A 144,179-nucleotide genomic window follows, 5' to 3' on the forward strand; every position below is an offset into this window, starting at 1 on the left:
TTTTTTTTTATAACCTAACCCTGACTTGTACTTCTCAACAACATTGTCCCTTACTTGTTTGGAGAGTTCCTTGGTCTTCATAGCAGTGTTTGGTTAGTGGTGCCTCTTGCTTAGGTGTTGCAGCCTCTGGGGCCTTTCAAAAAGGTGTGTATATGTAATGACAGATCATGTGAAACTTAGATTGCACACAGGTGGACATCATTTCACTAATTATGTGACTTCTGAAGGCAATTGGTTGCACCAGAGCTTTTTATGGGCTTCATAACAAAGGGGGTGAATACATACACACATGCCAATTATCTGTTTTTTATTTCTGAAAAATAGTTTTATGTATGTATTTTTCTAATTTTACTTCACCAATTGAGATTATTGTGTTCTGATCCATCACATATAATTCAGATTTAAAAAACATTGAACTAAAGGCTGTAATGTAACAAAATAGGTAAAAAGCCAAGGGGTTGAATACTTTTGCAAGGCACTGTAAGTGATCATCTCCTCCAAAGGTCATGTCACCCACAAAACATAGGGATATGAAGGATCATTAATATCAGCAGAACAAGGCTTTTTTCAAAATTGCCCAGGCATTATTTTGTAGCCTGCCTGCAAACTACAGTGGGTGAAAATAGTGGAGATTTCTTCGCAGAAACTATTACAAACCTACAAGGTGGCATAACTAAAAAATATTGTAACTTCTGTCTTTCTTATGCTGGACTCTCTAAAGTTTACACCAATTGCTATGCAGACAGGATAGATATTGACATTGATGGTAGACCCCAGACCAAATAGGAAGTGTATTGTGGCCAGTTACAAAATACCTGTACAGAAAAATCCCAAACTACATGAGTGATTGTATGAATCAAATATTTTCTCTATTTTTTCTATTCTAGTCCTAGAGAAGTACAAAGTACAATTGTAGAAGAGCTATCTAACAATCAAAAAAACAAAAGAAATATATTAAAAACAGGACATTTAATACAAAGGATTACATTTTTAGAAAAATGATTTAAGTGTTTGAGTTTAGATGCACTTCATGCAAAATGACCTCTGATGCATAAAATGCACCTTCTGCTTACTTTAACATGTTCTTGGTAAGCAACGGGATTGAAGGTAGCTTGTATCAAGTGGGTTGTTGATAGATGTGCAATAAAGTGTACTTGTGTATAGACTATGGACATTAAAATATTTACACATTAAGAAGCAGTAAAGGGAACTTTAAAACAAGCCCTCACTTACCTCTTTAGCTGCTTGTACTGTGAAGTAAATCATTCTCAAACTGGCAAAGCTTTTTTTTAGATTTTTTAGAACCACTATCTGTTTGTTATTGTTTTCTCAGTGTATCTAACTGTCCTGATTTCCAATGTTATGGGGAAGGAGAGTGAGAGTAAATCAAAAATCATAAGTAGTCACCAGAAAAGGAATAGAGGTAAAATTTTCAATGCAGTCAATTGTTTCTGTGACAAGTAAGAAGAGATTTCCTTTACAATGGAAAGAATTTCTCTCACTTCCCGTTACATAGCTGGTAAGGTTGAATAAAGAGACCAGCCCATCCAGTTCAACCTGTGGTGTGTGTGTGTGTATGTGTTTATATCAAGAGTAAATCATATATTCCTGTATGTTGTGATTGTTAAGATGCTCATCTAATAGTTTTTTTAAACTGATGCTCCCAGCTAATACCACTGCTTGTGGAAGAGAAATCCACATCCTTACCGCTCTGACAGTAAAGAACCCTCCACGCAGTTTACGGTTAAACCGCTTCTCTTCCAATTTCAATGAATAGTCGCGTGTCTTTTGAACTCCCTCCCAATGCTTTTTCCCTATGCTAGGGTCTCCAGTAGGGATGAGCTTCATGTTCGAGTCGAACGCATGTTTGACTCGAACATCATGTGTTCGGTCGTTCGCCGAATTACGAACGTTATGGGCCGTTCGCGCCAAATTCGAGTGGCGCATCACGGCCCATAATTCATAATTCATAATTCACAGTGCATTGCTGGCTGATGATTGGCCAAGCATGCACTATGACCCGCATGCTTGGCCAACCACAGCGCCGTGTGTACAGAGAGCCGTAATTGGCCAAAGCCAGGGGGTTTAGTACACGCCCCACACTATATAAGGCCACCTGCACGCCGGCCCTGTGTAGTGTGTTGCGGTGGAGAGAGATAGATAGACAGAGAGACAGTGTCATTTGATTTAAGTTAGATAGAGTAGGCAGGTCGAGTCATTTAGCTGCACTTGCAGTGTATTGTGTATATATATATGCATCCCAGGTGTTTTATATATATATATATATATATATATATATATATACTGTATTCAGTTTAGCTAGATCCTGTTCTTCTCTTCCTAATATACTGACAGGCAGGCAGGTGTTTTTACAGTATTTCCAGTTACTGTACTGTGTACCCTGCACAGTTGCACCTACAGTATAGCTACCTGAAGCCAGGTGCTTGTGTGGGCTCTTGACGTATTTCCAGTTACTGTACTGTGTACCCTGCACAGTTGCACCTACAGTATAGCTACCTGAAGCCAGGTGCTTGTGTGGGCTCTTGACGTATTTCCAGTTACTGTACTGTGTATCCTGCACAGTTACACCTACAGATATAACTACCTGAAGCCAGGTGCTTGTGTGGGCTCTTGACATATTTCCAGTTACTGTACTGTGTACCCTGCACAGTTGCGCCTACAATATAACTACCTGAAGCCAGGTGCTTGTGTAGGCCCTTGACGTATTTCCAGTTACTGTACTGTGTACCCTGCAAAGTTGCACCTACAGTATAACTACCTGAAGCCATGTGCTTGTGTAGGCTCTAGATGTATTTCCAGTTACTGTACTGTGTACCCTGCACAGTTGCACCTACAGTATAGCTACCTGAATCCAGGTGCTTGTGTGGGCTCTTGACGTATTTCCAGTTACTGTACTGTGTACCCTGCATAGTTGCACCTACAGTATAACTACCTGAAGCCAGGTGCTTGTGTACTCTCTTGATGTATTTCCAGTTACTGTACTGTGTACCCTACACAGTTGCACCTACAGTATAACTACCTGAAGACATGTGCAGGTGTTCTCATACTAATAATATTACAGGCAGGCAGTTGATTTTGCTAGCTGCAGTATAATTGGTATATATATACATCCCAGTTTTGTGCAGCTACATCTCACTGCAGGCCAATAGTATGTCTGGAAGGCCAACAAGGAGAGGCAGACAGTCACAAGCCAATAAAAGAGGGTAAGCAGGCTCTGTGTCTAGAGGCAACAATGCTGGTCGTGGACACGGTGCATCCTCATCAGCACGTGGCCGTGGGACACGCTTGGCCTTTTTTTCGGCAGCTGGCAATGTTGAGCCGCAACATGCGGAAGACTTGGTCGAGTGGATGACCAAGCCGTCCTCATCCTCCTCATCCTCTCTCACCCAGGCTCAGGGTACTTTGTCTGGCAAAGCAGCTGCCAACGCGGCCTCTTCCCTCGGCTCAATGGCATCAGTGACTCCTTCCCTAGCCCCACCATGTCCTCCTGAGGAGTCCCCCGAACTGTTTGAACCCAGTGTTGGGTACATGCTCCAGGAGGATGCCCAGCGTTTTGAAGGCTCTGATGATGGTACTCAGCTAGAGGAAGGCAGTAACGTGAGCCCAGACAGAGGGGGTGCCCAAGAAGGACAACAATCTGGCAGTCATGTTCCCCCTGCTGCAGCATACTGCAAGGTTTGCTCCAGTGATGAAGAGGGAGGGGATGATGAGGTCACTGACTTCACGTGGGTGCCTGATAGGAGAGAGGAGGAGGAGGAGGCACATCACCAAAGAAGCAGGATGCCCTACAGAGGCCAGCCTAAGGGCAGCACACTGACTGCATCACACCGCGGAGCTCCGCATGTGCAGGGCGCTGCTGTCTCTGGGAATTATTCCAAAAGTTCTTTGGTGTGGGCCTTTTTTGAGACAAATGCATCAGATCCCACCGCTGCTATTTGCAACATATGTCTCAAGCGTATCTCGTGTGGCCAAAACATCTCCCACTTGGGCACCACATGCTTGACCAGACATATGTTGACCTGCCATGCAGTTTGTTGGCAAGCGTACCTAAAAGACCCACACCAAAGAACAAAGAGGACCTCTCCTTGCTCCTCATCAGCTGGGATCTCCAACCCCACTATACCTTCAGTCCTCTCTGAGACCTGCACTGAGAGGAATGAAGGTGTAGAATTAGGTGTGTCACAGCCAAGTACTTGCGGGCAATCTGTTATCGGTACACCAACGTCAGATTGTTACCAGGCAAATTCCCCTGCCCCAGCTGTTGCACCGCAGAAAGAAGTTCGCTTCCAGCCATCCACATGCCCAGCGGTTGAATGCTAGCTTGGCAAAATTGCTAGCACTTCAACTGCTACCTTTTCAGTTGGTAGACTCTGCCCCCTTCCGTGAGTTTGTGAGGTTCCTCAGTGGCAGGTTCCCAAACGCCACTTTTTCTCACGGAAGGCAATTCCGGCTCTCTACCGGCATGTGGGAGGCAATGTCTTGGCCTCGCTGGACAGGGCGGTCAGCGGTAAGGTGCATATTACCGCTGACTCATGGTCCAGCAGGCATGGACAGGGACGTTACCTAAGTTTCACAGCGCATTGGGTGACTCTGCTGGCAGCTGGGAAGGATGCAGGACAAGGTGCAGTAGTGTTGGAGGTTGTTCCTCCACCACGCCTCCAAAATGCAACTAATGGTGATTCTGACTAGAGATGAGCTTTGAGTTCGCGTCAAACTCATGTTCGACTCGAACATCGGCTGTTCGCAAGTTCGCCGAACAGCGAACAATTTGGGGTGTTCGCGGCAAATTCGAATGCCGCGGAACACCCTTTAAAAGTCTATGGGAGAAATCAAAAGTGCTAATTTTAAAGGCTTATATGTATGGTATTGTCATAAAAAGTGTTTGGGGACCTGGGTCCTGCCCCAGGGGACATGTATCAATGCAAAAAAAAGTTTTAAAAACGGCCGTTTTTTTCGGGAGCAGTGATTTTAATAATGCTTAAAGTGAAACAATAAAAGTGTAATATCCCTGTAAATTTCGTGGCTGGAGGGTGTCTATAGTATGCCTGTAAAGGGGCGCATGTTTCCCGTGTTTAGAACAGTCTGACAGCAAAATGACATTTCAAAGGAAAAAAAGTAATTTAAAACTACTCGCGGCTATTAGGGTCCCCCTAAATTCCATACCAGGCCCTTCAGGTCTGGTATGGATATTAAGGGGAACCCCGGCCAAAATTTAAAATAAAAATGACGTTGGGGGTCCCCCTAAATTCCATACCAGGCCCTTCAGGTCTGGTATGGATATTAAGGGGAACCCCGGCCAAAATTTAAAAAAAATAGCGTGGGGGTCCCTCTAAATTCCATACCAGGCCCTTCAGGTCTGGTATGGATATTAAGGGGAACCCCGCGCCAAAATTTTAAAAAAAAACGGCGTGGGGTCCCCCCAAAAATTCATACCAGACCCTTATCCAAGCACGCAACCTGGCAGGCCGCAGGAAAAGAGGGGGGGACGAGAGAGTGGCCCCCCCTCCTGAACCGTACCAGGCCACATGCCCTCAACATTGGGAGGGTGCTTTGGGGTAGCCCCCCAAAACACCTTGTCCCCATGTTGATGAGGACAAGGGCCTCATCCCCACAACCCTGGCCGGTGGTTGTGGGGGTCTGTGGGCGGGGGGCTTATCGGAATCTAGAAGCTTCTTTCTTCTATCTTCTATCTTCCTTCGGTTTCTTCCTCCATCTTCTTCTTCTTCTCCGCATCCATGGCATGGAGGGAGGCTCCCTCTCTTCTCTTCATCTTCTTCTCTTCTTCATCTTCTTCTCCGGGCCGCTACGCATCCATGGTGGCATGGAGGGAGGCTCCCGCTGTGTGACGCTTCTCCTCTTCTGACGGTTCTTAAATAACGGGGGGGCGGGGCCACCCGGTGACCCCGCCCCCTCTGACGCACGGGGACATGATGGGACTTCCCTGTGGCATTCCCTGTGACGCCACAGGGAAGTCCCGTCAAGTCACGGTATTTAAGAACCGTCAGAAGAGGAGAAGCGTCACACAGCGGGAGCCTCCGTCCATGCCGCCATGAATGCGTAGCGGCCCGGAGAAGAAGATGAACAAGAGAAGAAGATGAAGAGAAGAGTGGGAGCCTCCCTCCATGCCATGGATGCAGAGCGGCCCAAGGAGAAGAAGGGAAGAAGACGCCGCGGAGGAGATGCTGGACAAGAACACCGGAGGAAGAACCAGAAGAGCCAGAAGAACCAGAAGAAGAAGAAGATGGAGGAAAAAACCGAAGGAAGATAGAAGATAGAAGAAAGAAGAAAGAAGAAGCATTTAAATAAAGGAATTGTCAAAAACTGTCTCTTGTCATTTTTAACATTTTTGACAGTTTTTTAGTGAAATGGTAGGGGTACTTTTGTACACCCTTACCATTTCACACAGGGGGGAGGGCCAGGATCTGGGGGTCCCCCTGTTAAAGGAGGCTTCCAGATTCCAATAAGCCCCCCGCCCACAGACCCCCACAACCACCAGCCAGGGTTGTGGGGATGAGGCCCTTGTCCTCATCAACATGGGGACAAGGTGTTTTGGGGGGGCTACCCCAAAGCACCCTCCCAATGTTGAGGGCATGTGGCCTGGTACGGTTCAGGAGGGGGGGCGCTCTCTCGACCCCTGCCAGGTTGCGTGCTCGGATAAGGGTCTGGTATGGATTTTTAGGGGGACCCCACGCCATTTTTTTTATTTTGGCGCGGGGTTCCCCTTAAAATCCATACCAGACCTGAAGGGTCTGGTATGGAATTTAGGGGGATCCCCCACATCATTTTTTTTTTTAATTTTGGCTGGGGTTCCCCTTAATATCCATACCAGACCTGAAAGGCCTGGTATGGAATTTAGGGGGACCCCCCACGTCATTTTTTTTTAAATTTTGGTTCGGGGTTCCCCTGTGGGGAATTCCCATGCCGTTTTTATAAATGAACTTCTATGTGTATTGTCGGACCGGCAATGCATTAATAGCTGCGAGTAGTTTTAAATTACTTTTTTTCCTTTGAAATGTCAATTTGCTGCCAGACTTTTCTAAACAGGGGAAACATGAGCCCCTTTACAGGCATACTATAGACACCCCCCAGGTACGAAATTTAAAGGGATATTACACTTTTATTGTTTCACTTTAAGCATTATTAAAATCACTGCTCCCGGAAAAACGGCCGGTTTAAAACTTTTTTTTTGCATTGATCCATGTCCCCTGGGGCAGGACCCAGGTCCCCAAACACTTTTTATGACAATAACTTGCATATAAGCCTTTAAAATTAGCACTTTTGATTATTCATGTTCGTGTCCCATAGACTTTAACGGTGTTCGCGCGTTCGAACAAATTTTTTTCCCGTTCGCATGTTCTGGTGCGAACCGAACAGGGGGGTGTTCGGCTCATCCCTAATTCTGACACACCTCTCTCCTCCACCCCCTCCTCTTCTTCTTCCTCCATGGCCTCTTCCTGTGCTTTGTCCTCAGAACCAGCGGTGTTCTGTAGGCGTTCAAGCGGCTACGCAAGTACGCAGGCCAAAAGATGCCATGCGGTGCTTGAGCTGGTGTGCTTGGGGGACAGGAGCCACACTGGGGCAGAGATTCTGTCAGCTCTGCAGGGGCAGGTTCAGAGGTGGTTGACGCCATGCCAAGGAATGGTGGTTTGTGACAATGGCACCAACTTCCTCTCCACCCTCCGACAGGGACAACTGACCCATGTGCCCTGTTTGGCTCACGTCCTTAACTTGGTGGTGCAGCGGTTCTTGGGCAGGTACCCAGGCTTACAGGATGTCCTAAGGCAGGCCAGGAAAGTCTGTGTGCATTTCCACCGGTCATATAATGCCAGTGTTTGGCTGGCAGACCTCCAAAAGGAATTTAACCTGCCCAAGAACCGCCTAATCTGTGACATGCCCACCTGGTGGAACTCAATGTTGGCCATGCTGCAGCGGCTGCACACGCAGCAGAGGGCCATCAATGAGTACCTGTATGACTATGGCACCAGGACAGGGTCAGGGGAGCTTGTTTTTTTTCCCCACGCCAGTGGGCCATGCATGCACTGTCCTGTCACCATTTGAGGAGGCACAAGGATGGTGAGCAGTGACAGTGCATGCATCAGTGACACTGTCCCCCTTGTCCACCTGTTGGAGCACACGCTGCGTGGAATAATGGACAGGGCACTTGAGGCAGAACAGAGGCAGGAAGAGGAGGACTTCCTTAGCTCTCAGGGCCCCCTTTATCCAGACAGTGTTCCTGTGTGCCCGCCGATCACACAGGAAGAGGACGAGGAGGAGGAGAGGAGGATTGTGTCAGAATGGAGGTGGAGCCTGGAACTCAGCATCAGCAGCAGTCTTTAAGGGATCATTTACAGTCCGACGAAACCCATGGACTTGTACGTGGCTGGGAGGAGGTGGCTGCGGATCATGTCATCCTTAGTGACCCAGAGGACTCTGGACCGAATGCCTCAGCAAACCAACGCTGCATGGCCTCCCTGATCCTGCAAAGCCTGCGGAAGGATCTTCGTATTCGTGGTATCAAGGAGAGGGATCAATACTGGCTGGCAACCCTCCTTGATCCACGTTACAAGAGTAAGGTTGCAGACCTTATCTTGCCATTGCAGAGGGAGCAGATGATGAAACATCTTCGGGAGGCCTTGCAGAAAGGTCTGTGCAACGTTCTCCCAGAAACTGGGAGGTTACAAACTCCTGTTCCTGGGCAATGTGTTGCCGAGGCTTCGGTCAGTCAAAGAAGGAGCGGTGGAGAAGGTGGCCGCCTGACCGATGCGTTCAGACAATTTTTTAGTCCGCAGCCCCGAGGTATGATCGGTTCCAGCAACCATCGCCAGCGTCTGTTTTACATGGTGCAGGAATACCTAGGGGCAAGATCTGACTTGGACACCTTTCCCACCAAAAATCCTCTGGGTTACTGGGTCTTGAGGATGGATCACTGGCCAGAGCTTGCACAGTATGCAATTGAGCTACTGGCCTGTCCTGCATCCAGCGTTCTTTCGGAACGCACATTCAGTGCTGCTGGAGGCTTTATAACAGATCACAGGGTGCACCTGTCTACCAACGCGGTCGATCGACTGACCTTCATAAAAATGAATCAGTCTTGGATCACCATTAGATACCAAGCACCTGATGCTGATGTAACCGAATACATTTTTTTGAAATGTCAGATCCCTTCAAGACTGCCTATGCTGATGCTGAGTGACTATCCTGTTATGCTGAGTGACTATCCTCTTCCTCCTCAGTGATCATGCTGATAGCTTGTAAGAATATTTTTGTTTTTCGGGACGCCACCACCAGTGGCTAAGGCCCAATTTTTCAGCCCCTGTTTAACAGGGGCGTGTAATTACAATTTTTGATGCAATTCTTTGCAGCAGGGCTCGTTCCTGCGCTCCAACTAGAGTATCTGTGAGGGGTTGCAGTGTTGTGGCACCAGCACCAGTGCCTAAGACCCAATTTTTCAGCCCCTGTTTAAGAGGGGCGTGTAATTACAATTTTTGTTGCAATTCTTTGCAGCAGGGCTCGTTCCTGCACTCCAACTAGAGTATCTGTGAGGGGTTGCAGTGATGTGACACCAGTGCCTAAGGCCCAATTTTTCTGCCCCTGTTCAACAGGGGCATGTAATTACAATTCTTGATCTAATATTTCACAGCAGGGCCCTGTGAGGGCTTACAGTGTTGTGGCAACACCAACATTTAAGGCCACAATTTCTGCAGAGTATATAGGGCAAGCCCCTACTTTCAAACATCCAACTTACAAACGACTCCTACTTCCAAACGGAAGGAGACAACAGGAAGTGAGATGAAATCTACCCCTAGGAAGGGAAATTCTATCCTGTAAGAGTTAATATGGTAAAAACGTTTCTCCTTTCCACTGATGCTTTATCACCAATCCTTGTTTCACTATAAACCCCAAATTTTCTAAAAACATTTGTCATTGTGACAGAAAGTGAGGTGAAATCTTCTGAAGAGGAGTACAGACAGCAAAACAAATGTCACAGGGGTGATAACCCTTCCCTATGTTTTCCAAAAAGCTTAAAAATAGATTTTTTGGCTGGAGCTACACTTTAAAAATGTATCAGTTCAAAATTACAAATAGATTCTACTTAACAACAAACCTACAGTCCCTGTCTTGTTTGCATTGCCTGTATACTGCTGTTCAGAGTATATAGGGCCTGGGGGCCCCACACCTTTCCTTTTTTTAATTTGGGTGAGGGGTTCCCCTTAATATCCATACAAGACCCAAAGGGCCTGGTAATGGACTGGGGATTATCGGGACCCGACATTACATTAAAGCCGCAAGCAGTTTTAAATGACTTTTATTCCTTTAAAAATGTAATTTTGTGCAGGGACTGTTCTAAGCATGGGAAACACACGCCACCTTACAGGCATACTATAGACACTACTCAGGTACAATATTTAAAGGAATATTTCACTTTTTTTTTCACTTTAAGCATCATTAAAATCACTGCTCCCGAAAAAACGTCAGTTTTTAAAACTTTTTTTTGCATTGATGCATGTCCCCTGGGGCAGGACCCGGGTCCCCAAACCCTTTTTAGGACAATACCATGCAAATTAGCCTTTAAAATTAGCACTTTTGATTTCGAACGTTCAAGTCCCATAGTCTTCAATGGGTTTCTAACGTTCGTGCGAAGTTTCGGTCCGTTCACAGGTTCTGGTGCGAACCGAACCAGGGGGTGTTCGGCTCATCCCTAGTCTCCAGTAAGGTATTTGAATCTCGCTATCATATCTCCTCTCAAGTGTCTCTGTTATGTCTATAGGACAGGAATTGAGAGAAAATCTCCCTAATTAGAAACAGATGGTAACAAAAAAAAAAAAATGACACTGGTTATAATGCTACCTCCTCTATTCAAAATGGAAAAAAAGTTTTGTTTTTAGATATAGTTTCATGACTGGTTCACACCACAATTTCTACATTTCTGAGGTGTTTCTGCATGCACGTTTTTGATGCAATCCGGTGCATTTTTGATGCGTTCCGTGTTTTCCTCCTATTTTTTTCTTCATCCCAATTGTGGAGGTGTGCTTTGGTGCATTTTTTTATATGTATTACCATGTTCCTGGTGTGTTCAATACAGAAAAAATTCAACATGTTCTAATTTTGTTGACTGCACTGGAACGCAGTGCAGTGGTGTGAACGAGGGCCTTTGGAATCCATGTTAAACACTGTCCATGCGTTTTTGATGCGGGGTAAAACCGCATTGGACTGCATCTGGTGTGAACCAGTCCTTAGGCTATGTGCGGCTGCGTGAGTGCATGTAAATTGCACGCATTCCGACACCCAAATGCAGCCGCACACAAAATGCAGTATTGCACAGAAAACATGCTGAGGTGCAATTAAATCTTAATGGCAAGTCCCCCACACTAAAAAACGTGGTGCATTTTCCCGCACACAGAAATGGCATGGTGCAATAGTAAAGTAAAACAGTAGTGAAAATGCAGGCACTGTTATGCACCTATGGCACGCAGAGCCACATACAAATGAACAGGGGCTTAGTCAGTTTCCTAACAACTAAGAAATGCTTGCTGTGTGTTTACATTAGAAAGCTTGCAGATTGCTAAAAATCTGGTGCAATAGAAAGTAGTAGGAAAAACACTCGAATTTCATTACCTCCGATATAATTTTTTACAATGGCTAGAGCTACAGAGGTGAATGAGGTCTTGGTTTAATGTACTTTTACTGTTCAGAATACATATATGCAGACACCCCAACCTGCAAAAACTCATTTCAGTGAGGTGGCAAACTCATTTCAGGGAGGTGGGTGTGGCTTAAACTGTGTTACATATTGCGCGTGGCTTAAATGGGGTGTGGTTTTATAGAGTCTAAGATGACTTACATAGTGCAGAATGTAGTATAGTTAAATAAGGAATGTACAGTGCAGAGTGTATGGCGGTGGGTAGTATGTGCAGGGGAGGAGTGCGGAGTGTATGTAGGTGGGTATAATGTGCATGTGAAGAGTGTAGAGTGTACAGCGGTAAGTAGTATGTGCAGGATGGTGTCAGTAGGGCAGTGGATGGTGTCAGTGGTTTTTTATTTTATTTTTTATTTTTTTACAGTTTTATTTTTTAAATGATTTTTTACAATTTATTTTTTTATTTTTTGTTTTTCACAATGATTGGGGCTGGTGGTAGTGGCCAATGTTAGTAGAGCAGTGTGTCAGTAGTTTTTTGTTTTTATTATTTTCTCTATTATTTTTTACAATTTTGTTGTTTATTATTTTCATTAAATAATATTTTTTTCACAGTGCTTCTGGGGAAGGGGTGGGGAGTATGTGGCGGTGATGGTGTCAGTAGGGCAGTGTTTGGTGTCAGTAGTTTTTATTTTTAAATATTGTTTTTTTTACAATTTAATTTTTTTGTTTTTATGCTTTTTGGGGGAGGGGGTTGAGACAGTGGACAGTGTTGGTAGGGCAGGGGGGTGGTGTCAGTAGTTTTTTATTTTATAATTCTTTTTATAATTTAGCTTTTTATAATTTTTGTTTACAATTTTGTTTTTTAATATTTTTTTTTATTTTTTTTAATCAACCCTGTTGGGGGGGTGAGGGGCTTTGGCGGGAGATCAGGGGTCTAAACAGACCCCTGACATCTCCCCTTTGAGACAGAGAAAGAGGCTTTGGACACAGATTCCCCAGTCCCTTTCTCAGCATTGAAGATGAATAGACAGAAGACAGCAGCTCTTGTCCATTCATAAACTGAGCAGAGTAAACACACAGGTTACTCTGCTCAGTTTTCATAGGAGACAGGAGCGATCTCGCTGACTGTGTCCAATTCAGAAAAGGAAGGGGCCGTAAATGACCGGTCCCTTCCTCCGCTCTCCATCCTGACAGATCCCCACAGCCGGCGGGAGAGGAGGGAGGGCGGAGGAGGAGGACAGGGAGCCAGAGAAGAACAGGGGGGGGGGGTGAAGGACACAGAGGGGAGGCATAGAAGAACGGGGGGAGATGAACAGGTGAGTAGAAGGACACGGAGGGGAACTGGAGAAGGAGGATACAGGGAACAGTCGGGGATGATCAGTGCAGCAGGAGGGACAGCTGTGATCACCGAACTCCCTGTATAGCTTTTTAGCCGACAGCCGCAGGAGGAAGAGAAGGAGAAATGGATGTCAGCTATACAGGGGAATCGGTGTTCAAAGTTGTCCCTCCTGCTGCACCGATCATCCCTGAATGTGAACCAGGGGACCATCCAGGATCAGAGAAAGAGGCCGCAGCCGGGCTATCAGGCAGCACTTGCGGGTGTCCAGGAGCCGCCCCCGAAATGCGGGAGGCTCCCGCACCCCACGGGAGACTTGAGATGTCTGTATATGCATTAAAAGTCTGAGCATAGGTTCACTTCAAAGCAGTACAATATTCCCTATAGAGTGTGTAAGTGTTGGAACCCTGATCATATCAAATAAAATGGTATATGTCATCCTGTTAGGATAAACAAATGTAAAAACCCTGATGTATAATAATAAATGGAATATCTCTTCATGCTGGGCTAAATAAATGGTGCATTCCTGCTGGAATATACAAGTTATATATCTCTTCCTTTTGGAATACAGAAGTATGTTCTCCTGATAGGAAATTATATAAATGGTATTTCTTTTTCTGTTGGGATAAACAAATTGCATATTCCTGATAGGATATAAAAATGGTAATTCTTTTTCTCTTTGTGCAAATAAATGGTGTATTCTGAAAAGGATATATCAAACTTTTCCTTCCTGTTGGATAATTCAGTGGTGTAGTCCTCGTGGGATATTTGCATGGTACTTCTATTCAGATTGAGAAAATTTTTTTTTTACATATCTCAATATAGGTGTTGCACCTTCTACTTAGGTAGGTGCTAGAGTTAGGATTTTTGTGAGAGCAGGTAAATTTAGGCAGGCTTAGCTGGAAGCTAGGCTTGTTTGTTTTGATCTGTGTAGGCTGGGAGTGGCTCAGAGTAGCAGTTGTGACTCACAGACAGCATCACTCCAAGGTTACCTCCCTCTTGCTTCTAGAGGTTGGAGCTGTTTGGGGTGTCCCAAGGAGCCCTGACCAATCCCCAACTAGGATTGGCAGGGGTTAGTCCTCCTTGAAATACCCTGGGCCAGCCCAGCTGGGGGGGTGGTCAAGTGGAAGAACTGAGGATGGAGTACTAGGCTGTCAGGGCCCAGGAGGGAGCTCCCCAGTCTGGGGGTGGGGTGACTTGGGGCCTGGGACACCGGTGCAGGACAGAGTCCTTCAAGAACTCATGAAGGATCCAAACAGGAGGCACAGAGAGGAGTCAGAGAGGACAGCAGGAGCTAGAACTTCCGGGCAAGTCTTCAGGAGGGAACCACCGGTCGCAACCAGGAGGGCTGGTGAGTGACATGGGCAGTCGGGACTGGAGACTGGGTGTGGAGCCAGTGAGGATTGCAATGTCATTGGCAGTGAAGTCTGACAGCTGCAGCCAGAAGGGCTGGCAAGGCCTGAAGAGGACTTACTGGGAGCAGTAGTCCGCCTAGGACAGCTAGCACTAAAGACTTTCTATTTCTATTCTTGCTACATTAAAAGGAGCCCACGGTCCCTGCCTGCAAATGGTGGTTGCTAAGGCCTGACTGAGTTTGTGTCAGGCCTAAACATGTGCTAGCTGTGCCTGATAAGTAAGAGATGTGCTGGAGAGAGAAAGAGAGAGTAACAATCTGCAAGCAAGAGTTGTGCTGGAGGAGACTGGAGTAGCAAAGTGTATATAACTGTCCCAACTGACCGCTATACAATTGTCCAGTTGTTTGTTCCACTGGGTATCCTATAAATTTCCTTACCCATCTTCTGTTCCCTCAATAAAACAACAAAACAAACATCTGGACTGTTCATTGTCTCCAAGGTGATTGGGAAGTGAATGCTGGGCTCGGCAGGGTGACAGGTGGGCCACGACTTTCAGCAGCCCCTATGGGAGTACAGCTACATTTGGGGGCTCGTTCTGGGATTACTTGTTCACGGGTAACCTGCCAGCCGTTGCCCCTAGCATCCGCAGTTGAACGAGCCATGGAAATGTGTTTGTTCCACCAGTATTGAGGAATTGAACCCTGGGAAGGACTTGTGTGTTCTGCCTGCTATTCATAACTGTAAAAATAAGTGCTGTTTCCCATAGCAACTAGCGGGAGTCATTACCAGTTGTTACTGCCTGCTTACCCAGTCACCCCAATCAGGGCTGGGGCAGACATTTATACTAATCCTGCAATTTAGTGACTTCTTTTCACCATGTGCTGTCACACGTGGCAACCATGGCGGGCAATCGCGCCCATGGATTACAAATATGTCCAGCATTCTGTTAATACTGGACATTCTTCACCGGATTAAAACTATGCTCATCGCTCTGCAAGTGCTTGGACTTTTGCTCCAAACTCCTACATTATTCAGTAAAGTTTGCCTGGAAGTGTCTACTGTTGCCCAGGGTGATCTGGGTAAACCTGCGGGTGCCTGCGGGCGGGACTATGCTGAGATAGTGCCCTTCGGTAGGACATTGGCTACAAATATTATTGTTACTACCGGCAACCACTGGAAAAGTCAGCGGTCATCAGTTCCCAGTTGCTCGGGCACAGTCGTGCCGAGCGAGATTCCTGGACAAGTCCTACTAGCAACAGCATGCCTGCCAACTTCAGTTCGTTTAACAAGGGGTTACAGCAGCATGCCCATCTGCCTATCAGTTCCACAGGCACCAGCCCGTCTGGAAGTGAGGGGGCGGTGCCACGCCCTGGAGGAGACCAAAAGTTTCCTGCTAGCAGCAGAAACCACGAGGTGGAGGAAGATGGCAGAAGGTAGCCGGCTGCTACCCACCTTAACGTGGTTGCCTGAAAAGCAGGAACGGGTCCAGAAGAAGCCAGCGTTAGAGGAATGTCGCCTTTAGGTGAGCTGGATGGGGAAAGCGAGGGCCAGGTCATTGATTGGGGTTCCCCCAGACTACAGGCCGAATTTCGATCCCTTGAGAGGCTGGTGGAGTGGTCATCCCCAAGTGAAAGCTCAGAAAAGGAGTGGGAAACTGGAGGATCTCAAGTCCTGGAGGCCCAGTCTGAGAGCAAGGATGGATCAAAGTCAGTAGTGGGGTCTGGAAAAGCCGCAGGAACCCTGAAGGCAACCTTTCTCACACAGGTCTTCTACCACCCAGACCAGAGCACCCACCTATCGTCAGTGGGTCATGAGGGCCCAGGATGCCTGTGTTCTGCTGGGGTAATGAAACCCTAGAGAATTACCACTGTTTTCCCGATTCCAGCAAGAAGTGCAGAGGAGGGTAGCCCTGGAGTGGGGCTTGGACTTTCCACATGTCCCTCCCCAGATTATGGACATCGTGGAGAGCTCCCGGGGAGAGTGGGAGGATGACCTGATCTGGGACTTTTTGCATGTCCCTAAGCCCCTGCAGGTGCCAGAGAGTGAGGTCTGGGCCATTTTAAAAACATTCAGGGTGAATGACGGCTAGCGAGATCCATCTACAAAGAACAGATACTCGTTGCCAGGGTAGTTTGGTCCATGCAGAGTTATTCAGTTTCCATTCAGGAAGAAGGGGGGAACCAGAAGAGGTTACCTGATCCTCACTTTTATGCTTGAGAGAACTGTGAGGAGCCACAGTGTGTGTAAAGGTGAGCCACATAGACTGCAGTAGAGTGGCAGAATGTGTCCTTTTTCCCCCTATTGCAGTAACAAACCAGCCTGCCATCCTGTGTGCCCGATAGAGGAATTTTCGCATTGCAAGGACATTTGGGTGAGGTTTGTTCCCTACATTTACTCTTTCAAGGAGCCTGTTTGTCCGGGGAGGGGCTCCTCCCATCAGGAACTCTGGAAAAGAACTATCCACCCTGTATACATGTTTTTTTTCCCCTATTGTTTCTGTTAGTAGGTTATAACCCCCTCCTGACAGAACAAGACAGAAAAAAATAAATAAATGTGTGTGCTATATTGAATGGATTTCTTGAAATTTCTGTTGGTAGGATGCTAACCCCCTCCCAACAGAAATCATGTATAGATAGATCTGAAGTGTAGGACGTTGTTATTTTGTCTTCTCTTAGGATCTTCTGGGATGGGATGGCTGTCCATCCCCTCCTGCTGGAGACAAGAATTTTCTATGGGTAGAGTATCATTCTCGAGGGGGAGATGCTCTGGCTCAAATGTGTATATGTATGTGGTACTGTTAGCGGCTACTGTTAGCTCCAGGGACCTGTAGTTAGACGTGCCTTATTTAATCAAGCTAAATCATATATTATTATGCTATATGTTATAACATATTAATTTATTATTTATCTATTTACTGTGAAATTACTGGTTAGAAGTTATAACTTCAAACTTCAGTAATTTGTCCGTTAAGCTACCTGCTTGAGTACAGTTTTTGAAAATATAGTAAATTACCTTAAAAACAATATATAATAATTATTTGTATATTACTTACTTATGGTAATTAACCCCTTGCCCAAGACCAATTCTGACACTTATCTCCTACATGTAAAAAATTATCATTTTGTTGCTAGAAAATTACACAGAACCCCAAACATTATATATATTGTTTTAGCAGACACCCTAGGGAATAAAATGGTAGTCGTTGCAACTTTTTATGTTACACGGTATTTGCACAGCAATTTTTCAAAAGTGTTTTTTGGTAAGAAATTGTTTCATGAATGAAAAAAAAATAAAAAACACTAAAGTTAGCCCAATTTTTTGGTATACTATGAAAAATGTTGTTACGTGGAGTAAATAGATACCTACTGTAACATGTCAAACTTCAGTATGTAAAAATCTCAATAGGCGACACTTCAAAATTTATTACAGGTTACATGTTTAGAGCTACAGAGGAGGTCTAGTGCTAGAATTATTGCTCTCGCTTTAACATTCGCAGTGTATGTAACCTGTGTGTATATGGCTCTGGTACTAGCCAGTGCCTCACCAGCCACTAACCTTATCGCATGTCCCTGACCCAAATCTTAAAAGTACATTTGGACAGGGCTGTACGAATGCCGTAGCTGTGATGCTTTACTTCACAGCTGCAACTTTTTTTTTTTCCTGTAATTTCTTTAGCTGCAGCACCGCCTGTCAAACTCGCCTATTGATTTCAATGGGGCCACTCTGCAACTGCAAGCCAAACTCGCTTGCAGTAGCAGCATAGTCCAACAATGTAAAAATACCATTCAGCAATGTAAAAAAAAACAAACAAGGAGGTGGCAGTAGCAAGTCATGAAAGCCAGCTGCTATACCACTCATTGAAAAGCAATCCACCACAGATCACTTTTCAGAGGGCAGTAAGCATTACCACAAATGTGAAAGAAACACATCATCCATTTCACACTCACCACCAACCAGGTCACTCCACAGCCAATTCCCATCTTAGCCACCTCCCTTCAACTTATATCACAGGTGACCATTTTCCAACCTGCAGATGACAGACCCTACTCCAAAAGATTTCACTCCCAGTTACTCCCCCACCTGCTGATTGATATCCCTCCATGATCACCTCACACCCCCCTGCTGACAGACTTCTCACCCCAGCCTGTCCCCACACACCCTCTAACCTGCTGACCTGTGGATGGGAGAATCACTCCCGCAGTGTTATTGTGTTCTACCAGTGGGGAGCCTTCCATATCCACAGAATATAATGATCAGTGTTGCTAACTATAGCTGGCAGCACTGATTGTTTTGGGAAAAGGCTGATTGTACTCAAGTCAATTAATAGCTTGACTGGTGTATTACCAGCTAGCCCATACATAGATCGACTATGGCTGGTCTCTGCTTAATTGGCTTAATTTCAATCCATGTATGGCCCGTTTAACCACTACGCAGTCCCTAAACATCCTTCCACAAACCTTTACATTTTTCCTTTCCAGATTCCTCCATCCTCCTCACCTGTACATAGTGCCCACTGTCATACCCTCCACACTCCTTTCCTGTACATACTGTTCACTGTCATACTCTCCAGTCTCCACACTTCTCTCCTGTACATACTGCCCTCTGTCATACCCTCCACACTTCTCTCCTTTACATAGTGCCCGCTGTCATACACTTCTCTCCTGTGCCCACTGACATACCCTCCACATTCCTCTCCTGTGCATACTACCCACTGTCATACACTTCTCTCCTGTACATAGTGCCCGCTGTTATACCCCCACAATCCTCTCCTGTACATACTGCCCACTGTCATACCCTCCACACTCCTTTCCTGTATATACTGCTCCCATCATTCCCTCCACACTCCTCTCCTGTACATACTGCCAACTGTCTTTCTCTCCACACTCCTCTCCTGTACATTCTGCCCCCATCATACCCCCCACTCTCCTCTCTTGTACATACTGCCCACTGTCATCCTCTCCACACTTCTCTCCTGTACATACTGCCCACTAGCATACCCTCCACATTCCTCTCCTGTACATACTGCCCACTGTCAACCCTCCACACTCCTCTGCTGTGCATATTGCCCACTGTCATACCCTGCACACTCCTCTTCTGTACATAGTGCCCACTGCCATACCCTCCACACTCCTCTCCTGTACACAGTGCCCACTGTTATACCCTCCACCTTCCTCTCCCTCACCATACTTCCCATTTTTATACCATCCATACTCCTCCCCTATGCCTCTTACCCACAAAAACAGTTCTTTAAAATTATATGGGTACACTTTTGTTAGTTCAACTAAAGGAAATCTTCTCAGTCCTCATATTTGTTCTGCCCATTATTAGTACACATTTAATTTTGTGATACTATTGTGATGTATAGAGGAACAAAGGGGATGTCAGCTACTCTAAATATACCACTGGTAAAAAAGTGTCCCTGAAAATATTTTTGAAATGTTGGCAACTATGCATTTGAGCACTGCCCAAGGGCCACCAGGTCAGTAGGGGGCCCCATGAGAGGCTCCTGGGATCCTGTGATATTAAAACGGTAGTAAATTTCGCTAACATTACTACTTCTTATTGGCCCTGAGGTAGGTTATGCCATAATGTACAAGTATGCACAGCATATTAGCACATCAGGGTACACTTACCTGTCAGACTAAGCCCTCCAGCGATGTGCTGTGGTCAATCGGGTCCTGGGCGCTTCCATCTTCACCCAGTCTTCCCTTCCACCTTCTGTGCCTTTGGTTACTTGCTTTGGCCAGGCTGCGTTGATGTCACTCCCATGCACGCTCATGCGCATCCTCTCTCTCTCTCTCATCCCCCCTCTCTCTTTTATCCTCCCTCTCTTACCCCTCACCCCTCTCTTATCCATTTTCTCTCTCTCTCTCTCATCCTCCCTCTCTCTATTTAATTGAATTTGGTATAACAAAAAAATGTTTGCATTTTTATTTATTTATTTAATTTTTTTTAATAAAAATCCCCAACAAAATCCTCAGCACCAGGCCCATGATGTTCTTAACCACTTCACGCAAATTGACGTACCCGAAAGTCAGTATTTTGACGCTAAATAGCATTGTTATGGCAGCAGCTAGCTGCCGTAACCCCGGTATTTTCGGAAATGCAGTGCGTTTCCCTTTAGGATAAAAGTGGTCTCTGCGGCGGATTCGCCACAAGATCACTTTTATCAGTGGTGAGGTGGAGGTGGAGCGGTGCCCACCCCCCTCCGCCGTGCTCCGGTCGTCTCCGTCTTACTGGACTCGCTGGTAGCGGCGGAGACGATCACGTCCTTTCCCATGGTTGCCTGGCTGCCGAGTGAGGGGAAGATGGGCATAGCATGGGATGATTTTAACTTGTAAACAACAAGTACCAAAAAGAGGCTCGGTCCTTAAGTGGTTAATCCGGCCCTGTGTGGGGGTAATTCTACACTTATTTTGTCACTTTTGGTAATCTAAACATACTATAATAAGTGTTTTGTTATACGTATCTATTCGATAAATACAAAAAATACCTGTAGATTTTGCCAGAAATTTGGTGAACTGATAACTTGATGTGCTCTCTACCTGTACCCAAACACTTGCCTGTCTCCCCTCACAATCCAATGCTGTCCTGTCTGCAGTTCTTCTCTCTTCACTTCCTGCTTTCACAGGGAACTCTGAGTCAAATGATGTGAGAAGGATCGGCGCCACTTGCACAGAACAGGTAAGTATAATATATTTTTTTATTTTAGCTAAAAACAGACTCTACAATTACTATACAGGATGTTTAAAGTGATAAAACATGGGGAAGCATGCAAGTATCCCAGAGACATTTTAAATAGGTTTTATTTTCCATTTTGCCCTGACATAGACACTTTAACCACTTCCTGACCAGGCCGTGTCTTGCGATACGGCACTGCGTTATTTTAACTGACAATTGCGCGGTCATGCGACGATGTACCCCAAAAAAATTGATGTCCTTTTTTCCCCACAAATTTAGCTTTCTTTTGGCGGTATTTGATCACCTCTGCCATTTTTATTTATTTTATTTATTTATTGCTATAATACATATCCAATTTTTTATATATATATATATATATATATATATATATATATATATAAATTTGTTCATCAGTTTAGGCCAATATGGATTCTGCTACATATTTTTGGTAAAAAACAAAATTGCAATAAGCGTATATTGATTGGTTTGCCCAAAAGTTATAGCGTCTACAAAATAGGGGAAAGATTTAGGAACTTCTTTTTTTTATTGTTCTTACTAGTAATGGCAGCGATCTGCGGATTTTAGCAGGACTGCGACATTGCGGTGGATAAATCTGACCCTAAGTGACTGTTTTTGGTGACCAGTGACAGGGAAGGGGTTAACACTAGTGGTGATCAAAGGATTAAGTGTTCCCTAGAAGGTGCTTTCTAACTGTCAGGGGGATGGGCTCACTGGGAGTAGAGAGGGATTGCTGCTCCTGATCACTAGGAACAGCTGATCTCTCTCTTTTCCCTTGTCAGAACGGGGATACGCCTTATTTACAAAGACAGATCCCCGTTCTGACTCTCTTTCCCGTGATCGTGGGTGTCTGGTGGACATCGAGTCTGCCAGACCCACGGGCAAGCTCCTGCGATGTGTGCGTGCCCGCAAAAGCCAGTGCATGAACCGACGTACCAGTACGTCATTTAGTTAAGCCGAGCCAACTTTTCGCAGTAAAACGGGTAATTTTTTTCCTTCACTGATGTGCGCTGATGAGGCGGCATTAATTATAGTATATTATTTACTCAAAGGGTCAGGGAAATGTGAATTCATACATATTGTGCCATGGTGTCTTTCCCTAGTATGAAGGAAGCTGTACTTGACTGCTTGCTATGCCTTAAAAAAGCACATCAGAATAGACCAGTGTTCTATTTCACTGTTTTAGCAGTGTGTTGCTGGATGCAATCTGTAACTATGTAAATATTTGTTTTAAAAAAAACTACAGCAGTGTTGATGACAGAATTAGCACCCTGAGTAGCTGTCTGTGTGTGCAATATGTTTTACAACACTGAGAAAACAACACTTTGAAAACATTCAGCAACTGAACCCCCATGACTACTCCATGGAGGAGTTCTCTGCAATTTGTAAACAATGGGGTCTTTTTATTATTATTTGGTGAGCTATTTATCCGGCAAATGTTTGTGTTCATTCTGTGCACATTGGGCAAACATTAATGTTCACCACTTCTGGACTAGCGATGAACCTGTATGTCGCTGGACTGCAACTGCAGGCATCACTCTGGTACTGGTTTTTAGAGCTGGCGGTTAGCTCTCTTGTAAAAGCAATCCTAGTGGCTAACTAGACGCTTGACTGCTTTTACAATCAGTGGGAAGGGATACCCCCCCACCCTCTCCTGCTGTCTTCCACAGTAGGCCCTCCCATCCCATCGGGAGACCCAAGTGACCAGCTGGTATGTTCGCTGGCTGGTCAGAAAGCTGAACAAAGCCCGGATCAGCTTTGATTAGCTCTCCGCTATGGTAACTCGGAAGCTATGACCTGACATCAGATCTCTCCATAAAGAGTATCTGTCACGTGCCTATTGCTGTCACAGTGATATTTATATTCCTTGTGACAGCAATAAAAGTGATAAAAAAACGTAAAGCAACAGTGTAAAAATAAAAAAATTTAAAAAATAAGTAAAAAAATGTCTGTGCTCGAGCGCAAGGGCGTACGCACGTGTCGGTCCCGCATGCATACAAACAGGAAACATCCCACACCTCACCCTGAATTTCAGATCATTGGTAGTAATTCTAGCACTAGACCCCATCTGTGAAAATCTAAAGTGGTAACCTGTAAAGGCTTTTAACCACTTCAGCCCCGGAAGGATTTACCCCCTTCCTGACCAGAGCACTTTTTACAATTCGGCACTGCGTCGCTTTAACTGCCAATTGCGCGGTCATGCAATGCTGTACCCAAACGAAATTTGCGTCCTTTTCTTCCCACAAATAGAGCTTTCTTTTGATGGTATTTGATCACCTCTGCCGTTTTTATTTTTTGGGCTATAAACGGAAAAAGACTGAAAATTTTGAAAAAAAATGATATTTTCTACTTTTTGTTATAAAAAAAATCCAATAAACTAAATTTTAGTCATACTTTTAGGCCAAAATGTATTCGGCCACATGTCTTTGGTAAAAAAAATGTCAATAAGCGTATATTTATTGGTTTGCGCAAAAGTTATAGCGTCTACAAACTAGGGTACATTTTCTGGAATTTACACAGCTTTTAGTTTATGACTGCCTATGTCATTTCTTGAGGTGCTAAAATGGCAGGGCAGTACAAACCCCCCCCAAATGACCCCATTTTGGAAAGTAGACACCCCAAGGAAATTGCTGAGAGGCATGTTGAGCCCATTGAATATTTATTTTTTTTGTCCCAAGTGATTGAATAATGACAAAAAAAAAAAAAATTTACAAAAAGTTGTCACTAAATGATATATTGCTCACACAGGCCATGGGCATATGTGGAATTGCACCCCAAAATACATTCAGCTGCTTCTCCTGAGTACGGGGATACCACATGTGTGGCACTTTTTGGGAGCCTAGCCGCGTACGGGGCCCCGAAAACCCAGCACCACCTTCAGGATTTCTAAGGGCATACATTTTTGATTTCACTCCTCACTACCTATCACCGTTTTGAAGGCCATAAAATGCCAAGATGGCACAAACCCCCCCCCAAATGACCCCATTTTGGAAAGTAGACATCCCAAGCTATTTGCTGAGAGGCATGGTGAGTATTTTGCAGCTCTCATTTGTTTTTGAAAATGAAGAAAGACCAGGAAAAAAAATTTTTTTTTTCTTTTTTCAATTTTCAAAACTTTGTGACAAAAAGTGAGGTCTGCAAAATACTCACTATACCTCTCAGCAAATAGCTTGGGGTGTCTACTTTCCAAAATTGGGTCATTTGGGGGGGTTTTGTGCCACCTGGGCATTCCATGGCCTCCGAAACTGTGATAGGCAGTGAAGAGTGAAATCAAAAATTTACGGCCTTAGAAAGCCTGAAGGCGGTGCTTGGTTTTCGGGGTCCCGTGCGCGGCTAGGCTCCCAAAAAGTCCCACACATGTGGTATCCCCGTACTCAGGAGAAGCAACAGAATTTATTTTGGGGTGTAATTTCACAAATCCCCATGGCATGTTTGAGCAATATAACATTTAGTGACAACTTTGTGCAAAAAAAAAAAAAAAAAATTTGTCTCTTTCCCGCAACTTGTGTCACAATATAAAATATTCCATGGACTCAACATGACTCTCAGCAAATAGCTTGGGGTGTCTACTTTCCAAAATGGGGTCATTTGGGGGGGGGGGTTTGAACTGTCCTGGCATTTTATGCACAACATTTAGAAGCTTATGTCACACATCACCCACTCTTCTAACCACTTGAAGACAAAGCCCTTTCTAACACTTTTTGATTACATGAAAAAATTATTTTTTTTTGCAAGAAAATTACTTTGAACCCCCAAACATTATATATTATTTTAAAGCAAATGCCCTACAGATTAAAATGGTGGGTGTTTCATTTTTTTTTTTCACACAGTAATTGCGCAGCGATTTTTCAAACGCATTTTTTGTGGAAAAAACACACTTTTTTAAATTTTAATGCACTAAAACACACTATATTGCCCAAATGTTTGATGAAATAAAAAAGATGATCTTAGGCCGAGTACATGGATATCATGTACTCGCTCGATCAGGGGGCTAAACCTTTATTCGCATGACATGCTTTAAAATTGCGCACAAACGTGCAGTGGCAACAAAATTAATACATTTTTAAAAGCCTTTAAAAGCCTTTGCAGGTTACCACTTTAGATTTACAGAGGAGGTCTACTGCTAAAATTACTGCCCTCGATCTGACCTTCGCGGTGATACCTCACATGAATGGTGCAATTGCTGTTTACATTTGATGCCAGACCAACGCTTGCGTTCGCCTTAGCGCGAGAGCAGGGGGGACAGGGGTGCTTTTTTTTTTTTTTTTTGTTTTCTTTATTATTTTCTTGCTTTTTTATCTTATTTTTAAACTGTTCCTTTCATTTTTTTTTTAAATCATTTTTATTGTTATCTCAGGGAATGTAAATATCCCCTATGATAGCAATAGGTAGTGACAGGTACTCTTTTTTGAAAAAATTGGGGTCTATTAGACCCTAGATCTCTCCTCTGCCCTCAAAGCATCTGACCACACCAAGATCGGTGTGATAAAATGCTTCCCCAATTTCCCAATGGCGCTGTTTACATCCGGCGAAATCGAAGTCATAAAATGCTCGTAGATTCCGGTTTCTTAGGCCATAGAGATGTTTGGAGCCACTCTGGTCTCTGATCAGCTCTATGGTCAGCTGGCTGAATCACCGGCTGCATTCTCAGTTTCCCTGTTGAGACAGGAGAGCCAGAGAAAAACACGGAAGACGGTGGGGGGGGCATTCCCTCCCACTGCTTGTAAAAGCAGTCTAGAGGCTAATTAGCCGCTAGGAATGCTTTTACATGAAAGCCAACCGCTGGCTAAAAAGAATGATACCAAGATGATACCTAAACCTGCAGGCATCATTCTGGTATAACCACTCAAAGTCGTGAATGGCGTACCTGAAGACAAAAAAATGGTTAACAATAAAGCACAGTAAACGGTAAAGTATAAAAAATTGCATACCTGAAAAGCAAATATGATAAAACATAATAACAATAAAACATTGCAGAATATAATACAGTAAAAAAGAGCAGAACAATAGAGAGAGAGAGAACAATAAAACGACAACTATTTTTTTTTTATTTTATATTTTTGTTTGTGTTTTTTTTTTTTTTTTACACTTTTTTTTGTAACTGTAACTTTTATAACTGTAACCGGGTTCCAGGTTCGGGTCTCTCAAAATGCGATGGCATCTTGGGAGACCCTGTGAAAGTGTGCCTAGTCTGTGCAATGCTGTACCCTACGCTAATACTCGACTAGTGAATGGTAGCGTTCAAAACATTCACCAATGCAAAGACCAGGATTATCAGGACAGGAGGGACAATAATAGCGGGTGTCACGCCTATATCCGCGCTTGCTGCAGACACAACATCTTTTTTGGAGGTGTTCGTTGGGTAGGGGTACTCGGGAGGACATATAAATGCCTCTCATGCAGCCGACTGCATTTGGTTGGGGATGTGAATGGGGGAAGTACAGGCGCTGCAGAAGCGGTGGGTTCCCAATTAGGATTGGCGAATGCAGCAGGAAGGGCACTATGGGTACGACAGGCCTGTGTTTGTCTTCTTGGTGGCAGCGGGACACTACTTGTGCTTGCCACCTCACCAGCTTGAAGCTTGAACTGCATTTATGGGACTCGCCACGTCACCAAGTGTTACTGCAGTGCTGGTATGACTACAACCGGGGTGTACTAGGCCGCTGGTGCTTGCCAGTTCACCAAAACGCTACAAAAAAAAGTGAGTGATCGATCGATACTGCACTTGGGTGGGCTGGGCTGGGCCGGGCGGAGGGGCAAAACGCAGGTGCTAGCAGGTATCTGGGCTGATCCCACTAACACTGCGTTTTTGGGAACCCTAAACTGCTGGGGACGCTAGTATAGATCTGATCGGATCAGATATTGATCCGATCAGATACTATACCACTAAGGGAGGCGTATGCTGCGTGTGTGGGTGTTAGCGGTACTGGCGCTAATCTGACGCTGCCTGGGGCTGGTGCTTGCTAGTTCACCAAAATGCTACCAAAAAAACTGTTAGCGATCGCAGGGATCAGGCCTGACTCTGCGAATGCTGCAGTTATGCGTTTAGTGTTTTGTAAGTGACAGTGATCGATCAATACTGCACGTGGGCTGGGCCGGGCCGGGCGGAGGGGAAAAACGCAGGTGCTAGCAGGTATCTGGGCTGATCCCGCTAACACTGCGTTTTTGGGAACCCTAAACTGCTGGGGACACTAGTATAGATCTGATCGGATCAGATATTGATGCGTTCAGATACTATACCACTAAGGGAGGTGTACGGTGCGTGTACGGTGCGTGTGTGGGTGTTCACGGTACTGGCGCTAATCTGACGCTGCCTGGGGCGACGCATATCACCGCCGGGCGATCAGGGGGCTAAACCTTTATTCGATATTAAACGGCGGGTGCCCTGACACTATAAAAAATAAACGAACTAACCAGCGTCACCCGTAATGGTTATACGGTGATCAGTGGTGAAAGGGTTAACTAGGGGGCAATCAAGGGGTTAAAACATTTATTAGGTAGTATATGGGGGTCCCTGACGCTATAAAACGCTGACAGCGAACCTAAATATTTACATTCCTAACTAGCGTCACCAGCGACACTAATACAGTGATCAGAAAAATGATCGCTTAACGACACTGGCGACAGGGGGTGATCAAGGGGTTAAAACTTTATTAGGGGGGTTAGGGGGGTACCCTAGACCTACAGGGGGCTAATACTCACTGTCCTACCACTGCTAACTGTCACAAACTGACACTATGCAGTAATCAGGAAAAAAAAAAAAAAAAAAAAAAAAACCTGCTTGGTGTCAGTTTGTGACTGGGGGGGGAGGTGATTGGGGGGGGATCGGGGGGCGATCGGGGGGGGATCGGGGGTGTTTAGTGTGCCTGGCATGTTCTACTGTGTTGTGTGTGAGTGTTGGTGCACTTACATGTCTTCTCTCCTCGGCGCTGGAACGGAAACTGCCGAGCCGAGAAGAGATGACATCACATCCTCTGCCTCTGTGTACTATACAGAGGCAGGGGATGTTTCTCATTGGCTGGGAGCGATCGCGAGGGGGGGGCCACGATCGGATGGTCTCCCCCTCGTCTCTCATCGCTTCCAACCAAATGCCGACCGCCGATGGCACCGGGGGGGGGTCCGATCGGACCCCCCGCCCGCGGGAAGGCAATCATGTACCAGGTACGTGATTTTGCCTGCCCGTGCCGCTCTGCTCATGTATATATGCGTGAGGCGGTCGGCAAGTGGTTAAACCAGCGCCTACAGTGGGGACAGAAAGTATTCAGACCCCCTTAAATTTTTCACTCTTTGTTATATTGCAGCCATTTGCTAAAATCATTTAAGTACATTTTTTTTCTTCATTAATGTACACACAGCACCCCATATTGACAGAAAACACAGAATTGTTGACATTTTTGCAGATTTATTAAAAAAGAAAAACTAAAATATCACATAGTTCTAAGTATTCAGACCCTTTGCTGTGACACTCATATATTTAGCTCAGGTGCTGTCCATTTCTTCTGATCATCCTTGAGATGGTTCTACACCTTCATTTGAGTCCAGCTGTGTTTGATTATACTGATTGGACTTGATTAGGAAAGCCACACACCTGTCTATATAAGACCTTACAGCTCACAGTGCATGTCAGAGCAAATGAGAATCATGAGGTCAAAGGAACTGCCTGAAGAGCTCAGAGACAAAATTGTGGCAAGGCACAGATCTGGCCAAGGTCACAAAAAAATTTCTGCTGCACTTAAGGTTCCTAAGAGCACAGTGGCCTCCATAATCCTTAAATGGAAGACGTTTGGGACCACTAGAACCCTTCCTAGAGCTGGCCGACCGGCCAAACTGAGCTATCGGGGGAGAAGAGCCTTGGTGAGAGAGGTAAAGAAGAACCCAAAGTTCACTGTGGCTGAGCTCCAGGGATGCAGTGCGGAGAAAGTTGTAGAAAGTCAACCATCACTGCAGCCCTCCACCAGTCGGGGCTTTATGGCAGAGTGGCCCGAAAGAAGCCTCTCCTCAGCGCAAGACACATGAAAGCCCGCATGGAGTTTGCTAAAAAAACACCTGAAGGACTCCAAGATGGTGAGAAATAAGATTCTTTGGTCTGATGAGACCAAGATAGAACTTTTTGGCCTTAATTCTAGGCGGTATGTGTCGAAAAAACCAGGCACTGCTCATCACCTGTCCAATACAGTCCCAACAGTGAAGCATGGTGGTGGCAGCATCATGCTGTGGGGGTGTTTTTCAGCTGCAGGGACAGGACGACTGGTTGCAATCGAGGGAAAGATGAATTTGGCCAAGTACAGGGATATCCTGGACGGAAACCTTCTCCAGAATCCTCAGGACCTCAGACTGGGCCGAGGGTTTACCTTCCAACAAGACAATGACCCTAAGCACACAACTAAAATAACGAAGGAGTGGCTTCACAACAACTCTGTGACTGTTCTTGAATGGCCCAGCCAGAGCCCTGACTTAAACCCAATTGAGCATCTCTGGAGAGATCTAAAAATGGCTGTCCACCAACGTTTACCATCCAACCTGACAGAACTGGAGAGGATCTGCAAGGAGGAATGGCAGAGGATCCCCAAATCCAGGTGTGAAAAACTAAATACTGAGCAAAGGGTTTGAATACTTAGGACCCTGTGATATTTCAGTTTTTCTTTTTTAATAAATCTGCAAAAATGTCAACAATTCTGTGTTTTTCTGTCAATATGGGGTGCTGTGTGTACATTAATGAGGGAAAAAAAATGAACTTAAATGATTTTAGCAAATGGCTGCAATATAACAAAGAGTGAAAAATTTAAGGGGGTCTGAATACTTTCCGTCCCCACTGTATAGATAGTAGAATTTACATTTTTTGTCACTGTTGCACAGACATGCACAATTTTAAAGAGTGACATGTTTGGTATCTATTTACTGTGTGTAACATCATTTTTATATTTTACAAAAGAATTGGGTTATGTATTGTGGATTTTTTGCATTAAAATTCAAAAAAGTGTATTTTGTCTAAAAACGCTCAAAAAATTATGTGCAAATACCGTGTGACATAAAACATTGCAAACCCCACCAATTTATTCTCCAGGGCCTCTGCTTTTAACAGAAAAATGTATAATGTTTGGGGGTTCTAAGCAATTTTCTAGTAAAAAATACCGGTTGTTACATGTAAACAAAAAGTGGCAGAAAGCGTTTGTTATCCCAAAACGTCATATTCCTGATATGCGCCTGTTGTACCATGTACTTGTATGAGAAAGTATCCTGTTTTGTTTGCATTGCTTCCTTTACATGAATTCCCTGGTGTCCCTGCCAGTCCCTCTGCTTTCCTATTAAAAATTGACCACACTAAGCAGGAGAACACTGCGTGGTCAGTTCTCTAGCTATGCTGGGAATTCAGTGTGCTCTCCTCCAATGATCAGACTTGTCCTGACATGCCCCTGCTGCACAGCCATTCACTGGGAAGCTCGGTGTGCTGCTGCTTGCCCTCCTCCAGCTCTTATGAAGCTGAGAACAGAGGGTATGGGATCACTTCTAAAAAAGGAAAAAAGGGTATTTATAATTTATTTTTATACCTACTCAAAAATGTTTTATATGTAATTTAATTTAAATTTATCTTTGCTCTCCAGTGACTCCACCAACTGTGGATGGGAATTCCACATCTTTTCTACCCCAACAGTAAAGAACCCCCTCTATGCAGTTAAAGAACTTTTTTTTTGTGCATGGCAGTATGTCTTCTTTAGAGACCCTCAATAGTTTTTTTTTCCCAATGATACAGTCACAATTTACAGATTTGTATATTGCAATCATTTCTCCATTTAAAGAGGAGCTCCAGTCATTTTTGTGTTTATTAATGGTAAGGGGCTACAAAAACAGCAACTAATGAAAACACTTATCTGTCCCAGGATGTTCTCCCCGAGACGTCCCTTCTCTAAACATGGTCCACAAAGAAAAGAGAAATGGTGAGGAGCACCGGGGCTTTGTGACACCCAGAGATTTTTTAAATAGCCATACACAGTAATGAAAATATAAAACAAACATTTATTGAAAAAGCTAAAATGTCACCTCTATCAGAGTAGAGGGCATCACTGAACATTAAAAATACAAATAGCAATAAACATGTACAAAGTAATACAATACAGTGAATCAGAATAGATACTCTATTATGCATTTTGCCAAGCAGCTGTGACGCATTTCGACCAGTGTAGTCTCCTTCAGGGGATTGCCCTTGTATAGAACAATGGAGGATTCTCTAAAGTAAACACACACAATAAGTATGCTACATAACCAAATATACATGTACAAACATCTAGAGGAAATAGCATATGCCATAACAAGAATGCATGTAGACTTACAGTATCTCACAAAAGTGCGTACACCCCTCACATTTTGGTAAATATTTTATTATATATTTTCATGTGACAACACTGAAGAAATGACACTTTTCTACAATGTAAAGTAGTGAGTGCACAGCTTGTATAACAGTGTATATTTGCTGTCCCCTCAAAATAACTCAACACACAGCCATTAATATCTAAATCACTGGCAATAAAAGTGAGTACACCCCTAAGTGAAAATGTCAATATTTTGTGGCCACCATTATTTTCCAGCACTGTCTTAAACCTCTTTGGCATGGAGTTCACCAGAGCTTCACAGGTTGTCACTGGAGTCCTCTTCCATTCCTCCATGATGACATGGACATTAGAGAGCTTGCGCTCCTCCATCTTCCATTTGAGGATACCCCACAGATGCTCAATAGTATTTAGGTCTGGAGACATGCTTGGCCAGTCGATCACTTTTACCCTCAGCTTCTTTGGCAAGGCAGTGGTCGTGTTGGAGGTGTGTTTGGGGTCGTTATCATGTTGGAATACTGCCCTGTGGCCTAGTCTCCGAAGGGAGGGGATCATGCTTTGCTTCAGTATGTCACAGTAAATGTTGGCATTCATGGTTCCCTCAATGAACTGTAGCTCCCCAGTGCTGGCAGCACTCATGCAGCCCCAGACCATGACACTATCACCACCATGCTTGACTGTAGGCAGGACCCAGTTGTCTTTGTCCTCACTTGGTTGCCGCCACACATGCTTGACACCATCTGAACCAAATAAGTTTATCTTGGTATCAGACCACAGGACATGGTTCCAGTAAACTATGTCCTTAGTCTGCTTGTCTTCAGCAAACTGTTTGTGGGCTTTCTTGTGCATCATCTTTTAAAGAGCCTTCTTTCTGGGACAACAGTCATGCAGACCAATTTGATGCAGTGTGTGGCGTTTGGTCTGAGCACAGACAGGCTGACCCCCCACCCCTTCAACCTCTGCAGCAATGCTGGCAGTACTCATACGTATATTTCCCAAAGACAACCTCTGGATATGACGCTGATCATGTGCACTTAACTCCTTTGGTTGACCATGATGAGGCCTGTTCTGAGTGGATCCTGTCCTGTTAAACCACTCTACGGTCTTGGCCACCATGCTGCAGCTCAGTTTCAGGGTTTTGGCAATCTTCTTATAGCCTAGAACATATAAAAACAGAGTGTGACCTGATATAGCCACTGTGGCAAGCCTCCATCCCTAATTACATGTAATGCAGAGAGAAATTGGTCATGGAATTTTGAATGAGGCATGTCACAAATGAAAAAGTAACAGTGTAAATTGCATAAAAGGGTACATAAGTAAAAATATTTAATTTACAAGTTAAAACATTTCATTATCTCAAGGTACAAAATACAATTGGTATAAGAACAGATTCCAAAAAGGCCATACTAAACTGACACATGACAAATAACAAATAAAGCTTAATTCATAGAGATAAATACATAATGATGTTTGCAACCATAGGTACATGTTGAGTGTTCCTTATGGAAATCGAGAGATTGAGGGAATGATGTAAACTCTACGAACGTTTCGTGGATTTGTCCACTCGTCAGGACTCAGGAGTACAATGCCACAAATAGATATACATGGGGAGTTCTAAATGAAAAATAGTGTATTGGTAATAAGTAACCTAGGTCAAGACAAAAAAAAGTGCGCAAGGAATCCCATACTCACATGCCAACTCAAAAAGCTGGCCAAGCCACTGATAGGGGAAACGGAGGATGACAGGTACAATGCTAGGTCTGGGGCTGAGGCGGGGGCCCCCCACCCAAAGCAAGGGTGCAGCAATGCAACAAACCAGATGACCATTAAGTGAAAATGTGAGGGGAAAGGTGGGAGGACACACCCGATCCACACTGAATCTGAAAGTATAAATGTACATATGTAAAAAATGTAACGAGTGCTTGTATCTAAAAATGTGTCCTAGCCCAAGTGAATAAATCCCAAGTGAAAAAATGCCCCACTGCATAAATATGAGATACCGGGGGTGATAACACCTAAAATGGGTGTATATTAGTAAAATCGGCAATGTAAAAAACAGGGTGTACAAGTGGCGAATAAAAAATGCAAAGAAGGAAATAAATAAATAAATGAATAAATAAATAAACATGTGAACAGAAAATTTTGCAACAAAAACCTACTGGTGTGGGGTGATTGTCTGAGTGAACAAAAATCAGTGTCTCTGCAGTTCTTTAAGTTTTTCTAGTCTTTTTTGAACACTGGTTTCTGACAGCCACAAGGGTGCATTCAATATAATGTTATTAACATTAATGTCTTGTTTATTTTACTCCTCCTTTTTCTTTTTTAAACTGAGGAAAAGAATGTATTATGTAAATAAATATTATTATGTATTATGCCTTTTATTATGAACAGTCGTAAACTTCTAGTTACATTGTGGAACTTCCGCTCGTTGTACTCCTCCCCCCTCCAGTGCCACATTTGGCACCTTTCGGGGGGGGGGGGACAGGATACCTGTCTAATACAGGTGTCCTATTCCCACTGCCGGGAGTCTCAGCCATGGGTATTGACGTCACCGCCTGGGCTCCCTCCTCCTCCTTCCCGGCCGCCGGGCCAGTAGGAGAGAGGAGCGGGGCCTCGCGTATGCGCAGTAGGGTTCCCGGCGTGAAGCCATAAGGCTTCACTGCACTCGCAATGGAGGCGGCATGCACCCGACAGCTGATGGAAACATCAGCTGTGGTGCCGACATCGCTGGACTCCAGGACAGGTAAGTGTCCGATTATTAAAAGTCAGCAGCTGCAGTATGTGCAGCTGCTGGCCTTTAATTTTTGCAGCGGTGAGTGGACCTCCTCTTTAATTCCCTCTAGTGTTATTATTGTATTTCTTGCTACAAATACATATTTATATCTTATGCTCCTTGGTGCCATCTATCGGCCATAAGGTGACATTTAACTAATGTCCATAATGAATGAACAATCATTTAGAAGAGAATAAAGCCAAGGGGCTGCTTCACAGGACAGAAAGACGTTCCGGGTGCTTTTTTGCATACATGTTTCTGATGCATTTTCAATGCATTCCAGTGCAATTCCATGCAGTTCAATGAGTTCCAGATTTTTTTTATTGCTGTAATGTGTTCCAAAGCATTTTTGATGCATCTAGATGCGTTTTTTATGCATTCTGCCACATTCCAGTGCAGTTCCGTACAGAAAAAATGTTGCAACTTTTGTTGACTGTACTGGAATGCACTGAAGTGATGTGAACTTTGCCATTGGAATCCATGTAACCTAATGTCCATGGGTTTTTCGATGCAGAAACAAATGCACTGAACTGGTGTGAATGGCCCAAATGCCGCGTACACACGATACGGCAGACTTGGTCTGGCGTACTGGATTACATTGGACAATTCAATCGTGTGTGGGTTCCAGCGGACTTTGTTTGCTCAAAAGTTGGACGGACTTAGATTTGAAACATGTTTTAAATCAATCCGTCGAAATCGAGTCCGGTCGAAAAGTCCGCTCGTCTGTATGCTAGTTCGACGGACAAAAAGCTACGCTAGGGCAGCTATTGGCTACTGGCTATGAACTTCCTTGTTTTAGTCCGGTCGTACGTCATCACGTACGAATTCGACAGACTTTGGTGGATTGTGTGTAGGCAAGTCCGTTCATTCAGAAAGTCCGTCGTAAAGTACGTTGAAAAGTCCGCCGGGCAACGTCTGCCGTAAAGTCCGCTCGTGTGTACGCGGCATAAGAAACATTTACATGCAATTACACTGTATGGATGGCTATGCATTTTTTTTATATAAATAGACCTTTTTTGTTAAAGTGGAAGTAAACCCTCCTATCGTTTTCAGCCAAGGAAGCCGCCATCTTGGCCTCTGTTTAATCTAGAACTGCCATGATGCTGCACATGTGATCAGTTATGACACCGGCCATTGGATGGTTTTACAGTTTGGTTGAGAGCACAACCAATGGGAGTGTTACATTTCCGGCACGTGCCGGAAAGGTAACTGTTTTATGGATGGGTTTATTTCCGCTTTAAGCCTCATACACACGATCCGATTGTTGGCAGGGGATTGAGTGATGACAGACTTTTGGCCTAAAACCATACCATTAGTACGCTCCTTCAGACAATTGTTGTCCATCTTTCGGCCAACAAATGTTGGATGGCAGGCAAGTAAATTTTCGGTGGACGAAGGTCTGTTGTCAGATTTTTGTATCGTCTGTACACAAGTTTGTCACACAAAAGTCCAAAGTACAAACATGCATGCTCAGAATCAATGCTCACCAAACACGACATTAGCAGAAGATGCCCAAAGGGTGGTGCTCAAGAGCTGAAATTCCATGTAGTGCATCACTACGTTTGTGATTGTTGGCCGACAATTGTGTACTGTTAGTATGCAAGTCAAGTTCCTGGCACACGCCCTTCGGACAAAAGTTTGACGCTCTGTTGGCCAACAATCCAATCGTGTGTATGAGGCTTAAGGGAGGGTTATAGCCCCTTTTAGGTTTATTTTTTGGTAACCATTTCCCTTTACTTCCTGTCCCATAGCCAAAACAGAAAGTGAGTGGAAATCTCTCCAATGTGCCCATTGGATTATTTCCACTCTATAAGGCACCTTTCACGTGGGCTTCAGCCTGTATAAAAGCAGTGTGAACAGCAGTGGCAGCTGGTGCTCCACTTTTTTTTTGGGGGTGGGGGGGGGGCGGCATTTACCCCATCCAGGGCAACTTCGGCGTTTTCCCCTTGCCAATTGGGTCTTAAGGCCTGCTTCCTGATTGGCCGGGAGGAGAAGCAGGAAGACGATAGTGAATCTTAATTCGCTATTGTCACTCAACTGGTCCACCCTTTTTGAAGCCAATTAGAGCCTCAGGCTCTAATTATGTGCTTAAAAAAAAAAAAAAAAACATTGAAATCCATGCATCCGGCGCCCTGCATGTAGATGAGGGGCGGCACATGTATTAGGGGGGCAGCGCCCCTGTGCTCCTAATGGAGCGGTCGCCACTGGGGTGAACAGCAAGCTTTGTTGAAGCTTTTAAAGTACTAGTCAACGTCCGTTTGTAAAGTTTGAACACAGATCCTAATGAACGTGTTGATTGCTACTTTAGGCAAACTGCTAGTAGGCTTCAAACAAGCTTCAAGAAGTTCTGAAGCCTGCTAGCGGCTTGTTTATTGTGGCAATCAACACTGCCAGTAGTGTTCAACATTTCCAAACTGTAAACTGCTCTTATATACTGTATGAAACAGGCCTTAAACTGTTCAAGGGTTTATGACAGTGATGGCGAACCTTGGCACCCCAGATGTTTTGGAACTACATTTCCCATGATGCTTCACTACACTGCAGAGTGCAGGAGCATCATGGGAAATGTAGTTCCAAAACATCTGGGGTGCCAAGGTTCGCCATCACTGGTCTATGATGTACATATGATGTAGCCTGTGCAAAGAGCAGAGGTGTGGGAGGGACCCAGCAGATCCACCCACTACAGGCTGCCTGCAGAGAACTATACTCTGCATACAAGACCAATCATTCTGCACAAGGAGAAAGAGCAGCAGTGACTGGTCTTTATTACAGGAAGCTCCTGCACAGAGGCATTGTTTAGCCAAGGCTTCAGCTTTAAAGTTAAATTAATTTCTAAATGTTGGTAGATTTGAAATTGATACAAGCTTATACATATCTTATTGACTTGCACATTGTTGCATTCAGCACCCACACACAGCGCCCTCAACAGCCTGCAGGCATAGCAATATATGCATATTTTAAGTAGCTTAGCACTGATCCTCTAAAGATGTGTCAAACACAACTCGATACTGACCAGACTCCTATACACCATTCATATCCTGGTGTTTGGGTCGCAGGTCTTCCAGCTATGATAAATGGCCTTCATAGCATCCTCCACCAAAACACGGGAATAAACATAAGTCACTTTCTTTAACAATCAGTGCGCTTCAGTACTACACATGTGTGTCTTTAATCTCTGTGTGAGTAAGAGCGTGTTATTACCATTTACATTGCTAGTAATACACTTCTGAGCTTTAGTCCAACTTTTCCATGTTTATATTGCTCCCTGATGGGGGAAGATGAGCCACGCTGCGTGTTTCCTCCGCGGGTTGAGTGGTGTTTGTTGTACGAGATGTTCATTGTCATACTGTGCAGACAGCTCATTAAACATTAACAGATCGAGAGAGCAGATGAGTGTTTACTGTATAAAAACGATCAACACCCCCCCCACTCTTAATTTGGAAGCCGTATACAGAAAAAGTATGTTGCCAGCTTCTGTCCCATAATAACAGAGCATTGCACGTTTTCTGTCATTAGCTCAGAATTGTGTTTTCTAAGGGACGAGCAATGAGATTAATATTCCAGTACTGGGAGTGGAACTTCTGCATATTTTTTGTTTTTTTTGTTTAGGACATCAAGTTCAGTGTTTAAAGCAGACACACAGCTCCACTCGAGCTGGCTATATGCATTAAAAAAAAACCCCAGGCTGAACCGAAGAAATTAATAGATCCCCCCCCATCTATATTATACAGCCTGGATGGAGGAATTCCAGCTGCTGGATATTGTATTCTGACAGCAGCTGCTAACACAACGGTCAGATTACCCAAACAGTGACTGCATCTAATTAACTGCAGTCACCATTTGAATTTTCTGCGCCCAGTGTTTACTTGCATACGGAGACAGATGAGTGACCCTAGGTGTAAGCTGTCTGCTTAGATGTGTGGTTTCTGGAGTACAGCTGCAGCCTGTCATTGATTTGCAATAAACCGCATCAAAAAAGAAAAAAAAATCGGACCACAGGAAGTTTAAGTCATAATGGGGTTGATTTACTAAGAAAAATGGGAATTAATTAAGACTTCAACTAGGCGGACGTGCGAATACAAAAGAACACTATTAGCGGCGAACATGCCTTTGTAAATGCCGAATCGTCGCTGATATGCAAGTGCCAATTTCTACCACATTTATTGTATGGAACTGCGTTGCGGCCAGGATCACATAATTGTGAATACAATTTTTTTTACGTGCTCTACCTCATGTGCAGCTATTTTATGAATATTCCAAGTTTGTTTTCTTCTTTTGCTAATTAATGCAGTTATGAATGAGTATTACAGAGTAATGTCTGCTATTCTGTAAATGTATTGAACATTTACATGTTTTTTTTTGTGTTAATTTCCTTTTTTATGAGACTATAAAGCAGTAATTATTTATGTTCATTCTTTAATCATACTACACTATTATGCAGGTCTCAGCATACATACCATTGCATGCATTTGAGTTAATATTATGGGATCAACCAAACGGATGTGCATTGGCTAATTGGTATTTGCCTATTTCCAGCACACGCTGCTGAGTACAATGCAAGCTTTCAGTGGGATTTGAACCCATGAGTTCACGGCCTGAGTCGTTCAAGGTAGAAGCACAGACCACTAGGATATTGGGCTGAGGACAATTACACACTGAAAATACATTTACTAGTGTTTTATTTTTTTAATTCTATACAATAATGTTTTGCATTTGAGGCATTAATATTATGGAAACAACCATGCTCATGCTGATGTGGCATTGAACATTAGACATTCAACAATTTTTTAGCGAAGATGCAAACGCTATTAAAGTCTATGGGACAAGAACATGAAAAATCCACAGTCCTAATTTAAAGGCTTATATGCAAGTTATTGCCATAAAAAGTGCATGGAGACCCGGGTACTGCCCTAGGGGACGTGTATCAATGCAAAAAAAAACGTTTTTCAAATGATTATTTTTAAAGGAGCAGTGATTTTAATGATGCTTAAAGTGAAACAAGAAAAATGAAATATTCCTTTAAAAATCCTGTAAAGTGGCACATCTGTGCGATGTGTAGAACATGCTGCAGCAATAATGACATTTCTAAAAGAAAAAATGTAATTTAAACTTGCTCGTGGCTGTAATGTATTGCCGGCTACCGGCAATATAGATGAAAAATGTACCAGGTAACCATGAATAACCAATTAAATAATATTGTGAATCAATAAAAGTGGAAATGCTGCAAAACCAAAAAGTGTTCACAACTACACATGCAAAAATATATATATAATGTACAGTGATCTTGCGTAAAACCTTCAATAAAGCAACATAATCAATAATAATGATATGAACAATAAGTAATAAGTAGGTTGATATACAGTGAATAGAGTCCAATAAGAGTCCAGTGTTCCAATATAGTGAAAATTAGTGGAAAGATGTCTATTAATGATTCCCAGAGAGTCTAGACGCTGTCACCAACACCTCAGTGCTCTCAGAACCTCATAGGCATACAATATAAGCCTTGGATCCCAATCCAATAGGAATCGATAAACTATCCTCCCGAGGTCACAGCTGCTGTTCTTCAATAAAGGATCCCATCCCACATGTAAAGTAGACAAGCCTCCAATAGTGCATTACCATATAAAACCATTTATTGATTTAAAAAAGTGCCTGCTTACATGAATACAGTAAATAAGCGCTCAGAAAGATATAACATCTGCATTTTTTTTGCCTCTCATGTCACTTCCGGTCCATGATATGCTCCGGCCATGCCCTACGCATTACGTCACATCACGTCACTTTTTTAAATTGGCATGGGCCCCCCAATCCATACCATATAAAACAAAACGAAGAAAGCGCCTCTGAGTGCAAGCATTTAATTAGACATATAGATCGCATAGGTACACTTACAGTAAGGATGGACAAGGTGGAGTTGCAGTAAAACAGTCATCTGGGATTAGTAAGCGTCCAATTAGCGTGTTCCTGTAATGAAACTCCAGAGGGACGGCCGCGGACCTCCACTCGGGGTGACAGATAGTAAGGCGGCTAAGCTGGATTGCGGATTCCGTGTTCCGGCCGCTCGCTATGGGCGTGTGACGTAACCGAGAGACTGTAGTGAACGAGGGCACACAACGCGTTTCAGAGCATGGAGTTGGCTTCGCTCTCCATGAAAGCTGCCCTCAGCGCTGGTGATTATTAAAGACAAAAGATTTCATCTACCAATATATGCACCTACCTATATGGACTGTTTTGAAATCAAGCAACTATTACTGATAGCTACAAGGACTATAGCGCTGATATTGTTATATATAATTTTTCCCAATCCATACCAGACCCTGATCCGAGCAAGCAGCCTGGTAGGCCAGGAAAAGGGGGGGGGTGAGCGAGCGCCCCCCCTCCTGAACCATACCAGGCTGCTTGTCCTCAACATGGGAGGGTGCTTTGGGGTGCCCCCAAAGCACCTTGCCCCCATGTTGATAGGGACAAGGGCCTCTTCCTAACACCCTTGCCCAGTGGATGTGGGGGTATGTGGGCGGGGGCTTATCAGAATCTGGAAGCCCCCTTTAACAAGGGGACTCCCAGATCCCGGCCCCCCTATGTGAATTGGTAACGGGGTACATTTTACCCCTACCATTTCACAAAAAAGTGTCAAAAATGGTAAAAAAGACAGGAGACAGCTTGGGACAAGTCCTTTATTAAAAAATTAAAAAATAAATATGACCCGCGATGTAAATCCATGCCGTCCGACGGACCGAAAAAGAAAAAAGAAAAAAAACGTGCAACCGTTCCGCCTCCATGTGAGGTTCCTGCTGACTGACGCTTCTTCTGGGTGACAGTTCCTATATAGCTTAGGGCGGGGCCACCTGATAACGTAAACAGGTGACCTCGCCCCCTCTGACACCACGAGGGCTTCCGATAAGCCGCCCGCATACCCCCACAACCAACGGGCAAGGGTTGTGGGGATGAGGCCCTTGTCCCCATCAACATGGGGACAAGGTGCTTTGGGGGGCTACCCCAAAGCACCCTTCCCATGTTGAGGGCATGTGGCCTGGTACAGTTCAGGAAGGGGGGCACTATCTTATCCCCCTCTTTTCCTGCGGCCTGCCAGGTTGCGTGCTGGGATAATGGTCTGGTATGGATTTTGGGGGGGACCTCTATGCCATTTTTTAAAAACTTTTGTGCAGGGTTCCCCTTAATTTCCATTCCAGACCTGAAGGGCCTGGTATGGATTATGGGGGGACCCCACGCAATTTTTTAAAAATGTTTTGGTTCGGGGGTTCCCCTTAATATTCATACCAGACCCAAAGGGCCTGGTAATGGACTGGGGGGAGTGACCCATGCTCTTTTTTTCAATGAGTTTTATCTATATTGCCGAGACCCGACAATTCATTACAGCCACGATCAGTTTTTTATGACAATTTTTCCTTTAGAAATTTCATTTTGCTGTGATACTGTTCTAAACACGGGAAAAATGCGCCACTTTACAGGCATACTATAGACACCCCCCCAAGCACGATATTTAAAGGAATATTCCATTTTTATTGTTTCACTTTAAGCATTAAAAAAATCACTGCTCCCGAAAAAACGGCCGTGTTTAAAAAAAATGTTTGCATTGACACATGTCCCCTGGGGCAGGACCCAGGTCCCCAAACACTTTTTATGACAATAACTTGCATATAAGCCTTTAAAATGAACACTTTTGATTTTTCATGTTAGTGTCCCATAGACTTTAACGGTGTTCCGGTGGTTTTTGAATTTGCTCCAAACACTGCACATTGTTCGCTGTTCACAGAACATCTGAACAACCAAAGTTCGGCCTGAACCGTTCGCCCATCCCTAATCAGCATATATATATCTGTGCAGGGTACATCTAAAAAAAAAACAAATGTCCAAGGCACTGGCCATGATTAGTGATCCCAAAAATCTCCAAATTAAACATGTACGTTATTGGGCATGTGGAGGGAGCAAAACAGGAAATTACAACTTTGTGAGGGCTGCTGCACACAAATTGGTGACAAAGCGCATTCGTTATTCATCAGCAGCATAGAACATTCAAATATGTGTGCAGGATCACACCAGACTTATACATCCATATCTGGCCCAAAACACCACAGTTCTAGATTTGGTGCAAACCCATGCTTGCTTGATTTATAATGTTATTTCTTGGGTTTCCATCATGTGAAACCTGTCAAAAACGTAATCACTGGTGAAAAAGAAACTTTAACACTACAACAGAGGAAGAACATACAAACCTCTAGCCAGGTAGCAGTATTAAGATTCAAATCAACAACCTCAGCACTGCTAGGTAGAATTGCTAACCAGTTAGCCACTGTGCTGTAATGTGGATGTAGGCTGCATCTCTGTGGTGTCAAACAGTCCTAAGTCCCAGGGGTGCAATAAGTTAATCAATGCAGATGTACTGTGGAAGGCCAGAGAGACACTGAACAATCTGTTTCTGGCATATGCCATCTGTTTTGAAGGCTGATTATGGCTGATTACTGTCAGCATGCTGCTAGAGAAACAGCTGTAATTCTGTTGGTTTTTGCTTGGTAAGAGGCTGCAATTAGTGCTGTTGGGGAAATCTTAAGGCAGACTATTTTCCTTGCCCATGGAAAACATATGATTGCAATGGTGGTGGAACCCTCCTACACATAAATACTACATTTAGACATAATTTATGTAAGGACCTTAGTCAGGAGTTATGTATAACAACATAGGGAGAACATACAACTTCTCCACATGAAGTGGTATGCTTGGGATTCAAACTATCGACCCCAGTGCAGCTAGGCAGAAGAGCTAACCCATTAGCCACTGTGCTGCCTCATGAATGTAGGTTGAATCACTGTGGTGTGAAACAGCCCTAAGTCCCAGGGGTGTAATAAGTTAATCAATGCAGATGTCCTGTGGAAGGCCATTGAACAACCTGTTTCTGGCATATGCCATCTCTTTGAAGGCTGGTTATGGCTGATTACTGTCAGCATGATGATAGAGAAACAGCTGTAATTTTGTTGGTTTTTTGCTTGGTAAGAGGCTGAAATTACTGCTGGTGGGGAAATCTTAAGGCTGATTATTTTCCTCGCCCATGGAAAACATATGACACCATTTGCATTTTTGGTAGAATCTCCCTACACATAAATACACATAAATACTGCATTTCTTTGGATATAGGTGGTGGAATTACATCAGTCAGTAGTTGATTTATTCTGTGATATTTGGTGGTTTTTGGTGTGAGGGTATAGAATATGTTACATGTGACCGACCTAGCAGGTAGAGAGACTGCTGGAGGGGACTGTATGCTAGCCTCTTGACGATTGATCGTGGGCCCTGGCATTTGGGGGAACGGTGCTCTTTGTGAGCTATATGCCTGGGGACCCTTGAGGTGGTATTACTGTGGATTCGGGTCCTGGTCCCCCAGGACACACAGACTCTGGGGACCCTGGATTTGCCATATTGGAATAGTGACTGATTCATACCATTGGGACTCCTACTGTTAAATGCTAATGTCATAAATTCCAGCTACCTGTCTGTTGTCTGCTAAAATGTGTATTGTAAATAAGTCTCTAGTATGGGATTTAAGAGTCATTAGATCCCCATTGTTGTTTGTGTTAATTAACTCTGCTATTGTGATAATGTTGATTGGGGGTTCTAAGCTACAAGATGGCCAGTCTGGCCTAAAGGTTATGTCTGAGTCATCTAGGCTGTCTAAAGGGATTAGTTAATTAGCCCATGTTAATTAGGTTAATTAGGTTACAGGTGTATTGTTAGAGTAATATGAGCCGGAGGTATGCACCTCCACTGTTATAGGGCGTACACACGGTCGGACTTTGTTCGGACATTCCGACAACAAAATCCTAGGATTTTTTCCAACGGATGTTGGCTCAAACTTGTTTTGTCTACACACGGTCGCACAAAGTTGTGGGAAAATCTGATAGTTCTAAACGCGGTGACGTAAAACACGTACGTTGGGACTATAAACGGGGCAGTGGCCAATAGCTTTCATCTCTTTATGTATTCTGAGCATGCGTGGCACTTTGTCCGTCGGATTTGTGTACACACGATCGGAATTTTATCTCCTGCTCTCCAACTTTGTGTGTCAGAAAATCCGATGGAAAATGTCCGATGGAGCCCACACACGGTCGGAATTTCCGACAACACGCTCCGATCGGACATTTTCCATCGGAAAATCCGACCGTGTGTATGGGGCATTAGTGTATATAAGAGCCTGTATTTTTGAATAAAGGAGATTCCTGGTTGAACTTACATACAGCCTGCCTGGTGTTTGTTTTGAGCTATCACAACTGGACTAGAACGGCACAGAGCTGTGGTTCTAGTCCCGGACCATTGGATGACCGAACCATCAGACGTTGCAATCTGATTCAATAGCTGCAGAGGAGTGTCGGGAGAGTGGAACCGAGCAAGCAAGGGGCTCGTTACATTACACTCTAAATTTTGGGAATGACATTTTGATTTCTGATGTTGGTACACATATCACATTTATTGGGGTAAAATTATGATCATTTGGAAATACTAAACAACACACAAAATTGTGACTAATTTAAAATTTGCATCAGCAATGTTATTGTTTGTGGTTTGTGAAGACACCTGTGTGAGTTTCGGTAAAGATTTTTGTGAGATGGACAGCAACAAATGAGAGAGACAGAGAAAAATATATTTTACCAAAACATGCAAACATTACACATTACTAGCATTCTTAAAAACAAAAGCAGAAGCAACATTGTTGCAAGGACAATTTATTTTAGAGAAATAAACAGTTCATCTCAAAAGTAAAATGTATTTTTTTGGGAAGTTATAATTGTACCATTATAATCAATGGTGGAAACGTGCATTTGTCTATATAGCGCAAATTTTCACGCTCGAAAACGCATTTCAACTAAGCGCTAATTTGCAAATTCACTATAGGTCTTGGTAAAAAATGAATGGGAGTTAAAATAAGAGTATTTTGCATGTCTGAGCATGCTCACTTGTGCTGGTACATAGTTGTAAAGAGAGGAGGAATTTATCTCTTCTCACACTTTCAATTAAATTTCAGTTTATAGATCACTTTTTTAAGCAGTTTAAACGCAGATTATCTTTAAACAATATACTACATATTCAAGTACTATTTAGGCCGGGCATCACTAAATGGCGGACCGCGGGCCAAATGCGCACCCCCTCACTCTCCTATGCGGCCCGCCGCGGTACCGCCATTTAGCAGCCTTTTCTTTCCCCTGCCATCTGTGCTGTAATCCTCACACAGAGCCGACAGCGGGAGGCGGGACAGTTCTGGATGGAGGGCGGAGCTGCCGGAGGTTAACAAGCAGGTGATTGGCTGCTAGGATGAAGGGTGGTCTTGGCAACCAATCACCATCTTGCAACACCCGCCCTCCATCCAAGACATGCCGTGCCTCCCTCCGATCTTCGGTCTGTGCAAGGTAAGTGAGGGAGAGGGCGAAGTTACAGGGAGTGAGGACACTAGTCTGAAAAGCTGAAAAGGAGGAAAGTGTGTGCTGACTCGCTGAGGACATTAGAGTGGAGTTGTTGAGCGCTGTGATGTGGTGGGCTGAGGACATCAGGGTGGGGGGCTGAGCGGACTGTGATGTATGGGGGAGATGTGGATATTACAGTAGGGGAGGTGTGAATATTACAGTGGGGGAGATGTGGACATTACAGTGGGGAGATATGGACTTTACAGTGGGGGAGATGTGGATATTACAGTGGGGGAGATGTAGAAAGTACAGTGGGGAGATGTGGATATTACAGTTTGGGAGAAGTGGATAGTACAGTGGGGAGATGTGGATATTACAGTGGGATATGGATATTACAGTGGGGGAGATGTTGATATTACAGTGGGGGTGATTTGGACATTACAGTGGGGGAGATGTGGATATTACAGTGGGGGAAATGTGGATATTACAGTGGGGGAGATGTGGACATTACAGTGGTGAGATGTGGATATTACAGTGGGGAGATGTGGATATTACAGTGGTAGAGATGTGTACAATACAGTGGGGGTCTGTGAACATTACAGTGGGGGGCTGAGGACATTAAATTGGGGGAGGCTGAGGACTGTGATGTGGGGGAGCTGAAAAATGTAATGTGGGGGCAATGAGGACAGGAATGTGAAGGGGGCTGAGGATAGTAATGTGGGGGATAATGTAAATAGGGGCAAAGAACAGTACTGGCGGGGGGGTTGGTGTCAAGGAAGTGTGAGAACATTACTGTAGAGGGGGGTGATATAAAGGAGGACCTGAGGACACTCATCAAGAGGGAGAGGACTCTGATGTGCACTGGGGACTGAGGATGCTGATGTAATAATGACCTAGAACCCCCAAACATTGTTTTTAGCAGAAGCTCTAGAGTCTGGAGGTTCTAGGTCGTTTTCTAGCCAAAAAAATGGCGGTTGTTGCAGTTTTTTATGTCACACGGTTTTTGCGCAATGGTTTTTCAAATGCAATTTTTTGGGAAAAAAGCCTGTGATCCAGCCAGAAAGATCCCTCCTGCCACTTCTGAAAGTGATCCAGCAGCTAATCAGCCGCTCAGATCACTTTCATCAGAAAGAGCAGTGGCTGCAGAAAATGTTAATACTAGGGTTATGGCAGCTAGCTGCTGCCATAACCCCGGTATTCTACTTCAAAGTAATGATCTAAATCTCCAGTTAGGTGGTCAGCAAGTGGCTACTTTGCAGTGAGAAGGGGATAAGACTCAGGATAAGGCATATGACATAACCACAGATTTAGATTAAAAGAGCAATTAATTATTATTATTTTTTTTTTTAAAGGGTTGGAGGGGAGACTTGATGCTCAAAAATCACCTATAAAGTGTTGGGGTGAAGGTTAATCATCAAATAATGTCCACATATTGAAGATTGATTACATTATAGCAAAGAAATGCAACATTTCAGAGCCACGCAGGAGTCCTTTGTCATTGCACAGGAGTCCTGTATGTCTTTTGGCTCAAAAAAATAAAGAGGAGAAATGGACAAATTACCAACCAGACATGGAGAGCAATAAATATTATGTATGCATGATAATGTCCAAAAAATAACGGTATACAAACGTGATGTGTATATAAAAAGTTAGGGAGGATAACACATACACATGGAGGAGGAGATTCCCAAATGCTGATTAAAAGTTCAATAGAAATGACGATATGCACCTGCTGCAGCTCCCTTGAGAGTAGAAGTGATAACTCTGAAAGATAATGTAGAAAGAGACAAGGTGCGCCAATCTAAGTGCAGTATCAAATGCAACTTTATTGAATGAACATAAAAAAGAACGGCCAAATGGCTACTCACAAAAGTCAGTAAGAGTTAGGCATGTATACACATGCTGGTGGTTCACTGGAGTATGGGCAGCGGAAATGGTGTCTGGACGTGTCAGATGACGCGTTTCAATGCATCCGCATTTTCTTCAGATCTAATAGGCTAATTGGTGATGTCCATCATATATAGGCTGACGCCGGTTGCTTAGCAACCAGCAGTGTCCCCACCGGCCGAGGACTACAGACTATGGATTGCCTATATACATCTTCCAGTCAACGTCTTGCACATCTTCAGGACCACCCACTGTGAATTAGCTGCGGTTTTGCCTATGGACCACCTACATGTGTATACATGCCTAACTCTTATTGACTTTTGTGAGTAGCCATTTGGCTGTTCTTTTTTATATTTATTCAATAAAGTTGCATTTGATACTGCACTTAGATTGGCGCACTTTGTCTCTTTCTACAATGTCTTTTGGCTGTTTCAGATCCGAATTCAGCCCAAAACTCGGGCTGAAATTGGACCTGAAACAGTGAATGAGTATGCACCAGACTCCTGCTGTGAGCCGCTGCATGCTCATATGTGAACCCAGTGATATGTTACCAAACAATAGTGCGCTGCAATCAACCTCCTATTAAGGCACGGATATATTACTTCGGATAAATAAATACTTCAAATAAGTAAATATAATAAATTATATGAAATGAAATAAATGTCTTCAAACAATGGTGACGGAGACTATTTCCCCCCTGTGTGCACAATGTTCTCCACCAATTAAAATTGATTAGCTTGTTCAGTTGATAGAAACAATAAAAACAATAGTTCCCAGTTGTTTTCTTCAAAACCACTCCTGCCAGCAATCAGTTCATCAATTTATGTTCAAGTGACTTCTTTTGGTTTTCCTCTGGGTTTCCTCGTATGTATTGATTCTCACATAAAACAAGAGAGATGCATCATTGTGCAATGATTTAAACTGACATTGGGTCTAAGGTACAAATGAATCCACTCACATTTGCTTGATCAACCAGCGCGTATTGAAAACGTTCAGACGCTACAGCGAGTATCCTCCTCACACCACATTGATTGGTTTTCGGAGTCCTGTTCGCGGTTAGACTGCCAAAATGTCCTATACATGTGGTATCCCCATACTCAGAAGAAGCAGCAGAATGCATTTTGGGGTGTAATTCAACACATAACCATGTCATATTTGAACAATATATCATTTAGTGACAACTTTGTGTAAAAAAAAAAAAAAATTAAATTTTCTCAAAACTTGTGGCAAAATATAAAATATTCCATGGACTCAGCATGCCTCTCAGCAAATAGCTTGAAGTGTCTTCTTACCAAAATGGGGCCATTTGGGGGGTTTTGTGCTATCTTGTCATTTCATGGCCTCTGAAACTGTGATACAGTAGGTAGTGAGGAAGTGAAATCACCATTTTTCCCCCCTTTAGAAACTCTGAAGGCGGTGATTGGTTTTCGAGGTCCTGTACACGGCTATGCTCCCAAAAAGTCTCACACATGTGGTATCCCTGTACTCAGGAGAAGAAGCAGAATGTATTTTGGGGTGTAATTTCATATATTCCCATGGCATGTTTGAGCAATATATCATTAAGTGACAACTTTGTGCAAAAAAAAAAAAATTTGTAATTTTCCCGCAACTTGTGGCAAAATATAAAATATTCCATGGACTCAACATGCCTATCATCAAATATTTGGGATGTCTACTTTCCAAAATTGGGTCATTTGGGGGGGGGGTTGTGCTATCTTGGCATTTTATGGCCTTCGAAACTGTGATTGGTAGTGAGGAGTGAAATCAAAAATTTACGCCCTTGGAAATCCTGAAGGCGGTGCTTGGTTTTTGGGGTCCTGTACGCGGCTAGGTTCCCAAAAAGTCTCACACATGAGGTATCCCTATACTCAGGAGAAGAGGCAGAATGCATTTTGGGGTGTAATTCCACATAAAACTGTGGCACATGTGAACAATATATAATTTTTTTAACAGAAAATTTTTATTAAACAAATCAGCATTACAGTACAAGAAATTAGTACAGTCATTGCGGTAAGAATAATGACAGTGAGATTTACCCTGAAACAATAACTACTGTTTATCAGGTGTTCCAGATGTGCACACAACAGAATTTTCACTTAACCATACTTCTCATGGCTCATATCATCTTAAAGTTCTTAGATAATATAAAGTAAATAACCCAATATTCAATCAAGCCTAGTAGGGGCAGCGGGGGGGAGACGGGGGGGGAGAAGGGGGGGGAGGGAAGAGGAAGGAAGGCGGGGGGGGAGAGGGAAAGGGAGGAAAAGGAAGGGGATGAAGGGAAATGGGCATAAGAAGAATAGACTTGAGATGCAGGATGTCCTCTACTATGTTTCACGTCCTATTTATGGGGTAGGGGGTTCAGGGTCCCCAGAAGCGGCCACCCAGGACGACCAAATTTTGTCAAACTTCCCTGGACATTGCCTACTTTCATACATCAGTCTATACAGGGGGAGTACCTTGTTCACCGACCTTATCCACGAGGCCAGGGTAGGAGGCTCCACCAGTTTCCATCGCAGTAGAATTTCCCGCCTAGCATAGTACAATGCGAAGGTTAGACACAATTTATCATACCTATCACCCTCGACATCCTCCAGATGACTGAGCAATAGTATTTGGGGATCAACCGGTAAGTCTGAGCCTATGACATTGCCCAGTGTGGAGGCCACTGCCGACCAAAAGGGTCTTAGTTTGGAACAAGACCAGACCATGTGCCAGAAAGTACCCACTTCCTGTCTGCATCTCTGACAGTTGGGATCTCTTTGGTGGTATATGCGCGCCAATCTCTGTGGGGTGAAATACGCTCTGTGTAGGAACTTGAATTGTATGAACCTATCCCTTGCAGCGATCATGGAAGGAATGTAGGAAATTGAACACTCCTTCCACTCCTCCTCGTCTAAAGAGGGGATATCAACCCTCCACTTTTCCCAGGTTTTAGTTAGTTTCGCATCATACTCCACCGTAAGGTATAGATATAGTGTTGAGAGAGGCTTCCCCATCACGCTGGAGGCCAGGAGCCTTTCAATGGAGTCCGGTTCCAGAGTGAGGGGGGCAGGGAACTGAGCCTCAAAGGCGTGCTTCAGCTGCCAGTATCTATATTGGAAGGAGGATTGGATAGCAAAGGATTGCCTCAGGGCTTCGAAAGTCGTAAGCCTGCCATCTATAACTATATGTTTTAATGTGAGGATTCCCTTTTTTGCCCAGAGAGAGGGGTCCGGTATAGTGTAAAAGTGGGAGAGCAGAGGGTAACCCCATAGGGGCATGTGGGGTGAAATGTAGTTGGGCTTCCTATAGATTTTCCTAGCCTCTTGCCATACCCTCACAGTGGTTCTCATCGGAGTTGTCATGGACAAACTGGCCCTAAGACCGCGAAACGCGAGATTGCTCAGGGCAGCAAAGGAACCCAGAATGGCTGCCTCCACAGTGACCGCCGGATTCTGCGTGGGCTGGGAGAACCACCATCGAATCGTGACCAAAACAGCTGCCCAATAGTAGATTTGAAAATTCGGTAGCGCCAGTCCCCCCCCGAAAGTGGGAGATATAAGATCTGCTTGGCCACCCTGGGTGGCCTCCCAGCCCAGACAAAGTGTATCAACAGACTCTCCAGCCTTCGAAAAAAAATCTTAGGGATGGGTATGGGTGTGTTGCGGAAGAAATATAGATATTTCGGGAGGTAAATCATTTTTAATAAATTGACTCTACCAACAGGGGTCAGTGGAAGGGAACGCCAAGCAGCACACCTAGCCGTAAGCTGTGCCATGAGTGGACGCTAATTGTTATCGATTTAGTCTTGGACTTTACTGCTAATTTTTATCCCCAGGTATTTGAAGTCATCTACCCATTTAAGCTGTGGGTGTGGTGCTCTAGGGGTCGAGGGATGGAGTGGGAAAAGAACCGACTTGCGAATCCCTGAATACCCACCAAATCGGTTAATCAGTTCGAGTGCAGTCTGCATATAGTGATAACTTCTCCTCAATTGGACCCACCTGGAGTCCCCTTACCCCAGGGTCGGCCCTCAACAATATAGCCAGGGGCTCCATCGCCAGAGCAAATAGACCCGGGGAGAGGGGACACCCCTGTCGCGTGCCTCGAAACAATTGGAACTTCCCCGAGAGGCTTCCGTTAGTACGTATTCTAGCTGAGGGGCAATGATATAACATGCGGAGCCATTTCGTGAAACCCGGGCCAAACCCGAATCGCAGGAGCACTTCCCATAAGTAGCCCCACTCGACGGAGTCGAAAGCCTTCTCCGCGTCAAGTGAGGCCACCGTTTCATTAGCCGCCTCGTCTGCCCTGTCTATGTGGGTATGGAGGCGTCTGATATTAATGTCAGTTCCTCTCCCGGGCATGAAGCCTGTTTGATCCCTGTGGATGAGAGCAGTAATTACCAGGTTAAGCCTGTTGGCCAGTACGTTTGCCAGTACTTCGCTCATAGTGTCCGGGAGTTTCCCGAGGTGCGTCGATGCAGAGAAGAGGCCCTGAAGTTTATTGACTAGTTCCGTAGCATATTGTTTATAAAACTCCACAGGGATGCCATCGGGTCCCAGAGTTTTCCCTGTCTGCATTGATTTAAGAGCCTGTAATATCTCCAAGGACGTGATTGGAGCATCAAGCTTGTCATGATATGTTACAGTAAGGGTTGGGATATCAATGTCGTCTGGTATGCCACCAGATCCTCCCCTCTATAGTCCACCCTGGACCCATAGAGGGATTCGTAGTACTCCGCAAAACAGCGGTTGATCCCTTCCGGCGTATGGATCAACTGTCCCGAGGAGTCCCTAATATGTGAGATGCTCATCCCGCCTGCCTGTTCCCTGGAGAGCCAGGCCAACAAGCGACCCGACCGCTCTCCCTGCTCAAAAATCCGTTGGGATCGAGCCAGCATTTTCTTCTGGGTAAGAGAAGTACGGAGACGAACCACCTCCTTCGTCATAAGTTATAGATGCGAATAGTGCACAGGGTTTCGGGTACGAACAAAAAGAGCCTCCGCACTACTCGCCTCCCTCTCAGCCTTAATCAAGTCAGCCCTACGCTCTCGTCGGACTCTGGCAATGATGGTCTGGTAATGTCCCCTCGTCATGGCTTTAAAGGCATCCCACACAACTACGGGGTCAGCCGAGCCCTCGTTTACAGCCCAAAAATCAAGCATTTCCATTCTAAATTGGGAGTCTACTGCAGTGTCTGAAATCCAAAATCTGGAGAGCCTCCATATCCTTTCTACTGAGCCAAGGGAAAGGTCCAATGACAACAACAAGGGTGCGTAGTCGGAAATTCCCCTAGGCAGTATTTGTATGTCTGTGACCCGTGGGAGGACCTGACTCCCTGCGAAGACCAAGTCTATGCGGGAAAACGTTCTATGAGAGGCCGAGTGGCATGTGTATGCCCTGGTCTGGGGGTGACGCCACCTACAGACATCAGTCAGGCCATAGGTATCCGCCCACTCAGCCAACCCAGGGCAATGATGTCCCGCAGGAGTTAGTCTATCAAAGTCTGGGTCAGGGACCAGATTAAAATCACCCAATATAACATTATTGTCCGATGCAAAGTCGGCCAACCTATTTGTGATCTGATTGAGCACCAGCAAGGAGGCCGGGGGAGGCAGATATAAGCCCACAATGGTCCACGTTAGAGAGTATATTTTAGCATGAATAATTACATACCGACCATCAGGGTCCAGGGCCAAATCCAAGAGCCGAAATGGAAGTGACTTCAATACCAGTATAGTAACACCTCTCGAGAATGAGGAGTGCATGGAGTGGTAGTGGTGTCCCACCCATGGTTTTTTTAGGGCCAGAACCCTGCGTCCTGTTAAGTGTGTCTCTTGGAGCACACATATATGTGGGTTATAGGTTTTAATGAATTGGAACACCAGGGAATGCTTGACCGAGGAGTTCAGTCCCCTGGTGTTCCAGGAGATGATTTTAAGGGAGGACATGGCCACCAGGAACATGAAGAGTGTTAGGATCAATAGAATTCACGGCTCCTGGACTGGACCCCATCACCCGAAGTGGACACATCTGTAGACAGTGCAATGCTGATGAGTCAATTTCAGTACAAATATCAAACAAAAACAAAACCAAACTAAAAACAGATAAAGGATGCCAAAATCTAAATTAGATGAAGTTAGCCCCATTAGGGGAACTTACCCCACCCCCCACCCCACCCAACCTCCCAGAACTGAGACGGGTTTCAATCCCTAACTTATTCAGCTCGCCGGCTGCAACAGGGGGCCCGTGGAAGAGGCGAACTTACCCCCCCGAGACTTCACACGGGGGGAAGTAGTAGTTCAAGCGGCTTATGTATGTGAGTTCTCCGCTTGTGATACAGCAGGCTGTGAGGACTTAGAAAGTCAAACGAATGGAAGTAGCCCATAATGTGACCCCACAGTGAATTCGATCCATCTTTTGGGAGGAGATACCGAGCCAGAAGTCCAGCATTCCTCAAGGAAACAAGCATATATAGAAGAAGCTTTATATTTCAACGGTCTCCTGACCAAGTTCTTTGGCAGGGGCACTCATCTTAGAATTTCCCTGGTAAGGATCATCCCCCCAAAAGTCCGCACACACCAGGGATTGAACTGGGCATAACTTGTGCAACATAGTAAGTCATCCATGTGGAAGTTTGTGTGGTAATGCAGACCTGGGCCCAGTTGAGTAAACAACAAAAGGGGTCACACAGCACATACCAAGTAGATCATCAGCGAATCTGTGGTAGCGAGTCCAGCCAGGCAGATGCCTCTCTCGGAGTGGTGAAGAAGCGAGTTGTCTCGCCGTCCTGGACTCTCAGGTGAGCAGGGAAGAGTACACTGTAGCGAATGCTGCGTGATCGCAGAGCCGCTTTGACTTGGTCAAAAGATTTCCTGAGTTTCTGGGTCTCTACAGAATAGTCGGGGAAGATCATCAACTACGTGTTCTGGAATCTGAGGTCCCCTACGTTTCTAGAGGCACGGAGGACTTCGTCTCTGTCTCTGAAATTGAGGAGACGGAGGATGAAGGTGCGAGGGGGGGAACCAGGAGGCCCCGGCTTAGGCGGGATGCAGTGGGCCCTCTCCACCGTGAAGTAAGGTGACCAGCAGGCCTCGGGTAAGAGATCACGAAGCAGACCCTCTATAAAGGAGGTAGGGTTGTTTCCCTCCGCCCCCTCCGGTAATCCAACAATGCAAAGATTATTACGCCGGTTTCTGTTCTCCGCATCCTCGCTCTGTATTCAAGCGCCTTTACTTTGATTTGAAGCGTACGGAGTGATGTTCCGCAATGGTGTCTTCAGTGGTACTCAGTCTTTTCTCTGTCTCAGTGACTCGCGATCTGATTTTATCAATATTTTGGCGAATTAGACCCATATCCAGCTGGACTGCTTCAATCTTTGTTGTTAGCGTGGATTGGCAAGTAGCAATGGCCGCCAGCCAGGGGGGCCGAGAGTCATCCGACTCCTTAGTGTTTGTCTGAGGAGCCCTTTGGGTGCTGCGTGTATGGAGGGCCTCCGGGGGGGGACAGTTAAGCGTCTGAGGGGAGTCCGGTTGTGGTGGGAAGGTCAACTTCTTACCCCCTTTGTTATATTTTGCGCTGGAGTTCCTGCGCCTCATTCAGGTGACAGTGGCCCGGATCTGGGCAATTATCAACAGCTGGCTGTGGGAACCTGTCCGCAGAGTGAGGTGTACTCAGGCAGTAGGTAGAGTAAAGCGAATGTCCCCTTTAATAGTTCTCCCCCTCACCTGCAAATGTATGATGCAGAAGCTGTCCAGTTCAGGCCTACACTGACCAACAGGGATGTTCAGCCCAGCCACCTCCCTTCACAGCCGGGGTGGGAGGGATGTGGGCGCTCCAGGATCCGTTCCTGCTATCAGGCAGTCATCCCCAGCCGTCCCAGGGCCTCCTCCACCAGACCAGGAGGATCCGGCGATCCTCCAGTCATACTGACGGCCCGGATCTCCAGGAGAGGCCGCAGTCGCGGTCTAGTAAAACGTGGGGAGGAGAGAAGAAAAGTTCAGGGCCAGATCACGGGCTATCTACCGTTCAGGTTCAGCTCTCCCGCCTCCATCCAAGGCCTGCAGCATCCGATGAGGCCCGGCAACAGATCCGATCACGGCAGAGGCTTCCCGGCTCGCCGCGCGGGCCGACAGGAAAGGCCGCGGCTTCGGCCTAGTTGCCCGCAGTAGGCCGGGAGCCGATCTCGGGCCAGGAACCGAAAACTCTCCCCGGTCCTCAGCAGATAGGGAGTCCCTGAGTCCCCCCCAGTCAGCAGGGATGCAATTATGGCAGTATTGGAGCCGATGAATCCGGATTTTGCAGACGGAATTGCGGAGCTCACTAAAGAACCAACCGCTCAAAGCGACATCTTGGCCACGCCCCCCAACAATATATAATTTAGTGACAACTTTGTGTAATGTTTTTTTTTTGCCATTTTTCAATCACTTGTGACAAAAAAATGATTTGAAATATTATTTTTAAATAACAAACATGTTATTTTACAGTACATAAGTTATATTTACAGTACCTGCTCTGTGCAGTGGGTATGCATAGAGCAGCCCCGATCCTCTTTTTGGGTCCCCCACCAATGCTCCTGGCCCCTCCCTTCTGATGATTGTCCCCATAGCAAGCAGCTTTCTATGGGGGCACCCGAGCAGGCTTGCTCCCAAGCCGCTGTTCTGTGTGTCCACTCACTCCTACCCCACCCTGGTTTCTCCTCACTGGCTCACTGGCTCTGATTGACAGTAGCGGGGGCCATCGGCTGCCACTGCTGTCTCAGCCAATGAGGTGGAAGAGACCTGGGAGAGCCGCTGCTCTCATGCACATCACTGGATTGAAATAGGCTCAGGTACATATTAGGGGGGCTGGGGGTGCTGCTGCACACAGAAGTTTTTTTAGGGAAAAAACAGGGAAAAAACATTGAGCCTTTACAACCACTTTAACCGCTTCCAGACTGCCCACTGCATATATACTGCTGCAGGGTGGCCCGGCTGCACAAAGTCACGTACCAGTACATGATTTCATGCACGCAGTGTAGGGGGCATGCGAGTGCCACCGGTGTGCTCCTTCTGCTGTGATTGGACACAACGGGAGCCAATCACCGGGTCCGGCAGGCCACGAAGGCCACTGTGACCCACCGATCATTCTGTAGAGAGAAGGAGCAGTGGTCTGCCTATGTAAACAAGGCAAACCGCTGATCTGTCAGGGAGCAAAAGAGAGATCTTGTGTTTCAGCTATACTGAATCACAATCTCTCTTTTCCTCCAGTGTATCCACTTCCCCCACAGTTAGAAAGCATTTCCCAGGGAACTCATTTAATCCCTTGATCACCCCTGGTGTTAACCCCTTCCCTACCAGTGTCATTTATACTGTGAATAGTGCATTTTTTTAGCACTGATCACAGTATTGGTGTCACTGATCCCCCAAAAATGTCACTAATGCCATGTACACACGATTGGAAATTCGGCCAGCAAAAGACCGATGAGAGCTTTTGGTCGGAAAATGCAACCGTGTGAATGCTCCATCGGACTTTTGCTGACCGAATTTCTGCCAGCAAAAGATTGAGAGCATGTTCTCAATTTTCCAGACGGAAAAAATTTCTATCGGAAATTCCGTTTGTGTGTATGCAATTCCAACGCGCAAAAAACCATGCATGCTCAGAATTAAGTATGAGACGGAGCCGCTCAGTCTGGTAAAACAACCATTTGTAATGGAGATGGCACATTCGTCACACTGCAAATTTTTTAATCTTTCAATGCAGCGCATTATCTTCTTCTTTATAATGCTAGAAGAATGAAGTTGTTTTGCTGCTCATATTCACACAGACTTCTCACAAACTTATTTCTTTATTATTTCTCATGATCTCCTGAATAATCTTTTTGATTTTTAAAGCCAGATCTCCCTAATAATGTTTATAATTAATTTTTATAGTCGTTTTTTATTTTTTTTGAAATTAAGATCTCCTGTTGTTTTCTTTTTTTTCTTAAATTATTTTATAGTGATCTCCATTTTTTTTTTGCATGTCACCTTTCCAAAACACCATTATTATCTTTTCTTTGTAAATCTCAATAAGGTTTGTTAGTGTCCCTTGTTAATTTGACATTGTATTTTTTAAATGTACCTGCCTACTCACAAACAAACTGTCATTTTTGAAGTAAAACACATAGGCAAGTATTTCTGAAAACAAAATATCCATTTATTGTGGGTTATAACAAAATAAAGAGGAAGGCAATGCTGGAGAAACTGGTGAAGTTTGCAAAGCCTTTGTACCCCAGGACAGACGTCAATAATTTTACAGTCAAAATTGGTGGCCTGAGGAGTCCTTATAATAGTGAGCAGTCCAGGACTACAAGAGATCAGGAACAGCAGCAGATGACATATCTGTCCCCAAGCTGTGGTCATACAACAGCCTGCATCTTTTGCCAGACCAGACTGAACCCAGGCCATCACTCTCTGGTCTTCCTTAGACGCTTCCTTCCAGGCTGTGGCTGTGGTGTTGGAGGTGTGGCAGGAGGTGGAGGAGGAGGACCTGGAGGAGGAGGAGGAGGACCATGGTTCAACTCACAAATGTGGCTTTGACTTTTGAGTTGCCCCCTCAAACCCTGTCAGGAGACTAGTAGACCAGACTGTGTGGACTGCACAGAGATAACCCAAAACGCATGTAAGTGAATAAATAACGGTGTTTATTAAACAAGTGACAAGTAAGAGGAATATAAACAGTGCAAAACCAACCACAGACCCACAAACAACAAATAGTATATACAAGTAAATGGAGATACCGGAATCGTAAACAAAGCCAGGCCAAGGTCATACACAGGGAGGTCAGCAGATGGGCAAGGACGGGAAACCAGCAGGACAGGGAGAGGATGGATGGTTAGGCTGCAGGGCAGGGATACAAGGGAATCAGGAGGGACAAGAACTGGATGGGCTAGGGATAGGGATCGGATCGGATCAGAGCAGAGCAGGACAGAAACAGGTTCACAATCAGGATACAGGCAGCAAGGTCAGGGCACAGGGAGAAAGATACCAAGGCGAGCATGTGAGGGCTTGCCGGGTATTTATAGGACTGACTATAATTGACTTCAAGTCACACCAGAGCGCAGGGAGTGTTGTCTGCTCCATACTGCCAGGATCCATCCGCTGGTGGACATCAGCACTGCGGCCAAAAGATGAAATGACACCAGCAGGGAAATATTCTCCTGACAGTTCAACACTGCCAGGAGACACCTGCTAGGGGACCCCAGTACTGCATGCCAAACGATATATCTTACCAGCGGATGGACCCTTTCTTGACAGTACCCCTCCCTAAAGGAGCAGCCTCCGGACACTCCAACTAGTCTTAATTGTCCATAGTCTATGGCATCAGGCAGAATGGTGGAAGAAGGCATTTCAGGCTGGTCGTCAGGCACATCTGGGCAGACAGCTGGCATGTCAGAGTCATTGAGCTGGGCAGCGGACAGGAACAAACCAAGCTGGGCAGCAGACAGGAACAAACCAAGCTGGGCAGCAGACAGGAACAAACCAAGCTGAGCAGCAGGCTTCGGGTCATCGAGCTGTGCAGCAGGCTCCGGGTCGTCGAGCTGGGCAGCAAGCTCCGGGTCGTCGAGCTGGGAAGCAGGCTCCAGGTCGTCGAGCTGGGAAGCAGGCTCCGGGTCATCGAGCTGGGCAGCAGTCTCTTGAGCATTAGGCCGAACAGCGAGTACCGTAAGGGCAGGCCGGATTACAGGCACCGGCTCAACAAGCTGGGTAACGGACCCCGGCCCAGTGGGCTGGGTAACAGGCCCCGACTCAGCAAGCTGGACACCGGGCACTGGTTCGGCAAACCGGATAACGGGTACTGGCTTGACAGGCAAAGTGACGGACTTTGGTTTAGCAGACTGGGTAAGGGGCACCGGATCAGCAGACCGGGTAACGGGCACCGATTCAACAGACTGGGTAACGGGCACCGATTCAGCAGGCTGAGACACGGGCACTGAAACTCCAGGCTGAAACACGGGCACTGAAACTTCAAGCTGAGACACGGGCACCGAAACCTCAGGCTGAGATACCAACATCACGACATCAGGCTGGATGACAGGTACCAGGATATCAAGCTGGAGGATGGGCACATCAGACCGGAAAGTGGGTACCGAAACATCAGACCGGGCAGCAGGTGCTGGAACTTCAGGCTGGACAGCAAAGACAGGCGCTGGCACATCAGGCAGAACAGCAGGTACTGGCACTACAGGCTGAACAACAGGTACATCGGACTGGTCAGTAGTCACTGGAGCGTCAGACTGGAACATGGACACTGGGATTTCGGGCTGACCAGCAGGCACTGGGACCTCAAACTGGGCAGCGGGCACAGGCATTGGCACAACTGGCTGAGTAGCAGACACTGGCACATCAGGCTGGGAAGCGGACTGGAAAGCTGACACCGAGACATCAGACCACACAGCGGCTACTGGAACTTTAGACTGGGCAGCAGACATCAGGCGCTGGCACATCGGGCAGAACAGCAGGTGCTGGCATACCAGGCTGGACAATAGGTATATCTGACTGGACAGTAGTCGCTGAAGCATCTGGAACATGGGCACTGAGATGTCAGGCTGAGCAGCAGGCACTGGGACCTCAAACTGGACAGCGGGCACAGGCATTGGCACAACAGGCTGAGTAGAAGACACTGGCGCATCAGGCTGGACAGCAGACAGAAGAACGTCAAACTGGGAAGCGGGTCCATCAGACTGGAACACTTGTAGCAAAACTTTAGGCTGGAACATGGACACAAGGTCATCAGACCGGTCAGCAGGCACTGGAACGTCAGACTGGGTAGCAGGCACTGGATTGTCAGGCTGAGTGGCAGGCACTGGATCGTCAGGCTGAGTGGCAGGCACTGGATCGTCAGGCTGAGTGGCAGGCACTGGATCGTCAGGCTGAGTGGCAGGCACTGGATCGTCAGGCTGAGTGGCAGGCACTGGATCGTCAGGCTGAGTGGCAGGCACTGGATTGTCAGGCTGAGTGGCAGGCACTGGATCGTCAGGCTGAGTGGCAGGAACTGGATCGTCAGGCTGAGTGGCAGGCACTGGATCGTCAGGCTGGGTGGCAGGCACTGGATCGTCAGGCTGGGTGGCAGGCACTGGATCGTCAGGCTGGGTGGCAGGCACTGGAACGTCAGGCTGGGAGGCAGGCACTGGAACGTCAGGTTGGGAGGCAGGCACTGGAACGTCAGGCTGGGATGCAGGCACTGGAACGTCAGGCTGGGAGGCAGGCACTGGAACGTCAGGCTGGGAGGCAGGCACTGGAACGTCAGGCTGGGAGGCAGGCATTGGAACGTCAGGCTGGGAGGCAGGCATCGAGACATCCGGCTGGAAGGCAGGCATCGAGACATCCGGCTGGAAGGCAGGCATCGAGACATCCGGCTGGAAGGCAGGCATCGAGACATCCGGCTGGAAGGCAGGCATCGAGACATCCGGCTGGAAGGCAGGCACCGAGACATCCAGCTGGAAGGCAGGCATCGAGACATTCGGCTCGAAGGCAGGCATTGAGACATCCAGCCGGAAGGCAGGCATCGAGACATCCGGCTGGAAGGCAGGCACCGAGACATCCAGCTGGAAGGCAGGCACAGAGACATCCAGCTGGAAGGCAGGCACCGAGACATCCGGCTGGAAGGCAGGCACCGAGACATCTGGCTGGAAGGCAGGCACCGAGACATCTGGCTGGAAGGCAGGCACCGAGACATCCGGCTGGAAGGCAGACACCGAGACATCTGGCTGGAAGGCAGGCACCAAGACATCCGACTGGGAGGCAGGCATCAGGACATGAGACTGGGAGGCAGGCACATCAGACTGGAAAGTGGGAGCAGGTTGGGTTACTGGCATACTGGCAAGAAGGTGTGGGTCGGGAAGAATTTTTGTTTCTTTTTTGGTTTAGCCCGTGCAGTTTTGTATGTAGGTGCAGGGCTGTAAGAAAAGAAAGTAGCTGGGCAGAAGGAAGACCAAGGAACTGTAGCTGGAGGAGGGTTTTGTGGGACTGTTACAGGTGGAGGAGAAGAGACAGGTGCATTGAAGACAGGATAGGTGCGACACTTGGAGACTGGGTAGTAGTATTTGGTAGGGGGCTGATTAAACTGGGCTGTAGCTGAGGTTGCCATAGGCGACGGGGAGGTAGATTTTTGGGAAGGCGGATGATTAATGGCAGGGCTGGAATATTGTGGCTTAGTTAAAGACAGGAGATCTGACCATGCCTGCAGCACAGGTTGAACAAACGCTTATTCACACACAGTCTGACTAACCAGAGATTGTACTGAATAAATGCAATCGGATAACACCTGCTGGGAACAAGCGGAATAATGTTCATCAAAGAAAGCCGGATCATCCTCTAACAACCATACCAGGGATTTAACCTGGTCACAACTGAAAGGAGGGGAGAAATCGTCACTACCTTCGGGAACGCATGACAAGGCTGACTTTGTACATAATTGGATCAAAGGCTGAACATCCTCAAATAACACATGACCCTGATCTACAAGTAAATTGGCTGATTAGATCGTTTCCAGCAGTTGGTCACGGGTCCAATCTTTAAGAGTCTGACGGCAATATTCATTATCCTCTGCCGAGCAGAGAATAATAGACAATTTCATCAAAGTCCATCTTTTGCGCACCCACCGTACCAGGACGGTTTCTCAGTGCAGCCACGTCTGGTCGGCTGGATGGCCTTGGTATACTGTCAGAAGACTAGTAGACCAGACTGTGTGGACTGCACAGAGATAACCCAAAAAGCATGTAAGTGAATAAATAATGGTGTTTATTAAAGTGACAAGTAAGAGGAATATAAACAGTGCAAAACCAACCACAGACCCACAAACAACAAATATTATATACAAGTAAATGGAGATACCGGAATCGTAAACAAAGCCAGGCCAAGGTCATACACAGGGAGGTCAGCAGATGGGCAAGGACTGGAAACCAGCAGGACAGGGAGAGGATGGATGATTAGGCTGCAGGGCAGGGATCCAAAGGAATCAGGAGGGACAAGAACAGAATGGGCTAGGGATAGGGATCGGATCGGATCAGATCAGAGCAGAGCAGAGCAGGACAGAAACAGGTTCACGATCAGGATACAGGCAGCAAGGTCAGGGCACAGGGAGAAAGATACCAAGGCAAGCATGGAAGGGCTTGCCGGGTATTTATAGGACTGACTATAATTGACTTCAAGTCACCCCTGAGTGCAGGGAGTGTTGTCTGCTCCATACTGCCAGGATCCATCCGCTGGTGGACGTCAGTGCTGCGGCCAAAAGATGAAATGATACCAGCAGGGAAATATTCTCCTGACAGTTCAACACTGCCAGGAGACACCTGCTGGTGGACCCCAGTACTACATGCCAAACGATATATCTTACTAGCGGATGGACCCTTTCCTGACAAACCCTTATTTAGGGCTTGTAACATCACATCCTGACATAAGAGGCGTTAGCCCTCCTCCATTTCCAGCATTTTGCAGGCTGTAATGTATGCAAAGTCCTCTTGAACATTGTGGGGGGTTCTGAGGGCTGCAGTAGCCTTCATAAATATGCCAATTGCTGCCTCCTTCACGTTACTCCTCTTCCTGCCACTTTTTGGTGGAAGGCTGAGGGGAGGGACATGCGATTCTGGCAGGCTACTGGGCTCGGCCACCTCCTGGCTGCCACTTTCCGTGGCCTGGCTGAGGCTTTCCTGTGTATGAAAAAGGGACATCAATCACACACAATTTTCAACTCGTGACTGTTGCAAATTTAATGTTAATAAATAAAAAAGACTATCATTCAGACCCCAGCATTTTTCATTATTCTCCCAATCATCTGTGGCAAAAATTAGCATATCATTAATTTGACAACCAAAAATATTTTGAAGAATGCTATACCTGGCTCAAGCTGGGCTCCTCCACATGTTGCTGCCTGGAAGGCCCAGGTTGGACGTCAGAAGCCTCAGCTGGGCGGTAAGGAAGTGTGGAAGGAAGACTGGAGAGTGCTGGCCTGGGTTCATTCTGTCCTGCCAGAAAATGCAGTCTGTCATAGTACCACAGCCTGGGGACATAAATGTCATCTGCTGCAGCTCCTGATCTCAGGGAATCCTGGACCTTCTTGAGCTCCCTATTATAAGTGCTCCTCATGCCACCAGTTAGGGCCTTCAAATAGGGGATGTCTGCCGTGGGGATCACCGGCTTCACAAATTCCACCAATTGATCCAGCGCTGCCTTCCTCTTTGTTTGATAGTTATAATAGGGGTGGTTTACCTGCCACAGACAGGGCAGCTCCCTGTACATATCAATGAATATGGGCATAAAGTCCTCATCATTGAATAGATCAATTTTCTCTGCAAGACACAACACAAGACAAAGCCTAATGTCAGGCTAAACTCTCCTAATCTTGACTCAATATAGGCCTCAATCTATAAGCAGTATAGGCCACTGATGCACCAACTTAAAATTGTACCTTCGTTATAACGATCGGCACTTCCGCTACACCTTCCTCCGCTCACAGATCGTACGTATGATGCACGAGTGTTACGCTTTATATACAATTCACATGCCCACCCCTGACGTTCTTTCTAGAATAAACCCCGCCCCGTATTTTTCGTTGCAGTGGGAGAGGGACATGGCGGAGACAGAGCAGGTGCTTAATAGCAGTAACGAGGAGGAAAGCCCGGAGCAAGAGACGTCCCGATCCAGGAGGAGAAGATTTAAGGCCTCAAATATGTCCTTTGAAGAGATGGTGGAGATGGTGGACATATTGGAGAGGGCCGACTATGATGGGAAGTATGGACCGTACCTAAACCCAAATGAGAGAAAGGCCAAGATCATGACTAAAGTTGTGAAGAGTCTGCGCCGGAATTTCGGGGTACGACGATCCAAGGAGCAACTGAGGAAACGCTGGTCTGACCTCAAATTAAGGGAGCAGGATCAGTACAGAAGGATCAAGAAAGTGCTTCTAAAAAGTAAGTAGTTGTCGTGTGTTCCAATTCTTATTATTACTTGCATGCTGCGCTATTTGCTTTTCTTTACTGTTGGACAGTTTAAAATGGCTACTTTCATGTTCGTGGGCACAGTAATCGGTCTTAGTAAACATTGTTCGTTTGCAAGTAAATACGCTGTTTTTGCCAGATACAGAGTTAACTACATTTGGTCATGATAATTTGCAAAGAAGTTTAGAACATTGTTGTCTAGATGTGTTTCAAACTAGAATGAATTGCAAACTTGATTCAGTGTAATGTAAGGAGAGGCCACTCAGCAGCTGTTTACACATCTGGACTCAGGAGCACTAGTGTGGGACACAAGAACAAACTTTTTAGGGTGTCCCACACAGGTGCTCCAGTGGATACTTGGGGTGTCTCCATGTGTGAAACTTGTCCAAAAAAGGGAAGTATTCCAGCTTTGGTAAGGGAAAAAATCATGTCTTCAGCTTTGAACTCTGCCAAACAGACAACTGTAGCCCACTTCCAAGCAATGTTTCATATTCCTATTTCTGGACTCAAATATCTGTGTGCTAAGTATACGTTTTGTTTCATTCTCATAGGGGGCAAAGACTCGGAAAATATGAGGACACCAGGGACCCCCCCCCCCCCCGGGACCCACCCCCCCACCTCCGGAAAAAGGGGAACAAAGGTCACAACCTGAGGATGTGGAGGAAGGAGATGTGGTGAAGATTATCACCACAACAGGTTAGTGTCGGACACCACAGATTCAGGTAATAGATGTATGCTTGCATATTTATAATACATGGTGTGTATTTTTATTTTAGGTGATGTGCAGGTTGTGGTACCAAAATCCAGTCATTTTACCAGTGACAGTGCACAGCGGATGATCCAGGAAATCATGTTTTATAGTCGTGATTTGGACATTATCAAAGAAAAAACCAAGGAGATTGAACAAAGACTGAAGAACATGATTGATGTACTAGGGAGAATTTAAATCCTAAAAAGATTCCTGGAATTTTTTTTTTTTTTTACAATAATTTTATCTAAAGTTTTAATACAGTTTAAAAGCCAAATTTGGAAGATGCACACAGTGTGTCAACATGTGCTATCTGCCATCAGGGGATTTCAATGTACGCGTTTTGTGGGTGCAACCCCTTCCTCCCAACTCTAGTAGGTGAGAGGAAGTGGTTGCACCCCCAAAACATGTCCATTGATCCCCCATGATGGGAGATAGCACATGTTGACATTAGGTATTTGTGTGCATCTTCTAAATTTGGCTTTTACAGGGGTGACTTCACCCCATCTGATGAAGGCAAGATCAAGACCTTTTTCACACTCTAAATTGTCTGACATTGCCTTCTTTTTTGCAATGTTGAACTTTGTAAGTTCCAGAGTTGTGTATGTTATGTTTGTAAACATGCCTGTTTCTGTATTTTCATAAATTTCAAGGTAAAACTTTGAAAAAAAAAAGATTTTTTTTTTTTTTTTACCGCCAAATGTTTTATAAAACGCACATGTGAATGTGCACGGAGTAAAAGGTTTTATACTCAACAATGTGTGGCTTTCAATGATCAATACCATTTTTTGTGTTAAGTTGGTGTTTACAGTGACAATGGGTGTGTCATCAAAGGCGTCCTGTTAGCACAGCCGTCGGCGGAAGATCGGTTAACAGAACCACTGTTGATAGAGCCAGAGGATGCGTGCGGAGGCGCGTTGGCGCGAACGGACGCATGCGGGTGCGCGCTAGTACAAACGGGTGTACGCGGGTGCACGATGGTACGAACGGGCAACGTACGATTGGTACACGGGCATGCACGAGTGCGCGCGCATGCGCGCAGACGTGCAGTGTGACGTCGTTTGGCGCCATTTGGCCTATTTAAAGAAGCCTGTCAGCATGCTTTCTTGCTGTCTGGTCTACAGCGTTCCCTGTGACCCTAAGCTACCTGAATACCTGCCTACCTGCTTCCTGTTTACCCGGCCTGCTCCTGACTACTCCTGTTTGCTGCCAGTCCCTGACCCCGGCTCGTTTAACTATTCTTCTGCCTCTTCCTACGGTTATCCGCTACCTGCCTGTTGCCAACCCGGACTGTATCCTGACTACTCTTCTGCCTCCGTTTGGTACCTGCTTGCCCACCAGTGTTGACCCGGCCTGTCTGATTCTGCTTGTGCTCCAGGTGAACTACAGAGCACCTCCCTGCTGCCTGCTGTTCCAGAGTTCCTGCCTGTTATGGTGCTTCTCACAGCCAGTGGGTCCAGTGTTCCTGCCAGAGTTCCAGTGCACCCTCTTACAGCCTGCTGTTCCAGTGCTCCAGCTGAACTACAGAACACCTCCCTGCTGCCTGCTGTTCCAGAGTTCCTGCCGGATACAGTTCTTCTTCTCACAGCCAGTGGTTCCAGTCTTCCTGCCAGAGTTCCAGTGCACCCTCTTACAGCCTGCTGTTCCAGTGCTCCAGCTGAACTACAGAACACCTCCCTGCTGCCTGCTGTTCCGGAGTTCCTGCCTGCTACAGTGCTTTTCCTCACAGCCAGTGGTTCCAGTGTTCCTGACAGTGATCCGGTGCATCTTCTTACAGTCCGCTGTTCCAGTGCTCCAGTTGAACTACAGAGACACCTGCCACCTGCCAGGCACTTGTGGCCCCTGCGCTCTCGAGTCCCTGTTTCCTCTATCAGGGGTTCTTGAGCCAGAGGCACACAAGAGGCCACTCCCTGCACTCTGGGCTCCGCCACCACGTGACAGTACCGGACAGCCATGTCCGAGCCCACGCAGGGAGCCTCTCATATGGACGAGCTCTGCCGCCATCTTGCTGGACTTACCCAAGCAGTAAAAAGCCTAAAAGAGGGCTATACCCAACCGGAAGGCCGAATTCAAGCTTTAGCAGCATCCTCACCCCCTGCTTCCGGGACTCCTGCTGCGCCCTCAGTGGTGATGATGCCGCCTGAACCCAGGGTCCCCACGCCTGAAAGATTATCGGGCAACCGGAGTAAATTCAGGACTTTTCGTAATTCATGTGAACTCTTTTTTGCCCTTCAGCCAAGGACTTTCTCCCTGGAGGCTACTAAAGTGGGGTTCGTGATCTCGTTGTTGTCAGGCGAGCCCCAGTCCTGGGCCCATCGTCTTCTAGAGAAGAAGGATGTTTCACTTGACACCCTAAACGACTTCTTTCAGGCCATGTCATTGCTATATGAGGATCCTCAATTAACCGCCATTGCAGAGGCAGCCTTGCATGCTCTACAACAAGGCTGCAGGCCTGTGGAGGACTACGTGTCGGAATTCAGATGTTGGAGTTCCGACACGAACTGGAATAATGCTGCCTTACGGTACCAGTTCTGTATGGGCCTTTCAGAATCTCTAAAAGACGAACTGGCCCGAGTGGGCATTCCAGAGACTCTAGAGGGCCTCATAGACCTCTCTATCCAGATAGACAGACGCCTGAGGGAACGGCGTATGGAGCGATCCTCTGGTCCTTCTCGTCCTGTCTGGATGTTGCCCTGTGTGCCTAATTCTTCCCACTTTGCTTCTCCAGCTTCAACCACCGTTGCCTCAGATACTACAGAACTGATGCAGTTGGGCCTCTTATGCCCTTCACTTACTCCTGAAGAGCATCAACGCCGTCGGGCTGGTAACCTGTGCATGTACTGCGGGGAATCTGGACATTTTGTACGGACATGCCCGGCAAAGCTTCATAAGTGCTTTTCTATTTCCCCTGCTCTTACCCCTGCTGTACTGAATGACGTTTCTCATCCGGCTGTTCCGATTCTCTTACAGCTCCCAGGAGGGAATTTACCAACCAGCGCTATCATTAATTCCGGGGCCTGCAGCGGTTTCATAGACTTGTCCTTCGCTTCCAGACATCACATTCCCCTTCGGCCCAGAGTGAAAGGACTTTCAGTATATTTGGCCGATGGCTCTACCCTCAGATCAGGGTAGACTAGTAACCAGTAACTCAGGAGACTGTACCCCTGCATACAACCATTGCGGGCACTCATCAAGAACTACTTTGTCTAGATGTCATTGAGTCTCCTCTATTTCCCATCATACTAGGCATGCCGTGGCTAAAGGCACATAATCCGCAAATTGATTGGACCTCGGGGAAGATTGAGTTTGTGTCCTCTTACTGCCAGCAACACTGTCTACCAGAAGTCACCGATGCCCCTTCTTCCCTACTATGCATGGAGACTGACACCGAAACCTGCCGAATTGTACCTGAAGCCTACCACAGCTTCTTGGACGTTTTCAGTCAAAAGGGGGCTGAGATCCTTTCTCCCCACCGGCCATACGATTGCCCAATTGAACTTCTTCCAGGGGCAGAGATTCTTTTTGGGAGGATTTTCCCTTTGTCAGAACTAGAACTAGGGGCATTAAAGACTTATATTGATGACAATCTGGAGAAAGGGTTCATTCGACCCTCCACGTCCCCGGCAGGAGCAGGAATCTTCTTTGTGGAGATAAAGACCATTCTCTACGCCCTTGTGTGGATTATCGGGCACTTAATAAAATCACAATTAAGAACCGATACCCTTTGCCCTTGGTGCCAGAACTTTTTCAAAGACTAGGGTCTGCAGTAGTGTTCTCCAAGCTGGATCTTCGTGGTACCTACAACCTTGTCCGCATTCGTAGAGGAGATGAATGGAAGACGGCTTTCCGTACCCGGTTTGGGCACTTTGAATATTTAGTCATGCCCTTTGGACTGTGCAATGCCCCTGCTACATTTCAACACTTTGTGAATGACATCTTCAGAGACTATCTTGACCTGTTTGTTATTATCTACTTAGATGATAACCTGATTTTTTCTTCTTTAGCTGAGCATCGTGAACATGTCAGAAATGTCTTGACCCGACTTCGGCTACATGGCCTCTACGCCAAACCTGAGAAATGTGTCTTTGAACAAGAGAGTATCCAGTTCCTTGGTCTAATTATCTCTGTAGAGGGTATTAAGATGGACCCTCAGAAAGTCTCTGCTATTTTGGACTGGCCCGCTCCCACCGACAAGAAAGGAATCCAACGTTTTGTAGGATTTGCAAATTTCTATAGGAAATTCATCAAAGGATTCTCAACCATCATTTCTCCCATTACAAAGTTAACCAAGCAGGGCCTTAAGTTCCATTGGTCTACTGAAGCTCAGACGGCCTTCACAACGCTAAAGGATCTGTTTGTTTCAGCTTCAGTCTTAAAGCACCCCGATTCCACATTACCATACATTTTGGAGGTGGACGCCTCAGAAATAGCGGTTGGTGCAGTGCTTTCCCAGAGACAGGGGCCTAGGGCTCTTTTGCACCCAGTCGCTTTCTTTTCTCGCAAATTATCCGAAGCAGAGAGAAACTATGAAGTGGGCGATCGAGAATTGTTGGCGATTAAAGCCGTGCTTGAGGAGTGGCGATATCTCCTGGAGGGAGCAGCTCATCCAATTCTTGTTTATACAGATCACAAGAATCTGGAATATTTAAAGACTGCCAAGAGATTAAGACCACGCCCCGGATCAAAGAACACCAAGCCTGACGCACTGTCATGAATGTACAACGGACCTGAAGCATCTCCATCTCCAGACACCATCTTGTCCTCAGGAAACTTTCTGCTGCTCTAAGGGGATCTACTCTCACAGATCAAGCAAACTTCTAGGGACGCCTCTGCTCCACCTGATTCAGCCCTACAGTCCAGAGATGAGCTTCTTTTGTTCAAAGATAAGATCTTTGTACCCCAGGAGTTGCGAGCGGCAGTTCTTAGTTCCTGTCATGACCACATGTTGGCCGGCCATTTCGGTGTGCACAAGACATCTGAACTCCTTCAACGCACATTCTGGTGGCCGCAGTTAAGGAAAGATTGCAGGGACTATGTGTAAGCATGTGCCACTTGCATTCAAAACAAGGGCAGCAAATGTAAGGCTTGGGGTCTGTTGAAGCCACTACCCATCCCGGAGAAGCCATGGAGGATGATCTCCATGGATTTTATTGTCGAGCTGCCACCTTCTGAAGGCTACACTACAATGTTTGTAGTGGTGGATAGACTATCAAAAATGGCTCATTTCTTACCAATGAAGGGCACACCTACTGCTGCTGAGACTGCAAGGACATTTATCAGGGAAGTGGTGAGGCTTCATGGCATTCCTGCAAATATTACTTCAGATCGGGAGGTGCAATTTACTTCCAAAGTTTTGGAGGGCGCTTTGTGGATCTTTGAAAATTGACCTTTCTTTCTCCTCTTCCTATCACCCCCAAACAAATGGCCAGATGGAAAGAACAAATCAGACGCTGGAGCAGTATCTGCGCTGCTTTTCTTCTTTCTCCCAGGACAATTGGGCTCCGCTTCTACTTCTTGCCGAATTTGCTTATAACAATTCTGTCCATTCTGCCACAAAGCAATCACCGTTTATTGCAAATTATGGTTTCCATCCTCTGTTCCTGTCCAGTAACATCCCGGAGTGCCCAGTACTAGCTGTCCAGGAGAATCTAAACTTCTTTGAGTCAGATAATAAATTTCTGCAGGAGACTATGGCAAGGACTCAGAACTACAACAAAGAGGTGTTTGACAAGAAGAGAAGGGGGGAGCTTGACCTCAAGCCCGGGGATCATGTCTGGCTGTCTACATTGAATTTAAAATTGGCGTGTCCTTCCAAGAAATTGGGCCCTAAATTTGTGGGTCCCTTCCCAGTTCTAAGGAAGATTAATAATGTGGCCTATGAACTAAAGTTACGGGAGTCATTCCGGATGCACCCGGTCTTTCACGTGGCCCTACTCAAACCCACGGTTCCTGATCCTTTTGTCAACCGGAGGGTCGATCCCCCTGAACCTGTAATCATTGACGGAGAAACCGAATATGAGGTTGAGTCCATTCTGGATTGCAGGAAGAGACGTAACCAAGTCCAGTTTTTGGTAAAGTGGAAGGGGTACGGGTCTGAGGAGAACTCCTGGGAGCCGGAGTCCAACATCCATGCGAGGAGGTTGATTCTTGCCTTTAAAAGGTCTCATCCAAGTAAGATGGCACAGTTGGGCATCCGGAGGCTGCCCCTTGGGGGGGGGGGGCAATGTCATGAAAGGCGTCCTGTTAGCACAGCCGTCGGCGGAAGATCGGTTAACAGAACCACTGTTGATAGAGCCAGAGGACGCGTGCGGAGGCGCGTTGGCGCGAACGGACGCATGCGGGTGCGCGCTAGTACAAACGGGTGTACGCGGGTGCACGATGGTACAAACGGGCACGTACGATCGGTACACGGGCGTGCACAAGTGCGCGCGGATGTGCACAGACGTGCAGTGTGATGGCGTTTGGCGCCATTTGGCCTATTTAAAGGAGCCTGTCAGCATGCTTTCTTGCTGTCCAGTCTACAGCGTTCCCTGTAACCCTAAGCTACCTGAATACCTGCCTACCTGCTCATGACTACTCCTGTTTGCTGCCAGTCCCTGACTCCGGCTCGTTTGACTATTCTTCTGCCTCTTCCTATGGTTATCCGCTACCTGCCTGTTGCCAACCCGGACTGTATTCTGACTACTCTTCTGCCTCCGTTTGGTACCTGCTTGCCCGACAGTGTTGACCCGGCCTGTCTGATTCTGCTTGTGCTCCAGCTGAACTACAGAGCACCTCCCTGCTGCCTGCTGTTCTGGAGTTCCTGCCTGTTACGGTGCTTCTTCTCACAGCCAGTGGGTCCAGAGTTCCTGCCAGAGTTCCAGTGCACCCTCTTACAGCCTGCTGTTCCAGTGCTCCAGCTGAACTACAGAACACCTCCCTGCTGCCTGCTGTTCCGGAGTTTCTGCCGGCTACAGTTCTTCTTCTCACAGTCAGTGGTTCCAGTCTTCCTGCCAGAGTTCCAGTGCACCCTCTTACAGCCTGCTGTTCCAGTGCTCCAGCTGAACTACAGAACACCTCCCTGCTGCCTGCTGTTCTGGAGTTCCTGCCTGCTACAGTGCTTCTCCTCACAGCCAGTGGTTCCAGTGTTCCTGACAGTGATCCGGTGCATCTTCTTACAGTCCGCTGTTCCAGTGCTCCAGTTGAACTACAGAGACACCTGCCACCTGCCAGGCACTTGTGGCCCCTGCGCTCTTGAGTCCCTGTTTCCTCTATCAGGGGTTCTTGAGCCAGAGGCACAAAAGAGGCCACTCCCTGCACTCTGGGCTCCGCCACCAGGTACGTGACAGGGTGTTATTTAATAATGGAGAAACCACTTGGCACTACAAGTGCACTAGGAGAACCTAGGAGACAGCAAAAAAAAAAACCCCAAGCAGTAAATGAAAATCAAGATTTGATCTGATAAAAGAGAAAATTTATTCAAAATGTGCTGGCATAGCAATGGCCCCCCTACCCGTAAAATATTTTACATATTTTTCTCGCACTTCACGGGCCCTTTGGGGGGGCAAGCCAGGATGGCCAGCTTCCAGGGCCATCATTGGAGTTTCTGAAAGTCCTGCCTCAGGCCCAACTGAGGTAACATAATTAGGATTATTACACCAAGCCCCTGCACAGCACAAACTGTACGACGAGCACGTACCCGCAACATGGTTTCAAAACGGTCGGCTGGTCAGAATGAACTAAACAGAACACACTGAAGAACAGCAAGGCCTGTGAAAGCGAGCTGAAAATCAGTAACGAGCAGACAAGAACGCACTGAAAAACAGATACGAACTGACTTCACACACTGAAAACCAGATACAAACCCACAAGCACAAACTGAACAGCAGTAAAATGATCTGAAAAAGCAGGAGTCTGAAAAGCACGAATCGTCTCTCACCAAACTTCTACTAACACGAGATAAACACGAGATTAGCAGAAGGAGCCCAAAGGGTGGCATGCTGGCTATTGAACTTCCCTTTTCTAGTCCCGTTGTATGTGTTGTACGTCACTGCATTCTGGACGGTCGGACTTTGGTGTGACCGTGTGTATGCAAGACAAGCTTGAGTGTAATTCTGTCGGAAAAACCATCATAGCTTTTTCCGACGAGAGTTCCGATCGTGTGTACGCGGCATAAGTGTACAATTTGTCCATCGCAGTCCCAATAAAAATCGTTGATTGCTGCCATTACTAGTAAAAATAAAAATGCCATAAAAATATCCCATAAATTGTAGATGTAATAACTTTTGCGCAAACCAATCAATGTACACTTATTGGGATATTTTAAGAAAAAATATGTAGCAGAATACATATTGGCCTAAATTGATTAAATTAGATTTGTTTACATTTTTTTTTTATTGGGAATGCTTTATAGCAGAAAGTAAAAAATATTGTTTTTTATTCAAACTTGTCCATCTTTTTTGTTTACAGCGTTAAAAATACAAACCGCAGAGTTGATCAAATACTACCAAAAGAAAGCTCTATTTGTGGGAAAAAAAGGACATCAATTTATTTGGGTACAGCGTCGCACAACTGTTGAATTATCAAAGCAACGCAGTGCCGTATTGCAAAATGGCCTGGTCAGGAAGTAAAACTTTCTGGGGCTAAAGTGGTTAAAGGCTGAGTTCATCTTTTCCAAAAAATAACTTGTGCAGTCAAGGGACCCCAGTAGATATTTAAAAAAAACTGTGAGGCTTTAAAAAAATTTTTTTTTTTTTGTCATACCTGTAAGCCATTTGCCCTGCTCAGAAACTCAGCAATCTCAATGTCCTTGACTGCATAAGCTATGTTCTGGTGTATAGTGTGTAGTGATGTATAGTGTAAAATTTATTTAGCCTTTAAAGGGTAACTCCACTTTTATGGGAAAAAAAAATAGCAATAAAAAAAAAATAATAATATAGCGTATACAATTGACACTCGAGTCATATTTAAATTGAATGTTATTAAAAATTACCTTTCCTTTTCAATCTGCAGCTCTGTAACTTTCTGTAAAATGCCATGCAATATGGCTAATTGGAGGTGGACAAGTCAGATTTCAGGCATCCCCTGCAACACAAATTGCATGTCACATGTCATTTTGGTGAAATACTCCCAATAGGAAATCACATGTAAAGGGATGCAGACCATTCCTCATTAGAGCCCTGCAGGTGCCGCTGCTGATTGATAATTATGAAACCACTCCCGTTAGATTCACTTTCCACATGGACTCAAGCAAACAACGTGATTTCTTCAGAATAACAAATGGTAGGAATCTGCAACAAAGTTTGTTAAAATCCTTGTAATGTACATAGATCACCCGGGGGGGAATGTTTTTTTCTCAACAAAAGTGGAGTTAGTCTTTAACCCCTTCACGCCAACCTTACGCAAATATGCGGCCCTACTGGACTGGCCTTTTTCCCGTGGGGCACATATTCACTTATCTCCCTTTGTGCTGGGAGCGTGGTGCACGGCATGCTCCCAGCACTGAGACCGGAGTCTTATGGAGAGTCCCAGGCCCCGTACTAATGATCGAGACCCAAAACTCCAGATTCTGGGTCACCTGATCGCTGTGATAGTCTCTGATTGGCTATCACAGTGATCATTCACTATTTTTTTTCCCCTGTGAATGGAGAAGAGAGAGATGCATCGTATCTCTCTCTCTCTCTCCTTATCGAAAAAAAAGTGTGTGTAAAAAAATAAAATAAATAATAATAATACAAAAGTAAAATAAAAAATTACAAAAAAATACCTGGATCAAGGTTTGATCTATGTCGGTGCCAGGATTAGTGTTTTGGGTCAAGGTCAGGGTTAAAGGTAAAAGACATAGTCAAAACATTTTTTACAGGATTTTCTTTTTTTTTTTTAGTATCAGTGTCAATTAGTTTCCATGTGTTTTAGGTAGGATAAAAAAAAAAGTAAAATGGGCACTATTGTTTTTGGGCTGTAATAAAGGTACAAACAACGGCTAACATACACATATGTGGTATCACTGCGATCGTCAGGGGCAGGAAAATTTTATTTGGGTTGTTATTTGGTGGAAGGTTATGATAGTAGCAAGAAATATAAAGCTAAATTTAAATGGGCCAGTTTTCCTTTGATAATAAAAAAAATAAATCAGGAGATATCAATTACCATTTATCACCAAAATAAAGCCCAATTTGTCCTGAAAAAAACCCAAAGTATAATCCGCTTGAATGCACAAGTAGTTCTGATGATATGTATGGTTTTACTAACACATGTCAAAGGTTCAAAATTGTGCTTAAGCATTTAGATTTGTTTTACCCTTAGGTGCGAAGGGGTAAACCAACAACTTAAAATAGTTTTGAGGTCATAGCTTTTCTGCTCCAATTTAAAATTTAAAATGTGCTCTCTGATTACTTTTTTATGGCTCTCATCATTTGCAAGAACAGTTGCAAAATTTGGACCTAGGATCTGTTAACAATCCAAATGAATGTGTGACTTCTAACCACAGACAATAAGTTACAATGCTGCAGATCTTTGCCAGATATCCCACTGTTCTCTTTTGGTTGCACAGAATAGCCGGCCAGACTCCACAGCACTCATCCTTATTAAGATGATTATTATTTACTGACTATACAGTTTCTAAATGCCTTGCAAACAGTTCATGGAGAAACGCGGATATGAAGGCTGAGGGGTTGATTTACTTATACTTAAGGCAAATAGACTGTGCACTCTGCAAAGTGCACTCTGCACGTGCAATTGCTTTCTGAATGAGGTATAGCGTCATATTGCAAAAATTACCCAATCACGTGCAAGGAAAATAAAAGAAAATCTGCATTTCTGCTTACACATGATTGGATGATGGAAGTCAGCATAGCTTCTACTCATTTACGAAGCTCTGGAGCAACTGCTCTTGCAGAGTGCAACTGCCCATTGCAAAGTGCACAGTCTATTTGCCTTTAGTACATCAACCACTGAGAGATGTGCTGATTAGAACCTAAAATCCAAAGCCTACGTTATCTGGTCAATTGTGCCCTAGAAAGTAATAATGCAAATACAGAACAAAAGAGTGTATCATTCTTATCGATGAATTGTGATGCTAATGGAGCTTGCTATTTGTTTAATAAAAAATTTAATAAGAATTTTTTTCTCCTGGTGGTAAACCCTTCTAACATTGTCTAGAGGGTTTTCTTTGCCTCCCTTTGTGAATTTTGTAGTGGTTAATTTTGTCCTGTGTATTATTAGAGGTGAAACAGTTCCTAAAGCTGCATTGTACTTAGGAATCACCAAAATTAGGCAAAACTAATTTAAATGTTCTAGGAACAACTTAGTTCCTTTAAAATAACATTTTCAAATACAGTAAAACCTTGGATTGCCAGCATAATTCGTTATTCTGGAAATATGCTTGTGATCCAAAGCACTCGTATATAAAAGCAAATTTTTCCACAAGAAATATTGGAAACTCAGATGATTCATTCCACAGCCATTTATTCATAGGTCTTTCAGTTTATAGTCCATATAAAAAGATTTTAGCAATGTGATAGGTTGTGTAACCTTAAAATCTCCATCCACAAAGGGCAGCCTCCACAGGGGGATTAAAAGCAAAATACAGCAGGAGCTAGCGAGTATAAAAGAGAAGAGAGGCACCTCTATGGTTACATTTAATGAAGGTACAACATTTAGCAACCAACATGATTAAATGATGATTGATGATTAAAAGAGGCACATCTAAGTATGGAGGTATCCGGGGAAAAGCTGTCCACACAGACCATCCTCCACACCGCTGGCTCTCACTGCTATCAGTCTGCAATCCTGACCTGGAAGACTAACCTGCAGTAGAGCAATCTGAAAGCAAAGCTTGAAGCACTCGTGGAGCGCAGCGTGGAAGGGATGACATTGATGGTGGAGCGGAGGATGGTCTATGTGGACAGCTTTACCCCAGATGCCTGCATACTTGGATATGCTGGTTTTAATCATTAATCATTAACCATGTGAGTTGCTAAATGTTGTACCTTCATTAAATGTAAACATATTGCTACACTTAGAGGCACCTCTCTTCTTTTTTATACTCAGTTGTGATATGACGCTACTTGTATATCAAGACATCGCTTGTGTAAAAATGTATAAAAAATGTTTAGCTTGTCTTGCAAAACATTCTCAAACCAAGTTACATTCATGTTTACTGTACAACCTTTCAAAGGAACCAATTTTCTTTCTGTCCTTTTGAGAACTTTCAGTTTACATTTTCTTTAATTTACTTTGAGACTTTAAGTGTACTAAGTTATATTAAAGTGGACCTAGCATCAGGTATTTTTATGTTAAGAACATGAAGTCTAAGTAATATGTAACACTTACATGTGTTCATTACTCTTCATAGTGATCATAGTACTCTCCTGTCAAGGCATCAATTGATCTTCTGTCTAGAAGAACTGTGTCATCCAGTTAAAAAAATATCATTTTTAAAGGAGCAGTAATTTTAATGATGCTTAAAGTGAAACATTAAAAAATTTAAATTCCTTTAAATATAGTGCCTGGGGGGTCCCCTTAGTCTGCCTGTAAAGTGGGGCATTTGTACCATGTATAGAACCTGCTGCAGCAAAACTGACATATATAAAGAAAAAAAATTACATTTAAATTGATTTTCCCTGCAAGCTTCCTTTTTTTTTCTAAACAATGGCTTGGGGAGTCAGTCTGTATGATGAGGCCACAATTTGGTGCACTCGGAACAAGATTGGAGATTTTTTGGATAAATTCAGTTGTCTCTTTGGCAGGCTTTGGATGAAAACAACAAATGTTTAATGTTTGCACCACAGTGAACAAGCCTTACGTGTGTTGCAAGAACCCCCGAAGGAGCTGCTGATTTTGATCGGGCCTGTTCTCTGATATCTTACACCCTTTGAACCTGTTTCAATCCCCTTGACAAATATATGCTTATATATATATATATATATATATATATATATATATATATATATATATATATATATAATTTTCTTGAATAGATCCCCTGTTAGCAAGTCTCCAGGTGGGACCAGTGTTCAAAGTGAAATTGTCTTAACTCCGGACACCTTCCCACCTCCAGCACACTGTAGCAAGCGCAAAGACACAGGAATATAAATGCCCCACAATATAAACACTAGGGAGCTCCCCCTGCTTTGATAGTACAGTCACTCTCTTTTATGATTAAATGCGAAGCCCCGCGATGAAAGAAATAGTCCTGTCGTCTTCAGTCTTCTGCTAGCTAAGAAAATCAATACTTCACTAATCCACAGGGTTTCCCTTTGGCCAAATGCTCGGTGCAAGGTGGTGCACAAAAGTAATTAGAATCAGGCAAATGGATTGAATACTCTTACTTAAAAGGAACAAACATCCAGTATCAATTCCTGTATGTTGAAATCTGATTGTAAGTCTGTGCAAATGTGATTTTCCCAATTGAATTGTTCCGTGGGACTATCAGTCCCAGCAACCCTCTGTAAAAACTCTGAATGTGTGTAGTGTAAAACAAACTTCTGGGCGTTAGCCCTCTCACCGCACTGGATCCAGACAGATGGGTGTCTCCGCTCCGCAAGTTCTCAGTCTGTATGGAGTTGCAGTCACGCCGTTGCACTGTTCCGCTTATTGAGGACTGGGAGTCCTCGGTTACCTCCCTCACGGGTCTCCGAAACGATCACTTCTGCTGCTCCAGCACACTGTGATCGATGGCAGGATCGCTGGCTGCTGTTCCGCTTCTTCACAGGATAGGCCGCAACCCTGTGGGACACACACACCCACACAGTCCTGCTGCTGGACACGCGTCCCAGGAACAAGAGAACTAAGATGGCTGCTCCCAGCCTTTTTATAGTTTTCCCACAATGCAGTTCTTCACCCTGAGATTTGTGGGAGTCACTGAGCATTGTGGGTAGGTCAAGTTAATGTCCAGATGTAAACAAACAAAATACTTCCATGTCAAACTTCTGAACAATAAAAGAAACATAAATGTGCTGCAATCATATATTTTGGCCACTAGATGGCGCCATATACCAACTTAATAACCTTACAGCATTACAAATATTAGAAACAAATATTGTCAGTGCTACACGTGCAGAAGACAAATTATAGTACACTCAGGCAAAGATTAAGAATTTTTTTAGATAAAGTCTGGTGTTCTTCGCAGACTTTAGATAGAAGTAACAGGTGCAGAAAAAATGGGCTTTGGGTGTTGGTGGGGTCTTTACACCATAACCCTATAGAGGTACTTTTTTTCTTAAAGTGTTTGTATACCCTTTTTTTATATTTTTACCTACAGGTAAGCCTATAATAAGGCTTACCTGTAGGTAAAATGAATATATCCTAAACATGTACAGTTTAGGAGATATTCACTTTGCATACAGCCGCTGATGTCAGCGGTGCATGCGCTGTAAAGGCCTGGCTGAAGGTACGGCAGATGCTGCCAGGCCTTGCTGGAAAGAAGTCTCCCGCGTGCATGCACGGGAGTGACACTATCGCAGCTCCGGCCACTCATAGCCTGGAAGACACACCGAGGGGAAATGTCAGCTCCCTCCGCAGTGACCGGTATCAGCTGCAGACACCTCGTTCTATGGTAAGTATTTCATAATGAGCTTGTATGCGGTGCATACAAGCTCATTATGCCTTTTGCCTTACAGGTTTTAAAAGAAAAAAAATTATTTGTGCGGATATACAACCATTTTAACAAAACATACAAAAACAGTAACCTCAAAACAGAAGATTCAAAATAAATTTACAAAACTAATTTGGAAATTGTTTTATTCTCTCATCTCTCTATCTTCTTTCTCCTCTTCGACTCTTCGTATATACAATACATTGTTAAACCTTGTTAGAACTTCTCCAAGATATCAAGACAATGCTCAACATACTCTTTTGTATTGGTGAGCTGCATGTTCGTGTAACCATCCACAGAGACCAGGTATTCCTTGTATTCCATAACCCACTTCAGTTTCACCATTAGTGGCTTACCAGTAAGGCCATTAAGGAATGGCTTTGGATTTGTTGCAAACTCATTCTGCCACTGAAGCTGCCGCTAAACTACAGACCAGTGAAAGGAAGAAAAAATTCCCAGTGGAATTCTCCGAGAGCACACCACTGGAGAGAGCAGGAAATGGCTAGAGGTACTCTTGATGAAAGCAAGAATTGGCCTTTCTGTAAAAAACTGAAAGTATATACACCTGTCAAACAGGTGCGGAAAAATTGGGCTTTGGGTGTTAATAGTGCCCATGAAACCTGTACCAAAAAATCACTTCAAGATAAAATCAACACACACAGCTAGGTAGCCTAGACAGTCTTGCAGAGATTCCAGATCCCAAAAACATTTAATCAGCGATATCGGCATCAGCGATTCATTTTGACAAATGTCAGCTGGTCAATGGAGTCTGTGGGCAGACACACTCTTTTATCTGTCCCAAGACCTCGAGCGGCATTGAATGCCCGTTCGGAAAGCACGCTGGATGCAAGGCAGCCCAGAAGCTCATTTGCATACTGGGCAAGTTTGGAGACAATGGTCTATTCTCATGACCCAGTAACTCAGTGGATTGTCTGCTGGAAAGCTCTCCATGTATGTTTTTGCCCCTAGATAATCTTCCAACATAAGATGCTGCTGATGGGATGTGGAAGCTGACAGCCCTGGGCCATGAGGACTTAAAATGCATCACAGAAGCCTCAAAACTACTTTTTCAACATAACCTACCAGAGTCTGGAAAGGCATTACATAAACTCCTCGGATCGCTGCCCGCGAGATGGGGTAAGTGCGGGGCCCCAACTACTGACTGAATGAGGGGGGTGGCGGTGGGTGGATTGTTTGCCACTCCCCCCAAAAAAAACACCAGCAGCCACTGTTTTAGATTGGAAAGCCATCAGAACACCTGTCACGTTTTTATTGCTGTCTGTACCACTTTAGGGAGATTCACCCCCTCTATTTGTTTTGTCTATCATTATCAATGAGAGTGAAAGTGAAAGAAAACCACTAAATTTGGGCTGTCATCAGAACAGGATTAGAGGGGAAATTGTTCAATGGGGACACCAGTTCTGGTGGCCCTGGTGACAACCAGGGATTTCTTTCACTTCCTGTTTTGGATATGGGACAGGAAGTGAAAGTAAATATCTCTAAAGATCCAAATTGAAATAAAAATGTTTGCAGTGGAGCTGCCCTTGCAAAGGATAAATACACATTTAGCTCTTGGATACTGGAAGAAGTAGTTTCAGTTAATTGATCGTCCACTTCCACAGACTCCCTCCAAGCTGCAAGAATGGTCCACAAAGCTTCTTCTTCCCTATGCTAAGGTGGTTGTTGGTCCTCTGATTCCATCAAGTACAGTACAGGGTACATAGCCTTGTGTAAAGAATGCCACTGATGGAACCACTGATGTATGGGTCCCCCGATTCCAGATGACAACAACCCTTTCAGCAAATGCCACACCCACTGACACACTTATGCCCCGTACACATGGTCGGACATTGATCGGACATTCCGACAACAAAATCCATGGATTTTTTCTGAAGGATGTTTGCTCAAACCTGTTTTGCGTACAGCGTACGGCTTTTTTTGGGGGGTCCCCAAATCATTTTGAACCCTCCCTCCCCCCAACTGCCAAGTCAGCTGATACCAATTCTCTATCTATCCTCAATCATCTATCTGCTGACTTTGCCAAACCCATACACACTATCCCCATCTCTTCTGTGCTCAGATTTATGGATGGATTCTCCAAAGCATGTAGTGCAAGGGCCTGCCTGTATACTTTCAAATGGTACTGTTTAAAGTTTGGGTATCCTATTATTATCTTGATAGGTAATAACAGAATGTCCAAATGTGCTAAAATGTTTACCATGTGTATTTATATCTTTGTATTATGACAGTTCTTACCTGTCCAGTGGGCTGTCAATAGTGTAACTAAGGAGGGCCTGTTCAAAGTAATACACATTATATAGGCATTCATCTCTCATTAAAGTGGAGAGGGTTACCTGTCCAAGAGTCCCCCCCCCCCATAATGTTAGAAATGGTCCATGATGGGGGGGGGAATCTGATAGGTGTACCTTCTACTTTGGTCTCTAAAAATTCCCATAAATAAATGGTATCTTGATGTTGGCCAAGAATGTTTGTGTCTAATCTGCTTTCCATGTTTATGTGCAAAAAGACTATTTTTTTTGTTTTACTCCACAGTTTCCTTCCACGCCACAGGAATGACAGACTGTGGCCTCCCACTTTGCCCAGCGGTGGGACTTTCCTAACTGCGGAGGGGCAATTTATGGGAAACACGTCCACATCATCCCATCACCCAACTTGGGGTCGTACTATTATAATTATAAGGGGTTCAATAGTAATGTGATGTTGGCGGTGGTGTCGGCTACTTATGAATTTCTGTATGTGGACGTGGGGAAGAATGGCCGAATGTCCGATGGTGGAGTCATCGCCCAGACAGAGTTCTACAGGCATCTCAAGAATGGCAGCTTGGACTTGCCACCTCCAGAAGACAATGTGGAAGGACTCCCATTCGTCTTCGTTGCGGATGAAGCTTTTGCGCTGGGGGACCATCTTATGCGGCCAATCCCGATGAGGACCCTCACCCTGGAGCAGAGGGTTTTTAATTACCGGCTGGCCAGAGCCAGAAGAGTGGTGGAGAACACGTTTGGAATCATGGCCAACCGGTTACGCCTATTTCTTACACCCATACATATGGCGGAGTACAAACTGAATCACATTATCCTGGCGTGCTGTGTTCTACACAACTTTTTACGGCAACATTCTGCCAACTATGCTAGCTCAGTTGGGCCTGAGGCCGGAATTCAAAATGAACCAACCCTGATGGCGCTTGAAAGTGGCCGTCTTGGCTTGCCCCCCCTGAGTGCCGGTGATGTCCGGCTAAGATACCTTGAATTCTTTGTGGGTAGGGGGGGTATCAATATGCCAGACAATGTGTAAAACCTTTTTCAAATTAAAAAAAAAAAATAAGCAAATCTTTGGTGACATTTACTGCTTATGTTTGTTTTAGCTGACCCTGACAGAAATGTGTTGAGTCCTGAAAATGGCGTGATTGTGTAACCTTACAAAGCACTGTTGGGTGTTATTTACTAAAGGCAAAGACACTTTGCACTACAAGTGCACTTGAAACTGCACTTGCAGTGCAAAGTGGATTTGCTCTTAGGAAATAACACCCATTGTCACAGAAAACAGCAATTAGAGCACCACAAAAGTGTTGTAGCGTTGAGACAATAATCCACACATTCTTGATTAACAATCTTTTTAATACCTGCACAATCACATTTAGAAAAGGTTTTTAAAAAAAAACAACATGTTTGTTGTATAACAATTTTTGGGGTCACATTAGAAAAAGTAGAAATATCAATTTTAGGATAAAACAGGAATGTTTAAAACCAACAAGAAAGATACAAATCTTGAACTTACAAAGTTCACATTTGGTAGAACTTGAAGGGAATATCAGACATGAGTATTAAGAAACTGTGTTTGATATTGCATTCAGATGGGGTGAAGTCACCCCCGGAAAAGCCAAATTTTGAAGATGCACACAAATAGCCGAATGTCAACATGTGCTACCTGCCATCATGGGGGATCAAGGGACGTGTTTTGGGGGTGCAACCCCTTCCTCACAGCTACTCTATTATTGAGGAAGGGGTTGCACCCCCAAAACGCGTCCATTGATCTCCCGTGATGGCAGATAGCACATGTTGACACACTGTGTGCCTCTTCAAAATTTGGCTTTTCTACAATTTGACAAAAAATTTTAAAAAATTGTAGCACACCAAAAAACAAAGGGATTTGGAGGGGTTTTAAACTCTCCCCAAAACATCAATGATGTTCTTATTTTTTTGAATAACATCATTGATGTTTTTCTTGATGATTTCCAAGTCCCTATTACACCCCATGATCTCCCCGATCAGGATCTGTGCACTTTCCGAGGTGAAAGGATCTGGATCCACAACATCACAATCACCTAAAAAGATAGAAACCAAAAAAAAACATGTATTATAAATATGCTGGCATCCATCTCTTACCTGAGCCTGTGGTCGCAGACACTCACCTGTTGTGGTGCCAATTTCCACCACGTCTTCCTCCTCCTGCTCTGTTTGTCTTGGGTGGATTTCCCCTTCTTCTAGAGGTGGGGGGTCTCTGGTCTCCTCGGATGAGGGGTGTCCTCCGAGTCTTTTCTCCCCTATGTAAAAAAAAAAATGGTATACTTAGCACACAGATATTTGATGGCAGAACTATAAATATGAAACACTGCTTGGAAGTGGGGTACAATTGTCTGTTTTGGCAGAGTTCCAAGATGTAGAATTTTTAGTGTCCTTTGTCAAGCTTCAATACTTTACCTGTTTTGTACAAGCTTCACAGATGGAGACACCCCTATAGTATCCACTGGAGCACCTGTGTGGGACCCCTAATAAAAAGGGTGTTCTTGTGTCCCACACTAGTGCTCCAGCGTCCAGATGTGTAAAAAGCTGCTGAGTGTCGTCTATTTACACAGAATCTAGTTTGCATTTCATTCTAGTAACAAACACATCTACACAACCAAATTAGTTTCAGACAAGTAATCCCTAAAAAATGTGGGCAAATGCATATGGCCAAAACAATGGTGTTTTCTAGGCCGCACGAAAAATGTTTGATACGAACGAATAATGTGCCCATGAACATGAAAGTTCACATTTAGAAATGGATAACAGTTAAGAAAAGCACATGGAGCAGCACGAACGTAATAAACATAAAAAGAATTGGAACACAGCACAACTACTTACTTTTTTGCAGCCCTCTCCGGATCTTCTGTACTGCTCATGCTCTCTTAATTTGAGGTCCGACCACCGCTTCCTGAGCTGATCTTTCGATCGCCGTACCCCGAAATTCCGGTGCAGGCTCTTGACCACTTTCGCCATGATGTTGGCCTTTCTGACATTGGGGTTAGGGTAAGGCCCATACTTCCCGTCATAGTCGGCCTTCTTCAGGATGTCGACCATCTCCAACATCTCCCCAAAGGACATATTTGATGCCTTAAATCGTCTCCTTCTGGATCCAGACGTTTGAGGCTCCGGGCTTTCCTCCCCCTCCTCCTCGTTGCTATAATTAGCACTCACCTGCTGTATCTTCGCCATGTGCTCTTCCCCCACTGCGCAAAAGGGGTGGGGAATAGACTAGAAAGAACGTCAGGGGCAGGCGGAGTTACACGCATGCGCAGTGTGTATAAAGCGTAACACGCGTGCGTAGTACGTGCAATCTGTGAGCAGAGGAAGGAGTATCGGAGGCGCCGATCGTGAGAACGAAGGTAAGATCTAAACTTGGGCCTATACTGCTTCTAGATTGAGGCCTATATTGTAACAAGATTAGGAGAGTTTTGCCTGACATTAGGGTTTGTCTCGTATTGTGTCTTGCAGATAAAATGGATGGCTTCAATGACCACAACTTCCTCCCCCTGTTCATAGACAAGTACAGGGAGCTGCCCTGTCTGTGGCAGGTGAAACATCCACATTACAATAATAAACAAAAGAGGCAGGCAGCGCTGGAGAAACTGCTGGAGTTGGTGAAGCCAGTAGTCCCCACGGCAACCATCCCCTATTTAAAAATCAAAATTGGTGGCCTGAGGAGCACTTATCTAAGGGAGCGCAAGAAGGTCACGGATTCCCAGAGATCCGGAGCTGCAGCAGATGACATTTATGTCCCCAGGCTGTGGTACTATAAGAGACTGCGATTTCTGTCAGACCAGACTGGAGTCAGGGAATCCCTCTCCACTCTTCCTTCCACCCCAGCTGAGGCTTCCGATGTCCAACCTGGGACTTCCAGCCAGGAAGAAGTGGAGGAGCCCAGATGGAGTCAGGTATAGCATTATTCTACAGATTTCAGGACAATAAATAAATTATGTTTACTAGATGTTATTATTGATCACTAATTGCTGATTTAAGAAAGTGTTTTACATATCAATAGACAGTAGTGGCCAAAAATAATTGGGACAAGAATGAAAAATGCTGGGCTCAGAAGGATAGTCTGTTATATTTGTTAACATTCAATTTGCAACAATCATGAGCTGAAAATTGTGTGTTATTGATGAAGAAAAAACTAAAACGATGTCCCTTTTTCATACACAGGAAGACCTCAGCCAGGACGAGGCTCTGGAATGTGCCACACAGGAGGAGACTGTGGAATGTGGCAGCCAGGAAGAGGCGGGGGTTAGTGGCAGCCAGGAGAAGGCGGGGCTAAGTGGCAGCCAGGAGAAGCCTGGGACCAGTCGTAGCCTGACCGAATCGCAGGTTCCTCCCCTCTGCCTTTCATACAAAAGACCCAGGAAGGGGAGTCACGTTCAGGATTCTGCGCTCAGGCTTTCAGGAGGTTTTCTGTGTCCCTCAGAGCCACCCCCACTCCTGAAGAGGCCTTTGCCTGCATGGCTGCCACCAAACTGCAGGCCATGCAGGAGGGTCAACGCAAGCTGTGTGAGGACCTTCTGTATAAAGTCCTAACTAAGGGGGTGAGTGGCGAAATCACACCCAATACCCACCTGAGTGAGTTGGCCCATCCCCCTCCTCCTCCTCCTGCTGCCACAACTCCACCACCACAGCCACAGCGTGGAAGGAAGCATGGAAGGAAGACCAGAGAGTGATGGCCCTGGGTTCAGTCTGGTCTGACAAAAGATGCAGTCTCTTGTATGACCACAGCCTGGGGACACAGATGTCATCTGCTGCTTTCCGGATCTCTGGGACTTCTGGACCAGACTGCACTTCCTTACATATGGACTACTCAGGCCACCAATTTTGCTGTGAAATAATTAATGTGTGCCCTGGGGGCCAAAGGCTTTGCCAATTTCTGCTGTTTCTCCAGCGTTGCCTCCCTCTTTGTTTGGTTGTGAGCCCTTAACCACTTCAGCCCCGGACCATTATGCTGCCTAAGAACCACAGGACTTTTTCCAATTTGGCACTGCGTCGCTTTAACTGCTAATTGCACGGTCATGCAATGCTGTACCCAAACGAAATTTGCGTCCTTTTCTTCCCACAAATAGAGCTTTCTTTTGATGGTATTTTATCACCTCTGCCGTTTTTATTTTTTGCGCTATAAACGGAAAAAGACCAAAAAATTTGAAAAAAAATGATATTTTCTACTGTTTGTTATAAAAAAAATCCAATAAACTCAATTTTAGTCATACATTTAGGCCAAAATGTATTCGGCCACATGTCTTTGGTAAAAAAAAAGTCAATAAACGTATATTTATTGGTTTGCGCAAAAGTTATAGCGTCTACAAACTAGGGTACATTTTCTGGAATTTACACAGCTTTTAGTTTATGACTGCCTATGGCATTTCTTGAGGTGCTAAAATGGCAGCGCAGTACAAACCCCCCCCAAATGACCCCATTTTGGAAAGTAGACACCCCAAGGAAATTGCTGAGAGGCATGTTGAACCCATTGAATATTTTTTTTTGTCCCAAGTGATTGAATAATGACAAAAAAAAAAATATATTTACAAAAAGTTGTCACTAAATGATATATTGCTCACACAGGCCATGGACCTATGTGGAATTGCACCCCAAAATACATTCAGCTGCTTCTCCTGAGTACGGGATACCACATGTGTGGGACTTTTTGGGAGCCTAGCCGCGTACGGGGCCCCGAAAACCAATCACCGCCTTCAGGATTTCTAAGGGCGTAAATTTTTGATTTCACTCCTCACTACCTATCACAGTTTTGAAGGCCATAAAATGCCCAGATGGCACAAACCCCCCCCCAAATGACCCCATTTTGGAAAGTAGACACCCCAAGCTATTTGCTGAGAGGCATGTTGAGTCCATGGAATATTTTATATTTTGACACAAGTTGCGGGAAAGTGACAATTTTTTTTTTTTTTTTGCACAAAGTTGTCACTAAATGATATATTGCTCACACAGGCCATGGGCATATGTGGAATTGCACCCCAAAATACATTTAGCTGCTTTTCCTGAGTATGGGGATACCACATGTGTTGGACTTTTTGGGAGCCTAGCCGCATACGGGGCCCCGAAAACCAATCACCGCCTTCAGGATTTCTAATGGTGTAAATTTTTGATTTCACTCTTCATTGCCTATCACAGTTTCGGAGGCCACGGAATGCACAGGTGGCACAAAACCCCCCCAAATGACCCCATTTTGGAAAGTAGACACCCCAAGCTATTTGCTGAGAGGCATGGTGAGTATTTTGCAGCTCTCATTTGTTTTTGAAAATGAAGAAAGACAAGAAAAAACATTTTTTTTTTCTTTTTTCAATTTTCAAAACTTTGTGACAAAAAGTGAGGTCTGCAAAATACTCACTATACCTCTCAGCAAATAGCTTGGGGTGTCTACTTTCCAAAATGGGGTCATTTGGGGGGGTTTTGTGCCACCTGGGCATTCCATGGCCTCTGAAACTGTGATAGGCAGTGAAGAGCGAAATCAAAAATTTACGCCCTTAGAAAGCCTGAAGGCGGTGCTTGGATTTCGGGGTCCCGTACGCGGCTAGGCTCCCAAAAAGTCTCACACATGTGGTATCCCCGTACTCAGGAGAAGCAACAGAATGTATTTTGGGGTGTAATTTCACATATTCCCATGGCATGTTTGAGCAATATATCATTTAGTGACAACTTTGTGCAAAAAAAAAAAAAAATTTGTCTCTTTCCCGCAACTTGTGTCACAATATAAAATATTCCATGGACTCAACATGACTCTTAGCAAATAGCTTGGGGTGTCTACTTTCCAAAATGGGGTCATTTGGGGGGGGGGTTTGAACTGTCTTGGCATTTTATGCACAACATTTAGAAGCTTATGTCACACATCACCCACTCTTCTAACCACTTGAAGACAAAGCCCTTTCTGACACTTTTTGTTTACATGAAAAAATTATTTTTTTTTGCAAGAAAATTACTTTGAACCCCCAAACATTATATATTTTTTTAAAGCAAATGCCCTACAGATTAAAATGGTGGGTGTTTCATTTTTTTTTTTCACACAGTATTTGCGCAGCGATTTTTCAAACGCATTTTTTGGGGAAAAAACACACTTTTTTAAGTTTTAATGCACTAAAACACACTATATTGCCCAAATGTATGATGAAATAAAAAAGGTGATCTTAGGCCGAGTACATGGATACCAAACATGACATGCTTTAAAATTGCGCACAAACATGCAGTGGCGACAAACTAAATACCTTTAAAAGCCTTTACAGGTTGCCACTTTAGATTTACAGAGGAGGTCTACTGCTAAAATTACTGCACTCGATCTGACGTTCGCGGTGACACCTCACATGCATGGTGCAATTGCTGTTTACATTTGACGCCAGACCGATGCTTGCGTTCGCCTTTGCGCGAGAGCAGGGGGGGGCAGGGGTGCTTTTTTTTTTCTTTCTTTATTTATTTTTTTGCTTTTTAATCTTATTTTTAAACTGTTCCTTTCATTTTTTTTTTTATCATTTTTATTGTTATCTCAGGGAATGTAAATATCCCCTATGATCGCAATAGGTAGTGACAGGTACTCTTTTTTGAAAAAATTGGAGTCTATTAGATCCTAGATCTCTCCTCTGCCCTCAAAGCATCTGACCACACCAAGATCGGTGTGATAAAGATCGGTGTGATAAAATGCATTCCTTCCCACTGCATTCCTTCCCACTGCTTGTAAAAGCAGTCTAGAGGCTAATTAGCCATTAGGATTGCTTTTACATGAAAGCCGACCGCTGGCTGAAAAGAATGATACCAAGATGATACCTAAACCTGAAGGCATCATTCTGGTATAACCACTCAAAGTCGTGAATGGCGTACCTGAAGACAAAAAAATGGTTAACAATAAAACACAGTAAATGGTAAAGTATAAAAAATTGCATACCTGAAAAGCAAACATGATAAAACATAATAACAATAAAACATTGCAGAATAGAATACAGTAAAAAAGAGCAGAACAATAGAGAGAGAATAGAGATAGAGAGAACAATAAAACGACAACTATTTTTTTTTATTTTATATATATATATTTTTTTTTTTACACTTTTTTTGTAATTAACTTTTATAACTGTAACCAGTTCCAGGTTCGGGTCTCTCAAAATGCGATGGCATCTTGGGAGACCCTGTGAAAGTGTGCCTAGTCTGTGCAATGCTGTACCCTACGCTAATACTCAACTAGTGAATGGTAGCGTTCAAAACATTCACCAATGCAAAGACCAGGATTGTCAGGACAGGAGGGACAATATTAGCGGGTGTCACGCCTATATCCGCGCTTGCTGCAGACACAACATCTTTTTTGGGGGGGTTCGCTGGGTAAGGGTACTCGGGAGGACATAAAGAAAATGCCTCTCATGCAGCCAACTGCATTTGGTTGGGGATGTGAATGGGGGAAGTACGGGCGCTGCAGAAGCGGTGGGTTCCCAATTATTAGGATTGGCGAATGCAGCAGGAAGGGCATTATGGGCACGACGGGCCTGTGTTTGTCTTCTTCTTGGTGGCAGCGGGACACTACTTGAGCTTGCCACCTCACCAGCTTGAACTGCACTTATGGGACTCGCCACGTCACCAAGTGTTACTGCAGTGCTGGTTTGACTACGACCGGGGTGTACTAGGCCGCTGGTGCTTGCCAGTTCACCAAAACGCTACCAAAAAAACTGTTAGTGATCGCAGGGATCAGGTCTGACTCTGCGAACGCTGCAGTTATGTGTTTAGTGTTTTGTAAGTGACAGTGATCGATCGATACTGACCTTGGGTGGGCTGGGCTGGGCCGGGCGGAGGGGCAAAACGCAGGTGCTAGCAGGCATCTGGGCTGATCCCGCTAACACTGCGTTTTTGGGAACCCTAAACTGCTGGGGACGCTAGTATAGATCTGATCGGATCAAATATTGATCCGTTCAGATACTATACCACTAAGGGAGGAGTACGGTGCGTGCGTGGGTGTTAGCGGTACTGGCGCTAACCTGACGCTGCCTGGGGCTGGTGCTTGCCAGTTCACCAAAATGCTACAAAAAAACTGTTAGCGATCGCAGGGATCAGGCCTGACTCTGCGAACGCTGCAGTTATGTGTTTAGTGTTTTGTAAGTGACAGTGATCGATCGATACTGCACTTGGGTGGGCTGGGCGGAGGGGCAAAATGCAGGTGCTACCAGGTATCTGGGCTGATCCCACTAACACGGCGTTTATGGGAACCCTAAACTGCTGGTGACGCTAGTATAGATCTGATCAGATCAGATATTGATCTGATCAGATACTATACCACTAAGGGAGGTGTACGGTGCGTGCGTGGGTGTTAGCGGTACTGGCGCTAACCTGACGCTGCCTGGGGCTGGTGCTTGCCAGTTCACCAAAATGCTACAAAAAAAACTGTTAGCGATCGCAGGCATCAGGCCTGACTCTGCAAACGCTGCAGTTATGCGTTTAGTGTTTTGTAAGTGACAGTGATCGATCGATACTGCACTTGGGTGGGCTGGGCTGGGCCAGGCGGAGGGGCAAAACGCAGGTGCTAGCAGGCATCTGGGCTGATCCCGCTAACACTGCGTTTTTGGGAACCCTAAACTGCTGGGGACGCTAGTATAGATCTGATCGGATCAGATATTGATCCGTACAGATACTATACCACTAAGGGAGGCGTATGCTGCGTGCGTGGGTGTTAGCGGTACTGGCGCTAATCTGATGCTGTCTGGGACGACGCATATCACTGCCAGGCGATCAGGGGGCTAAACCTTTATTCGGTAATAAACGGCGGGTGCCCTGACACTATAAAAAAATAAACGAACTAACCAGCGTCACCCGTAACAGTTATACGGTGATCAGTGGTGAAAGGGTTAACTAGGAGACATTCAAGGGGTTAAAACATTTATTAGGTAGTATATGGGGGTCCCTGTCGCTATAAAACGCTGATGGCGAACCTAAATATTTACCTCCCTAACTATCGTCACCAGTGACACTAATACAGGGATCAGAAAAATGATCGCTTAGCGACACTGGCGATGGGGGGTGATCAAGGGGTTAAAACTTTATTAGGGGGGGTTAGGGGGGTACCCTAGACCTAAAGGGGGCTAACCCTAACTGCCCTAACACACTAACTGTCACAAACTGACACCATGCAGTAATCAGGAAAAAAAACAAAACTGCTTGGTGCCAGTGTGACGGGGGGGAGGGGAGGGGGGATTAGGGGGTGATGGGGGGGGGGGGGGTAAAGGGGGGTGTTTTGTGTGCCTGGCATGTTCTGCTGTGTGTGTGTAATGTTACACTCACATTGCAGTCTTCTCTCCTCGGCGCCGGAACGGAAAATACCGAGCCGAGGAGAGATGACATCATTTCCTTTGCTGCTGTTTAGCATACAGCAGCAGAGGAATGATTTGATTGGCCGGCGGCGATCGCGAGGGGGGGGGGCCACGAACGGATGGTCTCCCCCTCATCTCCGATCGCCACTGGTCAAAAACGGACAGCCTCGGGCACCGGGGGGGGTCCGACCGGACCCCCCGCCTGCGGGAGGCAGATCACGTAAATGTACGTGATTCTGCCTGCCCGTGCCACCTTGCCGACGTACATGGGCGGGAGGCGGTCCTTAAGTGGTTAATAAAGGAATTTTTGTTTCAATTATACTCGCCTATGTGTGTTTTCCTTAAAAAAAAACAGTTTGTTGGTGAGGAGGCAGGTACATTTCAAAATACAATGTGAAATTAACAAGGGACACCAAGACCAAACAATCTCATTGAGATTAAATAATATAAGATATCAATGGTGTTGTGGTAACTTGACACACAAAACACACACAAAAATATTCTGGAGTAAAAACCAAAAAAAATTTAAAAAAAAATAGCCTTTAAAAAAATACAAACCCCCCCAAAAAAAATTAAACAGCCTTGAAAAAAAAATTTTAAAAATTAAAAACAACCAAAAAAAAATTGGTCAGATGTGCCAAATCAAAATATATTGAGGGAATCCCGATAAAGAATAAAGAAAGAAGTTTGTGTGAAGTCTGTGTGAATATGAGCATCAAAAAACTACTTCATTCTTCTCACATTATAAAGATGAACAGAGTGCGCTGTATTAAACTATTTAAAACATTACAGCATGACAAAAGTGCTGTATCCATTCCGAACGCTCATTTTACCAGACCGAGCTGTTCCGTCTCGGAATTTCTTCTGAGCATGCGTGGCACTTTGTGCGTCGGAACTGGCCACACACAGTCGGAATTGACGCGATCGGATTTTGTTGTCGGAAAATTTTATAGCCTGCTCTCAAACTTTGTGTGTCGGAAAATCCGATGGAAAATGTCCGACGGAGCCCACACACGGTCGGAATGTCCGACAACACGCTCCGATCGCACATTTTCCGTCGGAAAATCCGACCGTGTGTACGGGGCATTGGCCGAAAAAAAGAAGATTTATTTGGGCTACAAACCAAACAAGGCAACAACAAAGAATAGCAACAGCAATGAAGTTACAAGACAAAAAAGATTTGTATACAAAAAAGACCAAAGACTGAATCCTAAATCTAGTGGAAGGGCCTGTCAGAAACCATGAAATCAGGCCACAACAACAGAAGTACAGTTAAATCATACTTGTTAAATAATAAAAGTAAAAATTACAAACGTAGTCAAAACATAGCCAAAGTTCAGTAACCGGAACAGATAGACAGCCAAGCCTGAAGTCAGGGATCAATGTAGTGGAACTGCAAGCAGGATCTGGAGCCAGAAGGGATGTCAGTAAAGCAAGTCTTGAACAGGATTGCAGGAGATCATTTCTGTGATGTTGACCAAGGTGGAGGCAGAGCTCCTCTGGACTTGATGGCTTAAGTGGGCAAGACTGACGAGCAGGATATATCATCAACAGCTGAGTAACTATGGAGAGAGATGGGAGCTGGCAATTAGCCAACAGCTGAGTGGCCAGCTCAGAGAAGGAAGGGCTGAGCCCAGCCCTAACTGGGTCCTAATTAAAGACAGTACTAGAAGCTGAGGGTCTAAAATCGCCTCCCACTTGCCAGTGTGGTAATACATGTTGGGGTCCAGAGTTCTGTGTTGGAACACTCAAGTATTTTTGTATCCAAAAGCAAAAGAGCAAAATTTGCCAAACTAGGCCCCAAGGCCCCAAGTAAGGGTGTCACTGTCCCTTTAAGAGGAGATTGGGAGGTTGTGGCCAGCAGCCTCTCATCACTATGCAGTCTGTTATGAAGCCTCCTCCCAATCTCTGATGACTGGAACCTGTGGCATTGGCTATGAATCTAGACTCTATAACGGCGATCGCTCACAAAAGCAGTGACACCCCTCTCCACCAAACTTGCTGGATCTCTCCAATAGCTGTTGCATTCTTCCTCATTGTGAATGCAGAAGCAAAGTCCCACTCTAATAGGGCGTACACACGGTCGGACTTTGTTCGGACATTCCGACAACAAAATCCTAGGATTTTTTCCGACGGATGTTGGCTCAAACTTGTCTTGCATACACACGGTCACACAAAGTTGTCGGAAAATCCGATCGTTCTAAACGCGGTGACGTAAAACACGTACGTCGGGACTATAAACGGGGCAGTGGCCAATAGCTTTCATCTCTTTATTTATTCTGAGCATGCGTGGCACTTTGTCCGTCGGATTTGTGTACACACGATCGGAATTTCCGACAACGGATTTTGTTGTCGGAAAATTTTATCTCCTGCTCTCCAACTTTGTGTGTTGGAAAATCTGATGGAAAATGTCCGATGGAGCCCACACACGGTCGGAATTTCCGACAACACGCTCCGATCTGACATTTTCCATCGGAAAATCCGACCGTGTGTACGGGCCATAACACTGCAGAAAGCTCTGGCAATAGTAGTGTCTCCAACTCAGTAGCACACTCCAACAGTCACCTCTCACTCCCGACCTGAGACTGTCCCAAGCCCTGGCCCCTCTCCTTCCTTTTGCTCCTAGCACTCAGCTTCTGGGCCTTGTAGTCCCACACAGTTTCTCTGGGGACATTACCTACCCTACAGCACTAACTTTTCACAGCAGTCCCTAGACAAGGGGGTGTGGCCATTCCTTCCCTGCAGCCAATCACAATGTCCTATTTCTCTTAGTCTATTCTTTACAAACCTAATTAATGATGTGATACGGTAGAACTCTGCTTCTTCCAGGGGACCTTCTTCGGCTAGGAGGGTGTGCTTAGATTAGAAGCCCCCCCCCCGCCCCGAAGACTCATTGGATATATGACATCATTTGCCCGGGCCTGAAAAACAAGTAACTGAAGAAAAGTAAATAAAAATGTAAAACAAGTAGAAATGATACACTTTCCTATCTATTTACTAATGCTAGCAGCATAAGTGTTAAAAACAGTCAATATTGATCAATATTGATTAACCACTTAAGGACCAGCCTCGTTTTGGATTTTAGGTGTTTACATGTTTAAAACAGGTTTTTCTGTTAGAAAATTACTTAGAACCCCCAAACATTATATCTGTTTTTTCTTCTAACACCCTAGAGAATAAAATGGCGGTCATTGCAATACTTTTTTTTGCACCGTATTTGCGCAGCGGTCTTAAAAGCGCACTTTTTTTGGAAAAAATTCACTTTTTTGAATAAAAAAATAAGACAACAGTAAAGTTAGCCCAATTTTTTTTCATATTGTGAAATATAATGTTACGCCAAGTAAATTGATACCCAACATGTCATGCTTGAAAATTGCGCCCGCTCGTGGAATGGCGTCAAACTTTTACCCTCAAAAATCTCCATAGGCGACGTTTAAAAAATTCTACAGGTTGCATATTTTGCGGTACAGAGGAGGTCTAGGGCTAGAATTATTGCTCTCGCTCTACCAGTCGCGGTGATACCTCACATGTGTGGTTTGACCACCGTTTTCATATGCGGGCGCTACTCGCGTATGCGTTCGCTTCTGCGCGCGAGCTCGTCGGGACAGGGGGGGTTTAAAAAAAAATGTTTTATTTGTATTATTTATTTTACAATATTTTATTTATTTTTACACTGTTTTTAAAAAAAAAAATGGTGTCACTTTTATTCCTATTACAAGGAATGTAAACATCCCTTGTAATAGAAAAAAGCATGGCAGGACCACTTAAATATGAGATCTGGGGTCAAAAAGACCTCAGATCTCATATTTACACTAAAATGCAATAAAAAAAAAAAAAAGTCATTTAGAAAAATGACATTTGAAAAAATGTGCCTTTAAGAGGCGTGGACGGAAGTGACGTATTGACGTCGCTTCCGCCCAGCAGTGTATTGGAGACGAGTGAGCGCCATCTTAGCCTCACTCGTCTCCAGACACACCACACAGAAGGACACGATCGCCTCCGCCGCGACCGACGGCTCCGGTAAGCAGCGGAGGGCACCGGATCACGGCGGGAGGCGGGACGCCCCCTCTCCCGCCACCGATAAAAGTGATCTTGTGGCGAATCCGCCGCAGGGACCGCTTTTATCTGACAGCCAGTCGCCGCATGAAAACGGGGATACTGGGGTTATGGCAGCTAGCTGCTGCCATAACAACGATATCCCCGTTCAAAGTTTGGACGTACATCGTCGTGCGGCGGTCTTGAAGTGGTTAAGAGAGTGAAGTTCCGCTTTCAGGCTTTGAATGTGAAAATTGCAGCGCTGTAAATACATAAAATGATGCCTTCATGTGCCACATACTTCAAATTAAACAAACACCTAACAATATGCTACACATGATAATATACTATTTGTATATCTAGTGCCACCATGTGCATATATCAAACAGTGGATACAATTAATAAAAGTCCCACAGCCATTAACATCCTTGTGTGTGAATCTTTACTGTACCAGAAATCACTCCAACGTTTATCTTGTGCCTTTCCATGTGAATCACACCAAACTCTCACCTTATTATTTGACCTACATTTCCAAATGTGAGCTTTCCCCTTTAAGAGGCAGATGGATGCCAGATGGTCTTTTACATTCCTATATTTGAAATGTGAACCACATCCCTTTTGGTTTTCTTGATTTCCAATAATTATTCTGAAGCTGTGCGCAATTCTGGTGCATCACAGGTAAATCATATACACTTTTCCCTTAAAGTGGATGTAAACCCAATGTCATCCTTTCTAAACTACTGCCATAGGGGTTATCTATAAGGATATACATGCCTCCTGCATGTATCTTTACCTGTCAAATGTCTCCCCTCTGTCTGTTATGAGACCCGAAAAACTGCAGATTCTGTGGGTGGGTCTGTTGTCTGGAGCTCGATGGGTGGAGTCGTGATGTCAGTAGACTCCCCGCCCACCTCTACACTCCCCTTGTCAATATGCATTTCTCCTGTGTATTTCTTACACTGAACTTCTGCTATGATCACTAACATCCAGTGAAAAGACAGGAAAGTAACCACATGACTTCAGCATGCCAAATCATGCTGAGGTGTGAAACAGCCAATCCTTGCAGAGCTGCTGAAAAAAAGAGTGGGGGTGGGAATTAAAAAATAATGCATGTCTTAGGCTAGTGCACGAGATATGTAAATCACCTGTCACTCACAGCAACGGGGAGGATTTTAAAAAGTCTTTCTCAGTTTGTCAAGTTTTATCTCACTGAACAATAAAAGAGGATTGCTCAGAGCTGGATTACCTCTTTGTGGCAAGACTGGGCTCAAATGATAGAAAATCTTATACTTTACATTATGACATAAAAAAAAAAAAAAATTTCGGGTTTATCCTCTTTAACGAGTTCAGCTCAATACCATGCTCTAGGCAAAAATCCTTAGTTTCAGGTTCAGCATGAGGACATCATTAACTCCGCCTTGACGCGTTGTGTTATGCCCATGTGACTTCTTTAGGGGGTTCTGGGAGTTCTGACGTCTTTCCAGTTTATTTATATGCCTGTCATTGTTGATATGTTGCTATGAGGACCGATCACATATATTACGCCATTATATTCCCATGGGTAATGTGCATTTACTATCCTTACACATCATAACATTATCCAGCAGTATATCCAGCCTCATTTTAACCATCAAACCCCACAATTGTTGAGTTGGGGAACGCTGCCCTGTTTAGTGTGCTGCCCTGGAAACCGTGCCCCTAGGCGCAATTTTGTTACTGTAAACTCAGTATATATGTACTCTTATTAGAACAGTATTCCTGGCAAAACACCATTCCTATTATAATACTATAAAGCGGTGTTCCTCCCAACCACCTCTCAAAGGGGCATCTTTAAATAATATATAAAAAAGACACTTAAATATATGCAATAAATACCCTGAAGTAAGATGCATAGATACCACTATACTTTGTATTCCTATCTATCTATATAAAAAACTTTGAATTGAAAACCAGAAATGATACTGTATATACCGTATTTATCGGCGTATAACACTTAAAAACTTTTAGGAGGGAAGTTTAAGGAAAAAAAACTTACATTTAAATGCCCATCAATGCAGCCTCATCAGTGTTCATCTGCAGCCTTGTTAGTGTCATTGCAGCTTTTTCAGTGTCAGTGCAGCCTTGTCAGTGCAGCCTTGCCCCTGCAGCTTTGCCCCAGTGCAGCCTTGTCAGTGCAGCTTTGCCCCAGTGCAGTCTTGTCAGTGCAGCTTTGCCCCAGTGCAGTCTTGTCAGTGCAGCTTTGCCCCAGTGGTCAGTGCAGCCTTGCCCCCAGTGTCCATGCTTGATCGCCGCCGACATACACATAGCTGCATGTTTTAAATATGGCGCCGCGGAGTTCGGAGGGACTCGGCGCCGGCGGAACTGAACGAACGCCGCCGAGATACACATAGTCGAGTGTATTCGGCTCTTCTCGTTGCCGCTCACAATCCCGCCCAGTCCCGCCCTATGATGGACATAACACAGGTCCAATGGCGGGACTGGGCGTGACTGTGAGTGGCGCCGGAAAGAGCCGAATACACTCGACTATGTGTATCTCGGCTCTGTCATTTCGGCGGCGCTCGTTCAGCTCCGCCGAGTCCCTCCGAACTCCGCAGCACCATATTTAAAACTACTTGCTATGTGAATGTCGGCGGCAATCGCCGCCGATAGCTCACAATTAGCGGGGATCGGCGTATAACACGCACCCACGATTTTCCCCTGATTTTAAGGGGAAAAAAGTGCGTGTTATACTCCGATAAATACGGTATATATATATATATATATATATATATATATATAGTATTCAACAACCATTAAAAAAATATGTTAAGACAATACATACTGTAGGATTCTCCCATATTACATAAAACCCCTTATAAACCATATATACTAACCACATCCCTTCCAGCCCATTATAATAATATGGCTGGGAGGAAGCTACCCTATCCAGGATGGACGTCATATGTCTGTTCCCCAGCACATGCAGCAGTGCAATCTGTGATTCACTGTGTCCACCAGCCCTGTACCATGTGATTGCTGTGACCAATCACGTTAGTTGTACACAATGGCTTTCACTCATAGCCATTGTGTATTATTGTGATCTCTGTGACTGGTCACAGTGATCACATGGTACAGGGCCAATCACAGCGGACCTGTACCATGTAATATCTGGGGCCAGTCACAGCTATTACAGTTGTAGACAAGGACACATGAATGAATGATATTCATAAAAATTATTACTTAGAACAGTGATCATCACTGTAATAGGCAACCATAGTTAAATAAGCAACCATAAAAGCAAAAATCCTGATCAGTGTCACTATGGTGGTACTGGTTACAGTATGTAAAAAAAAAATTAAATTTCTTAATTTTCCAAAAAGTAAACAAAAAAGTTACAACTTAAAAAAATCCACCATGCCCCTTACTAAATACCTTGGACTGTCTGCTTTCCGAAAAGAGATAATTTGGGCGGTATTTGTGCTGTCCTGGAATTTTAGGGTCTCAAAAATTGAGACACATAATCAGATCATCGGGACTGATCAAATTTCAAATATACATACCATAGTTTGTAGACTAAATAATATAGACTGAATTTGGTTATTTTTTACCAAAGATATATAGCAGAATACATTTTGGCCTAAATGTATTAAGAAAGATTATTTATTTGCAACATTTTATAACAAACTAAGAAAAACTTTTTTTTTTTTTCAAAAATCGTCAGTATTCTTTTAGTTTATATAGCAACAAAAAAAAACTGTGGTGAATAAATACCACCACTGTCTGATTTTTTTTTTTACATTTTCATTTGGTTACAGTGTTGCATGACTGAGTAGTCACCATTCAAAGTGTAACAGCACTGAAATGTGAAAATTGGCCTGGGCATGAAGGAGGCGGAAGTGTCCAGCATTGAAAGGATTACATAAAATAGAAGCAAAAAATCAAACAGGGCATTCTATATATTTTAAAATTCCAATACCTAATATTTATATAAACCCCAGGCTATGGACGCAGTCTTTTCTGAACGCTGGCCTAGGGAGCCATATATCAGTCTTTTTGGATGGTGTATTGATCTTTAGGCTCTGTGTCTATTTGGGTCCGTTGGACCTTCTTCTGGGGGCTCTTCTTCAGATTGAAGAGCTGGTTATAGGATCTCTACTTACTCCTTAACTGGCGGAACAGAAGATTCCGCCTGTCCTTCTTCTTGAACCTGAAGTACAAATCCATAAGTTTCAGGCATGTAGGGGCCCAAATAAGTCTTGGAGGTAGATGGTTTGGCATCTATTGGCTCAGATAACCACAACCAGTCTGTGCAGACATCCTCCTCTTCACCGTCATCCTCCTCTTCTTCAGCAGGTGAAGAAGACGAAACAGGTTACTGGACCTTGTGTCAAAGCTGCTGCTCTTTCAGGGAAAGTTTTTTTTTGTTTTTGCGGAGACATCCAAGCAGAATTAATCAGGAATACACTGGCAGACCAGACAGTTAATTGCAGACTATGCAATGCTAGGATCTCTATTGGCCAGCCAGATTATGTTCCTAGGAACATGCAAATTTCTCAGAGGCACCAGTCTAGCAGCTGAAAGTCCTGGAATCTCATTCTCAAGTCAAAGTTCCTTTAGTTCCACAGACCTCAGACATCAGGTGCAGCCTGGGCCATGCAAGTATGGGGAATAACCAAAGGGATCATACTCCGTGCTAATATATGTGTGCCCAACTGCTAAAAGGTAGGCTTCCATGTTTTCTTTAAGTTTTGGAAAGTTTTAATAGCCTCGAAAATAAAAAGTTTCTAAAAGCAGAAGGCTCTGTACATGTTGGACTATAGAGGGAGAGTGTAATATACCACTCAGGGGCAGGTCTCAAGATACAAGACCACTGGAAAATTTGACCACATCCCATATGCTCAAAGACTAGCATAATGTTGGATGTTGAATAGCAGGATGATGGCATGGAGGGAGCCAAATCAAGTTGTAAATGGAAATGTCAGTGCATTCCACAATGTTCAGATTAGTCCAAAATTATGACCAGTTTTCATAGCAGAATCAATCCTAGGCAGCATTTATTAGAATGTGAAGCCCTGAAAAAGGGTGACTTTACAAAAACTCCTAAAATGTGTTAGCTACTTAACCTAAAAAAAATGAATAAAATCATTTACATTTCAAAGTGATAGAAACCCAACAGCAGATCTAACCCTTATTTACCTTTTTCAAAATAAAATAAAAAACTTTGGATGGAGTTGGGTTTTACCATGTTGACCTTATTCACGTTAAGGTGAACACAGATATAATAATAATAATAATTAAAAAAAAACCATAAATGTATCAACAACAACTTTACTCTTTCCCTTCTTTTTGTAATATATGAAGCACAATGAAAGCAAAATTCTTGGTTAGTTGAAAACTTATAAGTAACTAAACCAAACATTTAAAACATTGCTGTTCACCTTTTCCACACTTGGACACCTCTTATCTCACTGTCTGGCTGAGGGGAGCAATGTGTCACTGGCAGCAATAACAGCCATGTAAAATACTGTGATGAACAGCATTACAGAATCATCTGTGATCACTTTCAGTGTTTGGCTCCCCCTAGAGTATGACATTTTTTAGACGCTATCGTTCACCAGCAAATTACATGAGAAACATGTATTTTATCCATCTAATTGTATAACCCTACTGTCTACAATAATACAAATAAGTAGATTTAATGTTTGAAACTGGTATTCACTAATAGGTGTGATTAAATGTGAAAACACATGAAGTACCTATTTTATTTATAGATGTTTTAAGGCTATGGTCAAAAATGTTTTTCGCTTTTCTAGGAAAAAAGCCTTATCACTGACCACCACCTTCCACCATCTCATCCCCTCCTTTCTCAAAATTGCAAATTTCTTTTTTACATTTTTAAAAAATTTTTTTTTTGGGGGGAATTCCCCTACACTTCCTAGGTTCTTCCCTAGGTAAGGATAATGTGTCACTTCCCCACAGCCTCCACAGTACATCATCAGAAAGCCGACTGTGTCTTTGTGATACTTGAAGCCAGTGGTGTAACTAGAGCCTTCAGGGCCCCGGTGCAAGAAACCATGGAGGGCCCCCTGACCTCCAGCCAGGGCCCTTCCCACTGATCTCGGGGGCAGCAGGACCTGGATAGGAGGGGGAACAAATCCCCTCCACTTTCCTCCTGCAGCCACTTAATGCCTATCAGAGGGAGAGGAGGAGAAGCAGACTTTTAGTGGCTGCAGGAAAAAAATTGAGGGGATTTGTTCCTCTAAATGCCCCCCCATCCAGGTGTTCAGGGGCAATATGTGCACTATTGGAATTGTGACCCCTGTAGTTACGCCCCTGGGATGAGTGGCAGCGGTGGTGGGGGGGAGGGATATGATCAGTGGCATCGGTGGTGGGGGTGGGATGAGTGGCAGCAGTGGGGGACATTGGATGAAATGAGTGGCACCAGTGGTGAAAGGATTGGATCTGTGGTGAGGGTGGTGGTTGGGGGGGTGGGATGGGATGAGTAGTGGGGAGGGGAATGGTATCAGTGGCAAGGATGGTGGTTGGGGGGGTGGGATGGGATGAGTAGTGGAGAGGGGAATGGTATCAGTGGCAAGGATGGTGGTTGCGGGATGGGATCAGTGGCAGTAGTGGTCATGGTGGGGTGGATCAGTGGCAGCAGAGGTTGTGGTGGTGTGGGGGGTGGCGGTGTGGGGGGTATCAGTGGCAGTAGTGGTGGTGTGGGGGTATCAGTGGCAGTAGTAGTGGTGTTGGGGGTGTATCAGTGGCAGTAGTGGTGGTGTGGGGAGGTATCAGTGGCAGTAGTGGTGGTGTGGGGGGTATCAGTGGCAGTAGTGGTGGTGTGGGGGGTATCAGTGGCAGTAGTGGTGGTGTGGGGGGTATCAGTGGCAGTAGTGGTGGTGTGGGGGGGTGTATCAGTGGCAGTAGTGGTGGTGTGGGGAGGTATCAGTGGTAGTAGTGGTGGTGTGGGGGGTATCAGTGGCAGTAGTAATGGTGTGGGAGGTATTAGTGGCAGTAGTGGTGGTGTGGGGGGTATCAGTGGCAGTAGTGGTAGTTGTGGGGGTATCAGTGGCAGTAGTGGTGGTGTGGGGGGGTGTATCAGTGGAAGTAGTGGTGGTGTGGGGGGGTGTATCAGTGGCAGTAGTGGTGGTGTGGTGGGTGTATCAGTGGCAGTAGTGGTGGTGTGGGGGGGTGTATCAGTGGCAGTAGTGGTGGTGTGGGGGGTGTATCAGTGGCAGTAGTGGCGGTGTGGGGGGGTATCAGTGGCAGTAGTGGTGGTGTGGGGGGTGTATCAGTGGCAGTAGTGGTGGTGTGGGGAGGTATCAGTGGCAGTAGTGGTGGTGTGGGGGTATCAGTGGCAGTAGTGGTTGTGTGGGGGGTTATCAGTAGCAGTAGTGGTGGTGTGGGGGGTATCAGTCGCAGCAGTGGTGTGGGAGGGATCAAATGGGTGCCAATCACTTGCAGACCACTTGGTACCCCCTCCTTGCTCGGTCTTGCTTGGGCAAACAGAGAGGATGGGCGGGGCCTGTGAGTGAAGGCGGAGCCGAAGAGGATGGATGGAGCGGGCGGGGACTTGCCGTGAGTGCAGGCAGGGACAGAGAAGATGGGCGGGGACTTGAGTGAAAGCAGAGCTGGAGAAGATGGGCGGAGCTGGTGGGGACAGGGAAGATGGGCGGGGACTGTGCGGGTAGAGAGGATGGGTGGAGATGATGAGCAAAGCAGATGGGTGAAGCGGGCAGGGACTGTCCCCGTGAGTGCGGGAGCAGAGGATGGGTGGAGAGGATGGGCGGGGACTGTGCGGTGTGCCCATGAGTGCGGGCGAGGAGGATGGGTGGAGCGCACCGGGACTCCACGTGAATGACTATCTCTCGGGTGGTGGGCGGGCCCCCTACAGTGGTGGAACTCAAGGGCCCAGTCGCAAATGTGACTGGTGCGACCCTGATAATTCCGCCACTGCTTGAAGCCATGCACTACCTTGCCTTACCAGGGGGACGCCTGCAAAAACTCAGAAGAGACACCAAGCCTGATTAGGGATGAGCCGAACACCCTCCAGTTCGGTTCGCGGCAGAACATGTGAACAGACCAAAAATTTGTGCAAACACGTGAATACAGTTAAAGTCTATGGGGCTCAAACGTGAAAAATCAAAAGTGCTAATTTTAAAAGCTAATATGCAAGTTATTGTCATAAAAAGTGTTCAGGGACCCGGGTCCTGCCCCAGGGGACATGTATCAATGCAAAAAAAAAGGCAGTTTTTTCGGGAGCAGTGATTTTAATAATGCTTAAAGTGAAACAATAAAAGTGTAATATCCCCCCCCAGCTCATTACCAGGCCCTTTGGATCTGGTATGGATATTAAGGTGAACCCCGCACCCAAATTAAAAAAAAAAAAGGTGTGGGGCCCCCAGGCCATATATACTCTGAACAGCAGCAGTATACAGGCGGTCCCCAGGTTACAAACAAGATAGGGACTGTAGGTTTGTTCTTAAGTTGAATCTGTTTGTAATTTGGAACAGGTACATTTTGTAAGTGTAGCTCCAGCCAAACAATCTATTTTTAAGCTTTTTGGATAACATAGGGAAGGGTTATTATCACCCCTGTAACATTTGTTTTGCTGTCTGTGCCCCTGTTCCTGTTCAGAAGATTTCACCTCACTTTCTGTCCCAATGACAATTGGATTTTGAAAATTTTGGGTTATTAGGGAAAGAAGGGTTGGTGATAAAGCATCAGTGGGGAGACACCTTTTTCCCATATTAACTCTTACAGGATAGAATTTCCCTTCCATATTGTGTGTAATATGTCCGCCTGTGTCAGATTTCGTCGGAAAGAATAATTTATATTATTCACTGCAGGCGGTTTCCATCTTCATTGTGGGCATTTGAAGCCCACAAGCATTTATTTCCTGGATGCGGTGAATGCTGTGCTCCCAGCATTCACCGCTCGTTCCCGCGCATGCTCAGTTGCATCCTGGGAAGCCTGGGGCTAGCTCCCAGGAGACTGTGCGGAGTCTGGGAGAGGCTAGAAACACGCCTACTCCCATGGGAGGAGAACCAGGAAGTGCAAAGAAGAATAGAAAAATAAAAGGTAATTACAGCGATTTAAATTTTTTTAAACGGCATGTCAGCATCTAGGCAAGGAAGAGAATACATACAGATATTGTTCAAAATTTGGGTGGAACCCCGCTTTAAACAGGGGCAGAAAAAGTGGGCCTTAGGCGGTGGTGTTGTCACAACACTGTAAAGCCTCACAGATACTTTTGTTTAGCGCAGGATCAGGCCCTGCTGTGAAATATTAGATCAAAAATTTTAATTACGCCCCCCTGTTAAACAGGGGCAGAAAAATTGGGCCTTAGGCGGTGGTGGTGGTGGCACAACACTGTAAAGTCTCACAGATACTTTTGTTGAGTGCAGGGACAGGCCCTGCTGTGAAATATTAGATCAAAAATTGTAATTACGTGCCCCTGTTAAACAGGGGCAGAAAAATTGGGCCTTAGGCAGTGGTGGTGGTGGTGGTGGCACAACACTGTAAAGCCTCACAGATACTTTTGTGGAGCACAGGAACAGGCCCTGCTGTGAAATATTAGATCAAAAATTGTAATTACGTGCCCCTGTTAAACAGGGGCAGAAAAATTGGGCCTTAGGCAGTGGTGGTGGTGCCACAACACTGTAACCAATCACAGATTCTCTTGTTGAGCGCAAGAACGAGCTCTGCTGTTAAATATTTGATCAAAAATTGTAATTACACGCCCCTGTTAAACAGGGGCAGAAAAATTGGGCCTCAGGCAGTGGTGGTGGTGCCACAAAACTGCAAGCCCCCACAGATACTCTTGTTGAGCACAGGAGCGAGCCCTGCTGTTAAATATTTGATCAAAAATTGTAATTACGCGCCCCTGTTAAACAGGGGAGCAGAAAAATTGGGCCTTAGATAGTGGAGGTGGTGCCCTGAACCAAAAATATTCTTAGAAGCTATCATCATGAAAATTGAGAAGGAATAGGATAGTCACTCAGCATAATAGGATAGTCACTCAGCAAATGCAGTCTTCAAGGGATCCCACATCCATAGAAAAATAATTTGGTTACATCAGCATCAGGTGCTTGGTAGCTGGTGATCCAAGACTGATTCATTTTTATGAATGTGAGCTCATCAACGGAGTCTGTGGAGAGGCGCACTCTGTGATCGGTTACAAAGCCTCCAGCAGCACTGAATGTGCGTTCAGAAAGAACGCTGGATGCAGGACAGGCCAGTAGCTCAATTACATATTGAGCAAGCTCTGGCTAGTGGTCCATCCTCAAGACCCAGTAACCCAGTGGATGTTCTAGTGGAAAGGTCTCCAAGTCTGATCTTGCCCCTAGATTTTTCTGCACCATGTAATTCAGACGCTGGCAATGGTTGCTGGAACTGATCAGACCTGGGTGCTGAGGACTGAAGAATTGCCTGAAGGCATCGGTCAGCCGGCCATCTTCTCCACCGCTCTTTCTGTGACTGAACGAAGCCTCAGCAACACATTGTCCAGCACCAGGAAATTGTAACCTCTGAGGCTCTGGAAACGCATTGCACAAACCTTTCTGCAAGGCCTCCCGAAGATGTTTTATCCTCTGCTCCCTCTGCGAAGGCTGGATAAGTTCTGCAACCTTACCCTTGTGATGTGGATCAAGAAGGGCTGCCAGCCAGTAATGATCCCTCTCCTTGATACCAGGAATCCTAGGGTCCTTTTGCAGGCTTTGCAGGATCAGGGAGGCCATGCAGCCTAGGTTTGCAGAGGCATTCGATCCTGAGTCCTCTGGGTCACTAAGGATCACATGATCCTCAACCACCTCCTCCCAGCCACGTACAACTGCATGGGTTTCTGGGGACTGAAAACGATCCCTTGAAGACTGCTGCTGATGCTGAGTGTTATCCTTCACCTCCATGCTGACACATTCCTCCTCCTCCTCTTCTTATTCCTGTATGATAGATGGGCCTGCAGGAATACTAGTATCTGGATAAAGGGGGCCTTGAGAAGTAAGGAAGCCCTCCTCTTCCTCCCGCTGTTTTGCCTCAAGTGCCCTGTCCATTATTCCACGAAGCGTGTGCTCCAACAGGAAGACAAGAAGGACAGTATCACTGATGCATGCACTGTCATTGCTCACCATCCTTGTGGCCTCCTCAAATGGTGACAGGACAGTGCATGCATCCTTGATCAGTAGCCACTGGCATGGCTAAAAAAAGCCAAGCTCCCCTGACCCTGTCCTGGTGCCATACTCACACATGTAGTCATTGATGGCCATCTGCTGCATGTGCAGCTGCTGCAGCATTGCCAACGTTGAGTTCCACCTGGTGGGCATGTCACAAATGAGGCGGTTCTTGGGCAGGTTGCATTCTCTTTGAATGTCAGCCAGCCGAGCACTGGCATTATATGACCAGCGAAAATGACCACAGACTTTCCTGGCCTGCCCCAGGAGATCCTGTAAGCCCGGGTACCTGCTCAAGAACCACTGCACCACCAAATTCAGGACGTGAGCCAAACAGGGAACATGGGTCAAGTGTTCCTGTTGGAGGGCAGAGAGGAGGTTGGTGCCATTGTCGCATACAATCATTCCTGGCTGAAGCTGGCGTGGTGTCAACCACGTCTGAGCCTGCCCCTGCAGAACTGACAGAATATCGCCCCAGTGTGGCTCCTGTCCCCTAAGCAGACCAACTCAAGCACCGCATGGCATATTTTTGCCTGACTGCTTGCGTAGCCCCTTGAACGCCTACGGAGCACAGCTGGTTCAAAGGAGAGATCTGCAGAAGAAGAGGCCATAGAGGAAGAAGAAGAGGAGGGGGTGGAGGAGAGAGCTGTGGCAGAATCACTACTAGCATTTTGGAGACGTTGTGGTGGAATAAGCTCCAACAATGCTGAACCCTGTCCTGCATCCTTCCCAGCTGCCAGCAGAGTTATCCAGTGTGCCGTGAAAGAAAGGTAACATCCCTGTCCATGCCTGCTGGACCATAAGTCAGCAGTAATATGCACCTTACTGCTGACCGCCCTGTCCAACTAGGCCAAGACATTGCCTTCCACATGCTGGTAGAGAGCAGGAATGGCCTTCCGTGAAAAGAAATAGCATTTTGGAACTTGCCACTGAGGTGCCGCACATTCCACAAATTCACAAAAGGGGGCAGAGTCTACCAGCTGAAAAGGCAGCAGTTGCAGTGCTAGCAATTTGGCCAAGCTAGCATTCAGACGCTGAGCATGTGGATGGCTGAGACCAAATTTTTTTTGACGGTTTAGCAACTGGGGTAGGGAAATTTGCCTGCTAAAATCAGATGGAGGTGTACTGATAGCAGATTGGCTGCAAGTACTTGGGACACCTATTGCTATACCTTCATTCCTCTCAGTGCAGGTTTCTGAGAGGACTGGAGGTATAGTGGGGTTGGAGAACCCAGCTGATGAGGAGCAAGGAGAGGTCTGCCTTGTTCTTTGATGTGGGTCTCTTGTTGCCAACGGACTGCATGGGAGGTCGTCATATGTCTGGTCAAGCATGTGGCGCCCAAGCGGCTGCTGTTTTGGCCACACTTGATACGCTTCAGACATATGTTGCAAACAGCAACGGTGTGATCTGCTGCACACGTGTCAAAAAAGGCCCACACCAAAGAAATTTTCAAAATATGTGGGGAGTCACCAGCGCCCTGCACCTGCTTAGCTCTGCGGTGTGATGCAATAGGGTGGCTGCCCTTAAGCTGCCCCCTGGAGGGCATTCTACCTCATTGAAGATGTGCCTCCCCCTCTTCCTCTCTTCTATCAGGCACCCAAGTTGAGTCAGTGACCTCATCATCCCCTCCCTCCTCGTTACTGTAGCAAACTTGGCAGTATGCTGCAGCTGGAGGAACATGACTGCCAGTTTCTTGACCTTTTTGGGCACCCCCTCTCTCTAGGCTGACGTCACTCCCTTCCTCAACCTGGGTACCATCATCGGAGCCTTCAAATCACTGCACGCCCTCCTGCAGCATGTACCTGTGGTCGAATAGTTCGGGGGACTCCTCCGTGCATGATGGTGGGGCTAGGGAAGGAGTGACTGTTGACATGAAGCCGATGGAATAGGCCGCTTTGGCAGCTGCATTGGCAGGCAAACTACTCTGAGCCTGGGTGACAGAGGATGAGGAGGATGAGGACGGCTTTGTTATCCATTCCACCAACTCTTCTGCATGTTGTGGATCAATAACACGGCCAGCTGCAGGAAAAATGGACAAGCGTGCCTCACGGCCACATGCTGAGGATGCACCGAGGATACGACCAGCAGTATATTAGAAACAGTACGCCAGGAACAGCCTGCAGTGAGATATAGCTAAACTGTATGCAGTGAAACTGAATCACCTGCCTGTCTGAAGTATATTAGAAACAGTACACCTGGAGCAGCCTGCAGTGAGATATAGCTAAACTGTATGCAGTGGATATATATATACAAGACTATCTGTATATACAGGTATATATTAAATACACTGCAGCTAACTGAATCACCTGCCTGCCTGAAGTATATTAGAAACAGTACACCAGGAACGGACTGCAGTCAGATCTATCTAAACTGGATACAGTGGATATATATATAAAAATTGGGAGGTATATATAAGGTTGTATGCGTTTGCTGTCTATTTCTTTGAAAACATTGGCAGAGTGGTCAGCCCTCTTGGCATACTGGGGTCTTTTTTTCTCAGCATGGACACTAGCTACAGAGTTATGTTTTTGTTTGCATGTAAATTTAATGTGCTATACATTGGTGTGCGCAGCGGATTGCATTAGGGGTGTGCACTCCAGAGCACAAACACATATACCTGTGTATCAGCAGAGCAGTGGACTATGTTAGTAGAGCAGAGATTGGTGTTAATAGGGCGGTAGACGGTGTCAGTAGTTTTTTTAGTTTTATTATTTTTTTATTATTCTTTACAATTTTATTTTTTAATTATTCTTTACAACACATTTTTTTTACAATTTTTTTAGGAGCCCCATTGGGGACTTTGATAAAATATCAAGAGTTAAATTACTTTTGAGACAGAGAAAGGGACTGAGGACAGAGATTACCCAGTCCCTTTCTCTTGAGACTCAGCTGCCCTGGACAGTGAATAAATGGGAAGTGCTCTTTGCTAAATGGCTTCTTGTTCATTCACAAACTGAAGCATAATAAAAACAGTTTACTATGCTTCAGTTAAGAATGAACACAGGAGCGATCAATACAGATCACTCACTGTGTTCATTCAGAAAAGGAAGGGGCCAGTAAATTAAATATTTACTGACCCCCTTCCCCCGGTCTTCATCCTGAAACATCCCCCACAGCAGCCTGCATGAGAGGAGAGGAGGGAAGCTGGTAGCACTGCAGGTAGGGGACAGGGTTGCCAGGAAGCAGGAGAAATCGGCACCACATGGGGTGTTTAGGGTGTGCCCATCCTGTCTGCACGCCTATGGCACTATATAAATAGATATGGAGTTTGTAATCCATTTTTTTTTTAGGATAATTTATGCTTAATCAATTTTATACCAAATCAAATGAGTCTTATTGCATAATCTTCCAAATAGTGTGTGTATTTCAGTGGAAAGAGGGATGCTGGCACCTTTTTTCTTCTATTTCCCCATTAAGTTTTTAAGCTCCTTCTGGGGCAGGGACTGGATCAAAATTCTCTGTAAAGGATTACAGAATAATGCTGGCACAATAAGTAAAATATACAGTGAACATAAGCTGTATTTTCACTAAGGATTTCATATTACAAATATTAAATCAGTTCCTGACACCAAAGTGATCTTGACTAGAGATGGTTCGCACTAGAACATCTCGAACAGGGAAAAAGTTCTAGCAAACATGCAAACTCTATTAAACTCTATGAGACACGTACATGAAAAATCAAAATTCCTAATTTTAAAGGCTTATATGCAAAATAATTGCCATAAAAAGTGTATGGGGGGGGCGTGGCCTGACTTGGCATGGAGAAAGACGTCTAACTCCCGAGCTCTGCCCGCCACAGGAGATAGCTACTGAATTACGGAGGTATTTTCAATTTACTATCCCTGTTAACTATGGGGACGGCTTCCCGAACCTCTTCTGCCTCTCGCTCCCGGTCCCCTAGAGACTTAGCTGGCTCACAAGGACAGAACATCCAGGAGATGTTCAGAACCAGCAGACACAACATGGCGCCTTCCCGCCACGGGCCCCCTCACTCTCCTCAGATGTTGACCCCGCGGACTGACTCGAGCGCTCCGCCGCAACAGCCCCCGCATTCTCATGGCGGAGAAGAGGGAATCGAGCTCAGACCTCATCCTTCCCTTAATCTGCAAGACCTCCGCTCAGTCGCCGATGACATTAAGGAGGCCCTCGCAGCGGCCATCTCAGAACTCAGGCTGGATCTGCGTGAGCTCCATGACAGAGTGCAAGTAGTTGAACGCACTACGGAGAGACAAGAAGAGACACTGCACACTGTCACTGCCTGCGTGGATTCACATACCCTGCAATTGAGAGACATGCAGCGACATCTGGAAGACCTCGATAACCGAGGTAGAAGGCATAACTTGAGAATTAGAGGTCTTCCAGAGTCAATAGAAGGGGAGCACATCTCACGATCTGTAGTAAGCATTTTCAACAACCTCCTACAGCGCCCCCCTCAAACCCCCATCGCTATGGAGAGAATTCACCGGGCCCTGCGACCTAAAGGAAGGGAGAACGAACCACCTCGAGATGTTATTTGCTGCATCGTCGATTTCAAATTAAAGGAGGAAATCATCAAACAAGCCAGGGGCATGCAGCAAATTCTTCATGAGGGCTGTCCTGTCCAAATATACCAGGATCTCTCGGGCATTACCTTGCAACATAGGCGCGATCTCAAGCCCTTGCTGGATGCCCTCAGAGCAAAAAATATTATGTACAAATGGAAGTTTCCATTCTGCCTCATGGCCTCCTTTAATGGACGTTCAGCTTTCCTCAAGGTCCCTGAGGACCTACCACATTTTTGCTCCACACTCGGCATACCCCTGATCTCTGTACCTCTGTGGTACACGGCTTTCTGCCCCAGGCCATCCCATCGGGACATGCTACTGGACGAACCCATGGAAACACAAAGTTCCAGGCACCGCAGGCACCGCTCTCCTTCTACCCTAAGGAGCCACGTCATCCATCGCTCTGGGACGCAGGAAGCCAATTCCACTATATCTCCACGGTCAAGAAGAGCCCATAGAGATCATTAAATCTGGGTTGTTAACGCCCCGCTACTCTTGTCAGATCACCCGGTTCGACCGTATAACAGTCGTTTGACTTTTTGAATCAGTTCTGTATTGCAAACCTTTTTTTTTTTTGGTTGTCGTTTTGGTTTTACAATGGCGGGACCTCAGCTTTAACAACCGATCCTCCTCCCTGCACACTGCCCCTCTCGCTTGCTGCTTCCATGACGCCCGATGGACTGCGCCTTGTACTTCAGACAGACAGTACCATCCGTCCTACCAACACCACTACCCCGCTATGTTGGTAGGCTTCAAGTGTCAATGACTGCACTCCATCGACCTACCCAGCAAGGAACTACATTCCCCACACTGCTTAGCGGATGTAAGCTCCGCCCGGTGCCACCACGCAGTCCGGCCTCTCTGAACGAACTTCCTGTCTTCCCTGAGACGTGCTTTGAAGGACTCCTCATATGAAGCTTCCGGCAACAACGCCTCCTCTCCCACATCTCACCTCCTCTACACCTGCTTCAATCCAGCACTCCTGCCTCCATTCCGTCAACAATCCTCCTCGGTATGTGAGAAACTACATCTAGAATACCACTCTTAACGCTTCCCGGTGGACAGCACCTGCTGCTACCGACGTGCCAATCGTCTCTCTCACTCTATACTGCTGGACTGTCCTGGTAATATTATTCTAACGATATGCTCTTGTGTTATGTAGTCCTACTTCAAGACTATACTTGCGTTTATATAATGTTACATTTACCTTGCACCTACTGTTTAATGCTTATAGCCTATCTAGCTCTGCTCTCTAAGTTTCACAGGGCAGTACTTGACCTTAAAGGATTCTTCAAGAATCGCCAGTTAGAAAAAATTTTTTTTTTTTTGTTTTGTTGTGTCACTTCTAGATTACTATCGCTTTATGCTGCAATTTGTATGTGGGTCGTGGCTCCTCTCCCCTAACTACACCACCAGACCCTTTGGGTGCAATGGATATGGCTGACCTAGGGGAGACGACCTGGTTTTTGGGCTGTCATCACTCACAGATCAAGACGGGGAACGACCCCACGGCACATTATACAATGCTAAGCACCCCAAGGGTCCAAATATTTCTACATCCCATGGGGCACAAGGCATACCTATACACGCTAACGAAAGCTCTTGCTACCAGACCCAGAAGGCTGCTCTGATAGCTAGTTACCTCTACCATTGCCTCTCCTTGTCCTGTGGCGGCAGATCACACTCCACCACCTGTACCTTATCCCCGTAATACCCTCATCTCTCCATCGCCTAGATTTGGGTCAACCCCCATACGGATCCGTACTGTGGTTCAGTAATCCCTACAGGGAACTGTGCTACAGGCGCACTCCGTACCACACCGACCTCTTATATTAGAGGTTTGTGGACGTATCACTCCACACCTCTTCGGTATCCCCTTGGTTTCCTACACGCTTCACACGAGCTTATCCCCTGTAAAGCGGATCGCTCCGCTCTCCCTCTACCCTCTATCCCTCCCCCGTCCCCTTATAATGGCGGCTACCTCAAACACTCACCCACACGGAAAGATGCCTCATCCTCAACTGAATGATCTCAAATTACTCTCGGTTAATATCAGGGGTCTGAACACTCCTGAAAAACGATCCCAACTCCTTCAATCGCTCAAACAATCCAAAGCGCAAATAGCATTGATACAAGAAACACATTTTCGGACGGATTCGATCCCCAAATTGCACAACAGTCACTTCCCCACGGTCTATCATGCCTCCAACTCTGAGGCAAAATCGAAAGGGGTATCCATCCTCATTTCTAAACACTGCCCCCTCCAAGTGACTGACGTACACAGAGATCCGCTCGGCAGGTTCCTTTTTATAAAAGGAACTCTACACCAGAGAACATTTACAATTGCCAATATTTATGCTCCCAACTCAGGCCAAGTTACCTTTTTTCTTAATACACTGCAACTACTCTCCAGCTTCTATGCCGGCACCCTTATTGTCAGCGGTGATTTTAATGTCCCACTCGTTCCGTCTATGGACACTTCTACAGGGACTTCCTCCCTCACATACCGAGCCCTACGATCTATCAAACATCAACTAAGCAACCTTTTACTCCATGACACTTGGCGCACCCTCCATCCTAAAGAAAAGGATTTCACGTTTTTTTCCTCCCCACACAACAAATACTCTAGACTAGATCACTTCTTTCTTTCCCAACAAGACCTGACATACCTTACTAGCGCGACCATTGAATCATCCTTACTCTCAGACCATAGCCCCATCTCCATGACTCTACAATTCTCCGCCCCACACAAACGGACTCGTATTTGGCGCCTCGATAACTCATTGCTGTCTGATGAGGTCAATGTCCTCAGACTGTCTACGTGCCTTGCGGATTTTTTCTCAAACAATTCATCAACTGAGGTCACTCCCGCTATTACATGGGCCTCGCATAAATGTGTCATTCATGGAGAACTACTGTCTATAGCGGCGCAACGCAACAAACTTAGGTATGCCCGTATTAACGAACTCACTGCGCGTATACGCAGACTCGAACAATCACACAAGGCTTCCCTCGCTGCGGCTACCCTAACTGAACTTACTCAGGCGAGAGAGGAACTTTTAGAAATGCTAAACGTTACGCTGAAACGGAAATTCCCATTAACGCATAAGCTTTACTACGAATTTGGCAACAAGGCTGGTAAATTCCTGGCAAGGGCTCTCCAAGCCAGGAAGGCATCTAACACCATCCACAAGATTAACAGTCCTACAGGGGAGGCCTTAGTTACCAATGAAGACATAACAGCACAATTTATCCAATACTTCTCCAAATTATACAATCTTCCTCCATCCACACACGCTATCGACACTTCAATAGACCGTCCAAATGCCATCAAAGAATTTTTAGCACAATATGGCCCCAATCCTCTTTCTCCTGAAGACGTGCAATCCTTAGACCTGCCTCTCTCGGTGACCGAATTACACACGGCTTTAAAACAGATGAAGTCAGGTAAAAGCCCTGGACCGGATGGTCTTTCGGTCAGCTACTACACGTCCTTTGCTAACATCCTCCTCCCGCATTTAACCAAAGCTCTAAACACCCTTACCCCTGACTCTGTGGCTAAAAATGACCTGCTTGACGCACACATTACGCTCCTGCCCAAACAGGGTAAAGACCCTACACTGGTGACCAATTATCGCCCCATCTCCCTACTAAACGTAGATTTAAAACTTTACGCTAAAGCATTGGCCAACCGCATTTTGCCCTTCATCCCTACCCTAATCTCCTTGGACCAAGTGGGCTTTGTCCCTGGCCGTGAAGCTAGGGACAACACCACCAAAGCACTGAACATTCACCACTGGCTCAAAAAAACGTCTACACCTGGTTTCTTCCTTTCCTTGGATGCAGAGAAGGCGTTCGACAGGGTCGCTTGGGACTACATGGCAGCCTCTTTGAGAGCCGTAGGCTTTCCACCACGTATGATGCAGATGATTCTGGCCCTCTATTCTTCTCCGAGGGCGAGAGTCAGGGTTAATGGGGAATTGTCGGACGCCTTCTCTGTATCCAATGGCACCCGCCAAAGTTGTCCCTTGTCGCCTCTAATATTCATATTGACCATGGAGCCTATGCTTCGAAGACTGAGGGACAACCCGGCCATTAGGGGTGTAGACGTTCAACACACTCAGTATAAACTGGCAGCCTATGCTGACGATGTTCTACTTTTCTTGACTGACCCCATTACAACTTTACCAAACCTATTGACAGACTTCGCACTCTTCAAACACCTCTCAAATCTTCAAATCAACTTTGAGAAATCAAAGGCCCTCAACATCACACTGCCAACGGCTACTGTGAACCTATGCAAAAACAACTTCCCATTCAGTTGGGAAAAATCAGACATTTCCTATCTCGGAATCAAACTTACAACAAATTTATCCAATCTCTACGCCAAAAATTTTCTACCTTTGATCCTCTCCATCCAAGCGGATCTCAGGAAGTGGCACCTGGGCTCCTTTTCTTGGCTGGGCAGGATCGCCATACTAAAAATGAATATCCTACCCAGATTCCTGTACCTCCTCCAAGCTATACCGATCAAACTCCCGACTTCCTTTTTCCTTTCAGACAAGCGTATTTGCAGGACCTTCCTTTGGGCAACTAAAGCCCCACGACTTAGTTGGGATAGGTTGGCCCTTCCCAAACGACTTGGAGGCTTAGGCCTTCCAGATCTTCAAAAGTACCATTGGGCCTGCCATCTAGCCAGAGTGGTGGATTGGCACATACACCATCTTTCCAAAGACTGAATTGCACTGGAAGATTCCTTCACAAGTATCCCGACTGCCAACTCACCCTGGATTAACCATAGACAGATTCCCCTGGATTTCTCTTCCCACCCCCTCATCGGCGCCACACTCTCCATTTTTAAAAGGGCATGCAAACTGCTCAATATTACTCCTTCACCTGGCCCTATGACGCCACTTGACAACAACCCAGACTTCCCCCCAGGCCTAACATTAAAAAATAAGACTCTTGCTACACATACCTCACAGGCGAGGGCATACCAATTTTTTCAGAACGGATTGATCCTTACCCAACCGTTACTCTCTGCAACCCTACCCAACTTCGTTATACCCTTCTATAAATACCTTCAACTAAGACATTTCCTTCAGGCCACCCCACATACGTCCCAGTGGCATAGAGACCGCTCACCACTTGAACTTCTTTGCCTGAGCACCGAACCCCAGAGTCACTTAATCTCCACGCTTTACTCCCTCCTCTTCTCGCACCGCAAGGTTAAACAGGACAAACTGATACGCCAATGGGAAAAGGATCTGTCCATTGATATCCCAACCAACAAATGGGATCAAATCTTCACCCTCATGCACAAAGGCTCCATCAACGTCTCCACGCAAGAAAACAGGTTCCAACTGTTTTCTAAATGGTATAGGACACCTGAGAAGGTCCACCACTTTCACCCCACCATTCCCCAACCTGCTGGAGATGTGGTACATCCCGGGGTACTCTACTGCACATTTGGTGGGAATGTAACCGGATACAACCATTCTGGAATGAAATCAATCAGTTGATCTCCCAAATGACTACATTCCCATTAACACTCTCTCCAGCACAATACTTGCTCCACCACACTACCGCCTCCCTGAGCTCTTATAAAAAATCCCTCACTTTACATCTCATCAACGCAGCCAACCTATGCATCCCCGCCTTTTGGAGGAAGACTGCCCCCCCCCACGGTCCGTGATTGGATCCGCAGGGTGGACAAAATAGCTGACATGGAAAACCTTATCTGCCAATCCAATGACCACCCTACCAAATTCTACATCACTTGGGCAAGTTGGCTACACTACAGACAAACCCAAACATGGACACCATTGCCCCAAACTCCTCCAAGATCCTCTTGAAGGCTATCCTATACTCCCCGTGTGGGTCAAACCCCCTATAACACTACCGCCTCTCTCGCCCCCTTCCTCCATCCCAGTTCCTCCCTACAGTGTTCTTCCCACACTGTCTCTCACTAATACTCGCATTATACAATTACCAGTAAATGCACTTCCTGTTTATCCTGCAAGTAAGGGCACATGTTTGCACCGCTATGATCACCACAGTCCCAACCCGTCCCACAGAGCCCCTACCGGGAACTAAACAGACATACCACCACACCACTGATCTGTACTTTTTTCATTTTCCTCTCCAAAATCCCGGTCCATTCACAGCGAAGTTCCCTTTGGGGGTGAATGGTACCAGGATTGTCACCCAGTGGTCTGCACCCCACCCACAGGCTTCTCCCGGGCTTAATGCTCTCTGCTTCCTATCTCGGCAGCAAATACTTCAGCAATTATCTGATGATTGCCAATTCCACCATGCTCCTCACTGGTTCCCTCGGGCTAGTTACCAGCCCTTGGACGTGTTACATACGCTGAAAATAACTTAGGATTCTTGCAAGTTCACACATGTTACTGTTTGTATGTCTCATAGACTCACTTATGGTGATCAATGCCTTTTTCAAGGGCGGACAGCTTGTACAACTGCATTTTGACTGTCGACTATTCACCTGTAACCTTGTTTATTGAAATATACCTTCTGTCTGACCATAAAATTTAATAAAAACTTTTTGAAAAAAAAAAAAGTGTATGGGGACCTGGGTACTGCCCTGGAAGACATATATCAATGCAAAAAAAAGTTTTTAAAACAATACTTTTTAAATTAGCAGTAATTTTAATAAAGCTTAAAGTGAAACAATTAAAATGAAAAATTCCTTTAACCACTTGCCGACCGGCCGCAGTACATATACTGCGGCAGGTCAGATCTATCGTGCCTATTGTGTCTATCCGGCGGATGCAATGTACGCTGGCCTCCCGCAATCACTCTCCAGAGAGATAGAACAGCGTCTGCCAATGTAAACAAGGCAGACCGCCGTTCTGTCAGAGATGAACTCAGTGATCTTGTGTTCCTGCTAATCAGGAACACAGATCACTGTGTTCATCTAGTGGGTCCATCCCCCACACAGTTAGTAAGCACCCCCTAGGGATACACTTAACCGTTTGATCGCCCCTGGTGTTAACCCCTTCCCTGCCAGTGTCATTAGTAACAGTCATTTAGAGCTGATTACTGTAGTAATGTCTCTTGTTCCCACAAAAGTGTCAGTTAGGTGTCCGATCTGTCCGCCACAATGTCGCAGTCCAGCTAAAAATTGCTGATCGCTGCCATTACTAATAAAAAAATAAATTTAAAAAAATGCTATAAATCTATCCAATAGTTTGTAGATGCTATAACTTTTGCGCAAACCAATCAATATACGCTTATTGGGATTTATTTTATCAAAAATATGTAGCAGAATACATATTGGTTTAAATAGATGAAGAAATTTGTTTTTGTTTGTTTTTTTATGGGATATGTTTTATAGCAGAAAGTAAAAAATATTGTTTTTTTTCAAAATTGTCAGTCTTTTTTTGTTTCTAGCACAAAAAATAAAAACCACAGAGGTGATCAAATACCACCAAACCAAGGCTCTATTTGTGGGAAAAAAGGGATATGAATTTTATTTGGGTACAGCGGCGCACGACCGTTTTTCAGTTAAAATAACGCAGTGCCCTATCGCAAAAAAAAGGCCTCTTCATTAAGGAGGTAAAACCTTCTAGGGCTAAAATGGTTAAATATCATGCCTGGGGTCCCCTTAGTCTGCCTGTATAGTGGCGCATCTGTACAATGTATAGAACATGCTGCAGCAATAATGACATCTCTTAAGAAAAAATGTCATTTAAACTTAAATGAATAAACTTAAAAATAAAAAAAAGGCATAGGATCGTTCCCCCCAGTCCATACCAGGCCCTTATCCGAACATGCGCCCCCCCACCCCAAAGCACCTTGGGGACAAGGGCCTCTTCCCGACAACCCTGGGCTGTGGTTGTTGGGGTCTGCAGGTGTGGGGCTTATTGGAATCTGTAAGCCCCCTTTAACAACCATACCAGGAAGACCCCCCTCCAGGACCATACCAGGCCACATGCCCTCAACATGGGGGGGTGGTTGCTCTGGGGCGGGGGGGCTCTGCGCCCCTCCACCCCAAAGCACCTTGGGGACAAGGGCCTCTTCCCGACAACCCATGGGCTGTGGTTGTCGGGGTCTGCGGGTGTGGGGCTTATTGGAATCTGGAAGCCCCCTTTAACAAGGGTGCCCCCAAATCCCACTCCCCCTCATGTGAATGGGTATCGGGTTTTCGGCAAGTTCTTTATTAAAAAAGAGGAAAAAAATAGTGACTCTCGATATAATCCATCGTCAATCATGAGGCCCGCCACACCCGAAAAAGAAAAAAAGTTCCGCCTCCTGGGAGGCCTCTGGCTGTCGGCCTCCTCTCTGCTTTGACAATTCATATATAGGCAAAGGGCAGGGCCACCCAGTTACGCCACCCAGTGGCACCGCCCCTTATGACTTTACATGACACCACGTGACATCAGAACGGGGCAGAGCCACCGGGTGACATAACCGGATGGCCCCGCCCCTTGCCTATATAAGAGCTCTCAAAGCAGAGAGGAAGCAGACAGTCTGATGGCCTCCCAAGTGGTGACAGCGGGGTTTTGTTTCTCTATTTTTCGGGTCCGGTGGGCATCGTGATTGACGATGGATACATCGAGGGACACTTTTTTTTTTCTTTTTAATGTAGGACTTGTCAAAAACAGTTTCCTGTGGTTATTACTTTTTGACACTTTTTGGTGAACGGGTAGGGGTACGTTACCCATTTACATAGGAGGAGGGGCTGGGATCTGGGGGCCCCCTTGTTAAAGGGGGCTTCCAGATTCCGCTAAGCCCCCTGACTGCAGACCCCGACAACCACAGCTCAGGGTTGCCGGGAAGAAGACTTTGTCCCCATCAACATAGGGATAAGGTGCTTGGGGAGGCACCCCCAAGCACCCTCTCAATATTGGTTTGGTTCAGAAGGGGGGGCTTGCTCGTCCCCCCCCCCTTTCCTGGCCTGCCAGGCTGCATGCTTGGATAAGGGTCTGGTATGGATTTTGGGGGGAACCCAAGCCATTTTTAAAAAATGTTGGCAGGGAGTTTCTTCTTAAAACCTTTACCAGACCCAAAGGGTCTGACACACCACAACACCGATCTTGGTAAAAAGCCTCTGATAGGGGCTTTTTACCATGTGATCAGCTGTTTCCACAGCTGATCACGGTGTAAACAGGAAGAGCCGTGTATCGGCTTTTCCTCTATGGCGTCCGACAGACGCGTCTAGAGGAGAGCCGATCGGCTGCTCTCCTGATATTAATTATCAGCGCAGCCCCCCCAAGGATGCCCACATAGGACCACCAGGGATGCCACCAGGACCAACAGGGATGCCCACCACTGATGACCACCAGTTATGCCACCCATGGCCACCAGGGATGCCAATCTGTGACCACAAATGATGCCAATCTGTGCCCATAAATAATGCCAATCAGTGCCCATCAGTAATGCCTGCCAATGCCTCCTTATCAGTGATGCCCATCAGTGCCACCCATCAGTGCCACCTATCAGTGCCACCCATCAGTGCCACCTATCAGTGCCCATCAGTGCCACCCATAATTACCTATAAGTGCAGCCTTTCAGTGCCAATCAGTGTTGCCTATCAGTGCATATCAGTGCCGCTTATCAATGCCCATCAGTGCTGCATATCAGTGCCATCTATCAGTGCCCATCAGTGCTGCATATTAGTGACCATCATCATTGCCCATCAGTACCACCTCATCAGTGCCACTTCATTGGTGCCACCTCATCAGTGCCCATCAGTGCAGCCTCATCAGTGCCCAATGAAGTTGAAAACTTTCTTATATACAAAATTTTATTACAAAAACAATGAAAAACATTTTTTTTTTTCAAAATAGGTATAAAATAAACAGAATTAGTCCCAAGACAGTGCCTTGGGAGTAAAAGAGTAACTCCACTTACATGGGAAAAAATATAGCATTAAAAAAAAAATATATATATATATATATATATATATATATATATATATATATATATATATATATATATATATATATATATATATATATACAGATATAGATAGATAGATAGATAGATAGATAGATAGATAGATAGATAGATAGATAGATAGATAGATAGATAGATAGATAATATATCATATAAAATTGTGATGCAAGCCATACTGTAATTTAATGTATTCAAAATTATTGCAGTATTAACCTTTTCCGTGCTATAGCCGACTGATAGCGTGAGGAGAAAAAAAAAACGATCACCAGCGGCTGTGAGAGGGACATCAGTCCCGATCGTGGAGAGCCTCTGCAGAGTCATCTGTGGCCACCTGTGCCACCTGCCAGTGCACAACCAGTGCACAACAGTGCCGCCTACCAGTGCCCACCAGTGCCACCCACCAGTGCCCACAGTGCCACCCATCAGTGCCCACAGTGTCACCTATCAGTGCCCACAGTGCCACCTATCAGTGCCAGCTATAAATGTACCCAATCAGTGCCTCATCACCAGTGCTGCCTATCAATGCCACCTAACAGTGCTCATCAGTGCCACCTACCAGTGCCCTTCAGTGCCACCCATCAGTGATACCCATCAGTGCCACCTATCATGGTCCATCAGTGCCACCTCATCAGTGCCATCTTATCAGTGCCCATCAGCGCCATCTTTTCAGTGCCTATCAGTGTCGCCTTATCTGTGCCTATCAGTGCAGCCCATCAGGGCCCATCAGTGCACATCATTGCTCATCAGTGCAGCCTATCAGTGCCCATTAGTGCAGCCTCATCAGCGAATATCAATGAAGGAGAAAAATGACCCGTTTGCAAAATTTTATAAAAAAATAAAATTAAAAAATTTGTTTAGCAAAAAGTAAAAACCCAAGAGGTGATTAAATACCACCAAAAGAAAGCTCTATTTGTGTGAAAAAAATGATAAAAATTTCATTTGAATACAGTGTAGCATGACCGTGCAATTGTCATTCAAAGTGTGACAGCACTGAAAGGTAAAAATTGGTCTGGGCAGGAGGGGGGTTTTAGTGCCCAGTAAGCAAGTGGTTAATAAAAATCAGCAGCACTGTAATTTCTGTAAAATTCAATACAATATGTCAAACTAGAGGTGTTCTGTACACAGTTGGTGTATAGAAGGCCTCGAGAAATGTAGTTTTCTGCTTGTGTGATTGGCTGACTTATTTTACGAAAAGCCTGCACTAAGATACAAGTCAGATTTTAGACATCCTCTGTAACTAAATTTTTTGTGAGATGCTCCTAAAGGGTTAATCACTTTTAACCACTTAAGGACTGGAAGGATTTACCCCCTTAATGACCAGGCCATCTTTTGCGATACAGCACTGCGTTGCTTTAACTGACAATTGTGCGGTCGTGCGACATTGTACCCAAACAATATTTATGTCCTTTTTTTCCCACAAATAGAGCTTTCTTTTGGTGGCATTAATCACCTCTGTGGTTTTTATTTTTTGCGCTATAAACAAGAAAAGAGCAACAATTTTGAAAAAAAAAACTATATTTTTTACATTTTGCTATAGTAAATATCCCCCAAAAAATGTAAAAAAATGAATTTCTTCCTCTGTTTAGGTCAATATGTATTCTGCTACATATTTTTGTTAAAAATATTGCAATAAGCATATATATTGATTGGTTTGCACAAAAGTTATAGTGTCTACAAACTATGGGATAGATTTGAGGCATTTTTATGTTTTTTTTATATTTTATTTTTTTTTTTTTTTTTATTTTTTTTTACTAGTAATGGCGGTGATCTGGTATTTTTAGCAGGACTGCCACATTACGACGGACAGATCTGACACTTTTGATACTTTTTTTGGACCATTGACATTTATACAGCAAACAGAGCTAAAAATAGAAATTTCAGGTACCTGCAGTGACTTGGGAACAGAAATGCATCAGAGTTGTATTTATTTTATTTTGTGTAAGGATTAGGCTGTTTAGTTATTTATTATTATTTTTTTTTTTTGTAAGTTAGGGGTTAAGGCTATGGGTTAATTATTTATGTATTATTGCTTAGTATTCATTTATTAATGATTATTTTTATTTATTTGTGTATTTATTTTACATTTAATATTATTATTATTATTAATTTTATTATTATTAGTAGTAGTAGTAGTAGTAGTAGTAGTAGTAGTAGTAGTAGTAGTAGTAGTAGTAACACCCTAACAAAAATAAATAAATAAGAAAAATGAACCCTAACCCCTAATCCTAACCCTAACATAACCTAAACTCTAATCCCTTACCCTAATGGAAAATATAAATAAATAGTAAGAAGAAAAAAAGAAATAAAAGCTAATGGAAAAGCTAAAAAAGCTGAAATACCTAGCAACAAATGATGCAACGGATAATAGTTTTCTCTATCGGCCAAGGCTACTTTCACACTGAAGCGCTTTACAGGCGCTATAGCGCAAAAAATAGCACCTGCAAAGCGTCTGTAAAGCGCTTCTCCTGTCATTCCAGTGTGAAAGCCCAAGGGCTTTCACACTGGAGCGGTGCAATTGCGGGACGTTAAAAAAGTCCTTCAAGCAGCATCTTTGAGGCGATTTAGGAGCGGTGTATACACCGCTCCTAAAGTGCCTCTGCTCATTGAAATCAATGGGCAGCGGCGCTTTACCTGCGCTTTACAGGCGCTTTTAACCCTTTATTCGGCCACTAGCGGGGGTTAAAAGCATCCCACTAGTGGCCGAAAAATGCCTCTAAAACGACGGTAAAGCGCCGCTAAAACTAGTGGCACTTTACTGCCGAGGCCCCTGCACCTCAGTGTAAAAGTGCTCTAATAAAAAAATTCCAAAGCTCAAAAACACTGTATAAAAATGTGCAATTCGCGCATAAAAATGCACCAAAATTGTACATAAAAACATGCCAAAAAACGCAGAAAAAAAAGCTCAAAGCCGATACGCTCATGTGAATGCAGCCTCAAGGTGCCAATGTTTGACAAATAGTAGCCCTCACTCCTTTCTGCCTTGGAACTACACAGTAAACAAAGGGAAGGCACTCATGTTGACTCTATTGCAAGGTAGATACAGCTGGGAATAAAACAACTCAGTAGCCCATATAGGTGATATAAAAGTGCCATACTTTCTAACAGACACCGCTTCTAGGACAACTTTGTTGCAACAGTGCCTTCCAAACTTAAAGAGGCATTCTATACATTAAGATAAAAAGCCTTCTGTGTGCAGCAGCCCCCCTCAGCCCCCTAATACTTACCAGAGCCCCATCTCTTCGCCACCCAGGACTCTCCCTCCTGATTGGCTGAGAGACAGCAGCGGCTGTCAATCAAAGTCAGCCAGCAAGAAATAGGGTGAACGGTTGTTTCCAGTACATAGATACAAGGACAGCCAATAACTATCGTCAAATGTTCCAACATCTCCCTACTCTACTAAAAATGTATTTACATGCTTGTCTGTGTCCTTGTTGGAGAGATTTTCTGTCATTTCCTATCCTGAGAGTTGGCTGTACAGAAATCTGGCCCTGTTTGTATTCGGAGAATTCCTGTCACTTATGAAAAACTGTTGCTTGCAATGTGAACAAAGTTCTACAACCCAGAAACACCTTTAAAATGGGAGTTTCTCTAAAGGACTGGCAAATATTTTACACAATAATTCCAGCAATCTAAAGTAGGTATATCCATGTTATACTGCATTACCAAAAGGGTTATTTATATTAACATCATCTATTGCTGACAATGGAAAAAATAAATAATTTCCAGGTTCAAAGCTCTTTGAAAACTCTATTAATATAAATAACTTTATATCCTTTTCTTAGAATGTCCCCCTCGGTGTATTGGCTTGTATCTTGGACATATCATCTCTGTACTTTCTCTTAAGCCATAAAAACAGCCCCCCTGGGATGTTATTTATTCTAGATTTATGGAGAGTGTTGTATAGTGCAGCCTTACTCATTCTTTTTACCCTTCATTTTCTGTTCTCGAATCCCCTCTTTGGTTCCCTATGTCTACAGCTCACAAAACTTTTTTTTAACACGCCTCTACTTTAAAAGATAGGCAGTTAAGAATTAAAGTGCCCTTACATTGGTGGTCACTGTGGTGCTCTATTACATTGTTAATAATTGATTAAATTACCCTTTACATTGGGAGTGAGTGGGAAGAATGCCCCATTACATAGGTATTAAATGTGATAAATGTGGTAGGCTGTGTAGTGCATTGTAAGAGGTAAATAGAAAACACTGCGCTAACCAGTGAAATAAATAAAAAGCTGCTGCATACAGTTTGACAAAAACAACAAAATAGGCATATAGAAAAATGCAGCGCATGTACAAAGGAACATAGGTCTTTATAATGGTGAAACAGTAAAGAAATCACTAATTAACCACAGGTGCCTTGAAACACAAACGTCCATAGATGGATGTGAATGTCCAACCGCACAGGAGGTGTAAGTACTCCAAGGGGTGGTGATGGTCTGATGGTTGTCAGAAAACACCTGGCATCATACAGCGACTTCCCAACCGAGAAACTGGGTCCCAATGGGTCATTCAGAGAAAGTGCAAAAAAGCCTCTTACCAGATCCTGTGGATTCCCATGTCAGCGACAGGGAATCGCATGCGCAGTTTGTCACAAATGACGTGGAATGGGAGCTCAGGAATCACCAATCCCTTGGATTGTGGTCTGTATGGATCTCGGCCGGCAACCGGATGGGTCCTCACAACGAACCGTCCTCACACCGAACTGTCCCAGCGTGCATCAGAAGTTTCACAAACGGTCCCCCGAAAGGAGCAGTTGGAGGGACTGGATCTCATGCGGTAAATGTGGAAACAAAAAGAATGTGCCTCCACATGGTGCAGATAAAAAAAGGGTGTTTTTATTGACAAAAACGACCATACACAAATAAAAGCGTGGTCACGGTGGATAAAAACAAATGGGCAACAAGGAGAGTGGTGTATGTAGCCGACGCGTTTCGACCTAGGGGTCTTCAACAGGGGCATAGACCACTCACTCCAAGTTGCCAAATATATATAATAAAATTATTTAGAGAAGGACCAATCACAAGGGCTGAAAAACCGGGAGATTTGATTGGGTGAATACAATCACATGACTTGCTTGGATGTCTAAACATGAAAATCATACACAATTTTCTATACTACTTATATAGAAATTGTGTATGATTTTCATGTTTAGACATCCAAGCAAGTCATGTACACCTCCTGTGCGGTTGGACATTCACATCCATCTATGGACGTTTGTGTTTCAAGGCACCTGTGGTTAATTAGTGATTTCTTTACTGTTTCACCATTATAAAGACCTATGTTCCTTTGTACATGCGCTGCATTTTTCTATATGCCTGTGTAGTGCATTGGTTGTCAGTGAGAAGAAATTCCACATTTCAGATACCTAAAATGATCATGTATATCAACGTTCACTCACCTGAAAGATAAGAGAAGAGGCTCCACTGGTCCCATGCCCCTGGCTTTTTTGCATGATGTTGGTGCCAGACCTAGACACCATCAGGAAGGAAATCAATCCACCACTGCTCACAACTCAAGGAACCCCAAGGAACCCTTAACAGCCTTTAGGCCCCTTTCACACTGGGGCGGTTTGCAGGCGCTAGTGCGCTAAAAATAGCACCTGCAAACCGTCCAGAAAGTGCCGCTGCTTTGTCTCCAATGTGAAAGCCCTGAGGGCTTTCACACTGGAGCGGTGCGCTAGCAGGACGGTAAAAAAGTCCTGCTAGCAGCATCTTTGGAGTGGTGAAGGAGCGGTGTGTATACCGTTCCTTCACTGCTCCTGCCCATTGAATCAATGGGACACCGCGGCTATACCGCCGGCAAAGAGCCTCTGCAGAGGCACTTTGCTGTGGTTTTTAACCCTTTCTCGGCCGCTAGCAAGGGTTAAAGCCTCCCCGCTAGCGGCCGAATACCGACGGTAAAGCGCCGCTAACAATGGCGGTGCTTTACCGCCGTCACCGCCCTTGCCCAGTGTGAAAGAGGCCTTTTTATTTTAATCTTATCAATTTCCACCACGAATAGAGAGATCAGGGCACAGGATGCTCTAAAACACATGCAGGCATTAGAGGACAGATTCTCAGACAACGTCCTTAAGTATTGCTGAAGATAGAAGGGACAGCCAGATTGTCTGAGGCTCTGCAAGGGCAGTCACAGTCTGGTGTCACACCCTCAAAACACAGGCATTCCTGAAGCTCTAGGCAGAAGGTCCTACTCACAATGTCCAGTAACAGCTCCCCAACCAGTTTCCTTTGAACACTCTTTAGTGAAAGGGGTTCTTCTCCAGCCCAGCTTCCTAAGGTAGTGTCCTCCAGTAATTTTTTCCAGTTCAGGTTCCTCCAGTCCCTCAGCCAGGCCCCAGAAGAGAGAGCTCTGATAAGAACATCCCAAACATTTATCTTCTCCCCAGCCACGCCTTCTAGGCGACCACTCCCAGGGATTGGCTGGAGTGAATAAAATTCAGCCAGAAATTGATCCTCCTACTCTATTTCTTGAAGCTTCTTCCAGTGGTAGGCAGCAGCGATCAACCCCCAGGGACAGACTTGACCAGACCTGAAAATAAATTGCTGCTCAGCTGAGTGCAGCAGAGCCAAAAATGAAATGTATCCAACCTAGGACCGGGCGCTACATCGGTTCAAAGCTTTCAGCATTAGTTATGCTGCTTTGAATGAATAATAGTGACTATAGTGTTATTTGTGGGCATGGTGCTGCCTAAAGGTTAAGGAGCCCAAAAAAAAACAAGAGGCGTAGATGGTCCAAACCCTGCAGATGATTTTTGGCTACAATATTTCACTCCACCAAACACAAAGACTGAATAAAACCTTTAGCAAACTTTTAAACCCAGCACTTACAGCATGCTTGGCAGGAATCAGAAGTGACATTCAAGAGTCTACAAAATGGTAATAAAAGCCACACTTTAAATGGGCCCTTATAGTAGTGAAAACTGATTATTAAATGCAAAATTTTAGAAGATATCAAAATAGCTGTTAATGATCAATTCAGAACTTGCATGGCCTGCATAAGAGCATTTACAAAGTATTTAAAAAGCTTCAAGCAGCATTCTTGAGGCTCTTAAAATGAACTCAGAAAGAGAAAAGAAAAAAAGAAAGAGGTAAAGAAGGCTTAAGAAATGCCAAGTGGTGAGGAGAGTACACTCTGTCAGAACTCGAACATGGGGAGTCCTCAGTGACAGAGCCCCTGAGAAAAATAAGTGGGAAGATAAAAAGTATACCATTTATGGAGAAAAAAAAACCTCCTACAGCTCTTCTTCAGGACAGGCTAGGTGTTTTAAGGCCTAGTTACTTGGTCAGGGGATCTGTTTAAAGGTTAAGGCCCAGATTGGTTACTTATCCACTTCAGGACAGATCAAGTGTCCAATGCATAGGCTTTTGGTAAAAACTATTTTGACCACTGTATAACTCTCTGTAATGTTTACCAGAAAGACTGTTAAAGTACCACATACTCAAATGATTACTTATCTATTTTAATGTCTTTCTCCAGTATACAACTCACAACAAAATGTATTACTCTACTGGCAAAGCACTAGGGATGAGCCGAACACCCTCCTGTTCGGATCGAAGCAGAACATGCGAACAGGTCAAAAATTTGGCAGAACACACAAACACCGTTAAAGTCTACGGGACACGAACATGAAAATCAAAAGTGATCATTTATTTTAAAGGCTTATATGCAAGTTATTGTCATAAAAAGTGTTTGTGGACCTGGGTCAAACATTTTTTTTTTTAAACAGCCATTTTTTAGGGAGCATTGTTTTTTTTTATGCTTAAAGTGAAACAATAAAAATGAAATATTCCTTTAAATAGGGGGGTGTCTATGGTATGCCTATAAAGTGGCGCATTTTATCGGTGTTTAGAACAGTACCACGGGAAAATGTCATTTCTAAAGGAAAACTTGTCATTAAAAACTGATTGCGGCTGTAATGAATTGTCGGGTCTCGGCAATATCCAGTATCTCACAAAAGTAAGTACACCCCTCACATTTTTCTAAATCTTTTCTTCTATCTTTTCATGTGACAACACTGAAGAAATGACACTTGATGCAGAAAACTTACTTATTTCCAAAAAAAAATAACAGAAACAAAGAAAAACTTTTTTTTTTTTGCAAAATGTTCGGTCTTTTTTTATTTGTTGCGCAAAAAATAAAAATCACAGAGGTGATCAAATACCACCAAAATAAAGCTCTATTTGTTGGATCAAAATGATAAAAAATTTGTTTGGCTACAGTGTAGCATGACCGTGCAATTGTCATTCATAATGCGACAGCACTGAAAGCTGAAAATTGGCTTGGCAGAAAGGTGTCTAACTGCCTGGTATTGAAGTGGTTAATCATGTTGCAGCTTCTACCAATGAGTATAGTTGATTGCTGGAGCTCTAAGAAATGTTTTATTGTTCCTCTATTGCTTCAGTAGATACCAACATAGACAGGTTCCTGGAAAGCCTGATATTTTGTTCCAAAAATCTTCCCTTGAAAAGCAGAAATGTCAGCTCACTGCCAGAGATCAGCATGGGATTGAGCAAAGCCTACAACTGCAGCCTGTGGGGTGGCTACCTGTTATGCCACTTCATGTAGCTATTCATTTATGTTTATGGTTGGCTACAGGTGGAATGGAATTCACAGGAGGCCTCACACAGGACGGAGTTGTGGGCTTCCTAATTAAAAGAGCTTTTAGCTTTTTCTTATTAATCGTTTTCCAAGTGATTAGGCTTTGTGATTTAAAAAAAAATCATTACAATTCACTATTACTCAAGAGGCGACTAAGTTCTGTTTTATTTCTTTTTTGTCTGGCCAACTTTGGATACTTCTTGAGAATTGTAACAAAAAGTATGTGTTGATTTAGTGTAATAATGTAAGTACTAAATATGACATCTGTTTAATGTCCTAAAATAGAGGGGTCTTCTCTTCCCTGACTCTTTCAAAATAAGTGAACCCTGACTGATAATTGCATTGCTTTAAAAGGGTTCAAGCTGTGTGCCAATTAGGCTCTGTAACATCCTTTCTTTCATTTATGGAAGTACAATGCTAGAGACACGAACAGTTATTCATATCTCACAAAGGATTTCCAGCACGTCAGAAAAATTAGGAAATGTATGGTCACCCTAAAAGACTCGGTTGAACATAAGAGTTTTTTATTTCCACAGTACACATCACGATCTGTTCTGAAGTTATAACTCGTTTTTGTATCAGTCATGCTTAAAGCTGAAGTCTAAGCAGATATTAAAGAATAGTTTAACAATGTATTTATAATCATTAAATATATGTTCGGATACAGCTAATAAAAATAAAAGTACCTGAATATGTCTGTAGATTTATTTTCTGTATATATATATATATATATATATATATATATATATATACCGTATATTAAAATATTAATATAATATAGTTATATATATACTTAACTGCTCCCTTAATGTGAAGTCAGCTGGCTAGGAGTCGCTCCTTGACTAAGCTGTAATTGCAAAAAAATGTGGACTATGTTGTCTGGCGGGGGTTCCTGGCAAATTCACTAAAATTTAACATGTCCTCTAAATTTGAAAGGCAATCTGTAATCAAAACAAATGCATTTAGCCCAAATCCCTTAATTCATTTGATGACCTAATATAATACATTTGTTAGTGTCTGGATTCATCTGTAATTCTCATATTATTAAAATGCATTGCCCCTCTGCCATGTCTGGGGACTGAACATTGTCAAAAAGTCACTTTTTTTAATGGGAGGATTGATTGAACAACAAAGCTCAACCAAATACAAAATGCTGTGCTCAGGGACTGTGCACTCCTAAGGTGACCACATTTCCACCCTTCCAGGAATATAATAAGCACCTGGGACACTTTGTCAAGGTCATGTTAAAATACCTGGCACACTTGGTACAAAGTTGAAAACAAAAGGTTATAACAGGGGTCAGTGTGAGTACCTGAGTGTTGTCTGAGTAGTGTGTATGTGTGGATCAATAGTACCTGTATATTGTGTGTACCTGTGTATTGTGAGTGCACGTAGGCTGCGAGTGCACGTGGTCTGTGAGTGCACGTAGGCTGCAAGTGCACGTGGTCTGCGAGTGCACATTATTTGCGAGTGCACGTAATCTGCGATTGCACGTAGGCTGCCAGTGCACATTGTCTGCGAGTGCACGTGGTCTGCGAGGGCACATAGGCTGCGAGTGCACGTAGGCTGCGAGTGCACATGATCTGCAAGCGCATGTGGTCTGCGAGTGCACGTGGTCTGTGAGTGCACGTTGTCAGCGAGTGCATGTAAGCTGCGAGTGCACGTGGGCGCGAGTACCTGTGTGTTGTCTTGTTGAGTACCTGCGTATTGTATTGTTGAGTATTAGTGTCAGGAAGCTAGTTGTTAGGTAATATGGACAGGGTATAATCCCCAATCCTTATTAAATTAGTAGGTACGATGAGACTCTGTGTACATCTTGCGACATGTATGCGTTCCTTGATCATCTGATCGAGGGCCAATACTGCTGTGCAAAATATAAGCACATTATTTCCCTGGAAGTCCAGGTTCTGAATCTAGGGAAGCAACTGTCAGCACTGAGAAGACCCTCCATTCTAAAGGAGAGCTAGAAACATACTCGGCAGGTGCTGGCAGGGGCTAGCACAGAGGCGGGTGGAGAAAAAGAGGTGCAGGCACCAGAAAAGAGTAGATGGGTGACAGTCAGGAAGGATAGAGGTGGTAGTGCCAGGGAGGCCGATCCAGGGCTGAAGCATCCCAATAAGCTGAGGGACTCTCCTAGCTGCCAGGGGAAGAACTCCTCCATAAGAGTTGGGGGGAAGTGAAGGGAAAGGATAGACAGATTCTGGTGGTAGGGGACTCAATTCTTACAAGGACAGAGAGGGAAATCTGTGACAAAGACCTGAAGTGCCGAACTGTATGCAGTCTACCTGGGCACTCGGGTTCGGTACATCACGGATCTGGTGAACAGATTACTGGGAGGGGCTAGGGAAGACCCAGCTGTCATGGTGCACGTTGGCACCAATGACAAAGTCAGAGGTAGATGGAGTGTCCTAAAGAACGATATTAGGGACTTGGAAGCTAAATTGAGGAAAAGGACCTCCAAGGTAGTATTCTCAGGAATACTACCATTACCTTGAGCCCCACCAGGTAGAGGGCGGTTAGGGAAGTAAACAAGTGGCTGAAGAGCTAGTGTAGTAAGGAGGGGTTTGGGTTCCTGGAGGACAGAGCTGGCTTCTCAGTCGGTCACCAGTACTATAGAAGGGACGGACTGCACCTAAATGAGGAGGGTGCAGATCTGCTGGGAGTAAAGATGGCCAAAAAGTTAGAGGGGTTTTTAAACTAGGTTGACTAAAGCACATAAACCCAAGTATAGTAACAACAAGTCCTAGTTGCAGTCTCAGAACACCCAGTAAGAGGATAGTATGCGACCGGTCTAAACTATGTGGCATGCTCACCAATGCCAGGAGCCTGGCGGACAAGATGGGTGAACTAGAGATACTGTTGTACGAGGAGGATTTGGATTTTGTGGGAATTTCAGAGACCTGGTTCAACAGCTCTCATGTTTGGCTAGCAACCATTCATGGGTATACCCTTTGTTGCAGGGATAGAGAGGGTAAAAAAGGGGGAGGGGTATGTCTATATATCAAGAATAATGTACAAGTGAATGTGAGAGATGACATCACTAAGTGAGCTAGGGAGAAGGTGGAATCCTTATGGGTAGAGCTCCAAAGGGATGAAGCTAAGGGGAAAATAATACTGAGAGTATGCTATAGGCCCCCTAACCTGAGGGAGGAGGGGGAGACGGACCTCCTATCACAATTTGGATTAGCAGCAAGGATGGGAAGTGTTATCATAATGGGGGATTTTAATTATACAGGCATAGACTGGGCAGAGGGAACCACACATTTGTCTAAGGCTCGCCAGTTCCTAAATGTCTTGCAGGACAATTTCATGGGTCAGATGGTAGACGCACCAACTAGAAATAAAGCATTACTAGATCTACTGATTACCAACAATACAGGCCTGCTCACAGATGTGGAAATACGGGGAAAATTAAGAAACAGCGATCACAGGTCAATTGGCTTCAGTATAAATTACACAAATAGGAAACATAAGGGAAATACAAAGACTGAATTTCAAAAGAGCCAACTTTTCGAAACTACGAACATTGCCAGAAGGCAAACATTTGGGGAAAAAAACTTGGGAACAAAGAACACGGAGGAGAGATGGGTTCGCTTTAAGAGCATATTAAATAAGGGCATTAGGCAGTGCATCCCATTGGGTAATACATTTAAAAGAGCAAAAAAAAGTCCTGGAGGGCTTAACTCCAATGTAAAAATGCATATAAAAGCAAAAGAGAAGGCCTTCAAAAAATACAAGGTTGAGTGATCATCATCAGCATTCAGACTTTATAAAGAATGCAACAAGAAATGTAAGAGTGCAATTAGGGTGGCTAAGATAGAACACGAAAGACACATAGCGAGGAGAGCAAAAAAAATCCCAAGAAATTCTTTAAGTATGTAAACAGTAAAAAAGGGAGGACAGACCATGTTGGCCCCATAAGGAAGGAGGAAGGACATCTGGTTACAAAGGATGGGGAGATGGCGAAGGTATTGAATTTATTCTTCTCCTCAGTCTTCACGAGGGAATAGGAGGGCTTCGGTAACCAAAACTGCAGTGTTTATCCTCGTGATACATCACAGGAGGCACCCTCATGGCTAACAGAGGGCAGAATTAGAATTAGACTTGGAAAACTTAACATTAATAAATCACCAGGATTGGATAGCTTGCACCCGAGGGTACTTAGGGAACTCAGTCAAGTAATTGCCAGACCATTGTTCCTAATTTTTACTGACAGTCTACTGACTGGATCTGTACCAGCGGATTGGAGAAAAGCCAATGTAGTACCAATGTTTAAAAAGGGCCCAAAATACATCCCTGGGAATTGCAGACCAATTAGCCTAACAGCAGTAGTATGCAAGCTCTTGGAGGGGATGATAAGGCACTATATACAAGATTTTAGTAATGAAAACTGCATCATTAGCAGTAATTAGCATGGGTTCATGAAGAATCGTTCTTGCCAAACCAAATCTATTAACCTTCTATAAGGAGGTGAGTTGCCATCTAGATAAAGGAAAGCCCGTAGACATGGTGTATCTGATTTTGCAAAAGCGTTTGACACAGTTCCCCATAAACGTTTACTGTACAAAATATGGTCCATTGGCATGGACCATAGGGTGAGTACATGGATTGAAAACTGGCTACAAGGGCGAGTTCAGAGGGTGGTGATAAATGGGGAATACTCAGAATGGTCAGGGGTGGGTAGTGGGGTTCCACAGGGTTCTGTGCTGGGACCAATCCTATTTAACTTGTTCATAAACGATCTGGAGGATGGGATAAACAGTTCAATCTCTGTATTTGCGGACAATACTAAGCTAAGCAGGGCAATAACTTCTCCGCAGGATGTGGAAACCTTGCAAGAAGATCTGAACAAATTAATGGGATAGGCAACTACACAGCAAATGAGGTTTAATGTAGAAAAATTTTAAATAATGCATTTGGGTGACAAAAATATGAATGCAATCTATACACTAGGGGGAGAACCTCAAGGGGAATCTAGGATGGAAAAGGACCTGGTGGTCCTAGTAGATGATAGGCTCAGCAATGGCATGCAATGCCAAGCTGCTGCTAACAAAGCAAACAGAATATTGGCATGCATTAAAAAAGGGATTAACTCCAGGGATAAAGCGATAATTTCCCCACTCTACAAGACTCTGGTCCGGCCACACCTTGAGTATGCTGATCAGTTCTGGGCAGCAGTCCTCAGGAAGGATGTACTGGAAATGTAGCGAGTACAAAGAAAGGCAACAAAGCTAATAAAGGGTCTGGAGGATATTAGTTATGAAGAAAGGTTGCGAGCACTGAACTTATTCTCTCTGGAGAAGAGACGCTTGAGAGGGGATATGATTTCAATATACAAATACCGTACTGGTAACCCCACAATAGGGATAAAACTTTTTCGTGGAAGGGAGTTTAACAAGAAAAGTGGCCACTCATTTAAATTAGAAGAAAAGAGGTTTAACCTTAAATTACGTAGAGGGTTCTTTACTGTAAGAGCGGCAAGGATGTGGAATTCCCTTCCACAGGGGGTGGTCTCAGCGGGGGGCATCAATAGTTTAAAAAAACTATTAGATAAGCACCTGATCGACCACAACATACAGGGATATACAAGATAATACTGACATATAAGCACACGCATGGGTTGGACTTGATGGACTTGTGTCTTTTTTCAACCTCACCTACTATGTAACTATGTAACTGTACTAATGACATGCTTAGCACAAGGATAATTTGCCATACTGATGATATAGGTTTCTCTACCAGGGAAATAAGCACTCTTGCAAAGACTGCGAAAACCAAGCACTTAGTGATATACTGAGCAATATGGCAGGCACATGCTGAGCCAAGAAGCACTCTATCAGGGACATGTCAGGCATTCTGATGTTAGAATTTTCAACAGAACTCCCCAATACCAATTTTCCCATCAGAAAGATGAAAAAGATAAGTGATTTTTTTAAACATTTTCAAATTGTTACAACAAAACTATAAAGCCTTGTACACATGATCGGATTTTCCACAGACAAAACATCTGAGTTTTGACCGAAGGCGTGTGCCTGGATTCTGTCTTGCATACAAATGGCAAGGAATTGTCGGCCAACAACAAGAACGTAGTGACATACTACGTGGTTTTTCAAATCTTTAGCGCCACCCTTTGGGCTCCTTCTGCTAATTTCGAGTTAGTAGAAGTTTGGTGAGTGTTGATTTGCGCTTCTCATTTCACGCTTTTCATTTTGGTTGAATAATAATGATTTGATTTGTTATATTTTCTATATTTTTGAATGCATAGAATGCACTTTTTGGTTAAATTCTATTGGCAGATAGCATGTCTAATTTTATTTGTTTTCTTTTTTTAATGCACAATAAAAAAAATTGTGGAGAATAATACTTGGCTGTGTTTTACTTCAAATGACAGTTTGGGAGTAGGCAGTTACATTTAAAAAAATACAATGTACATGGGACACCAACATAGTTGTATCTTTGATCTTAAAAACTATGGGATAATGGTGTTGTGGTAACTTGCCCAAAAAAAAACAAAAAACATAATAATATTATTCTTGATATCTCTAGAAAAAAAAAACCTTTGAAAATTCTTTGCAATAACTCCATCAGTATCACCAGCAAAGCAGCTTCATTATTATTCCATTAAAGAAGAAGAGAATTGTGCGCTGCATTTTGAGATTTCATAATTTGCTACGTCACGATTGTTAATTCTCTATTGCGAACGCTAGTTTACAAGACCGACCGCTTCTGGCTCGTCCTTGCCTCCGCGCATGCATGTTGTACTTTTGTCCAACGGACTTGTGTACACACGCTCGGAAACTCCGACAACAGACATTTGCCGTGGAAAATTTTAAAACCTGCCATCCAACATTTGTCCACGGAAAATCCGACAACAATTGTCCGATGGAGCGTACAAACGGTCGGATTTTCCGCCAACAGCCTGTCATCACACATTTCCCATCTGAAAATCCGATCGTGTGTACATGGCTTTAGATAGGACAGAAGCATTTTAACATATTAGAATTGGTGAATTAGTCAAGCATATTCTAAATTCCACCATTTTTTTCAGACCAAATAGCCCATTCACACCATCTGTGATGTGGTAATGTGAGATTTCCTGTGAGGTGCACCATGAAAAATACAGCCTGTATTTTTTTGCATGGAAGTGTGTTGTAACCCATTTATTTTAGGAATGGGCTGCCTAACACATTATGCAGCAATGTGGCTCAACTATGAAAATGGCATTCTGGTGTAAATGGGCCCTCAAAGAAAATTGAGCAGATTTCCCCTCACTTTCTAACCCAGTGACAGGGAAAAATGCAATTGGAATTCTATCTTTGAAAGCATTATGAATGCCAAGTGAGTGCTCATCCATTTTTTTCCCAGTAATCTTTACCCAGTCTATAATAACTGGCTTCCCTGTAACAAAAATAAATTCTTTGCAATCCCATGCTTGCCTCAACCCTCAACCATCTCTATTTTCTGTCTTTCTGGATAAATCCTGAGCTTCTGCTCAAAACCTTGATAATGGCAGAACATAATTTGCTTACAAACAATTTAGACTTGTTATTCTGGTAAATAGCATTGCTTTGGCTGAGCACCTGATAATGTCTACTGGGGCTTCTTCCACAAAGTCACCCACCAGCTTGCTTTTAGTGCCTTGCAAAAAAAAAGTTATTTAGTCTTCCATTGAAAGATTGGTATGTTGTGCCAATCTCATGAGGAGATTGAAGGTGACAACAAGTGGGTCTGTCATAAGGGAAGTGGTTTGATTCTCTTGCCTAGCCTGGTATTCACACAAGGCTTTCTGTCAGTTTTGTACCATTCATCTAGTATTATTTCCTTACTTTTCTCAATAAAAGCTTGTTCCTTCTTCAGGTATGTAAGTACTTTAAGGTAAGTTTATCAACCTGAATCTGCATGTAGGATTATCACTTTGTGAAGTACTTGCCACTGGTGGCACTGAGGATAAACAAGTGTCTATCTCTTGGAATGACTTCTAAACTATCCTTTTTTTCTTTTTGTCTTTTTTCACTCTAAAGGCAGCACTAAACATTTGCCTGGTATGCCCTTGTAAAGTAACTGTACCCAACTGTGTCCTTGATGCCCATGTGCAGACGCTCCTAGCTGCACTGGGCACCATTTTAGAGAAAGGGAACAACAGGATCATGAGTATGTAGATAAAACAAGTAGCATTGCCCACAATTTGACCTCCTGAACACACAAATGGGTAGAGGGTTCTCATAAAGTCACATCTAGAAGCTGAACAAGGAAGAATAACAGCTAAAAGAAACTGAAGCTGGCTAGGCATGATATTAAGGTAAAAGACATCTCTATAGTCTTCTTAACCAGGATAAATTAAAACAAATGTTGCAGCCAATATTCGTTGGAAATTTATAGTTAACTAATCCCGTCAGTTTTCTGTATTACTATCTACAACCTGCTTCCCTCATTTCTTGTAAAGTTGTCAAAGTGGCAGAAATGAAAATGATACATTCATAATGGAGTTACAGTCAGCTATAAAAATATGACAGTAGTCTTAACCATTTTCCACATTATCTAAAAGTAAAAAATAAAAACAGTTTTGGCAGGGATTAGGTATTAGGATGCAAATATGTTTCTCAGTTCCTCTGATTCAAGGGTAACTCTGAAAACATGTTCTTTGGTGGCCCAAAGAATGCTGGTTCTTAGATGTAAAAACAACAGTAGATCAACTCAAGCATTTAGGAATATCGCCAGGCTCTTTTAGCAAGAAATGATGCGTCATCACAATCCTGGAATTTACACTGCTGCCTTGCAATCAACATGTTTAGTAAAATATATGTGTATAAAAGCTAAACAATAATTTTAAATACCTAAGTTCTGTTTCAATTAGGAGGCAGGGTAAGTCAGATTTAAAGAGACACTCATATGAAAATGTTAAAATCATTTTTTAAGACATACCCCAGTCAAAATAAGAAATTAAAGATAAATATCAGGCAAATATCAAAAACCTCCCCAATATATTTAAAAACAAACCATCAAAGTGATAATAAATACTCAGTTTTTTCAGGGAACTTTCAAAAGCTGATTTAATCACTTTCTGCGTATGCAGCTTCTTAATCTTTTAGTCCTTACCCATGTTCCAGTTTAAGGTGGTGCCATGACCGCTGCCCCAGGTTTCCTGTTAGAGGGTGGCTTCTTTCTTTTGCATTCTATTCTGCATCCTATTGAGCCACCCTTGCATGCAGAGACTAGAGCTGTGTCTCCCTATCCTGTATGCATCAATAGAAACACACAGCCCTGTATCCTAGGATGGCAAGGCACTCCCCTGCTCCTCCCCCCTCCTGCTTCCCTTCTCCCAACTATTAACTCTTTCCTGTGAAGACTGGAAGTTCAAGAGTCAGCAGCATTGAAAGTTGTAAACTGCAAGGCCTGGGGTAAAAATATTAACAAAGAATTTTATTGAGAAATATTTTTTTTATTGTGCTACATGTGCTAAGCTAAGAAAACACTAAGGGTTTGTAGCAGGCATTCTATCCCTGAATTATGTAAAAAAACATACTATAATGAAAATAGTATTCATTATGCAATTCTTCGGTTTGGCCACAAGATGGGAGTATAGAGATGTAGTCTTTAATCTAGTGCTCAGTGCTAGGACAGTTTCATCAATTCCTGCCAGCAAAATTGGATCATTTTCTTCAAAAAGTAGAGCATTCTGGGACATGTAGTCCTACAGCCAGTATATATCGTAATTTTCAGACTACACTTACCAGAAATCTGGTAAATGAGGAGGACTTTGGGTAAGGATATAAATCCCACTGTTAAGGCTGGGCTTGCTCTCTTGGGGACCACAGCCTGGATCTGAAAGCAGTGAATCAGACAGTGTGGAGAGCGTGGATGTGCTGTGGCCTGTGCAGATTGTGAGAGTCATCACAAGTAGGTGTGGGAGCATCTGCTGCCTTCAAGATCTGATCATTGGGTGGCAGCCTAGAGGTCACCTTCATCACATGCATCCCAGACCCAGCTTGACTTTAGCTCGGTGCGACGTGGGGTCAAGTGCTGTGCCTTGAGCCAGATCCTGCAGGGGCCTGCTATAGAATCTCCACAGCATCCTTTGAGTGGAAGACCATTGGGAGCTGGTGAGCGAGCTCTTGCCCACAGCTTTTACACTTAAGGACACTGCATGCAGACACTGTTCCTTCACGCATCTTATCAAGCCCTGTGAGGGGACCCTTTGCACCAGTTATTTTACCCTGCTGAAACAGTACATTTAACATACTTGCCAGGACATACAGTGGTGCAAAAAAGTATTTAGTCAGCCACCAATTGTGCAAGTTCTCCCACTTAAAAAGATGAGAGAGGCCTGTAATTGTCATCATAGGTATACCTCAACTATGGGAGACAAAATATGGAAACAAATCCAGACAATCACATTGTCTGATTTTTGAAAGAATTTATTTGCAAATTATGGTGGAAAAAAAGTATTTGGTCACCTACTAACAAGCAAGAAAGCTGGCTCTCACAGACCTGTATCTTCTTCTTTAAGAGGCTCCTCTGTCCTCCACTCATTACCTGTATTAATGGCACCTGTTTGAACTTGTTATCAGTATAAAAGACACCTGTCCACAACTTCAAACAGACACACTCCAAACTCCACTATGGTGAAGACCAAAGAGCTGTCGAAGGACACCAGAAACAAAATTGTAGACCTGCACCAGGCTGGGAAGACTGAATCTGCAATAGGCAAGCAGCTTGGTGTGAAGAAATCAACTGTGGGAGCAATAATTAGAAAATGGAAGACATACATGACCACTGATAATCTCCCTCAATCTGGGGCTCCACACAAGATCTCACCCCATGGGCTCAAAATGATCACAAGAATGGGGAGCAAAAATCCCAGAACCACACGGGTTGACCTAGTGAATGACCTGCAGAGAGCTGGGACCAATGTAACAAAGGCTACCATCAGTAACACACTCTGCTGCCAGGGACTCAGATCCTGCAATGCCATATGTGTCCCCCTGCCAGGTTTGCTAAAGAGCATTTGGATGATCCAAAAGAGGATTGGGAGAATGTCATATGGTCAGATGAAACCAAAGTAGAACTGTTTGGTAGAAACACAACTCGTCGTGTTTGGAGGAGAGAGAATGCTGAGTTGCAACCAAAGAACACCATACCCACTGTGAAGCATGGGAGTGGCAACATCATGCTTTGGGACTGTTTCTCTGCAAAGGGAACAGGATGACTGATCCGTGTACATGAAAGAATGAATGGGGCCATGTATCGTGAAATTTTGAGTGCAAACCTCCTCCCATCAGCAAGGGCATTGAAGATGAAACATGGCTGGGTCTTTCAGCATGACAATGATCCCAAACACACCGCCTGGGCAACGAAGGAGTGGCTTCGTAAGAAGCATTTCAAGGTCCTGGAGTGGCCTAGCCAGTCTCCAGATCTCAACCCCATAGAAAACCTTTGGAGGGAGTTGAAAGTCTGTGTTGCCCAGCGACAGCCCCAAAACATCACTGCTCTAGAGGAGATCTGCATAGAGGAATGGACCAACATACCAGCAACAGTGTGTGACAACCTTGTGAAGACTTACAGAAAACGCTTGACTTCTGTCATTGCCAACAAAGGATATATAACAAAGTATTGAGATGAACTTTTGATATTGACCAAATACTTATTTTCCACCATAATTTGCAAATAAATTCTTTTAAAAACTAGACAATGTGATTGTCTGGATTTGTTTCCACATTTTGTCTCTCATAGTTGAGGTATACCTACGTCCTATGATGACAATTACAGGCCTCTCTCATCTTTTTAAGTGGGAGAACTTGCACAATTGGTGGATGACTAAATACTTTTTTGCCCCACTGTATTGGGCTCTTTTCAAAGAACTAGACTCGAGGCTCACAAGTCAAGTCAAACTGATATTTCCAAACCTATAGACTTTACCTTACACATTAGCCATGTGTGGGGAACTGTATCGAACGCTTTTGCTAAATCCAAGTATACCACGTCCACAGCCACCCCTCTGTCTAAGGTTTTACTTACCTCTTCATAAAAAGAAATCAGATTTGTGTAACAACTTTTGTCTTTCATGAATCCATGCTGCCTGTTGCTTAAAATATTTTTTTCCAGCAAGAACTCATCTATGTTGTTATTTATTAAACTCTCCAGCATCTTCCCAACCATAGAAGTTTAACAGGTCTATAGTTACTTGGTAAAGACTTTGTTCCCTTTTTAAATATAGCCAGGCACCACATTGGCCCTACGCCAATCCAGTAGTACTATTTCTGGTCCAAGTGCTTTATCCACCTTTATTCTGTCTAAATATTTCTGGGTCATATCACTTTTGAGCCATTGTGGATCATTTGGATCATTTGTGGATCATTTGGGGCTGTGTCAATACCACCCCCATTATGAACTTGAGCTCCGCCATGCTCCTTTGTATACACAGAACTGAAGAAAGTATTAAATAAATTTGTCTTCTTTTTGTCCCCAGTCACCTACTCTAGATTATTTTGTAAAGGGCCTACATGCTCAGACCTGACCTTTTTACTATTATATATTTGAATTTTTTTTGGGGTTTGTCCTACTATCTTTTGGAATCTGTCGTTCGTTTTGAATTTTTGCATTCTTGATTTCCTTTTAACATATTCTGTTATATTCCTCGTAACATTTAAACGATAATAGTGTCCCGTTAAACCGCTGTTTGGTCTTGGCTACTGTGCTGTAGCTCAGTTTCAGGGTCTTGGCAATCTTCTTGTAGCCTAGGCCATCTCTATGTAGAGCAACAATTCTTTTTTTTCAGATCCTCAGAGAGTTCTTTGCCATGAGGTGCCATGTTGAACTTCCAGTGACCAGTATGAGAGAGTGAAAGCAATAACACCAAATTTAACACACCTGCTCCCTTGTAACACTAATGAGTCACATGACACTGGGGGGGGTGGCTAATTGCACCCAATTTGGACATTTTCACTTAGGGATGTACTCACTTTTGCTGCCAGCGATTTAGACATTAATGGCTGTGTGTTGAGGTATTTTGAGGGGGCAGCAAATTTACGCTTTTATACAAGCTGTACACTCACTACTTTACATTGTATATATACAGTGCCTTGAAAAAGTATTCATACCCCTTGAAATTTTCCACATTTTGTCATGTTACAACCAAAAAATATAAATTTATTTTATTGGGATTTTATGTGATAGACCAACACATGGTACATAATTGTGAAGTGGAAATAATAAATGTTTTTCAAAATTTTTTACAAATAAATATCTGAAAAGTGTGGCGTGCATTTGTATTTAGCCCCTTTTACTCTGATACCCCTAACTAAAATCTAGGGGAACCAATTGCCTTCAAAAGTCACTTAATTAGTAAATAGATTCCGCATGTGTGTAATTTATGCTCAATATAAATATATCTGTACTGTGCAGCCCTCAGAGGTTTGTAAGAGAACCTTAGTGAACAAACGGCAATATCCCAAGCTTTGATCATCTCACGAAGCACTGTTCAATCCATCATCCGAAAATGGAAAGAGTATGGCACAACTGCAAACCTACCAAGACATGGCCATCCAGCTAAACTGACAGGCCGGGCAAGGAGAAAACTGACACCGCACATCACCCTGAACACACCATCCCCACAGCATCATGTT

At 44.6% G+C, this 144,179-nt stretch overlaps 1 long non-coding RNA gene across 1 annotated transcript; it reads right to left on the reverse strand.

Annotated features, from left to right (window-relative positions):
• Positions 1-31,411: 31,411 nt before the first annotated feature.
• LOC141112173 (uncharacterized) lies at positions 31,412-77,027 on the reverse strand. The gene is made up of 3 exons (XR_012236537.1): positions 76,919-77,027; positions 74,103-74,194; positions 31,412-32,531 (listed from the first exon to the last, which is right to left on the reverse strand). It is a non-coding gene; the product is annotated as an uncharacterized lncRNA (long non-coding RNA).
• Positions 77,028-144,179: the final 67,152 nt, after the last annotated feature.

Source organism: Aquarana catesbeiana, linkage group LG11, assembly GCF_042186555.1.
Source record: "Aquarana catesbeiana isolate 2022-GZ linkage group LG11, ASM4218655v1, whole genome shotgun sequence".
NCBI classification, from domain to species: domain Eukaryota; kingdom Metazoa; phylum Chordata; class Amphibia; order Anura; family Ranidae; genus Aquarana; species Aquarana catesbeiana.